The 121,896-nt window shown below is 37.8% G+C and overlaps 5 protein-coding genes and 1 long non-coding RNA gene across 13 annotated transcripts; 2 read left to right on the top strand and 4 right to left on the bottom strand.

Moving 5' to 3' along the window:
- Window positions 1-1,182: 1,182 nt before the first annotated feature.
- On the top strand, window positions 1,183-21,410 carry cdh17 (cadherin 17, LI cadherin (liver-intestine)). The gene is made up of 19 exons (XM_015357752.2): window positions 1,183-1,244; window positions 4,965-5,035; window positions 6,217-6,318; window positions 7,273-7,410; window positions 7,944-8,082; window positions 8,260-8,418; window positions 8,942-9,100; window positions 12,495-12,694; window positions 12,786-12,917; window positions 13,850-14,000; window positions 14,486-14,716; window positions 15,479-15,555; window positions 16,288-16,479; window positions 16,746-16,993; window positions 17,472-17,599; window positions 18,025-18,267; window positions 18,657-18,767; window positions 19,721-19,837; window positions 20,202-21,410. The coding sequence occupies exons 2-19, from the start codon at window positions 4,985-4,987 to the stop codon at window positions 20,312-20,314; spliced, it is 2,691 nt and encodes an 896-aa protein (XP_015213238.2). The 5' UTR covers window positions 1,183-1,244; window positions 4,965-4,984; the 3' UTR covers window positions 20,315-21,410.
- Window positions 21,411-39,559: 18,149 nt separating this feature from the next.
- Window positions 39,560-49,438, bottom strand: pdp1 (pyruvate dehydrogenase phosphatase catalytic subunit 1). 3 transcript variants are annotated; one of them, XM_015358176.2, is made up of 2 exons: window positions 49,325-49,438; window positions 39,560-46,759 (listed from the first exon to the last, which is right to left on the bottom strand). In XM_015358176.2, exon 2 carries the CDS (start codon window positions 46,706-46,708, stop codon window positions 45,086-45,088), a length of 1,623 nt encoding a protein of 540 aa, XP_015213662.1. In that variant the 5' UTR covers window positions 46,709-46,759; window positions 49,325-49,438; the 3' UTR covers window positions 39,560-45,085. The 3 variants fall into 3 exon arrangements, with proteins under 3 accessions (XP_015213662.1, XP_015213663.1, XP_015213664.1); XM_015358177.2 differs by lacking the exon at window positions 49,325-49,438 and adding an exon at window positions 48,943-49,184; XM_015358178.2 differs by lacking the exon at window positions 49,325-49,438 and adding an exon at window positions 47,072-47,411.
- A 6,588-nt stretch (window positions 49,439-56,026) lies between these two features.
- On the bottom strand, window positions 56,027-74,358 carry tmem67 (transmembrane protein 67). 2 transcript variants are annotated; one of them, XM_006636125.3, is made up of 28 exons: window positions 74,149-74,358; window positions 73,565-73,653; window positions 72,643-72,733; window positions 71,819-71,918; window positions 71,666-71,735; window positions 70,997-71,068; window positions 70,572-70,634; window positions 69,070-69,224; window positions 68,522-68,630; window positions 67,510-67,596; window positions 67,091-67,156; window positions 66,314-66,470; window positions 66,096-66,219; window positions 65,446-65,551; window positions 64,492-64,548; window positions 64,253-64,351; window positions 63,692-63,790; window positions 63,338-63,424; window positions 62,547-62,646; window positions 61,345-61,484; window positions 60,783-60,923; window positions 59,633-59,713; window positions 59,391-59,507; window positions 58,315-58,431; window positions 58,123-58,227; window positions 57,627-57,729; window positions 57,279-57,421; window positions 56,027-56,369 (listed from the first exon to the last, which is right to left on the bottom strand). In XM_006636125.3, the coding sequence occupies exons 1-28, from the start codon at window positions 74,339-74,341 to the stop codon at window positions 56,289-56,291; spliced, it is 2,952 nt and encodes a 983-aa protein (XP_006636188.1). In that variant the 5' UTR covers window positions 74,342-74,358; the 3' UTR covers window positions 56,027-56,288. The 2 variants fall into 2 exon arrangements, with proteins under 2 accessions (XP_006636188.1, XP_069050906.1); XM_069194805.1 differs by lacking the exon at window positions 56,027-56,369 and having other exon boundaries at window positions 57,282-57,444.
- Window positions 74,359-75,593: 1,235 nt separating this feature from the next.
- rbm12bb (RNA binding motif protein 12Bb) lies at window positions 75,594-82,961 on the top strand. Of its 4 annotated transcripts, XM_015358113.2 has the most exons (3): window positions 75,594-75,687; window positions 76,540-77,528; window positions 79,245-82,961. In XM_015358113.2, exons 2-3 carry the CDS (start codon window positions 77,508-77,510, stop codon window positions 81,252-81,254), a joined length of 2,031 nt encoding a protein of 676 aa, XP_015213599.2. In that variant the 5' UTR covers window positions 75,594-75,687; window positions 76,540-77,507; the 3' UTR covers window positions 81,255-82,961. The 4 variants fall into 4 exon arrangements, with proteins under 4 accessions (XP_015213599.2, XP_015213601.2, XP_015213602.2 ...); XM_015358115.2 differs by lacking the exon at window positions 76,540-77,528; XM_015358116.2 differs by having other exon boundaries at window positions 75,594-76,798.
- Window positions 82,962-83,745: 784 nt separating this feature from the next.
- On the bottom strand, window positions 83,746-94,591 carry cibar1 (CBY1 interacting BAR domain containing 1). 2 transcript variants are annotated; one of them, XM_069194803.1, is made up of 9 exons: window positions 94,430-94,587; window positions 91,996-92,230; window positions 91,495-91,563; window positions 91,109-91,210; window positions 90,953-90,997; window positions 90,036-90,140; window positions 88,885-88,998; window positions 86,619-86,738; window positions 83,746-84,783 (listed from the first exon to the last, which is right to left on the bottom strand). In XM_069194803.1, exons 1-9 carry the CDS (start codon window positions 94,456-94,458, stop codon window positions 84,688-84,690), a joined length of 915 nt encoding a protein of 304 aa, XP_069050904.1. In that variant the 5' UTR covers window positions 94,459-94,587; the 3' UTR covers window positions 83,746-84,687. The 2 variants fall into 2 exon arrangements, with proteins under 2 accessions (XP_069050904.1, XP_069050905.1); XM_069194804.1 differs by lacking the exon at window positions 86,619-86,738 and having other exon boundaries at window positions 94,430-94,591.
- Window positions 94,592-105,596: 11,005 nt separating this feature from the next.
- On the bottom strand, window positions 105,597-116,283 carry LOC107078681 (uncharacterized). Its single transcript, XR_001479624.2, has 3 exons — window positions 116,153-116,283; window positions 107,083-107,169; window positions 105,597-105,845 (listed from the first exon to the last, which is right to left on the bottom strand). It is a non-coding gene; the product is annotated as an uncharacterized lncRNA (long non-coding RNA).
- Window positions 116,284-121,896: the final 5,613 nt, after the last annotated feature.

Raw genomic sequence — 121,896 nt, 5'->3', positions numbered from 1 at the left:
ATTTTTGGATTTAAATATAATAAGAGCCGTTTTTTTTCCTTTCACCTTGTGTTATATGATTGTAAGTAAAACTCATATTCAGTTTTGGTGTACTTAAAACTATTTGTCCTGCAGTGTTCACGTGTTCGAGGTGATGCACAATAGTAGGTGTTCTGATAAAGACCGGTGCATACGTTGTTTATCTTTATCTTTGTTTCAAAAATGTTTGTCTTTGCTAATTTGTAGAGAAGTGGTAAGGACATCTGAGGACATTTAAAATAATCGTACAGTTTTTAACATAAAAATGTATTGTTTAAGGAATGGTAGAGAGATAAAAACTTTTGCAGTGGGCTCAGGACCTGGTTGATTTTACTCTTCTGCATAGTTTATGCACCCTGAGGTGCATTTTTTTTCCATTGAGTTCCCTGTACTGCTGGATAATGTCATCCCACGTTGTTGCTTTTAAATACAGAAGCAGTTTTCTGGCAGATCAGGTCAACTGGCTTTTTCCCCGGTAATCCCCTCAATTTGCGTCTCACAACATTCACAAATGTTTTTGTGTTTGTATTTCTTGGAATATAAAGAAAAAAAAACATTTCTAACGCGTATGTGAGTCAGATCAGGGGATCTGACTCAGATATTCAAAATCTTCAAAAGTACTGACAAAGTCAACCCTGTGGACTTCCTCAGGATCAACAGCCAGCACAATGACCCACAGGACAAAAGTGGAAACTATACTAAAGTGCGTTTAAATCTGACCGAGTATGGACCAAGCCCCGGGGCCATGATGTTGAAGATGATACCCTTGCTTCATTCAAGAAACATGTAAAACTTGTAACCTGTTACAGATTCTGCATCATTTTAAGTACATAATCTCTCATATAAGCGGTCTACGATAGCTATACAAAGACTACTTTACTGTATATATCAATGAGGATATTAATATAAAGAAGATAACTTTTCCTCTTTTGTGACTCTTTACGGAGAGAGGAAATTACTCTCACCTTTAAATGTAATTCTTTTGACCCCTACACTTGTACAATCACTACTCAACGGAATGAATGTGAAATTGTGAGCCTTACATTATAGAGACTGTTGCTCTTCATGGTGTCTATATTTGTTTCCTGGTATGGTTATGTGTGATAACTATTGGCAAATCATTAGGGTCTATAAAATCTTTTGCAGGTTAACAATTCACTAGGGAGAGTTTCAGCTGCCTTGTGCACACAGCAGTCCCGGGAGTGAAGACCCACGTCTCCCAGCCGGTATGTCCTCCACCTCAGTTCCTTTATATATATATATTTTAATTACCGTTTTTTGTTGTTGATAAATGTTGTTGTCGTCGAGGTAGGGGGTTTTAGCTGCAGCTTAATATTAAAAGGGTCTGATGTCTGGAGTGGGAAAAGGAAATGAATAACTGTGGAAACTCAAGCAGTGACTAGAAAGAAAGGGTGTTGTCTGTCAGTTTCTGTTCCAAGGTGTGTACGAACTTTCTGTTTAAAAATGTATATGCAACTTGTTTTTCATGGCGTTTCCATGTTGTACCCTGACAGCAGTAATACAGCTTAAATCAATCCAATGCTAAAGATGAGATTTAATTAAGCTCGTAAGATGCTATGAGACAAAGAAGCAGGCTCTGAACACTATAGACCGGATCCATCGAGGTTAAATTCCAACTGATTTCTTTTCACATGCACACACTGTACTTTCAATTACTATAACAATCAGGTCTCATGAAGAAGTTCATTGATAACATTATTTTGCAGTCCCTTTATTATTTAGAATTTCGGCAATGAATGGAAAGCTCAATGGACATTTTTCAATTGTTGTACATATCAAAATGCATAAACCAAATTAAAGCTACAACAAGGAGCATGGAATTTTAAATTTAATAAGGAAAGTGCCAGACCAAGTCACCTCATGTTAAAAAACAGCTAGTGAGCCCCGCTCCAGAATCCTGTAGACAGTAATAAGTATTCCTTTATCTGACCTGCTAAGACAAGGTCATGAAAGACTGTTCAAAGTCATCTTGCACTTTCTCACTTTGCAGTATTACCCTTTTTCCCACTACAAGACTATGCAATTAAAAAACACCCCTGGCACTTAAAAACAAGACGCGTCTCCATGTTCATTATGAGATTCATGATTAGAATCTGAAAAAGGCTAATATTAGGAGGAGACATACGCTACAACAAACAACACTTTTTGTCGAAGAAGTAGCTAATATTTTCCGTCCTAAATTCATTTGTCTTGGTTTTCTCTTGCTTCCCTAAACTGGTGTCTCTTTCTGGATCATGAGATAATCTACTATCTTTATCAAGACTTAGATATGTGTATTTGGCTCTCTGGTAATCCCCTGTATGAGACTAAACACGTTCAGTTCCTTTGAACTGGTAAACCATTCACTCCAGACTAGAATAATATCTGGTCCAGACTCTCATTTGAATTGTTTCCAGGAAAACAATGTCCTTCCTTTTACATAGTGACCAATATATTGACACTTTGGCACATGTAAATGTATTAATTCATTAACTATCCCTGGATTTTGTCATGGTAGCTTAAAAAAACAGAAAGAGAAAGTGATTTTCACATTAATTGCATACAGAGACATTTACTCCTTAACCAGTCCTTTTCTAACTTCAGCACATCTTACTAAGGCCTTCCTGTAATGTTGTTACCTGTAATATATTTCTAATAGCTTTCTTTCTCAGCACAAAATTATGCCACCATTATTAGTTCCCTTTTTATTTTTTTATCTAACTGCTATCTAAATACCGGTAATTTTAAATGACTTCAACTGAGGCTTGAAATGACAGTTCTGTGACTTTGGAGTTGTTACCTATTTGAAAACGTAATCCTCTCATAATTAAATGAGCTTTTTTCATAGAGAAAATACAAAGGGCTCATATGTCTGTACTGTGTAGTTTGGTCTTTGCATTAGGCAGACGTTCGTGCAAATTTGTATAGTTACATTAGTGCTGAAGCCCTTTTAGAACAAATGGACAACTCCACCATTTTGTGCTTCAGTTACTTTATAGAACAAAGATTTGAACTTGTGCTGAAAAATGTCTATAGTACCATGCCACAGTGATAAGAAACAGCATAAGAAGCCCACTGCCGAGTTTAGCAGGAAGTGGACAATGAGTCACATGACAGCGTGATAGATTAAACATCTGAGTAATCAGATGAGTAACTGTCCAAACAGTGTGTTTAAATGGTTACATCCTGGAACATATCACAGTCGTGCAAGGTGTGGAGTGGGGTTTTAATGAGTGTATGGCATAGCAATTATACTGAACAAATCCAGTGACATCAACAGCTACAGTATATCTGCAATTAAAGCCGGACTTCAACAGCAACAAGACTTAAAAAGAACTAAGTAGAGCAAATTCTGTATGTGACCATTTTCACAGAGTCACATGGCACCCATTGTATCGCTGTCCTCTAAGCTCAAGGTCATTGAGATGGAACCTTTAAGTTCGTGGAACCTTGCTTCAGAAAGAGATATTGATGCTGAGAGCAGTTATAGTACATTGTTATATTCTCCAGACAGGCTGTCTGAATGCAGCCCTAGCAAAGATTTAAGTCATAGTAAGATTTATCAAATGAATTTTAAAAATGTAAAAGGTGCACCACATCAAGAGAGGAAATAACCTGATAAGATAATGAAGATTGTGAAAGTGAGTTGTGAAACACGTGAGCTGGTGTTAAAGTCTGTGCTCTGAGTGCCCTTACTTACTATAAGGATTCTCGTGAGCAGTGAGGCTGCTTGAATCTCTTCTTGTACTTTATTGACTGTATTCTTTATTTTTTTGTGTTTGTTAGTACTGGAAAGCAAGGTGCAATCTAATATTGATGCAAAAAGTGTATTACAGTGTATTACAAATCACATCTGGAAAATGGATACTTCCAAAATATCTTGTGTGTGCCAAAAGCAAAAACCGTGGTAACAGTTTATTTTTAAGGATTATACAGTATATAAACTATGCATTGCTAGTATTTGTTTAATGAAATACAGCCTACTGAGTTATAGTGAAGGAGTTATTGATGTCTAATACATGCCTTATTATTGACATATGTAGGGATTGTACAAGTTATTTATTTGTGACAAAAAGTAATTGTTAACTAAGCAGCCTTTGTTAAACAAATCGTTATCTATCATTTGTTAAATGCTAGTGTGTCATCCATAAATAAAATAACACCTTACCTAACTTAGAGGTGTTTACTGAAAGTACTCCCCAAAAATTGCACAAATAAATCAGATTTCACCTCCTCTATTATTTTTTAACCAGCTTTGTTTTTTAGCATAGCTTTTCTTTTAAGCCCTAATAGTACCCTGTTAATGTTTATTAATTGTTATATATCCTGCCTGCATAGTAGAATAGTGATACTGGATTTTTTTTCTTTTGAAATAATAGAGCTTGTAAAGATCTAAACTTAGAAAGGGAATGAGATGGCGGCAGGCACAGTCTTCTCTTTGATAGTAGACTGATTGCTTGTACATATTGTAAAAGACTAGCTTGGAAGACCAGTTCTGCAATACAGCATGGAAAAACATGTCTTCTGAATTTTCCATCACTTAGTCTATCTTTGTTAAAAGGGTCAGTCCTATCAAATTGATTTTTAAAGAGTATTTTTCCACTTCTGCTCATTTGATATTAGTTTACTTAAATTTCAAATCTGTGTCAGCCTTTACAAATTTTTAATCACCACCTTTCATTTAATTCTTTTGAACACATTTCTTGTGTTTGCACAGTTTGTGCTTGAGTTCGAACTATTTAAGAACACAAATGGCATTTTATTTTTTATTAAGTTACCCAATATGATTATCTAAAAATCTTAACATTTGATTTTTTTCATCTTAACATATTATTGAAAATTGAAATTGATTGTAAATTTGTGCTGAAATAAGCCCTGAAATGAAATAAAGCTAAAGGGAGTTAAAACTGAGGCACAGAGTTATGAAGCCTTTTATTTCTCAACAGGTACTCTTCAATACTTCAGAATGATTCCCAATCACAATGCAGTATCATTAATCATTCTTTTGGGCACTGCGGTAAGTATTGTACTATATGTGTCTCATTACTATACACAAAGATTTCTTTCTTTAAAGTTTTTATCACAGAATAGAAACTGTATTTAAAGATGCTTTGTTGATTTTAAAGTAAAAAAAAAAACGTTTATTTGACTGCCTGTAGAGCTGCCAGAGTACAAAAGCATGAAATGAGTTTGTTGACTAAAAGGAGAGAGTGTAGCTGTGTATGAGATTATGAAGAGGTGTTTCTTGTACACTGGACACTGGCAACTCACAGCAAATCCCACTGGATGGTGGATACATTTTGAGTGTTTTCAATTGATGACTATATACTGTACAGGTAGATAATGAAAAACAGTAGAATCGTCCCTTTGCACTCTTTAAGTATGGTTGTGCTTCCAGATTAAAAAGACTCCTCATTCCCTCTCTTTAGTTTATATGTACTGTATATAACTAAGAGATTAAAAGATATTATGTTTTTGCTGCTATAATTCTAAACGAAGCCAATTAGGTTATAAGACTAAGACAAATCTAACAAAGGACTCTAAATATTTGATTTACACCAACAGTAATGTTGTAAAGTGGTAAAGTCCTTAGCAACCATAAACAGTCCATTTGTTAACATTTAACATATTCTGTGATAACCTGCTATAAAACTGCAGAGCGGCTGGAATGAAAGTTCTTAGGCAAAATTAAAAATAGCAGCTGACTGCACGGTTAAATGATATCGAACGAGAGCATAAGAACACGAGAAAGGTTACGAAGGAGATTAGGCTATTCGCGATCAGGCTATATGAGGCTAGTTCATTAGGTAATTAACAGTTAATTGATGCCAGTCCAGTCCGTTTTTTTTTAAATGAAGGCAGGGACTCTGCTTAATTAGTATACATAGGGTAACAATTTGCAATGAAAAGAGCATTCAATCAGGATACAGAAAAGGAAACACTTCATTACGGTTGTGAATGTCTAAAAGAGGTTTCCCAGCCAGGCTCTGAATTTGGGCTCTTTTAAGAAATGACTGGACAGAATCTTATATTCCCTTAGCTACTAAATTACTGAGTATGTATGATAGTATTATGTTCTTATCAGATTTACAGAAAAACTTTGAATACTTCAGGAACACTGTACTTTAGATGATCTGATGACTGAAGTCAAGTCGGGATACAGCCCTTACATTTTACTGCACTTTAAATGTTTCTCAGACCCTTTTGAAAGGTTTAACCTGGGAGAACAAAAACGGACGCCTGGAGGACAAGATGTTAGAAGTTCCAGAAGCGACCGTAGTGCCATTTGCAGTTTTCCAGGTAATCTTTGCTCTCTGATTATTTTGTCATTAGATCCCCACTGAGGCCATGGTAACCCTGCATTGACATGAATGCCACAGATCTCTTGCTTCCTCAGAAACACAAAACATTTCAAATGAGTTGAAGGGAGCATTTTAAAAAATTATAGTAGGTCAAAAATGTAAAGGAAAGATAGAGTTACAGTACTTATATAATTAACATTTAAAATGTGCGCTCATTCATATTTCCGTAATGACAAATCCACGAGTATCAGTTTCAGTGGGACTCTTTTATCGATTAATTTATAGTCCTTTTTAAACATTTCTAAATAGCTTTCTTAAGAATAGTTGGAAATAGGTAAATAATACAATACTAATATTGGTTCACATAAGCTATAAACACAACAGAACACGTTGTAGAACAGAGGAGCACAACACCAAATCCTTGAGGGTGAAAAGTTTTCTGGTTTTCCTCCCTGAGCCCTTAATACCTAACTGAACTTATTTGCTAAACTGGACAAGAAGAAGCCTTGAATGAGGTAGTGATTGAAAGTGGCCAATAAAATCTGCTGGACAGCAGAACAGATTTGTCTAAGGACCAGAGCTGGGCTGTCCAGCAGTATATTAAGTACTTTTTAAGTCAATCGGATATTGATATATTATTAAGTAATAAACAGAAACTGTACAGATCAGCAATAATAGTTTGAAAAGATGAACTATTGTATCTACTACTAGAAAACTCTTATAAAATACTGTTTGTTGAGTGAAGTTTCAGCTTCAGCATGTTGTTAGCTGTTCAGTGTTGTTGTTGTTGTTGTGGCTGTTGCAAAGAAAAGCTGGGCGAAAAACAGAGAGGAGCATGATTACACTTTTAACGGGGAATGTGAGATGGAAAACTTCTGTGCTCCATATCAACTTCTTGGTCTGAACTGTGTGTGAAGACACCATGGTGAAGCTACTGTGTCTTTGGTTAAAGTTTAAAGCGTCCCAGCCTGAGGTGACATCATTCAAAGTTACCGGCGAAACGGAGGATAAAATCAAGATCAGCAATGACGGCTGGCTGTACTTAGAAAAGGCCCTGGACAGAGAACTGAAGCAGAGCCATAGCATACAGGTACGGGAATTCAGCTGCATCTGTGCCTGCAACCACAAAATTAAAGGTTCTAATCTTTCACTGCACAGTTAATTGATTTCTAATTCAACCAATTAGGACATCACGGGAAGGCAGTGAACACTTTCAAAACGTATTGTATCTGCAGTATATTTTTAATATTATGTACTCACAAACATTATTATATAAATGTGTCCACGTATTTCTGCTTTTACTTCTGTGGTGTCTCTTTTCACTTTGTCTTCCGGACATTGTTAATTCCTCAGTACATACTGTATATCAAGCTAAGAGACATTTGTGATCATGAGAGACTATGTTAATACTTGACAAATAAGATCAATAATTCAAGATTTGTTTTTTGCTTTACATCAAAATGCGGTATTATTGCATTATTATCATCAAGATTCAATTCATTTCCTTCGATTCATACTTTACATTATTTTCAGGTCAGAAATATATTGTGACACAGAAAAGCATTTTATTTACACTATTATCCTGCTTTACTCAGGGTTTTTTCCTCTCATATTTGGTGGTAGATTGAAGCTCTCGATGAGTCTTCACAGACAGTGGAGGGACCCGTCACAGTGACAATAATCGTGAAAGACATCAACGACAATCGGCCCGTCTTCAGTCAGTCTGAATATGCTGGAGTTGTGAGGGAGCACTCAGTACCTGGTCTGTTCAAAGAAATTCCCTTTGCCAACTTTTTGTTGTTGTTGTTATCTTTTGCAAACAGGAATGAACATACTGCGCATGATATAATGGAAGTGGGAAAACCAGTTCATTGTTGAGAAGTGAATGTCCTCCAGTGGTACTGGCTCATTCTGTCGCATTTGTATGTTCTGGTTTCAGGTGACCCATTCTTGCAGGTTTTTGCCACAGATATGGACGATCCCAACACCCCCAATGCCAGGTTGAACTTCACTATTTCAAACCAAATCCCGGATCATCTCAAGACACCCATGTTTCAGATTAACGCCGCCACTGGGGAGATCTCCACCACTCCTGAAGGTACTGTATGTTGGGCTCATAATGTCTGCTCATCTCTATGACCGATCAGTGTTGCCTGCATACATATTGATAGAACAATATATACATCGTGTATTGTTATGTAAAACAAAGACAACACAATTTTGTACAGGAAAATCACTATTTTCAATAACGTTTTCCATGTCAAACCATATAACTAAGGTATTCTTGGAATATTTAAGAAAGAGGAAATTGCAAACATAGGTTGTGTGGTAAATTAAGCTTCCTAGAAATGACCAGCAATGCTTCCACTAAAGTAACAGTTCTGATATGTAAAAAAGTAAATATAATTTTTAATTCTACCATGTATGTGGTCTCTTCAACCCACGATCTGAGACTGGAGGAAAGCTCAGAATAATGGACAGTTTCTAGGCCTTATTCCTGGAAAAGCTTCCTAGTGGAAAACGTGAGGAAATCTGTGAAGTTGTATCAACAACCTAAATCTCCAAGGATTCCAAAAATAAACTAGAAAAGCTTAAGAAAAAGCTTCTTCTGCACATTGTAGGAGCAGCAGCTTTGAAGGCCAGCAAGGTATTCATGTTTGATAAAGAAGAAGATGTGGACAAGGTGGATCATTTGAGGAAAAAATTTGATGAATATTGCATTCCCAAAGAGAATATTCCCTATGAAAGGAATCCATTCTTCACTTGCGTTCAACAAAGAGGTGAGATCCCACAGAACTACTGTATGTTGGCAAAATTGTTTCAGTGTGAATGGAACTAGTGGTTATTGATTTCAACAAGGCCAGGGACAAAACAACAGGTCACAAAATTAAAAACCAAATGAGACTAAAGACGAACTAAACTAGACGTATTAAAGTACGAAAAGAGAGAGAACCCACAGTGAGAAAAAAGCTTCAAAGGAATTTCATAGTATAGGCAGCAATAGGTTTTCAAAAAGTATATGTGGCTGGTTATTTGTAGCCCAGTTTTACTTATACTTTTATCTTGTATGAAGAAGGCAAATTTTACCTATAAAAATGAATTTGGAAATTCTCTCTGTGTTCAGGAATGTCATGAATCAAATTACAATTCAACAAACAAGGTTCATTCAATTCACTTTCAGAGTTTTTTTGTATGTCTAGTACATGGTTTTGCTATTTATTTCAAAATGTTTTGTCACGAAGACACAGAAACAACAGATACAACTGTCATTAAAAAACTGTTCATCAAAAATTTTCTACATGAAATTTGAGTTGTATTTCATCGTAACCTTTAAAATGTCCATATAATTAACTTTGGTTTCTCATAATTTTCCTTTCTTTTATAACAGCTCTTATCTTTTCAATAATTTGTACATTTGTTATCGCAAGGATTGGTAAGATTTGAAAGATATCCGATTTATTATTGGATCTAATATTCATCTGCAGTAATAAAGATTTGGAAAGGAATTGGAAAGTACAAAGATGTATTGGAATCACGCCCAGTGTTCTAAAGACAAGCAGGATAGAATATGTAATAAACACACTTTGCAACTAGCAGATGAAGATGAATACCACACACTATAGTTTGACCACATAACCGGAGCTCTACTAGAAAGTAAACTGAGGATTTTCATGAAAAATTAGTTAAAACAAAAACCCCGCCCTTGATCTTCATTATTGTGAAGACCTGATAGTTGCTGAAAAGGAGCAAAAACACAAGGTGATGCTGTAGAGTTAGGCTGTAAATGTCTTCCTTAAGATGCACCTGCTTTAATTGTTACGAAGCGTCTTTCAGGACCCTGTGCAGATGACACAATCCGGAAGGGAGTGGACACACACAGGGGGGAGACGAGGAACTGGGCTGGTAGAGGAACTGGGTGGGGGGGCGTGACAAAGGTGCTCCAGGGGGACGTGGTCCAGGCGAACAGTCCAAAGGGAAGTCCAGAGCAGGCGAAGGTCCAGAGCCGGGTGATAAATCCAAGACGAACAAGACAAAGTTAAAAGCTGGAGCGGAATCCAGCGAGGGGTTGTAGACAGACACGACAAAGTTAAAAACCAGAGTGTGATCCGGCGAAGGGTCGCGGGGAAGAAAGGGAGAACGGGACCAGGCGCTCCAGGTCCCGGGTTCGGCTGGTTCAGGACACCTAGGAGGCGAATGCCACCCGAGCCGCGGACGTAGGGCGACTCGGTGATAGGCGAGCCTCGTGACGTCCGTGATCCACTGCAGAGCCGGGAACAGAGTGAGCGTCTGGCTTTTGTAGGGAGGCCGGAACAGGGAGCAGGTGCACAAAATCAACTAAAAGGTGTACGAGCTGGAGCGCCCTTAAGGGGGAGGGACTACAATCGTGACATAGATGTGCTGGAGAAGTGATGCACTTACTTCGGATTTCACTAATTTGCTGCTGAAAGAAGTGTTGGAAACCTTTTCAGAAAGCACACCGGGTTGTCGATATTAACAATTTAATCTTCAGCACTTACGGCTATACTGTAGCTAATGCTGAAACTGAGGGGCACTTAAAAAGAGAGTAGAAGCATAGGTGGATAATGTGATATTAAGTCATTTCCTGCAAAAAAAGAACTGCAGGTTGATTAGTAATTCTGAAAATAAACCCACAATGAGTAGATGTCATAATGGTGGGATGTCAGATATTGAAGGAAGAGGAACACAACTATCTGGAAATCTCTTTGTGGAAAAAGAGACATTTGCGGTAGAAAGGGTAAGGGAATTTTTCAGATTAAGGAAGGTTATGTACAGTAGGTCATAATGAAAAGCATCAGAAGAACTTTCCTGGCTCAGATTTAATGGAGAGATAGATGGTACAGCTCATTGAAAAGCTCTCAAACTGCCCTACAATGATGCACACAAACGTCACAAGATATTTTTAATACAATGCAGTGCCAGATACAATGTGCCTTCCAGGACAGAGCTCCTTGACTGGACTGAGGGGCAGGAGGGCAGGAGTGTTCTGGTGATCACAGTGGGGGGGGGGTGTGGAGCTAGACCCAACCAGGGGGGCTAATTAACAAACTGGCTATGCAGTTGACAAGCTGTAACAATGTGTGTCATCCCATCCTCCTTTGTTCCTTCTGTTTCTGTCCCGCAGGTCCTCAACATGACTGTGGGGTAATTAATGGCCGTCTAGGCAAACGGTGTGACGCTTAATCTTTGTTAGTTGCCACCTGTCCTTCTGTTTGCACCAGGATGGCTGGCAGACCTTGATTGTAAGAGAAGGGAAGCAGACAGGCAAAGAGAAAGGGGCACATCTGACGAAAACATTGGCTTTATATGCGTGTGCATGCTTAAAGTCAATATAGCTCCCTTGCCCCTGCCAACGACTATTTTTGGTCGCTCTGTGACAGTGTGCTCAGTTCAGAAACTTCTTTAACTAATTTAAAGGGACAATCTCAACTCTCAAGAGAACAAGCTCTACTCTCACAGAAGACATCAAACAACATTGCTCAGAAGTTTGATTTAAAACCAGGAAGAAAGGATAGGTCATTATCTTATCACAGCAATGACAATGTGGGAAGAACTATGCCCTATGAATTATTTTATGTGTTTATTATTTAATTGCCATAAAGGATAAAAAAGAACAGCATCCAAATTTAACTATGAAAATAGTTTTTAAAGATGCACTGTTTTAAAACACAACTTGCTTCAGAGTCAAACAACAAGCTATGAAGAACTTAACATATTGTATTCTGTATTATATGCTTTCTTCTATTTAATTGTGATGGTCATCTATTTGACATCCAGCTATAGGATTGAAAAGACAGTTGTAACTAAGTGATTAGTACTACTTCAAAACTGATGATCTACAGTTTTATTTGATCAGCCCTTGAAGCAATACAAATATTTGTAAGAATCTAGATGTATAAAACATCTGGAAATCATCCAGATCAAATTTGTGACTATTCTATTTGATTTAGATGATGGGGTGTTTGTGTTTGTAGCTTCTTACTGTGTGACTCTTAGGAGTGTTAAGATTGTAATAAATGATCAAAAGAATGCTTGTAAAAATGACTGTCAGAACATAAAATGACATTCTCTCACCTGTTGCAGAAAAATGTTCAAACTCTTTCCCAGCTCCGTTCTAACAAGATTTTCTCATGTTTTGCATTTGTTGGTTCTCAGGAGCCGCGAGACTGGATCCACAAATTGCAGCAGACTACACCCTCATAATTACCGTTAGAGATTTGGAAGGCTTGTCAGAAAGCGCTCTGAGTGGGAGCACAAGGGTGAACATTGTAGTGAAGGAAAACCTGTGGGTGGCTCCCAGTCCAATTACGATCAAAGAGAATTCCACCGAGCAGCACCCAGTCCAAATCACACAGGTATGCTGCTGCAAAAGGAAGCTCATCCTCTTATTTCAAGTTTTCAACCTGACTTCATTTACTAGGCCTTTCTGCTTCTTGTATTCCACAGGTGCAGTGGAACGAACCAGGAGCCATATATACACTTGCACAGAAGGAGAAGTTTCCACGGTTTCCATTCTCAATAGACCCAGCTGGCAGAATCTACGTTACCGAGCCCCTGGACTGGGAGGAAAAGAGCAGGGTAACATCTCCTCCACGTTTTAGGACAAAGAGTAAAAAAGTCAAGAAATAAGGACAAATGACCAAACTGAAGAGGCAATATGAAGACCAATCCATAGGATTTTTAAAGAGCTATTTCAACAGGTCATATTCTCATGAAGCTCTTATCATCAGACTCTGCAATTTCGGTGGTCCCGTAACTGCTGAAGTTTTGAGATTAGTGAAAAAAAAAATTAGTTGATACAGTAGGTGTTTGTAAACTGATGAATAGATGAATGTACATCTTCTTAATAGCAAATGCCTATGGATTAACATTATCACCCCCACTACATAGAGAACAGACAAGGAAAGACTTTGTTTTTGGATACAGAAGACCGAAGAACATAAATTATTAAACAAATAACCAGAAGCTAATGCTAGTGATTTTCTCCACTGTATTATGTTGCCAGATTAATTTATTAATGAGGGCCAAATAATTTGCTTTCTTTGGAAACTAACATTTTCAATTTGAAACAAGACAAATTCTCATTCATAACATCTGTTAACAGGTGGGTTTATTAACGTACATTGGTGTTAAATTCTGGCTAAAGCAGTTTTTACAGTGTAAGACTTGTTTTTTAATTGAAACTCAGTAGCATGTGTAAAATCCTATGAGTTCTGATTAGAAAAAAGCATGTAAGTCCTCACTGCTAAAGCTTTGGAATTTATACATCATGCTATAATGTACTGGGGAATAAAAGACTCGACTTGGAGGAAATAGGAAAAATATGTGAATACAACTTTCTAAAAACAATATCCAGTTCAAATTACATGTGGCAAGTCAGAAGATGGTAGTTTTCTGCTGTCTACAGTAATGGAGCTTAATAAGTGTGCTTATCCATGCATTTTCTTGAAAAAGATCAGGGCATAGTCTTGCTGTGCATCAGCCTGTGTTGAGTCTCTTTGTTGTTTCAGTATGGGCTGGTGGTGTTTGTGAGAGATGAAAACATGAAAGAACTGGACAGGCCGCTGGAGATCCATGTGATTGTAGAAGACATTAACGACAACCCTCCCGTGTGTGTGCACAGTGAGAGCCTGTTTGAAGTCCAGGAAAATGAGAATATAGGTAAAGACCTCTAATTACTTATGTGATTTTAAATTATTTTTTAAATTATTACAAGACAATTCAATTATTTTTTAGAAAACTACTCTCAGTTGTTAGTTTAAGCAATCATTGAAAATGCTGTTTGTTTACAGTTACACCATAAAATACAGAATATTGTCTTCATAATACGTTTAAGCTCACACCTATTTTCTCCTTACAACATGATAAAGTTTTAAAGTGATACATGAATATTTCAGGTCGCTCATTGAGAGTCAGTAAGGGATTCTCTTGCAATTTTAACAAAGGAGCAGACTTTTTCAGAAAAGCTTAGCAAATATCTCTAGTTGGAGACTGACATAATGTCCCTAGATGATCACCTGCCCTTGAAGGCAAGAATATTGTAAATATTTCTAAAAAAAACTGCTAATATTATTCATTATTAAAACACTTTGATTTTGCTCAAGGTGAGTGTATCCTTGTAACAGCCATGCATTGTATTTCTTAAGGAAATAAGATCGGAGTTCTGCAAGTCACAGACCTGGATGAAGAGGGCACAGAGAACTCTCTTCTGCACTATGAGATATTGAACCAGGAGCCAGAGCTTCCTTCCAGAACCATGTTCACCATCGATGAATACAGTGGAAACATTCAGATTGCACATGGGCAGTTTGAAAAGAATGAGGTCCCAGAGTACAGACTCAGAGTGAAGGTTTCAGACAATGGAGGACGTCCTGCAGGTATGTTCCTTTGGCTAAGTATGGCTGTATTTAGAAACAGCTCTTTTTCTACGGAATAAAGTTAAGACATAAGAACTACGTGGATGTGATATAGGACACTGGAAGCGAAACCCGAATCAGGAACTTGTTCCGAATGGAATGAGATACCCAGTCATGTTCTTGAAGCCTACAGTATACCAGGACTTCTTTTAAGAAGCGGCTGGATTAGACTCTTGGATCAATTAGCTACTGACTTCCAAATGGGCTGGATGGGACAAATAGCCCCCTCTCTTTTGTAACCTTTCTTATGGAAAACAGACGGGCACCTCATGTTAAGTAGTTCAGTACCTGTTTACCAAACCTCTTTCAGTCTGAGATAGAAATTTAGACAGTTTCCTTGGATTTTATCACACAGTACACTATCCAATGGTCAGGAGGAAAAGAATAATCACCCATCTTTCTTAGGTTAGTTTAGAAAATAATGCCGCAATGTAATACAAATAAAGAGCCCTTGGTGTCATTTTCAGAAGATCCTTATCGGAGTTACGGGTAACTAAATTTTGGGGGAAATTAAAGTTTAAAAGTTCAAAGTGAACTTTGTTTTAGAAGCAGCAGCAAACAAATTGCATTGTTAAATTATAATTTTATAGGCAGCAAAAGGGATTTTAAATTCAGTGGGCAATTCTGCAATCACATAATACATAGATTTCAACATCTATTTGAAATCTCCATTTCATTTTTTGAAAATGTTAATTCAGTCTGTTGCAAATTTTGTTTTTGCAGGATTTAGTACTGAGTGCAAGTTGGTTATCAAGGTCATTGATATAAACAACCAGATCCCCATATTTGAAAAAAGTCAGGTAACTACACAGTTTCATCCTGCTCGGCATGAACAACACTGATTTGGGGGTTAAAGAATATACTTTCATCATGGGATTTCCCTCAGCCATCTGAAAAGCATGGAAATTATTTTCATACAAATAACGAGCTATAGTCAGGTATCTGATTCGAAGATTGTCTCTTCCTGGGGTTTGCTGTTGTGATTCCACTCAGGAAATGGCTCTAGAGATGTAGGAAACAAATTTAATTGTCCCGCACAATTGTGGTCACTATCTGCATTCCAGAACACACTCTGCTTCTTGGTTTTATAAATTTAGATAAATCTGAGGATTGTCAGGGTGTCTCATTCTGCAAACAGCTTCTCTCATGAGCTGTTGTCAAGCAATGATTCAGGCAGCAATGATTCAATCTTGTTACTGTTGCCCCTCAAATGAGTCATTATGGCATCTTTCTTTCTACTTATTTTCATTATATTTATATGCATTATATTACAATGTCACTGGTAATGTATACTCAGCTCAAAGGAGACCATTGCTTATTACTTGACTGTCCATCCAGAAAATTAAACAGAGTGCTCATGATTCATCTTTTTTCTTCAGTAGAGTATGTGGGCTTCCTGAATTTATATATATAGACTTAACCATATCTATAGCTTGGATTTCCAGTCCTCTTTACATTGTAACATTACCAAAACATGGTTATTAATTGATTAATGGAAGAGTCTTATGGCTCGTATGGTCTTTTCTTTTCAGTATGAACCTGTGTCCACACCAGAGGACACACCTTCAGGAACCACACTGCTCTCTATCCTGGCCAATGATGCTGATGAACCAGGAACTGGCAGTTCGAAGGTTGAGTACAGTATTGCAAATGGAGACCCCGGTAAACACTTTGCCATCGAAACAAATGGGACAACAAATAGAGGATATCTATATATTATCAAGGTGAGAAGGAAAGAAATAGAATTAACTGGTTCCCGTGCCTTTCCACTAAATGTTTTCTCATTTCTTATCTGTCCAAATAAAAGAATTTGGACATTCATATGCTATTCATAATGAGTCAGTCAGTAAGCAATTTAAATCAAACATCTCTCACACTACCCGCATACATAAACACTTTGCTCCTTGAGTAAAAAATACCAAAATGAATCATGAATTTCTTTCTGTAATGATGAGACTCTTGATTAATGTCAGACGTTTTGTTTTTGCAGCCACTTGACTTTGAAAAGCAGTCTCAATACCATCTTCAAATTAATGCCCGGAATCCGGAGCCCCTGGTTTCTGGAATAGATTACAACTCCAGTTCTTCAGCTTTGGTCATTATTGAAGTTACTGACGTCAACGAAGCTCCAGAGTTTAACAAGACCGGTATCTACCAAACAATCATCTTAGAAGACATTGCCAATGGAACAACCATTCTGCAAGTACAGGCCAAAGACCCAGAGGATGATGCTATCACGTAAGTATTAGACATATATAAATACTAAGTAGCGCTCACATTTTTCGAAATGCTTGGAGAGTATCACTGACTTTTAATTCAGCTTTTGTGTGTAGTCAAATTAAGCAGCTGTGGACAGCTAATGAAATTAGAAGAGAGCTATTTCATGTTTATTTCCATGATTTCACATAATTCATAGTGATCCCTTGTTGCTTAGTATTGTTGCTTGGTACATATTAAACATTTTTTCCCCAAACGACATTGATTTCTAATTATTATAAAGGCTTTAAACGCTTAATCTATCCAAACTTTGAGCATGAGCTCAAATATGAACCCTGATATGATTGGTTAGGCCACACACCCATCCTTCCCAGTTTTAGAACCTTTCAAGAATAGTACCCCTTTGGTACAGCTTGCTCACTAAACAACTGAGCATAATCTGAAACACAATGCCTTTAAATTTATTGAGTTCTACTACATGTTTTTTTAAACAATTCAGATATACACTCTTAGATGACTCCCTGAAGTGGTTACGAATTAATGAGAAAACTGGAGATATTATTACAGCAGCAAGCCTGGACTTTGAGAAGATGCAGGAGTATGTAGTGCGCGTTAGAGCTGAGGCAGGTAAGGACACTGGTGTTGCCTCTTTGTATGGATTCTCATCAGAATGGAGGAACAAGTTATCTTTTTCAGCATTTAAAGGAATTTGAAATATTGTTTTAATAACTGGTATTTTCGAATCCATTAATATTTGTTAAGATGGGAATTGAAAGGTTTATCAATTCTGTACAGTTTTAGGCAAAGTAAGTGATGCCATCTGAGGTCTGCAGATACAGGTGAAAATGCAGAAAGAAAAACATGCCTTTGTGTCATATAGGCATAGAGTGTCCTCCATTTCTTTGTCCATAACAAAACACGACACAAATGTTCATTATCTTGTTTATCTCTTTATGCAGATATATTCCTTAATATATCATCAAAAACCACTCATGAGAAAATATTTTGTGTCAATGAATGTCCTGAGAATGCTTTTTTAAATTGCTTTGCAGGAGAACCTAAACAAATGTCAGAACAGCAGGTTTTCATTAAATTGAAAGATGTCAATGACAATGTCCCAACACTGTCGAAGGAGTCACTTTCAGCAATCATCTGCTATCCCGTGGAACAATCCCAGAAGCCTCTGATGCTGGTGGCAGAAGATCCCGATCTGCCTCCTTATGGATCACCCCTTACCTTCTCCCTTGGTGGGAACGCCACTGTATCCAATGACTGGAAAATCAAAGCCTTTAACGGTAAGCATGCGATGAAATTAAATTGAGAACAAAAAACTTTAAACAACATTTTCACGGCCTCAGCATGTTTTTTTTTTCCTCCCAACTTCTTTTAATTTCAAGTTATTGAGTTTTAAAATTCCCAACAGCAAATTTGCAAACAGGTGGACTTCAGGATTTTATCCATGAATGATACAGTAGGTCTGCATTCACATTTAAAACGCTGCACTGTTTTGGGTTTTGTGAGATTGCCAAGTGGAACAACGTGGAAATAAAATGACAAAGCACAAAAATACTCACACAAAACCTTACAGTTAATTGCAATATAACAATTATACAATTTCAGTAACTGTATATACAGTGCATAGGAGGAACAATTATAATGTGTTTTTCTTATGTTTTCATTTCAGAAACTTCTGCAGAGCTGATAATAAATCACAGAAATGTTCATCAACAAGACTATAAGGTTCCCATAAGAATCAAAGATGCGGGGGATAGGGAAAACACACAAACATTTACAGGTACGTTTTCGTAAATTTAAATATATGCTGGAATGAAAAGAAATGAAAGAGAATGTAAGCCGTCAAACCCACCAATGGTGGAGGGCATTATTCAGATAAGTGTGCACTATTACACAGTATTATCTGTGCCGAACCTTTAGAGAGAGAGAATGATCAAACACAGCTGTGGCCCATCTTACAGTTCTCTCTCCACGATGTGCGAATTCCTGCACATGTTCCCTCTCTGACTGGTCTCTAAGTTGCGCAACCATAGTGCACACCTACAGCAACAGCTGAGACACTGCAGCTCTGTTACACCGTCCAACCAGTTCTTAAATTTGCTTCAGTGTCCATTCACAACAGTTTGCCACAGAGAGCTGTACAGCAACAGTGAGCTATGTGGACAAAGAGGAAGGGGAAATACAACTTGCAGGTCAGAGAAAATATACCTCTAGATGTCCCAGGCCTAGTGGTTCCCCTCCTCCAGGCAATGACTCTGTGGTACATTAATCATAAGAGACTTTGAACAGTTTCTATAAATTCTAAAAGTAAACTGTCCCCTGTGGGTCTGCTGTCAAGGTTATCCGAGTCAAGCAGCTAAGGTTTCCTCGGTCTGCCATCCTGGATCTGTTTTATGGGATACTGTGCTCTAGAACAGGGTAAAAATATATTGGAGAATGAGAAAGGAGCAAAGGTTAATTCCATGCTGAAAAGAAAAAAGACAACGTTTTGTCTGCTGTGCCGTCTGCAGGTGTCTTGGCAAATGCCATCTGTGGTGCCTTTTTGTTCATCTTGTGTATGATGTGTAAGCTAAATACTGCCTTATTGATAAAACCTGGGGCTCCACTGGCAATGACTGCATACTCACTACTAATTTGCAGATGCATAATTTGTGTATGTCACTGAATTTACTGTGTACTTCACTGAATTCCATTCTCTCTAATGGAAATGTCTGTCATTTCTTTATGCGCCAGTGCACATTTGTAAATGCACAGACTTTGGAAATTGCTTCATTGAGCCAGGAGCGCACAAAGAAAAGGCATATGCAGGGACAGCAGTTGCTTTGTTGGTAGGAGTGCTCGGATTTATAGGTAAGTGTTTTTTAATCTCTGACATCTTCTGCTTGGTTTACTGTTAATGTGGCATGAAAAACTAAATCGTGCTGGAATTTGTTAATTGAGTAAATAGGATGATCAGTGCTGAGTGTCATGTTTCGTATTAAAGAAAATAAAGAAGAAAGGTCCGGATTTTAAACTCTCAATGTTTCAAACAGCTGTTTGAAAGTGCAAATAATTGCATTTTTTAAATATTTGCAACATTTGCAGAAAAGGTCTGGTGTTGCCCACCAGATTCTTGTAAAGAATGTGTTGGTTAAAAAATCTGGAGTGAAATATTTTCTATTTTCCTTCAACACAATGTTGTGCTTGACATACAATATCCTGTTTTTGCTCCCAGCTGTCATTCTGGCTGTTGTACTTTACCGGATAAAAAAGAAGAACCCCAAGAAGAAGTCACAAAATGCTAATGGGCCAGCAGAAACTGAGTTACTATCAAAAGCTAATGCGTGAATTTAAACTTTCAAAAACAGTTTAAAATGTAAGTTTGTACAAATATTTTTCTGTCTTAAATACCGATCTTAAACATGGCTTCAGAGCACATCCTGTATTTTCCTCCATTTCCCAACATTCCTATTCAATTCTAAAATGATTTTAAAATACGTACAGTAGGTCAAGATAAATACTGCCTTCCTTTGGTGTCAGTAATTAATGGTTGTTTTCATTATTGCGGGTGTTTTTGTGTGACTTGACCAAGGTTGTGAGAATCACTTATTTATGGCTGTGCTACACATTTGGCCCACCGGCTTGCTAAAGTCTTTCTACTGTAGGTCTCAAATGCTGTAAACGTTTAAAAAATAAAGGCACATGTGCTAAAAAACGAAAGGCCTATTTCGATTAATAAAACACATTTCAAATCAAATGAAATGGAGATTCATATCAAACTGAAGCTAGAAAAGCCTTTAGGATTACAGTCTATGCTAAATAAGCATGCATTACAACTCATTCTGAGGCCAAGGTGATCTCCATAAGTGGACTTTATTGACAGCTTTCTCAGCTATACTCAACAAAAAAACTTCTCCAAACGTTTAACAGAGGTTTTGCACAATGACCAGGAGGTAGTTGTCCAGTTTGTGATGTCCTGTGTTAACCAGACCATGGACAAATATTTTTCCATCCTGATGCAAGATAACATTTTCAGTCTCCCATTGTCAGAAAGCCAAGAGCCTATCCCAGAAAGCAAAGGGAGCAAGGAGGGCCATGATTCCACTGGGGACACAGCCACACCCACAAAGGGACAATTTAGAGACTAACCTAGCACCTTGTCTTCAGTAGGTGACAGGAAAATGGAGCACCTGGCAAAAACCCAAACTGACACAGGGAGAAAAGAAAGATCAGTTCTAATTTTCATGTGTAGTACTTTTCCAAATAAAATTCCAAATGAAACTCCTTCAAGCCAAGTTGGAAAAAATCCTGTGCTTATTAATTATGATCTCCTTGCAGTTGCTGTGCCGACAGTGTTAATCAGACAGGTTTTGTTGCAATCGTGTCATTATGATGGCTTTATATGAATCATATCCCTGTTCAATAAAGATACAATTTAGTGGGACACGATTGTGTCTTCTCTTTTGTTTTTCTTTATACAATGAAGTACATTTCTCTCAAACCAGAAAATACTTTAAATATAGATTCTGTGTGTATACATTTATCTCTGTTATAAGCTTTATGTTGTACTGCATAAAATGAGTTTGTAACAAATGTGCTGGTGGGGTGATAACAGTCAAATTCAATTGGACTCTGTCGTCAGTAATTCACACTCCTGACGTCATTTTCTCTCCTAAACACTATAAATACTGTAAGTGATGCCTTCTCTCCCTCACACACATCTTTTTGCATCACACCTCCACCCCATCTCCACTTCTACAGCCCTCTCGGCCTTTTGCCCAAGATCATGTGAGGAGTGTCATGTGTGTCTCCCCCTCTGCAGCTGCCCCCAGGTCACTCCTCACTCTGCAGGGGTCCCAGCCTCCTCCTCCTCCTCTCCTTAGCTTTCAGCCAAGCGGGTTAAGCCAAATTTGAGCGAAACACTCCATAATCCTGCGCTTAATTCTTGGGTGTTGTTATTCCTAGTTAAAGTGGAGTTATTACAGAAGTTATATCAGAAATTCGGGGGAAGGTTAGATCCTAATCTCATGCACTTCCTTATTGCCTACGGATATAAGTCTTGCACCCAAGATTCCCTTCCCAATCCCCCCGTCTCCCCATCTACACCCTTGCAGCAGCTCCCCAGTTCATTCCTCGCAATAGTGAGGAGGTGTTCGGGCAGCCGATCCTCTGGGATAAGTTGCCATTCCTTTAGCTAGGTGAGCCTTTCCAAAGTACTTCATACTGGAAATATTTGTTTCTCTCTCTCATTCAGTATGATCTAACCCGGGTACAGAACATTGAGAATGTAAAACTGGGGAGTTGTGAGATTATACACTCTGTTAATTAATCACAGCTAATCACAAAATCCAGAGAGTCGTGAAGTGATGAGAAAAGTTTAACATTTACAGATAGAAACAGAATGGTTATTAATTAACAGACTGCTATTGTTTGTATTTCGCTCAGGTAACAGTAAAGATATACTGTAAGAGCAACAGCTGGAACAATATTATGGTTTGCTGCTAAGCTAAGGGATAAGGGTTTGCTTTGCTGGTCCTCTGGCTGAACCCAATGTGATCTCATTATTTATACCTCTGAGGTCACCACAGCTGGATCATAAAACAAGTGTGATCCATTAATGATGGTTAAGCCCCCTCAAAATTAACTTCAGTCCTTCTCTGGCACTGCCACTGGTGAATTAAGCCAGCTTGTAAGTATAATGCTCATAAAATTAGATAGAAAGTTGTGGACTAGTTAAAAAGAGAGGATCCAAAATGCATTTTCTCTGGCAGATTATTATAAAAAGCAGAAAAAAGAAGCCTTTTTCATTGTCAGATACACAGATTGAGAAGCTGCAGTGACACTGTAAATTAAAATCTCAGTTTTATCTGTAGAGATTAACCTACAGCACTTGTACAGTATCATGTTTGTTTTTTGTGTTTGTTACACTTCCAAAAAAATACAAGGCAAAACTACAATAAACTACAATATTATAAAAATAATGTTAGAGCTATGTATAGCAGCCATATCACCCTGCATCTCACAACTGGCAGCCCACTGAAGCTCAGCAGGTGTGAGCCTGGTCAGTACCTGGATGGGAGACCTCCTGGGAAAAACTAAGGTTGCTGCTGTAAGAGGTGTTAGTGGGGCCAGCAGGGGGCGCTCACCCTGCAGTCCATGTGGGTCCTAATGCCCCAGAATAGTGACGGGGACACTAAACTGTAAACAGGCTCCGTCCTTCAGATGAGACGTAAAACCGAGGTCCTGACCCTATGTGGTCATTAAAAATCCCAGGGCGTTTCTTGAAAAGAGTAGGGGTGTACCCCGGCATCCTGGCCAAATTTCCCATTGGCCCTTACCAATCATGGCCTCCTAATAATCCCCCTCTATGAATTGTCTACATTACTCTGCTCTCCTCCCCACTGATATCTGATGTGTGGTGAACGTTCTGGCGCACTATGGCTGCCGTCGCATCATCCAGGTGGATGTTGCACATTGGTGGTGGAGGGGAGTCCCCATTACCTGTAAAGTGCTTTGGGTGGAGTGTCCAGAAAAGCGCTATATAAGTGTAAGCAATTATTATTATTAAATTATTATTTTTTCTGGAAGCTGAAGAATTGGATGTCCTCTCTGCTGGGTGAGACTTGAGAAAGCCCTTCATACCATGGTAGCAATTGCTATAACTTCATGTACTTCATGCACATGTTGTGTGCTGCTATCTACATGGGCATGATTATTACCCTTTGAGAAAAATGCAAAACGCTAAGATAATCGACTTTCAGTGCAGAACCAGCACCTTTGGGTGAAAGAAGAGGAATTAGAAAAGCTGATGAATCTTCTTTTCTAAAGGAGTGAACATACTTAACCAAGTGTCAGAAGAACAGGTTTCTGTTCATTCTATTAAGAGACAATGACAATACCCAAATACTGTCAAAGGAGTACCTTTCAGCAATGAACTACTTTTGCGTGGGAGAATCCCAGAAACCTTTGCTGATGGTAGCAAAAGTTCCAGATTCAACTTCATCCCTTACCATCTCCCGTTCTTTGGATACCTCCCAGTCTTTGGATATCTTAGAACTCCAAGGTATCCAAAGACTGGAAAATCAAAAATGTAGATGGTAAGCACACAGTTCAATCATTTTAACTGTCATGACGTTCAGAACAAAACTGTTAAAGGGCATTTTAACATTCTAGATCAACACAAATCTTGTCAACTGCGACTGAGCAAAAGGGCCTTCTCTGTTTCTTATATTCAAAGTCAGCGGTGAGCCATTCTGCCATTTCTCGAAGCACGTCAGACATGCACTGATCTTTTCCATTTGAAAAAAATAAAATATGAGCTGCACTGGGGACAAACACCATAAGGACTCTGACATGGGAGCAATTGCAGCATTAAAGATTATAATATTTTCCTCCTGAGAGATAATGTATGATACAGTATATTTCTATTTTCTAAAAATATGAGCAACAGATTGATGTTTTTTCTGCTCTTCAGCAACCACCCGTTTGCTCTACTTACCCCCAGGGCCAGCGCTAATTCTCTTCTACCATCTGTGTCGCTGTGAAAACAAAATCCATTGTTAATAAGAGACTTATCTTATGAAATGACTGGAAATAGAAACCAAATTGTTTCTATTGCAATCGACTAGTGGCGGATAAAAAGAAAGCAAAATAGTGTACAGCCAAAAATGGATCATCTGGGTACTTGGCACTGGTCTCTGGCAATTCATCCAATTTGAGTGAACACTGTGTTTTTCTGCTGTCTTGGGCTCTTTTCCTGGGTTTCAGTGCAGGAAAACATTGAAATGAGAACTTTTGCCTGGTCTCTTTTTTAGGTGCCCTTCCAAAATTGGGTAAAACTTACTAGCAAAAACGTCAGGCTGTGCAGTGCACTCTGTATACTGTTTTTCTAGCAGTTATCAGTCTTTCTTGATGTACAGTACATGCTGAGAGTTGTAAGGAGTATAAAGTGTTTTTTCTATCATTAAAACAGTGGACAGTAGCAACAGCAATCAGAAGTGGGGATTAGCACAAAAATGTAATTTCACCAAGTTCTGTTCTAGGCACTACTGTATTATGTTAATATCGTATATTGTATATTAACAATATTTTAAAAATTAATCAAATTTCCTTAGCAGTTGTTAACTCTCAAATCCAATTCTCTCTCTCCCATACTACTCCACAGGACACGGTACATAGGAATTTACTGGTTTTCATCTTAATTTTGAATAAAATTCAGCAAGCGCTCTGGAAAGTGCATCTTCTGCTACACCCTAATGAAACAAGATTCATGCCAGTCAATTAAAACAAGTCAAAGTGCTCCCTTGATAATGATCACACATTTTTTACCATGCTTTAAAGAACATAACATGCACCGCGGTATCTGCTATAATGGTATTGATCATTCTGTTGTTTCTAAACTTGGAACCTAGTGGAGGATATCTGGGCACAGATGTGTGCTTACATGGCTGAATTAATACAATTGGATAGTAAACTTAAATGAGTGGAGACAACATACATTGTATTTATTTTTTGAAAACAAGTGGATTCACAGTTGTTCACAGAAAATTAAAGAAGCCACATCACCTTGCTCAGTATGGACAGTATTGTGGATATATTAAATAGATTGTACCCCACCTGGTGCCAGGACCAACAATAACCGATAAAGCTACACCATGATTTCTAAATATTTAAGCAGAATTTTGTATTTCTTTAACATTTCAAACTTATATTAATAATTTACCTGACAATGGCCTGGTGTCCTCCTTGTGGGTGTTGCTTCCCAGGATAGACTCCAGCTCCCCCAGAATTTGAAGAAGAGATTAGAAAGTGGAAGGATGGATTTTTAACTTCCACCTAAAGTCAATTTAAGGCATGGTTTCCTTTATCTCAACAAGTGTCATTGCTTCTCTGGGTGTATACTAGTTCAAATATCTACCCATCCCAACTTTCTTTGCAACTGTTCTTTCTGCACAAAACTGGAATAAGCTTCTTGGCCGGGTCATCACTGCAAATGAGAGTATGTTCTCCGTACACCTATCTTGTTGAATAAAGATTTATACATAACTTACAAAAGGTGGTACCACTAAACTGCTAATATAAATCTATATGACATCACATTTGAAATGGAAATAAACTGAGATTTTATCTAAAAATGATGAAGCCTGTGATAAGTCAGGGAGCAATTTTCCATATGTACTACCCTGACTAAAAACTCATAAAGGACTAGAGTGTTTTGGTTACAATGACAGTTTGTTTTTTTGGGAGCTGCCAAAGAAAATAGCTTAAACCTGAGATAAAGGAAGTGGTTCGAAAATGACCAGAACTTGACCAGAGAACTGATAAGACAAGTTTGAACTTAGCATCCCCTAGCAGAAACCCAGGAGGCAGAGATTTGTTTTTAAACGAGAAAATGTCTCCATGATGAACACTGTCTCAGGCTTACAATGAGCAATTTCGTGACAAACCGGAGTTGCAGTGGAAGATTTAGAGATTAGATAGAAAGCTCAATTGCATAAATAAGATCCTAGTTAAATAGCACGATGCTATCGTAGCGCAGAAAGAACACTCAATGCAAAGTTTTTTTTAAATCTCAGGCTTTTACAGGAAGCCTTAAAATTTACAACAAAAAAACTTCTTATCTGAATTACAAGAGAAAAGCAGAGAACAGCAACATCAGAACAACTGCTTCCTAATGAGAACAAATAATAATGATTTGTCACGATAGGCTATAGAATACAGAAAGCCGTGGAAAACAAACTACAGCAGGGAGATTGCTCTGCAGGTGAAGCTCTAAGGTATAAAGACTACTAACAGGTATGGAACTGTGTATCAAAATTGTCACATAGGAAATGAAGGGCCCAGTGGACCAGAGAGGAAACTGTGAGTATTGTTTCAGATGGGAGGGGAGTCTCAAGTACACTTCACATCAAGCCTTCATGTGATCACGAAAACTGCTACCACCCACACATGTATATATGAAAGAGCTCCAGTAGACTGGCTTACTCAATGGTGTTGATTCCCGTCTACACCCAGTCAAGCCAATATTGACGCCATTCTGCGTTGAAGGTTGAAGAGCAGATCGCTGACAATGTTAATTACAGCTAATGAAAAACTAAAACACACACTAAGACAAAGTATACCTTTTCTAAGGCTGCTGCTGTCCTTCACAAAAAAAGGCCTGTGAGACGCGAGGAACAATCTCATCCGGCACAACATCAATTGGGGAGCGAGGGAGCTGGAGGAGAGGATCCTGGCGGCCCTCAGGAGGAGGATGGGAAGGACTTTGGGCCCTGTACAGGGATTAAAGGACAATAGCAAGTGGTAGGGTTTGGAGGGACTCTCATAATAGTGCAAATCCGCCCATACTTGCAAGGACTGAGAACGGACATTTGCCGCCGTTACGCCGTTGTTTTTATTACGTAGAGTGTTGATATGTGTGAGATGTTCCCTTTGAGATGTTTTTTTTTCGGAATAAAGTATATTTTATAAGAAAAAAAAATGCCTTTTCTAAGAAGCTACCATCGATACTAAAAGAATATAGGCATTCAAATGAGCTGTTTAACATGGAATTAAATTGAAATTGCTAACACACTTTCATTCTTGGGCAGCGCAAGGCTTTATTACTACTCAGTTTGCACAAAACACCTTGCTTTTGCTCAGCCTGACAAATGTTATCTTTTCCCACCTTGATGAACTACTACAAAAACAACTCATATTAGCCAGCCATTCAGGAAGATGCAAAAGCTGCTAACATATCTCAAATACTTCACTCTTTAATTAAAATACAGTTTCCCTTAACAGCATGTCTCAGAATCAAAAGGTAAGTAATCTGATGTACCAGAAAAAAAATTCAAAGGTTTATAATATACATACTGTAGTTAGATGCTCTTGTGAGTACAAGAAATAATTTTATTTAATTTTAATGTTTTATTATGGTCTTTAAAGGTCATACTAAAATGAGCATCTCAGTTTTCTGAGGTAAACTGAATCAGGGTTTAAAACTTTGTTTTTTTAGAATGTAACATGAAAAAAAACAAAACCTTGCTTTCTAATAACGGGAATGAATAAAACCCATACTCCCGTGGCCAGAATACCCAAAACTGAATCATAAAAATCCCCTGAGCCACACAATCCTGCCCATAAACCTCTTCAGGTTTTACACTGGGGGTCTGGCCTCTTCAGAAATAAAAGCCTGGTATTTTGTTTAAGACTCACTGCTCAGCTCATTGGTATCTAAGCAACAGATTCCAAAACAATGGGTCCACACAGCCATCCCAGACGTGTGAAAATGCAGAAGGATGGACAGCTTTGAAATATGTTTTCCTCCTCTGCTCTCCCTTGTTTATCAAGACCTCAGAGCTCAGACCAGTCGGTATGACCATGTTAGGCAGCTGAGAGTGCATACTACCACACTTAAAAGGAGAGAAGTTTACAGTATATTTCAATATTCATATGTGTTAATTGTAATAAACAGTTGGGAACAGCCTGCTAGAATTTGCAAAATGTTTCACTTGATTTATTGTTTTATTTAATACCTGGGTTGAATGTTTACCTTTTTGAGTCTGGTCATGTCCGAAGATGAAAAGCAGAATAATTGGAGATGCTTGCCAACTGCCCATTATATGAAGCCAGTGTGAAACACAAGAAAGAAATGCATCCACACAGGCTGATCCTGCAGTCAGCACACAACACAAATATCACTTCATGCTGTCAGCTGGCTGTGAGATTTACACTGTGAACACTGTTCAGTCACTTTTGAATGAACACTTTTGCTCCATCTCCTGAGCTAAATTGTTATGCCAAGATTACATTTTGTTGTACATTTGCTTATGTACCTATATACTATTAATATACTTACATGGTACTGTTATCAGTGATCTTTTTACTTCTGACAAATGGAAAACTAATATTTTCATTTTTTAATGCTCATAAATGATCCTGGACAGAGATAATTCTTAACACTTTAATCTGCTATAGTACAATGTGAAAGCTTAATTGCAACAACAAAAGCTTCATTCCATTGTGGGACATTATCAGACAATTTGTGGAACATTTGGATCTTATTTGATTTGGATTTGCAGTCAATTTGTTTACCATCCAAAAGACAATCATAAATTGCTTCTGTCTCCTTTCCATCTGATGTGCAGAAAGGGTTGTGTTAGAACGGTACTACTCTGACAAATCTCCTTTTTCTTCTAGGTGATGCATTAAGTCAATTCTATAACTCATTTTAATGTATTAAAAAAGGTTTCACCAGCACTGTGAAAACAAGCTCCAGTGTACCTTAAGGAACTGTCTGTCTTTGTACCTTGTGCTGCATTTCTATGGCTACAAAACCATGATCTTTCTGAACAAAATGTACAGTTATTTTTTCCTAACATGGGAAACACAGAATTCTTTAACTACTCTTGAAAATGTGTGATTTAAATGAGTATGGCTGAGAAACATTTGTTTGCGATTATGTGACATTCAGAGTCTGAGAGCATTACATACTGTATATCACAAGGTCTGTTTTGTCACAGCTCTGTTTGAGTTGGTATTTCAAGATGAGAATGTATGCATTTCTCATTTCAAGATGAGAATGTATGCATTTCTCATTATTACATACAGCATCCATTTATTATCCATTTTTTCTACTTCACAGGCAGCTAATGGAAATGTAACTATTTAGTGTGATTTGTCTTCTTTTATTTTCAGACATCTTTCCAGTTTACAGTAGAATATTTTGAGACAATATGATCACGGAAAATAAAATACAGATGACCATGTTAAAAACATCTGAACAATTAAAAGTATAATCACTCCTGAATGAAAGCTTGACTGATAGATGCCTTTAAATCTGTTTACTGTAATTCCTATAAAAAGCCCCTGTTGTCTGTTGAGGTCTCACAGTGGCCTGAGCAGCATCATGATTTCTGAGCGCCTCCAGAGAACTTACAGAATGCTCTTATTAATGAGTGCAACCACCTGTTTGACATGGAATTGTACATTTGTCTTCTGTGTGCTGCACCAGGGCTGTTAGATAAAGAGGTTTAGTCATTCCTCTCATAGGCAGTACTGTATGTCACAGCAGCAGCAATGTGCCAGGCTAAATGCTGGCTGTATTGATTCTCCCTTTTCCCTTTGAGACCGAATGAACAAAAAAACACCTTTGTAAATACCCAAGTGGAGACAGAAGACTGATAGTGTTTAATAATTTCAAGGCCTGATCACTCCATCTGGTGTTTTGATGGCCAAGCCACTTTAATTCACTGTGTTTACTATGATGGTCAATTTTAATTACATACAGATGGCAAATGTGATTTTTAAATGGATAAATAACAGCAGGAGGTTTAGTCAGAAATGTGGAGATTACAAAAATTGCCATATGCCCTAAATAACTCCTTACTCGTTGCCTTATTTTAACACTGCGACGTAGATATTCTAAAAACTTGTTCTTCCCTGCAGTTTTCTCAGGGGAGCTGCAGAGAAAGTAGGGTTGTTTTAGAGAGTGAAGTCTAAGACAGCCACGATAATGTTAGTAGTAAACACAGGCAATGATAGGCATAGGAACTGATAGTAGTTCTTCAAGAAACTGAAGAAAACCTTTGCACATCTGATCTCTTTTGAATAATGACCCACTTAAAAAAGTACAGGGGGCTTTGATAGCATTTTTCTCTTGCTTTATATTTGTACATTTGTTGACTAACTGCTGTTTAATAATCGTAGCAGCTAAATATTCTAGTCCGGGAATATCCTCATGTCTTCTGGTTAACATTTCAACTGAAACCTGATAGTCTGCATCTTCAAGCTCTTGAATTGAACTATTGTTTTGCAGATTTAAAACAGTTGCAGTTCTTAAACAGTAGAACAAATTTAGAAATTAGGAGGAGTCCTGTGATAGATGCTGAGTTTTACATGGATCCGCCTTCATACACAGCCCGTAACACTATCCTTCAGTATAAAACTCATTTAACCAATCAACCAACATGATGAGTAGAATGAATTCTAATAATCATCCAAATACCATGGCACAAATCTTCCTGTATACAATATATCAAGATGGCCGCATGACCGCCACTTTGTTCTCTGGCTGTCTTTGGATCCACTCCATTGATTGAATTGAAACTTAGAAGATCTAAACCTGCATCAGATGTGCATGTAACATGCTGCACTGACTATTTTTACACCCACAGCAGATCACTATGACCCATACCGCCAATGGCTCTCCTAAAAAGTTGGCCGGTGAACTCCATACTTGGTAGGCCTCATTCCTGTTTCCCCTTAGTTAACTCACAGCTTAAAAGCCTTCAAATCTGCCTTGAGATTTCTAGTCAAATAATTATAATTTTATGGTAAGGAATAGGTGTGTTTGGAAGTGTAACATTGAGCTTGAGGTGCTTGTTGAAAATATCTTTTGTTTACAGCAGTGTCTACTGGGTAGACAGTGCATCTGTCAGAGAGGTTAGGTACTTTGTATAAACAGGTAGAGCTCCTGCCTACAAGCTAAATCTCCTTTTGTGTCTTTCTGTTTCAAGTCATTCGTTTTGATTTTATTACCAGCCCAACATGTTTACATACGCCAGAGTTTTGCCTGGACCTTGAAGTTAGATCTGTGTATGCTGGCATTATGGGCGAAGACGTTCTTCAGCCATCCATTTTGTAAGATCAGGTAGGGAGCTGCGTCAGCGTGTGTAGGTGCAAAGGAACAGGTAAAGGTTTATGCCAGGCTGAAAGGAAGAAAAAAAAGAGAAGAAGGCTCCACAGCCTAATCGTCACGTCTTTTTCCTTTCCCTTTCATCTTGTAAGATGATTGGCCACATGGCACATGCAAGAAAGTTCCTCTTTCAGAAGAAGGGATCAGGAAACCTACGCAAATCGTTCATCCCTGTGCTTTTTTAAAAAGACGTAAATGTCTCCAAAACAAAGTATTTGGGAACTTAAATCAACACTCCGTAAGATCTGAGACTGCGTTGGCAATTAAATATAACTGTAGGACAGGCTATTTATTGCGAGTATCGTTCTTGATGGCAGGATTATTCCGGAGTCTGTAGGTGCAGTGTAAATTTATGCAATGATGAATGGTCGATTAATGCTTTTAGCAACAAGTACTTAAATCACAAAGAGGTTGTAAACTTCGGACATTCTGAGCTGCTACATTATTTGAATTCACAGAAACGTCCGATGTAACTGTTCAATACAAATATATACATATATTATTGCAGAAGATGGACTTGTACCATTTATAATAATATAATGTCATTACACTTGATGAAAACTAACATTTCTGAGCCTTTTTAGTATGGCCTCTCTTCTAAGTCATGGAGAAAACAGCTAAGATGAAGATGACCTAATTCTGGCACAAACATCACCAAAATGTTCCATGAGGTCACTGGAAAAGTGTAAACCAGCCATAGAAAAGATTGAGCACTTTGGAGACAGACCAAAGACCAATGAGGTTCTGTATACTCTACATTGTTATTGTACTGTGTGAAAGTACGATAGATTTTATTGTTCCATGGTTTACTGAACTTTATTTAAATTTATTGAAGAATAATTTCTGCATGTCTAACTGAAATTTAATTCACCAAAGTTTTCATTATGAAACAGGGCTTTAAATGTATTACAATGTACAGTAGACTCACTTTTCAAGGTTAACATTTACAAATAAATGCAGCAGAACATGGTAGTAGTAAATATATTCACAAAATATTCCAAGCCCAGTTAATGATTAGACTAAAAGATTTACCTTTAATGAAGCAGTTTAGAGCATCTTAATAATTCACACAGTGAAAGAATATCTTTAAGAAGACTACTGAAGGCCTTACCACTGAGGCGATCCTAATGAGGCTTGTTCAGGGAAAGTTAAATTACATTTATCTCAGCAGCATTTGGGCTCACTGACAAATCATATAGTTTGGGATGGAGCCAGAGATACCTGCTAGGAAATGCTACTGTAAGTCCCTGGTGCTTCCTCCAGAAAGAATCTCTGCCTGAAGCAGAGTAAAAGTATAATCTCTACAATCTGTAAAGGATTGTAATTACCCTCCCTATCCAGTGTAGCAAGATTGAATTATTTCCATATTTTCTGCGTCTGTTCCATCAGCGATATACTATATACTCAGGACAGGGATCTTCAAAAATTAAGCAGAACTGGATTCTAATTGATGGAGGAGTGTAAATGTTACAAAATGTATTTAATTTGCTATACTACAGCTTCCCTGTGTGGACTGGCACAGTAAGTGTACAGAATCAGCCCTGGAGAGCACCAGCTTTTGGGTTTAGCAGAATAGGCTCCTTCTGTGTTATGATGCTTTGCTCCCAAAGGCAGCTCTGTCTGGAAGCTCGAACCAGGGTGCCTTTTTTTTAGGGTGTCAGAAATGAAGACGAATCTGTAAACCTATCTGAAGTTTATTAATTAAGAGTTAATAAGACTAGTCCCCACTCGCGGGGTCTAGCTGACTTTGCACATGCAGTTGGTTCTCTATTGTTGGACTGTGCCCTCTCCAGGTCCTTGTGGAGTCCAAATTCTGTCAGCCCAGCTGGAGCAGGACAGAGTGGTTGATGGGTCCCAGCAGCAGGCCTGGGGAATTTCAGGCTCTGCAGTCTCCAACACGGGCTTCTTTAAGGCCGAACAACAAGGAAAAGAGCCAAAATACTTAGGTATGAAGAGTGATTGAGCTGATCTCTTTAATAATAAGACTTCCCCCTTGTTTACTGAAAGTATATTTGTTGTGTTGCTTCATCTAATTTGGTTTGTGAAAAAGTACAGAAACTTCTTGTCTTATTTGTGCTGTATGATGCTGATGCATGGATATTATTATGTTTACTTCTATAGATTATGTATAGATTAAAGGAGAAGTTGTTTGTCCACATTTAAAGAGGGTTCATTTTCTATAAATAATGTTTTTTTTTCTTGCTTGGAACTGGAGGGTTCCCAGGCCTTGGAGACAGATGGCAAATGGCAAATGTTTGTTAAAGATGAGAAAAGCATTTTTTTTTCGATATATCAAGTTGTAAAAGGGAGGAGGAGCATTAGTCACTATTTAGTCACCAGGACCGTTTTTTACTTTTGTGGGTATTCCACAGTGAATTTCATACAGGTTCCTCAAACTTGCCTATCAATCAATCATCTTTTAATACTCTACAAGACAGACAGTAGGCACTCTAAGTTGGTTTGGTTGGACATGGTTAAAGTCAATCCAGTGAGGAATCATAAGAACATAAGATAGATAGATACTTTATTGATCCCGTGAGGGAAATTGCAGTGCAACAGCAGCTTAACACACACAACACAGCCACAGTGTAACAAATTATACAATAATAATAATAATAGTACAATACATACAATACAATCAGTACAGTGAGGGGTGCACTAAAAGAGTTACTCACAGTCCGGACACACAAAGAACAAACTAGAACAGAGCAGTACACAGAAAAATCGTATCACACATACGAATATAAATATTGTAACGCTTACGGCCGACAAGCACTGTGTGTAAGAGCCGGCGTACCAGAGCGGGTGACGTCACCGCCCTTCCCTGTGATAGCAGGACCACAGCTACTGGGCTGTGGAGAGATCTCTCTTTGGCTCACGGGGCTAGGTCGCTGCAGAGAGACGCGGAAGTCCCGGTTCGAGCCTCCAGTCGGGATGGGGCCGACCAGATGCGGCAAGGGCGCCCGCCTGAGCCCCCGTTGCGTTACAATATAGATGTAAATATAGATATAGATATAAATGTATTGCACAGGTCCCTGGAATATATTGCACAAAAAACGGTTGTAAATGGGAAAAGAAAAGAAAGGTTTATAAAGAAGGTTTATAAAGGAGAGGAGGCTATTTGGCCCATCAAGCCTATTTGGTTGTTAGTAATCTATTGAGCCATGGATCTCATCCACATTGCTTCTACAACGTGGCTGGGCAGCTCATTCCACACTCCTACAACCCTTTGCACTGAGAAGTGCCTCCTGTTCTCAGGTTTGGTTTTAATGCAGTCCCATGGTTGACTTTCTGTCCTCATTACTGAACTGCGATTGATGAAGAGAAAGACTAGATCAAAGTATTTCTATACGTGCTGAGATGAGGGTTTTCTGGAAATAAAAACAATTACAGGCCGATAATCTTCACCTGATATTGGCATGCCAGTGGTTATGGCACGTTCCTGCTAAAACCAAGTTATATAGCCAGTTGTAGAAGCAGAGTTGAGGTTTCAAAGGAAGAGATCTGCTGTAGGACTCTTGATATTTTGCTGTGGCTGTCCTTATGCCTTCGAGACTCAGCTGAGACACAAAGTTTCAAAACCAGGCACTCTTTTTAATGAGCATAGAGAATCAAGACCTCAGTTTTACATTTCAACCTTAGGATGGCACCTTTTTTAAAGTATAGTGTCTCCCTACTGATCCTACTAACACCTTTTCCAGCAGCAAGCTTAGCTTTTCCTAACCGGCAACCCACTGAAGCTCAGCAGGTGTGAGCCTAGTCACAACCTGGGAAAACCTAAGGCTGCTGTTAGTGAGGCCAGCAGGGGGCACTCACCCTGTGGTCTATGTGGGTCCTAATAATAATAATAATAATAATAATAATAATAATAATAATTGCTTATATATATATTATATAGCGCTTTTCTGGACACTCCACTCAAAGCACTTTACAGGTAATGGGGACTCCCCTCCATCACCACCAGTGTGCAGCCTCACCTGGATGATGCGCCAGCAGCCATAGTGCGCCAGAACGCTCCCCACACATCAGCTCTCAGTGGGGGGGGACAACAGAGTGATGAAGCCCGTTCATAGATGGGGATTATTAGGAGGCCATGACTGGTTAGGGCCAATGGGAAATTTGGTTACACCCCTACTCTTTTCGAGAAACGCCCTGGGATTTTTAATGACCACAGAGAGTCAGGACCTCGGTTTTACGTCTCATCTGAAGGATGGTGCCTGTTTACAGTATAGTGTCCCCGTCACTATACTGGGGCATTAGGACCCACATGGACCGCAGGGTGAGCGCCCCCTGCTGGCTCCACTAACACCTCTTCCAGCAGCAACCTTAGTTTTTCCCAGGAGGTCTCCCATCCAGGTACTGACCAGGCTCACATCTGCTGAGCTTCAGTGTGTTGCCAGTTGTGAGTTGCAGAGTGATATGGCTGCTGGCTAATGCCCCCCATATAGTGATGGGGACACTATACTGTAAAAAGGCACTGTCCTTCGGATGAGACGTAAAACCGAGGTCCTGACTCTCTGTGCTAATTAAAAATCCCAGGGTGTTTCTTGAAAAGAGTAGGGGTATTATCCCAGCTTCCTGGACAAATTTCCCAGTGGCCTTTACCAATCATGGCCTCTTAATAATCCACATCTATGAATTGGCTCCATCACTCCTCCCCACTGATAGCTGAGGTGGTGCTGCACATTGGTGGTGGTGGAGGGGAGTCCCCATTATCTGTAAAGTGCTTTGAGTGGAGTGTCAAGAAAAGCACTATATAAGTGTAAGGAATTATTTTAGATTCTATCCATTATCATAAAGCTGTATATTCCATTTGAGATTTGAAGCCCAATTTGGCTGAATTTAAGCTTTTGGCTGCCACCTAGTGATTTTAGTTATTAATACAGTCAATTTAACAATTGTTGCAAGAGCTTAAGAGAAATAAACCTGGCTTTAAAATGTGCTGGTATTTGTAGCACTAAAGAATTAGTCACAAGAAGAACAGGAAACACATAAGTCCCCAGTTAGTGCATCAAAAATGATCAAATGAAGAACATTTTTTTCCCCAAGAAAAATGCTAAATTCTGTTTGCTTTCTTTATTTAAACTTCTATTGTTCAATTCAGAAAACTTGTTCACCACCTTTTTATCTAATCTTTAATCTATGAAATCTATGAAAAGGTTTCATAAGTAATTAAGAAATAATCATTGCCTTCTGTTATAATTATATTTTAATTTCAAAAGGACATACTCTTGTTACAGAATTCTATAACATCTTAGTGTTACAATACTAAAAATAACATGCTTGAGAACATAATTTATGTCTATGACATTCAATTTGTTTATCCATATAAAGATGAAAATGTATCCCTTTATCATCATTTAAAATCCCACAAATTAAACTTGGTTTAAAATTGCAAGTTTTTTAATTGCAAAGATTAGGCCCAATAGACAATTCTAACATTTATGACATTCCTTGGTGAAAAAGTACAGCCTCTTAGGATTTTATGGTATAACATATTTAGTTTTATCTGACCTTCACCTTGGTGAAGAAGGCCACTTTCACACCACCTGTATTCTCAGTTTTAAAAGCATTTCCGGATGACTTCTGCTTGTGTTAAAATCCTGATCTTTTAACAATAGATCACATTTGTTTGTGCTTTTTCTTGCCTCTCTCCATTTCTATATTATGTAAATGCCCACATACTGTAACATCTACTTACTGTAATTCGTCCTTATTTTCAGAGTGTTTGTATTAATAGTTTATTTTTGCTACTTACAATACATGCATTATTGCCAACATTAAATGTCAGGTGTTAGCCCAGTTTTGTGTTTGGCTCCAATGTTTTGAATTTCATTTGCCTGAATCTACACTATTTGCTTAATCCTCCTGTTTTGATGCAGCAGTTTCCACTTGTGTGCTCTGCTTTGTGTTTAAAAGTTTATTCTGAAGAAGTCCACTTAAACTGTAACCCAATCTCTAAATTTCGTCTCCTCCCCATCTTTAATCTTTTCCTAAAATAGTAATAATGGAATAGGATTTTCATCAATAATTACATTTTATTTCCAAAGACAAAATAATTGTCTTCAGTTATTTATTTTGTAACTATGCCAAGAACTGATGTATCTGAATATGTTTCATGTCTCCAGCCATACAAGATTTATTTGCACATGGAAAAGGCTTGCCTGGCTGAACCCTTACACCTCCTGGCAATGAGTTGCATACCGAAATCCAAGATGTGTAGAAGAAGTTAAATTAATCCTGCAATGCAAATCTTGCAGGATAATCTTTCTGTGAAACTGTATATGTAGTTTTGCTGACAGCAGCCTGCGTCTGACCTCTTCATGAATCTGGCAAGTAAAGCTGTCAAGAATCTCACGTGCAAGATCTTAAAGGCAAGCAATCCTTTCAGACAAAGTCTGACCTTTTCAAAATTGTCATTGGTCATGTTTTATAACTGTACAACAAGAACACTAATCAACAAGAACGCTAATATACTCATTTTGGGGGTACAGAACACAAAGTAATACAATTAAAAAATTGATACTGAAATACCAGATTAATTGCTTCTAGTAGGAAACTAGAATGAAACACTAATGAAATACAGTTTTGCTGCATATCCGCCTTACAATGGTTGTTTTCTATAAGGAATGGGCATCGATGTAATAAACAATAATTAAATATGCAAAAACTAAAAGCAACGATTGGAGAACTGACAATTCAGGTCACCCCAGATAAAAAACAATAATTTTCCTTCAGCATTTCCAATTTACATTGTCCTATTTACACTAAGGTGATGGAAGACAGGTGAAATTGCAAACAGGTAGGTGTGCATTTTTAAATAATTTTAGTAATATTTTAATTTGTAAGCAATTTCAAATAATATCCATTATATTTTGGTGCATCAGAGTGATAGCAAAACAGAGCAGATTTTAGAAATACTAGAAATACAGAACATCATCCGTATTCATTTCAGAGTCTATTGCTAAATACAAATCTGGAATCGGCGGCCCTCAAGATGCTATGTTTCTTGCAACCGGAAGGGGGCGCAAAGGAACCAAACTGTAATTCAGAACCGCCATCAGAAAGGGTTTACATCCGGGAACCCTTTCATCTCACTGCCGTGTAATATTCCACATTGTTTTCGGACTCGGAAAAAATAACAGATCAAGGCGGGGCAGTACATTCCCAATATAAAGGAAGTGTGTCATATTAACTTAATTTAACTATCCCAAGTATTTTTTGTATTCCTGCTATTACAAATATTACTATATCAAATACTCTAGTAATATCAAAGCAAATACCAGATCCTGGAATGCATTTCATACCAAACAATTAAAAACTAGATAGGAAAATTAAGGACATGATTTGATGTCACTGAACTACCACCTGGCTTTACATTTAATGCCGAAATGCTGTTAAAACAAAACTGACATCTGACTCGGCTGAACTAAACCATAAAGTCAATTGGTCACACTCAATAAAACCACATGGTATGCAATTAATCAAACACTGTGCCTAAAAAAAAAAAAAAAAAAGATACCAGGAGCAGATGTTTCTAATTTTCCCTTAACAATGCGGTACTTGGATTTTTCTTGTTTCTCCAACTCTTCAGGTATTACAGAAATAAAAAAGCATTTAATATCCAAAACACTTGCATTAGAACAGATAAGGTTTATGCCGTAACTTCTTGACAGTAACAACAAGCAGCTTCGGGATCTTTTCATGCCTTTGATTTGGAACGCTGAAGTGGATCAAGGAAGCAATATACCATTCCCCTTTCAGAGAGCCATTCCAGCTCGAGCTCATGTAGTGCCTCTTGTTTATGGGTTTAGAGAATCAAAGAAAAAAAAATCACAGCGAGGCTCTGAAGGACTGACCTTCAGTGACCAGAGGGTTTCACAGGCCCTGGAGAAATTCCACTACACGACACAAAGTCTTTGTTCTGTATTTTATTAAAACATATGAATACAAAATAATAACACGCAGTAAAAGCACACTTTTCGCTTACATACACAATTGTTACATAACTATTTTTTCCCCCATAAAACAAATGTAACAGCTCCATTTAAAAGAAGTGTAAATAACCTTAAAGAAGTAAGCATACATTTGTCCTAAGAAACCTTTACCAGAATAGACTGTTACTTTACTTTTCTGGTCATATTGCCTCACCCCTAGTTAAAAGTCCCACCTCAGCAGATAGATAGGTCAAACTTTCAGATCATCAGATCTTCTGCGATATTGGTTTCTCAAAATAACTCGTTAGTCAACATCTTGTCTCTCTTGTGGAACCGCAAGAACTTGCTAAGGCAGGTGATGACTGTTAAGCGCCTACGTCTAAAAAATGATCACCTCAATGTGTTCATTTGTACATTTAAAATAAAATCCAGCATGTTTAAATGAAACATTTCATTTAAAAGTTGTCCTCTTCCTATCCAGCTTTGTAAGCAAAGAAAATGAGTTTGAATATAAACTACTAATTCGAAGACGTCAGATTTTGTATGAGAAAAATCAATGATAATTGTTGTACAGTACAGTACCTTGCAAAAATATTCACCCCCTGTAATGGCTCCACACTTTTTTGACATCTAGAATTCCCACATTTTCATACAGGACTTTATATTTAGAAACTACAAAATCAGCACCCAAACTGATAATGATAAAAATGCCGATATGTCAATAATGTTTCTCAAGAGAATTAGAAGATTTTCAATGGTGTAAGTATTAAACTCATTTACTACAGCAATCATAAATCAGTTCAGCTAAAAAGGTTCATTCGAAAAGTCACAAAACGAATGGATTTGTCTGTACGCAATGTGGTTTAACTTTGCATTGGAGTAACTGGGTGTCTCTGTAAATTCCCTCAGATCATGGATTTCTAATCACAACTCGCAGTGACACAATACATCGATCCTGAAGACCAAGGAACGTTTGAAAAAAATATCAGTGAAAAAGTGGAAGAGAGTCACATCGCAGAAGAAGGTTACCTATCTGTGTAAGTACAGTGACGTCCAACATTAACGTCTGGATTGTGCATCATCCTACCCAGACTACTAGATACTGTGAGCCCACACTTTCAAACTAACTGGTTAGGAATGCAAATGTGAAGCCAAATGTGAAAGAGCTGCAAACGTCTGTCTTAAATGGGAGTCACTGCTCCTACAGTATATTGACAATATCGCAGTCCCAACACAAGACCGGTGTGAAAACCAGTCAGACTGAATCTCAAGTGAGGTCATCCTCAGACACGTGGCAGAAGGTTTTATGATCAATGTTTATTGTATGACCATCAGGCTGCCGAAATCAGCAGGAACTGGGGCAGCTTGTCAAAAAACGTGGGGGAAAACAGATGGTGCAAATCAGGGGCACATCACAGGGGTCACCCAAAATCTAAAACGGTGTAAAAAAAAACCTCACATTTCTGCAAGACAAATATCCAAAGGCCAACGCAAAAACCACATTGGAGTGGGCTGACAAAAACAGAGTGAATGTCCCCTCTCAGGGCTTTGACTTCAGTCCAATAGGAAATGTACTGCATGGTGAGGTTTACAATCCATCAACTACCCCCAGCAGACCTGTCTGAAGAGGGACAAAGGTGCCAGTAACAATAAACATTATCACACCACCTCACTGTGCAAAACTGGCATACAACTATACAAAAGTACTGGCACCAACTGCCATCAAAGGTGTTTGATTGATTTAGGGGCAGAACACTTCAGCAATTACCAAACTAAAAATATCAAACTCGAAAATATCATTTTGTACTTTCTGCAGACATTCAAACTCCTTCACATACTGTACAACACCGTTATAGTTTGGAATGAATTTCATGTGAAAAACGCCGTATTTTATTTTGAATTTAAAGTATGGGGTCAATAGTTTTGCGAGGCAAAATATGTACAATTTTAGTACAACCCTTTTTAAAAACTCTCCTCTCGATAAATTTCAAACACTGTATTTTGAAAATAAAAGGTAATTTGTTAGTTTTCTTACAGTTTATTGTAATATAAAATTTTACAGGTATAACTGACATTTGTCTTACGCTTCAAACAATGAGCAGTTGCAAGTTGTCACCTTTGTCAAACATTCTAGTTTCTGTCATATATTTTGATAATAATGTATGCTCGTGTGTAAACACTCCATAAACAACTTGCTGTAGGCTTGATAATTTACATTCATATTTCAGTAACTGCAAGAGTCCTGTTGACAAATATCCACATTTAAACTAGTTCTGCCAACCAGGTTAAAATATAACTTTGAGCAGACTGTCCAATCAAAAAATTGAAGTTACTGTACACATCCTTGAATGTCTTTACAGTCAATGTTTTATGTTTCTTTTCAAATCTCACCAAGTCAAACTAAGTAGCGGATTTTAAAATTCATCCTTTCCAACCCATGATCATAGATGAACAGTAAATACTGCAAGGTCACACCCTGATCAACATTCAGAAAAGTAACGAAACAGGGACTAAGGAATGTCACAATCAAATCTCCATGCATCTTTAAAAAAGGCTATTAAATTCTGTTAAAACCATCAAAATGACCAAACAATTAATTATCTTCATGTTTTCATCTTCATAATAGCAACAGAGAATATATTTACATTTTTTCCAGCAATATATTCAGGAAAAATATTTTTAAAAATATATGTTTTCTGAAACAATGAAAATAAAAACAAAATATATTTACCAAAATCATTAGCAAGTTGTGTTCAATTATTATTTGACAAAATAATTATGGGACATTAAAACATTACAGAAATGAACACTTAGGACAGAAAGACAAGGTCACCTCATTAAAGTCCCAGGTATGCGCAACAGACCTACAGCATTCAAGAAGGAGGAATAGATGAGCAATATTTTTGTACCAGAAGAACAATTCTAAAACAGTCTGTAACTGTCACCGTTAACATACATTAATATGTTAATAATACACTTGCCTCCATGCAACGCAGTTATCCTACTAGTCTCGGTACAACCATTTCTACAAGAACTTTGACCAATTTGAATACATATATCCTGAAGCTTTTTTAAAGGCTAACAAAAACTCTTACTTACAGTATATGAAAGCCATAGACAATTGCAATTGATAGTAAAATGCAATTGGACGTGTACTACAACATGTATCACACTCCATTGATTCACAATCTCGTCACTTGTTCTTGACAATCACAGAGTCCAACACAGACAACACATGGATTGTCCCCATCTCTGGGTTGGAGTGCTAAGTAAGGTTGCATCATATTTAGCTAATACAACCTAGGAGGTATAACAAGTTAAACAAAAATTTCATTTTTATTTACAAAACATACTTATTTTTATTATTTAAACCCCAAATCAAATGACTATCATTTTTACTACACTGACGATAAAGTGCTGGTTCTGCTCAAATCACTCAGTCAATCAGGAGTGTAGCCCTGAAGTGCTGAAAACATCATATGAAAAACGCAGCCTAATCCCAGCGAAACATTTCAACCTGACAGCACGCCAGCAAAATGTTCTAGATCTTCAGAGAGGTTACTCTTCGATCATGGTCTAAAAGAATTAAGACCATGCTAGAACAACATTCTGCTTGAATATAGGCATATGTATTTATGTTCAAAATATATACAGAATTCTGAATCTAAGTCTTGTGCGCAAAACATGCGAGGAGTTTAATATTTCTGACGCTGTCATTGTTGAAACAAATTTGCTCACTCTGAATTTCACCAACAGTCTGTTTTAGGCTCTGTAGTCTGTATGAGGAGACATACTGTAGCATAATGTACATTCAGCAGACAAATACAGCATATTACGATGTTGTGTAGCTGATGCTACCACCAGCAGGTGTGCAATGGATGCACCTGCCCGCACGCCAAGCTGTCGAGAAAAAGGACTCATCCCTACAGCCCCTCTAAATGATTTCCTCCATTCTCCAGAAAGCAATTTTGTACTCCCCACTGGATAGCAGATTGAGGAGACCAGGATAATACCGGGCACCAGGACTCCCAAAAAGGTGAAGATAGCATTGGCCTTGAAGTGGTGGGCACCTGCAAGCAACACGCACGGCCCAGACAGAATGTGGAGTGTTCACAGGTGTTAAATGGGGAGTGTATTCCACAAACCTTTGACTAGGGTACACTTGTGTGGGCTTGAGCTCCACCTTCTGACCGTTTTAAACAGGATTCGGATCTGGAGATCCGGGGATCGCTTTGTCCGGGGGAAGGGAACAGAAAACAGTCCTATACTCCTCAAACCAACAAAATACTGCCTGCTACCAAGGCCGTCTATTTAACAAACTGGAGAGTCCTGACCAATGAAAGAATTTGGATAAAGCACTGAAGAAATTTTAGGGCTCAACCGGACTCAACGACAACCCTCAAGGATAGTGCTATTTCAAATGCTCTTTAAGAACACTTCGATGCCCTGGTGTAACACCTGTCACTTCACCAAGCAAAGTATAGTCTTCACTCGGGGCCATCTTCCTTCTGCGCAAGTCCATTGTATTTTTTACTTAATTCATCCACCACAGAAATGCACCAACCATCTGGGTTGTTTAGTCTACTGCACAATGACAAGGAAAATGTATGCATTAAAAATGTCTCATTCATAATCAGAGGTATCGAACAAGGATAGGAATTTACGCTTTACACCTGCTAAGAATGTCTAATTGTCAGAAAGTTGCGACAGACTTGCTCCAGGTACAAAGGCACACCTTGCTTTCAATAAGGCTGCATCTGCTTTGGTGACAAATATGATTGATGTGTAAGTCAATTATTGCATAGACAAATTCACATAGCATTATTTTTTAGGGCATCCTTATTGTGCTGAACACCAGCAAAACAAACACCTTAAAATTCATCTTAAAAAGCAATGTGTTGATAAAATAAATGAACTTGTTTCATCCCTCTTTTACAGGAAAAAAAAAAGGCGGTCAATGACAGCTGAAATGAGAAGCGAAAGGGCATATTCTGGGAAAGAACTTTTGCAATTTTCACAGAAATGTCTTCAGAAGATATGAATAATGCACTCATTCGTACATATAATGATAATGGAAGACAGATAAAATATGAGCTGTGAAAAATAGCCTGCCCTTTTAGATGTAACATTTTTTGCATGATTATTCAGCGACAGGATTCTAGCAATAGCCACAAAGAAACCAAATAAATAACATAATAGGTTCAGAAGTGTTTCTCAATACATAACTACATTACTCTCAAATAACGTATGGCCAACGAGCAGCAGGTAACTGACATCTCCTTGTCTCTGCTGCTCTGAAGAAGGAGTGGCTACATTCCACACAATTTTCTAATTTGGGGAGTTCCTACAACATGATCTATAGCCACTCATTCTCTTCATCATGTTATTGCTGGGTAAATTGGGACTGAATGAGTAACATTACATAGAATATGACCTCCAAGCTAACTGTGCAAATAACGCACAAGATGTTTGAATTTCATCTCTGCCATTAGGAAAATTCAATCCTTAAGGCGAGTCTCCTCCACCGGGCTTATTATGCGCACTAATGACATGGGAGTTGAACTGGACAACGATAATGGTGATGTCATCCCTGTACATGCGGGCCAGCTCTTCTGGTAGGCTCAACATTTTTGAAAGACGCTCGTGGTCTACCGTTCCAAACTCATTGTTCCCCACCGCGTGCCTTATAAGATGAGTGGCTGCGTTCTGATCCTCGAAGACAGACGACACCAGCGCCCTTCGCTCCATCAGCAACCCCTGCATCTGCCCGAGGGTCACCTTGTAGCCTCCCACTGTGATTGGCTGCTGAAGGTGAACCCCCGTGAGGTATTCGCCCACAATTCTCACCACTTCCTGTCTGTGCATCGTCTCCCATAAGCCGTCAGTACCCAGGACCAGGAAACGGTCCTGGGGTCTTAATCTGTGGTGAATGACCTCAGGCTCGGCGGTGAGGTAGGGGGGAGTGTGATAGTTCGGTGGGATGAACTTTGTGTGCTCGTTTTCATTGAGCTGGTCAGGCCCAGACTCCAGGACCCGCTTCTGCAGCTCAATGCTCCACTTGAATTTCACGTCTCCGAAGGCCCTGAAGGGCATCAGCAGGCCGAGCAGCCGGTCCTGCTTGACGACCGTCTTTTCCTCGTTCTTGGGATGCTCCGACTGGACACGCCTGATCTCTTCCTCGTTCTGCGCGTTGTGGTCGTTCGACAAGGTCAGCGCGGACCATGACCCGTCCTCCTCCTGCACGCCGAGCACGGCCCGCCCGTCGCCGGTGTTGGCCACGTGCAGATCGACGCCGTCGATGTGCGCGACGCAGGCCGTGGCCCCGGAGAACGCCACGCGGAGCACCCAGTAGTTGAGGAAGGAGTTAGGATCGCCAACTTGAGCTTCTAGGGACAGATCATTATCCAGCCGCTTAAACGCGTTAATCAGAGCCTCTTTAATGTCCGGCGTCTCTCCGCTGTTGAGGTCAATGAGCTCCTGCCAATATGTTCTCAGGCTGTTGAAATACAACCGAGAAGCCTCCTTGCTAAAATAATCATTAGGGTGCTTATGCCACTGCAAAATGGGCAACACAGCCCTCCCGCTCTCCACAGCATTTTCTATTTCAAGTAACGTCTCCTGAGGCAGCAAGGAGACGGCAATGTAATAAAACAGCCTCTCACTCAGCGCCTGAGCACAGGCGCAGCCCGCATGGCCATCGAACACCCCCAAGAGCATCCCCCTGGTCTGCAGGCAGGTGGCAGCACTCCTCCTGTCCTCGATGGGGGCATTGGCCGGCAGCTGGTTGCTGTCAAAGCCGAGGACGGGGCTCACGTTCTTCCCATCGAACTCGGGGACTTTGAAGCTGTACTCGTTGGCCTTTAAAATGCTGTTGACCTGAGGCGGGGTCAGGTTATAGCGCAGCTCAGAAGACGTTCTGTAGGGGCGCGACTGGATTCTCCACTGGCAGCGCCCTGCAGGTGATCCATCTGCGCTGGAGTTTTTCTGCGGTGCGGGTTTCACGGCGTGGGGGGGGCGCTGAGGCGGCCGCAGGCATCGGTGTCGAGCACGGCACTGAAGGGCTGAGCTGCATATCCTCCTGATCTGTCCAGCGCGGGCGGCTGTGAGCAGCTGGGAGATCACAAGCATGGCAACAGGCCGCAAACCTTTCAAGGTTGTGAAAATACCTTTTCAGTTGACCTACGACAAAAATATACACAATCAGATACACGCCTGGCGAAGATGAGCTGAAACACATTTTTGAAATTCACATTTATTTGTAAGCAAAATAATCACAGCGAAATCATACAAAACAAACCAATTTATAACAACAAAGCGAGCAGAACAGCCCATATTAGGTTGTTGATACGTTGTTGTTTTTTTGCCAGTAGGAACGATGAGTTCAAGACGAAGGTTAACCGTGACTTCATTTTAACAATATTGATTTTCATTATTCAAATCAAGCTGCTTTAACACGTTTAACATCTAAATACTCCAAAGGAAAAACTGTACCTGTTCGGGAACTTTTTCCTCACAGGAATTCGAGAACCTGCGCTAAAAATATCAGCTCTCAACATGACAGCCTGTGGCAGCACTGTGAGAAACACATGTCTCTGTGTTTGCTTGTACACTTGGGGAACTGAAGTTAACTGTATACTGAGGCTGCTCACTTTAGCACTGTGCTCTGAATATAAGCATATAAATAGACACAGCACACACGACACACGGAGCACACTGAGTTTATAAAGGGCACTCGTTCTTTCAGAGTCCAGGGACTGCAGGAATCAAGCAGCTTTCATGCATGATGCAGCTACCCTCAGCCCTACGGCAGTCAGTGACACACATGACCACTCACTGAGGTTCTGCAGGAGAAATGGGCTGGATAAACACACTACCGATTAGCAGGAGGTAAAGGGCATTACTACGAAGATCTTGTTGCCCAAATCCATTAGAGACACGAAGACTCTCAACACTATTAAAACTCACTTAAACGCTGAAGTAACAGCAGAGGTCTTTAATGTATAATTTGGGTGCACTTAATCTATAATTTAGATGTATCACTCTTGGATTTTTGGGGGGGCATATCTATTTTTCTAGTTTTACTTCTATATTACTGGTAAATAATAATATATTTGAAAATTGTTCTACTGTACGGAACTGTTTTTTAAAGTGCTTATAAGCAAAACTACTAATTTCAGTCTTGAATATAGAAGACTGGCAGAGTCAAAGTCAAATACAGTACTGCAATTTCTCAAGGGCACGGACAGTCAGTCCAACAGCCTCCATAATCAACTGAGATATACCTATCGGAGGCTTTCATGTGCAATTTAACAGAAGTGCATTTAAAACTGAGAACAGGAGGCATTTTTAACAGAGGGGTCTGGAACAAGCTACCCAGAACAATGCTCCAGTTTCTTTGGACAGCCAGTTAGATGAGATCCTGTCTACCTGTAGACTTTCTTATGTTTTTGCCACTGTAGATACAGAATAAACACGCATATTTCATGCTCTGCCCATCCATATATTGATGTCCAGTTTCTGCGTATGGCCTGTGTAACCTTCAAGATAATCTTAGACAATGGTCAATGGTTTACAGAAGTCATCATTATATGAAGCAAAGCCAAGTTTTACTTGTAAATTCTCTACTTCTACCTGTACGTACTGTATCAACGTTTTAAGATTAAATCAGTGCTAAGTATTTCCCTGAGCAACCGATGGTGACATCAGCTCGAAAGGATATTTTTGTAAAAAAATAACCTGTGTTGAAGAGCGGTTTTTCTCTCCTGCAGACGCCTAGTGAGGATTTAAAAATAAATGCGCTTCGTCCAGAGCGCTGGGTAAATGCCTAGATATTTTGGCAACTCGCTGCTGCTCCTGACATTTGCTCTTGAAACGCATCTTTGAAAATCCTTCCGGCCCCATGCACTGTACTTCCAACCAGTTCCCTGGTTAGTAAAAAAAAACGCCGATTGCTTTACTACGAGACAGACGTAAATAAAATTGACTTTATCTATTTGTCATTATGGAAAAAAAAAATGTCGGTACTGGTTGGAAAAGTGCTTACAACTGACCCCTCGTAAAAACAAAATTAAAGAAACTCGTCAAACGGTGACTGATGAACAAAAAAATCATATTAAGGGTATAAAATCATACCTGAATATTCGAGAAGGCTGTTCTCTACACGTGATAACATGATAATACTGTAATAGCCATGTAGCAACTATAATTTTGGTTACACATGCTTTACTTTATTGCATTGTTATTAATATTAATACCTAAATGCACGCCACCAAAACCAGTTCAGTACGTGAAACAGGGCCGAAGAAAAAATAAAGGCACGAATATTTTTTATATTGACAGGTAAAAGAGAATCAAGATGTTACCTTTAAAATGCCCCTCTAAAACGCGAGAGCCGAACCGGTTTTGTCCAAGACACATCTAACGCAGATTAGCTCACGATGAGTGTAAACAAAAAATAAAAGTTGCCATATTGCTCGGCGCATTAAATACAACAAACGTGTCCATTCTGCAGAACCTTAGCGTATTTCCAACCAGACTGACTGGAGTAAGAGATCTGCAAAACGACGCGACAGGAGCTTGACGTACAGTCTGTAACCGCCCCAAGACCCCCACCATCTTTTTTTTTTCCTACCGAGAAAAAAAAAGAGACGAGAGGCACAACCCATGCAGAACAACCGAGTCTGAGGTTCAACATAACGTGCAAATCAAAGAACCATGCACATCACGAACTAACATCCTACCTACCTTCCCTGCTGTGCTTTTAAACTGTTGCATGGAGCTGATGATACAACTTGCCGCACAGCCCACAGAAGACAACGCAGCCGAGCAAGCATCTCGGGCGACAGGCCCTGCGTAGTAGGTCCCTGTCAAAGTCCTGATTGGTGTGTGCTGCTGGGGCTGGGAGGTGTGTATCGCACGCCTTAACCTCTTGCGTACCGGAGCAGCTATTGGCTGTAAACCCGACACGTGTGACGGATGGGTTCGGGAGTGTAGTGTGCGGTACGTCCGGTCTCTCAATTTTAAAGTCTTCAGCTTCTGAAATGCTGGTGTCCGGCTGTTTAACACGTAGAAATCCTTGTGCAATCACGCAATAAATGTTTGCAGTCGCCAGCACACAAACTGAAGGCTCCACGGCCGAAACGTTGTGTTTTCTTTCTTCTCTTTTCAGCATGGAAGAAAACCTATTACTTGTTCCTTTTTTTACCCACCGGGACGACACAAGCTGTAGTTGTGTGAAAACTATCCGAAAAGAGATCAGTGCTTACTTCAGAGAGATGACTTCCTCTTAAAACTACGTTTTTGCGAAGTGGCAACTTAACAAACTTGTGTTGAAGGTTTATCGTTTTTATTGTACATTTTAGTTTACAGTTACTACCATTAATTATAAGACAATGTACTTTGCCGAAACCATCTCAATTAACAGCAACTGATATGGGTATATTAATTTATAATCACTTATTGTGTACTTTTTGTATCATCTATCCTGGATTAGAGTGTATTTTCCTGTTTTGTATCTTATCTTTTTATAGTGCAATTAAGTAGTAAAATAAGTAAAAAGTAAATTATTTATTATATTTAAGATATGCTGCTGATAATGAGAAAAACAAAAAAATGATTGGGAAATGCAACTGAGTCATGGACTGGAAAAAATAAAAGCCATTAAACTGATTTTTCTTAATATTATGTTAAAATGAGGATTTAAAAATGGCAAAATAATTAGAGACACAGTCTTAATATACCTGTATTTGGCTTATTTGACCATTCAAAAAGTGATAAGGTGTGCAAATAAACTGCAGAAAGGAATGTTGCCCTCTTTGACCTCTTCATAGCTTGTTCATTGCTTTTGTTTCTAAGTCGCATGATGATTAGCAGACTCCTGACTCGTGCCTCTTGGGTTTGATTCTGGCCTAAGGAACATTTTGCACAGTTTGCATGCTCTTCCCCATGTGCCTGTGAATTTTCTGAGAGAATTTGATTTTTTCCCCACTTTCCAGTAGATCTGCCAGCTAGGTTAATTGGTGTCTATAAGTTGTCCTTGTGTTTCTGTTTGTCCTGCAAAGGACTGTTGTGTCTACAGAGTAGTCATGTTCTGCCATAAGCCATGATCAGCAAAAAAAACAGAACAAGCAAACATGTACGTATCAGACTTCTAGTGTGGAATGAAATGATTAATTCAAACTTTTTTAACTTCTGCTCACATCTTCGCCAGCTTTCCCTGTGTAAAATTCTTAAATAATCCAAAATCAAAACCCTAAGTAGCTTGTCTAATTGGTATTACTATACTTGAATGCTAATGACTTGTTGTGAAGCACAAGTCTTAATGCTGTATTGAAGAAGTAAAATGTTAAATTCAGTGCTTTCAGAAGGATTGTTGATTAGCTGTCACGTTTAATTCTAGCTTCAGAGATAGTGTCATGTGATGTACTGTATGTAACAGGGCTTTTCTTACATTTGTTAATAGTCTGAAGTACACTAAGGTGAAACTTGGTAAAGAGTTCAGTTTCCATTTTACCCTGCCTGCAGCACTGACCAAGACTAAGACCAAAATTAATTTAATGTAAACACTTATAAGTTAATAAAATGTGCTCATCTTATCAGCTTGTTACTGCTTGGAACCAAATGTTGACACTTAGACAACCTAGGGCTTTATTTCTGAAGGTTTTAGTAGTTAAGCTAAATAAGTCAGAAACCTAGTAACTAGGTGGGTCTGGATTGTGCTGAAGAATACATTCAGAGCCAGAAACATTGTGAATTAGGGTAAGAAAATATGTAAACACAAAAATCTTAGGACCCAAGGCAACATAATCCATCTCTATTATACTGAATAGGTTTGTAGGCTTGTTTATGCATGTGTATTTCTAAGCAGTACATACACTTACATTTCGAGGAACATCTGCTGTTCTGCAACTATACATTATACAGGCAAAGCTCAAATAGTTCAATAGGCTGGTGACACCCTTTCCTTACACGAGGGAGAAATGCATCTACATGTCATGTACAAGGTCCAAGACTGTGGGGTTGGCACCCATTCTTAACACTGTTAGACAGTACAAAAAGTCTAATGAAATGCTTTTTCAGGAGTCTACGGAAGACAACCTATACATTGTCAATGGGGATAATACTGCACAGTATATGGTGACTGATGACAGAAGACCAAGCAGCTGGTCTTCCTGAGGGATTTTGACAGACCGTCCAGTGGCACCTAATGCCAGAGATTCTGCAAAGCAGAATCCGAATTCTTCTGTGGGCTGGAAGTGTCGGAAAAACCAGGAAGCAGCTGTGGAATATCCTTGAATAACCCCCGCTTTCTAACAAACCTACTTTTCAGAATTCACTCATCCAGTTTCTGTCAGGAATAGACTGCATTCCCAGAGTTTAATGCTAATCCCATCCAAATATTATGCAGGAATGTTGTTGTGTACATGCATATTACAATATCAAATATTGAAGTTGTAATACAAACAATGCAGGGGAGGTTTGGTTACAGGATCCAGAATACCTGAAAGGCCTGCATAGTTTTTTAAAGATTCTTGTTGATCAATGTGTTTTATTTCTATTTTCACCACAAAGTACTTCTAAGAACCACGGCTTTATACCTAAACATTATGAAACCTTTTTTGGGATAGTAGATAATACAGTATGTTACCTAATGCAGAACAGAATCAAACATGAGAGCTTTCTGGCTCTTACTAGACTTGCCCTGTAGTTACCTTCCCAGCTCAGCTTACAGCTATCAAAGTACCGTAGCTCATGGTGACCTTTTCCTGTGAGGCTAAACTCACTTGCCCATTCTGAATGACAGTTTGAATTCAGTCTGTAGTGCTCTGCTCTGGTTATTCTCAGTTGCCTTCCTTGGTAAATAACGTAGCTCCCCAAGGACAGACTTTGAACACTTTCTATGGTAGGAGCATCCAATCTAGAGATTGTTTCTAGAGAGCCCCAATCCAGGTAGCCTTATAGATCACCCTGAAACACCTGATTCTTATTTACCTGATGATAATTAATTAATTGCCCCAGGTCTTTCAAAATCAATGATTTTATAGCCGCCTATAAAACCTACTCGAAAGGGCCTTTTCTCTTTTTTAAATCTCAAATTTGAAACATCACTTTTGTCTTTACAAACCTCTTCAGAAGAAAATACAAAGGAAACATAACATTCACAGGTACCAGATCCTGGTACAAGTGTGGAATGTGAAGCAGAGAGTTTTCTCGCAAATGTTAAGGTACCTGGCATCATATTAATATAGCCTCCCTCTTCATTTCCTCGTGGATATGACAAGTGTTTTTCTCCTGATTTGGCAAGAGTTGTGTAATGGTAATTCACTTCCCCTAAGGACTATATAGATCTCTCAAAGAAGGGTTGTGAGAACTTCGGTAAAGAGTTCATTTAAGTTTGAGTTCAAGTTTCAGTTAGCACCTCAATACAGAGCATCACAGAACATGTGTGCTTAGAGTAGTTTCCAGCCTTATGTTCACAGCTCATACACATACACTCTTTCCCCGGCTGTAATTATTGAACGCCTTTATATTTCTGTTTTGGGGGGCATGGTGGCACAGCGGTTAGCATTGGTGTCTTGCAGCACTGGGGCTCTGGGTTCAATGCTGGACATGGTTAGCTGTCTGTGTGGAGTTTGTATGTTCTCCCCATGTTTGCGTGGGCTTCCTTCCGCAGTTAAAAAAAAACATACTGGTGGGTTAACTTTCTTCTGGGAAAATTGGCCCTCGGTGTGTATTTCTCTGTGTCTGCCCAGTGATGGACTGCCATCTCGTCCAGTGGGTACTCTGCCTTGCGCCCGTTGCTTGCCAGGATAGGCTCTGGCTAACCCTAAACCCTGAATTGGAAGAAGTGGTAAGAAAACACATGGATATTTCAATTTTTTCCACCCAGCAGTCTCCTTGAAAATACCCTTACTCTAATCCCTTTTCCTTCGGTATTTTTCTGTTTTCTTGCTTGTTATCCATCCTCCATTCCATTTTCATTCCTCTTATTTTTACTTTCCTTGTTTCTGCTGGTCAAAAATGTGCTGCAATTCAGCCTCCCATGACTCATGTCTTTTGCCAGTGAGACCACTTTGTATATTTTTATTACACATATCAGTCAACACTGTAGACATGAACTCGGTGATTCTCTCTTCTGCACCCCTGCGTGATTCACAAGAAAATTGCAGCAGATTCACAATAAAAGGCAGCCTGAAGGTGGTTCCTTATTTTGCAAAGCAACAAGCCTATGTGGGTCACATAGTTTCAAAACACACCATGACATACTGTATCTCTTGTTGGTGTAAAGATTTTGTGAGCAGCTGACTTTTACCGGCCAAAGCTAGTTTATGGCCTGTCGAAACACACAGGGTCCGAATTGAAATCACCGTCTCTGCTGCAAATTGTACCATTTTAAAAGAAGACTGAAGAATCCTCGGTCTTGCTATGAAGGTGAATTAAGACCTTTTGAGAGCAGTCATGCTTCAAATGTTCTCTTTATTTACTGTGATTAAAATTATACTGTATTTATTACTGTATTGAACAGAATATAAATAAAAAAGATCACATTATTTAATCTTAAATTGATTGTGAAATCAGCCAAAATATTTATCTTAAATCATAACCACGTCCATGTATTTTAAGGGGGAAAATTGCAATTATGTGAAAATGCATCCTATCTCACTAGGAATATTTTAAGAAGGAAGAAGGTATTACAACGATTTGGTCAGACACTCCCCACCAGGATAGTTTGAGGCAGGTTGTTAAAGCTTTCAATGTTATCTCTCAATGTTATCTAGAAGCTATTCCGCTGTAGAAAACAATAGGTGAGCCTATGGGTAAAGTGTACTCCCGTTGAAACACATTCTTTAGTTATGGGCCCCCAGGTGTGCTGCAATGTGTGCTCTGGACCTTTTGAACTAAAGCAGTATACAGTCCCCTGTAAATTACTGGAAAAGACTGCACCTATCACCTTGTCAAAGCCTATTTCTTTGAAGGTTATGACCATTAAGCACAGACCAATACAAATGTAAAATATAATTATCTTCATGCAAAAAAAAAACTATCTTGAGGAATAATAATAAGCTTGATTTTATATTGCACTTTACAAATTGCTTTATAGGAAAAAAAAAACAATTAAAACAAATAAAAAGAGCAGCAATGATAAGAGATAACAAAATTAGTACACAGAATCAGTATAGTAGATATAGTAGTAGATGCGGGAGCAGAAACAGAAATAATTTACATAAAAGCCTTTCTGAAGGTGGTTTTGAGCCTGAATTAGAAAAAGATCTCAAGCTAGATAACCCTCCGATATCCTTGGGGACAGAATTCCAGAGCTCTGGGGCAGAACAAGAGAAGGCCCTGCTACCCATAAAGTATAATCCATTTTGGGGAACAAACAGCAGACCAAAATCAAACGAATGAAGGCCACAAGGTGGGGAACAGGAAGATAATAAGTCGGATAGGTACTGAGGTGCCAAGCCATGCAGAGCCTTAAAGGTGAGCATGAAGATATTGAAGTCGACACGAAACCTGAAACCAGGTGACATTTCAAACAAAAAAAACAATGGATGTAAATGCGTTCATTTTAGAAAAAAATGTCAACTATTTATAAGCAAATTCCAAAAATTTAACTTTGATCTTTGTTTAGCGAAAAACCCGTTCAGAGCTAGAGTTCTCACATGTTTGAACTCTGTCACTCCTGTTTCCGGGGTGTGTCAGGACAGGGGTGTCTTCCAGATGAAGAACAACAACATGTTTTCGACAGTGATGTATTTAACAACACCCACTGCTGGGACTGCATCTTCATTAGAGACACAAATAAAGTCACAAATACTTCTCATCGTTCCAAGGGGGAATTTCTACATGGTTATAAAATAAAACAATCATATTTAGAAGAAACTCAAAGCACAACAGCATGTGTAATACACAACACAAGCAAAAAGACATCAAAAGAACACTCTACAATTTACTTTGTGAAGCCAGGAGCTAGACCTTATATACACATGCAACCTACTCACATGCTGGTGAGCAGAGAACACTTTGAGTCTTTGATTAGTGACTAATTTTGGCCTATATATTAAATCATGTAGATGATAATTATGTCTTAATTAACATATTTGGTAACATAAAGAATTAAATAAAAAAATGACAGTGAAGGTTGTCAACACAGTGAAACCTATTGGTATTGCTCACTAAATGTGAATCTTAGAAAGAAGAATCATTCCATAGCCTTCATGATAATCACCCAACTTGCTATTAGTTTCAAGATATCTGACATTGTCAAAAAAAATCTTGCTAAGGGAGAACAATCTACTCCATTACGTGATGTATGAAAATGCAAATATTTTAAATTAAGATTATTTTTCCAAAATATATATTTTTGAGCAACAGTGCTGTTAAATATGTACATTCCTATAGTATAAAAATAAAATAAAAATCAGTCAACAAAATTATAAAAAAAACTTTAATATAAATAAAAAATCCTGTTAAACTAAAAATGTACATTTGAAATACACTGTGAGTCAAAAGCAAGTATTAGCAAGTCAATACTGCAAAAACAGCCTATTCACATTAATACAAAATTGAATTTGACATCCAAAAATAGTGTCATATTTTGTAATATCAAAAATAAAAAAGTAAACAATGATGACTTTCATCACACTACACTTTAAATTGTATTTCAGGATTCATCACTCCTGACTAGTTTAGATATCATGAAGCTTAGCTATATGAGGAACCTTTTGTCAATCAGAGTCTTAGCAGCCAGATTTTTTCGGCCAAATGCATTGCGAATCAGCTGAAACACCTGCAAAAAAAACAGGAAACATGTTAATCCCAATTTAGCTACCTTCCTTAGTGGTACGGTCCGTATTGCTATTTGAATATTGTACATGGAAATGCACGTTCAATCAACTTGAAAGTGGTCTCCTCTATACAGTACGCAACAAATAAACACTACACCCCAAAACCACAAAGTGCTGTTCTGAGTGTGAGAAACTTTTTTGATATACAAATATAAACGCAGATTGCAATAGATATATATCAAAACAATAAAAGTCACCTTATAACTGACGCCATACATGATTTATCTGGACTCTAGAGAATAATGTATGTATATATTTTAACTCTGATTATGAAAACCAAACTATAAAAGAAAACTAGAAAGAGTGTCAAAGAGTGCTGTTCCCCATCAACTCTCAATTGCCTCATTTGAATCACTTCACTCAATTTGTCTGAATTATTTATTGGCGTTCCAGGTCTTTATTCATTGAGGATTAGAATTCGCCTACGTAAGTGGGTGGATTGTGGCCCTCCGGGACCAGGTGTAAAGGGCATAGCTCTATGCTGCCACCTGCTGGTAGATATTCACACAGTCCTTCGAGACTAATTCTGCATTACATCCGTGAAAATGTGATTTTCCATGACAACAGATTCATCACATAGTTTGACATATTTGATACTTTCACATAACTATAATAATCTTCTGCTAACTGTGTTGGAACATTGGAAACACCAGTCTACTTATCATTATCCCGATAGTGCCTTTTTTACCTCTCTTTTCTAGGATCTTTCCCGGTCTGGGAATTAAATCTGAGGTTAGTAGAAAATGTGAGAACATCAATTTATTTTGCTGATGAAATGTGCTATTTGTCCCTTACTTTAGAAAGGGATCATTCAAAGCCTACAATGGCTCTTTTCAGCTGAAAACACTTACTAGCTGTTGTATGTAGGTTAAGACAGCTGCCAAGACGAAATCTTGCGTTCCCAGGTCAACAACACAGAAAAACAAGGTGTCGAAGATCAAAAGTGTTGCTTCATTGCCATAGTATAGGACACTGCTGAACGAATGGGCATCATCTGAGGGAAAAAACAAACAAACCCTGAAATATTAAAGAAATATTTTTACATTCAAAATCTTTTGATTTCCATTACACATTGAATAAAACATCATTAATAATAATAATAATAATAATAATAATAATAATAATAATAATAATAATAATAATAATAATAAACTTTATTTTATATAGCGCCTTTAAAGGTGGCTTCTCAAAGTGCTTACCATTGTAAAATATGTTTTTTTCTGCTGGCTCCACAAATTCCATTCCAATCATTCTTTCAAGCAGCAACTTGTCCTTCACAATGTAGTCCATTTCCCGATGAGCCTGTGGGCATTTGGATTGAAATACATTTTCAATTAATTTGAAAGAAATTAACAGGAGCTTTTTAGGAACCACGGAAGATTTAGATATATAGGGAAAATGTTCTTATGTCTTTTGTTTCATTGCCTGCAAATTTCATATTCTAAAAAAAAAAACATGGGAGGAGCCCATATTGCAAGCCTATATCATAAAAGGGACAGTATTCATATATCTTTTTCCTTAAAAGATATAAACAAAAATATAAAGGAACACACATTTAAATATACATTTTATAAATGTTTTACTTATAAATTGATTTTAAATCTTTTAAAGAAGATACCTTGCAAAGCACCTTACACTATGGGTATAAGTGAACTTCAGAGGTGAATATTAATAATAGTGTGAACTTGTACTTACATGATCAATGAAGGAGGCCAGAAACCGGTTCATGGTGTGGTAGGCCTTAGTACACTGCTCAAATGGATTGGCAGAGGCATCTAAAAGTCGAGAAGGTCCATTTCTCTGAAAGCAATCATAATGCAAACATTCAACCCTTCATAAAAGGCGTTACTGAATATGAAACTATTGAAAACAGTGAAGTGTACCAACCCTTTTCAGGGGTTCAAAAATCCGATCATACTGCTGCCTCAGCTTATGTGTTATGGCAATCTGAAAGGTCTGAACGTCGGTGTTTGGAAGCAGACCTCTTTGACCACAAAGATTTTCCTGTAGCAGAGGAAAGATATACACACACTTACTGCACTTCCATGTTCATACACACTCAAAAGCCAGAGCACTGCGGAAGTATAAAAACACATCCAAACACACACAAGCTTTACTGGCATGAAATGCTACATGGGTGTTATCAAAATATTTGTGTAAAATAGATCAGTATTATAAAATGTTAGGGTACAGTAGACTAACGCTTTATGCAAAATATTTTTAGATGAATTTGTGTATATGTGGTTTGCGACAAAAAATATTGAAAATCAAATAATGTGGGGCATTTCACAAATTCAAATCTGGTGCAGCACGCACCAGAGCTACGCTTTAGGAACTAGTTACAGAGCCCACAGCATGCCTGGGCTTTCTGTATCGTGCCACAACACCCTCAGTGTGGCTCATAAACCAAACACAAGCACAAAGAGGGAGGAAACAAGTATGAAGTAGAAAGGCAAGTCAAGAAAAGTGCCCTGATTCGGAGTTAAAAATCATGATTCTCCACAAGTTAAGGGGTGGGATGATGGTGACCTGTTTGCCGAGTATGAATGAATCTTTGATTTGTGTAGTTGGAGACAGCGAGAAGGCTATTTTTGAGAGATACGCATCTGCTGTGTTCCTCTCATTTTATTCTTATTAAATTGTATTTGATCTACTTTGTATACTGTACAGTACTGTATTTGCTGTATTACTGTTTTCATAATACTAATACAGTCAAAACTGATTTGACTTGTTTAAGCGAGGGGAATAGGAGGGACTAAGGGAGGTGTTCTGATTATATGAGATTGTGAGTATATGAGCTATGTCAGGAATCTAACTACTGTGAGTCTACGGTATTTTGTATTTTGTAACACATTGAACTGCAGTATAATATAGAGGCGTGCAATACTGTAATACAGCACAGTAGTAAAGATTAAAAAGGGGCAAGAACTGCCTATAAAAATGATTTAGGAAATTCCTCATACCGCTTCTCTTTTCAAATTGGCATTCATCTCCTCCATGTTGGTGTCCGCATGGCCATGAACTGAACGCCCATGGATATAGTAACCAAAACATCGGTCCGACAACAGCAGGACAGAGGTCTAAATTAAAAAGGAATAAGTACCCAAAAAAAAGACAGCTTAGACTTCACTATTTCTCCGATGGTAAGCTCTATTTTAGCCAATATGCTCTACAGTCCAGACATTAGTAAAATGGTCATACTCACGTTGCTAATAGAACATAGGTCTACAAATTGCCTTATTTTATCTTCTACAAATCGTTCATAAAAGACTGTGAAGAACACCATCTGAGAAATAAACAAAAAATATAAACATTAACATATACTTAGGTATTAATATTATATTTATGGTAAGGAAAATAACCCATAATGATTTTACATGATTTTGTTCACATTTACTAATACTAAAATCCTATCAGATCAATGTGAAACTATTCAATTAAAATTGACTGCGGCACTGTCAAAAATACACATTTATTACCGTGAATGACATGAGAAAAAAGTTACAGGATGTGAAACAAGAGGTTTCTTACTAAGTACTACAGCAAACACCTGGGACTGAGGAACTGACCCTCCCCAGATCTGCGCAGAGGGCCAGATTTTCTTCTGATCATTTCCTGATTTTACAGCTATACACAGAGTTGTGCCTATAGTACATACCTGCGTTTTTCACAGTTACGTGTTGCACTATGAATTATTGACATGACAGTTCAATTTATCTCTTTCCTGATGGCAAATACTGTACAATAACTTGCTTTGATTTGTTCTTCAGTTGAATACCTTATTATTGATGACATTCTTCAATATAGACTCATCTGATCAAAGGATTACCAGCCAGATATGTTCCTGTCTTATTCATGTAAAAATAATTATTCAGTTTAGTTTAGTCTTGGAACTGTTATTTAAGGCACTTTGACATTCAGCTAATATGAAACTGTAACAGTTGACACTGTGCAAGTCTATGCCAGGGGTTCCCAGTATCGGTCGGGGTCCTGGGAACCTGCACAAATGCTGGTTGGTTTTTATTGTAGCTGAGCTCTTTACTTCAAAAAATCCTTAGTTGAACAATCCAGTTGCATGGCTAGAGCCTTTTTTTAACTCAAAGGTTAGAAACTTCAAGTTAGTTTATTTATTTAGTTTGACATTATAGCCAGCAGCCATATCACCCTGCATCTCACAACTGGCAACCCACTGAAGCTAAGCAGGTGTGAGCCTGGCCAGTACCTGGATAGGAGACCTCCTGGTAAAACCTAAGGTTGCTGCTGGAAGAGGTATTAGTGGGGCCAGGAAGTAATTGGCTTTCAGATAACATCCTCAGAGCTACATGTTAGTAACACAAGGTCATCAGTGTTCCTACCTGTAAAAAGCCAATCACCAGCCACATGGCTGTAGCTACACCATATCTCAGGATGAGGCTCCAGGGGGGGCTGTAGTTTTGAGGATCTCTGCTGAAATTCGACGAAGGATCTCTTAAAGCCAGATTGGAGAAGCCAACAACCTGATGCAAATAATACGTGGAAATGTTTTATTATTACAATGCATTAGATTGAACATTACCTGAAAAATACTCTGAACACTAACTCTCCTTCCTATGTAAGAATGTGATTTATTTTATAAGCTGTAAGAGCACTTTTTATAAAGGCATTGCAACATTGCAAAACAAAAGAAGGCCATTCACACATCATAAACATGTATAAAAGCCAAATAATAATAAATTGTATAATTATTCATTGAATGAAACAGATGCAAGCTCAAAACAAAGCATAGATACTCCATTGTTTGTTCTAAAGTTTTTAAAACAGTGATAAGTAAAGTGTTGACAAAGAACTCTTATCAATGACTTTATTTAATTAGATGGTATTTAATGACATGGCTTTTCTTGACAGTACTGATAAAGGTCAGATCTGAACAAAGCTCACCTCAAGAAAGAAAAGCACAGCAGAAACCTGAAAAGCAGGATTGATTCTCCGTATGGTCTGAATTTCATTCCATTCATTAGCCACAAAATAGGTCCTCCAGATGCTCACAGGAGCAGATGTCGATTTAGCTTCGCCTTCACCTTAAACAGAATCATATGGTATGAATACATTATGAACATGTATTGCATCATAATGCATCTCAATAATTTTAAATCCAGTCTCCAATACCTCTGGGATAAACCACTATGCATTCATCACAAGTCCATTCATCAGCATTAGTTGTTCTGCTTATTCGTTGTCAAGTTGTTAAGGAATGGTTTTCTTGTCTGATTAACATGTTTTGCTTATTCATCGATGGGGACTGTGCCATTGTGTTCTGATGTGTGGGGAGCGTTCTGGTTCCTGTGAAAGTCCTGTGGACTTTCGTCTTGGTCTAACTTTTCATTGTTTTGCATATATGACTCTCCTTTATTGAAGAGCAGGTTTCAGTATTTGTTGATCTGGTTTTAACTTAGGTCTTTATTTCTATGAACAGTGCAGGGACTGACTACAACTGTTTGCAGCTGCTTGTGTTGTGTTGGTGCGGGTGATGTGACAAAGGTTTGGAGAAAGAACAGAAAATTGTCTATTAACTCTAAGTGTTTTATGTGTGTTACTGTACATATGAGTATTTTGGTTGTAAAGCAAGTCAAATGGTACTATGCATGTACTGTATGATGAAAACATGGATCCCAATACACCTTTATTCCATAACAGATAATTATGGAATTAACAGATAATCTTTGCAAAGATGACTTAAAAAACTTGTTGGAACAGGCCCCCTTAATTACATAATGCAAATGGAAAAATACCCCCTATTAAAAGTATTTTCACCTTTAGTCATCCTTTTCTGGAATACATGCTTGAGTTATGAATATCACAAGTGATGTATTTAAAATTAAGATTTTTTTCTAACAAAAATGCAAAGAAACCAAATTCTATGATATATATCCCCCCACATCTTAAAAAACAGTAATAATGAAAACCCAAAAAGATAATAAAATATTAGTAGTAATATCTCAACAATATAGTATTTCTAGTTTATTCACATTTTTATAACTTTAGATAATCTATACAATGTTCTACATATAATAAAGAAATTCAGAAATTATGTAGAAAATGATAAAGATAACTTGTTAATGAATATCAAGTCTAAAAGCTACCTTCTGCAGCCTTTAGGACTTTTCCTCTAGGTCTTTCCCAGTCAATGAAGAAGATATCTACATATATCTGGTTTATTAGTTTGTGCAGAAATTGGATTGCCTGAAAAAAATGAAACCAACAAAAAATCAATTTAAAGAAATGCATTTTTAAATAAGGTATAGCTGTTGATTATTCCCATCATGTGACATCATTTTGTATCTGTGGTAAAATAACCATCCCTTCCAAACGTACAAATTTCGTAAGTCTTGTAAGGGTACCATAACAGCCCATACTGAACAGTGCCAAAACAGGTTAGGAGGTTAGGAAGGTGAACTCCCTTTCCTGAGCTTAGTAGTTGGGCTCAATGTACTGACAAGGTCTTCTGGTTGTTAAGGTACTGTATGTTGTTAATGCTGGCTCACAGAATACTCGTTAATTAATCATAAGCACTCTTGGGCTGATGAAATTGTATTGGAACAGCTATTTAACAAATTCAAACTTTAAGCACAAAAACTGTGAGAGAGTGGTGCATCTCTTGGTTTTGCAAGACTTATGTTTATGTTCAGTGTGAACCTGTAGACATTAAACGTGATATAATATAAAGTTATAAACTTTGGTCTATCCAACTACAATGCTCATTATATTTAGCTGGGTACGCTTATCAGTGATCACAGAAGTGTTCGATAAAAATCATCATTTTTTCAACCTGCTCAAGGATTTTATACGATAAAGTCAATCAGACCGATGTCCTTGTTTTTGAAGTCAAGGTCTTCCCTGAAATCAAATACAAGTAATTGTTTTGTGACGTTACCTTCAGTGCGAATGCACAGCCGACATACGTAACAAAGCGCTCTTCCTCTTCTGGCAGAGGCAACACAACTGAAACAAACTGCTGAGCCTGAAAACACACAAAGGCATAGGAGGAACTTTCTTGAACGCCTGAATAACATTTTCACACCGTGAAGTAAGAGAAAAAACAAATAAATATGCATAAAACAGACGTTGAACGAAAGAGACTTGCCTCCACCGTCTGGACATGGACAGTAAAGACAAAGCAGAAAGAAAATAAGACGAAAGTAAGTGAAGTTAGAAAACTATACGCATTTAAATTAAAATTTAAATAAAACATACTAAGGTAATGACATTACTTCAAAAATGATCTTACCTTAAAGAAAATAAGCCAATACAGACCAGTGCCGACTGTGACAACAAAGAAAACATTTGACAGGTCTCCAGCATAAAAGAGAAGAAATTTTAGCAGAGTCTGTAAAAAATAGAAAGTAGTAATTCAATTTTCATGCAAAGACAGACATCCCAACTGCAAATCCCATCGTTCATTTTTCTCAACACAGCTCATAGATAATTAATTCTTAAAAGCTACAATTTCCTAGCATTAGTTTAACTGAATGGACTTTAATTGCTAAAACATAAAGATTATGCATAAACATAAAGGTAGCTAGTATGTGATAGTAAATTATGAATAATGTCATGCTAACAACAGCCATGAATGTGGTTTTAATAATTATATAATTTTTCCGTAATTATTTTATATTACTATACCTAGATTTACTGATCTTAGGTGTTAAACTAGCAGTAGATATCTTTTTACTTAGTTTAATACATACTTCATAGTCCTGCATAACAGTTTCCCCTGTGGTTTAAAAATAACACTATGTATACTACAGTTCACTGTAGTATAACAAACTTGTGAAAATATTGTACGCACAAGTAAGTCAATTAACGGTGATGCTATTCTCCTTTTCCAACTTGCTGTTTTCAAGAGGGAATACAAAACAGCCAGACCACCAAGAACTCCTAGAGCAATCTGAAAGACACATTGCAACTTTCTTACAAGGTTTGTCATGGAGAAGCAGACAGAACGTTACTTACATACAAGGTTATCCCTGGAAAGCATTTGAAAAGTTTTCTAAAACTACAGAGTGACCATTATATTTCAGTACTTACATTACTTTTGACTTGAGCTTCACTCTGATCCATTTTATATTCCAATTCAAAAGACAGCTGTTATAAAGATAAAAAGAAAAAAAGCATAATTATAATGAACAAGTAAAGGTTTATTCCATGCTGAAAAGAGAAGAAAAAAAACAAAACATTTCGGGTTCAGGTGTGGACACCTGAAGAAGGCTCCACAACTGAAACATTGTGTTTCTTTTCTTCTCTCCTCAGCATGGAAGAAACCTTTACTTGTTCCTTTGCAGCCTACGCATGCTGACGCAGCTCCCCACCTAAACTAACTATATTAATTCTCTGTATAAAATTTCTATAAATATATCCATCCATACTGTTTTGCTATCCTCTTTATTTTTAGAGAGTACTGGTGAGCTCGGGCCTAAGTGCAAGCAGCACTACGCTCTCGACAAAAACATATGCACACCATGGGCAAGATACCAATAACTTGGACACAATGTCTTTGGACTGTGGAAGAAAAAAAGAGACTACCTATAGGGACCTTGTGTGAACACAGGTGTCCCAACCTATGCAATTTATAATTATAGAAGTAATTACTATGCCTCAATGAAGCTCTTCTCCTAGATGAAATTCAAAACATATTTGAAAGGGATCAGACGACAGTTCTGGTTATATTATTCAACACACTGAAATGAATGCAAACTTCATTTGATTTTTTAGTTTCTTTTTCAAAACAAAAAAGTGTCAGGAATGATTAAGATCTGATGTCAGCTCAACTGCAGTCTCGATCTGGGAAAACTCAAATAATATTTTTCATATAACTCTGTGCCAGGTTATAAACATCTTGTAATTATGTGTAATTATGTGTAAACCTGTCTCACAAATTCTTAATGAAACCATTGTATTGTCTTGAATTTAATTTTAAATTGTACTTTTTTTAAACCATGCACAATTTTTTCTTTTCTCTTTCTGATGGTAATGCTAATTTACCGAAACAGTCTGTGTGGCAGGATCTGTAATAAGAACATCTGTGTAAGCGATGGTGATCAAGGGTGGATAGACCTCTCCCTTCTTAGTGCTGGATACCACCTGAAAACTGAAACAAGAGACCATATCTTCAACAAGGGATCATTTACTATCCATCATCCCTTTAACATAGATATTATGGTCAAGTTAAACAATGTTTTGAGAACATATTTAATTTTATTTTAAATAAAATGGTTTAATAATAACATGATGTAATGCATGCAGAAATCTTATAAAACTGTCTTCTGTTTTAGTTTCTGAAATTATATATATAGCGGTCGATAAAAAATTATTAAACACTGAGGATTTAGATTTTGAATGGTTTTAAATAAAAACTGTTATCAAACTACAGTTTTGACCTCACTGACCTTCAGCAAACTCTCTTTTTAAAATTGTCAGTGCACAACGGTGCTACAGTTTCATTGGATATGTTTGAAAAAAACAAGAGAGTTACTGTATGAAGAAATAGTGTCATTTGCTTTATGAGTACATTATAGTTTAATTTTTTAAAAATATTTTTTTAATAATAGTCAACTTTGTTATCCAATGTAAAGGTAACATCGCCAGAAAGGATAGAGGAGTTAATTTCCATCTACACAAAAAATGATTCCTACCTTATTTTTATTTTTGTTGCAACACGAATTACTTTTGGTTGATTTATCAAGGTGTTTTCACGTCCACTCAAGGTATCCACCAAGAAAATCCGACGTGTCAAATACCAGTTATTTCGATTGTCTCCTGTGTTCAGAGAAATAAAAGACATGGTGTCCAGTAATTCTCTCTCAGCATGAAGTGCATTAAATGAAATAGCAAACATTTAGCAGAAAATGACCTTGGTTTACGAATTGTCCGTTGAACTGTAGGTTTAGATTAAGAACAGGCACAGCCCAAAGCTTCTTCTTTTCAGTACCATCACTGAGATCCATGTATATGTCGTAAAACAGTGGCTCAGAAAAATCAGCCAAGATCTTTGAGACCGGTAGGATACACTGTTTGAAGGAGGAAAAAAGAAAAAAAGAAAACAGACAGGGGAAACCTTAATGTTTCATGATGGTTTATATTCACAAGTGTTTATCAATCAAAGTGTTTTGATCAACACCTTCACACCTGTGTTTTTGCACTACTCACTTATCATTTTTATTTACTGCTGTCTTCACTTATCTGGACACCTAGAGAAGGTGTCCAGATGAAGTAAATTACAATATACTTCACATAAATGGCAAACACCTGAACACAACATTCGATTTGCTCAGCAGTTTTGGGCAGAAACATTTCTGAGTTAATAAACTGTTTTCTGATGTCCAACAACACTGTATCATGGTAGTTTCACTGTGATTTTGTTATTACACGCACCACTGCAGGGCAGTATATTGTGATCCTGTGATAACAAAAGTCACAGAGCTACGGGAAATGCATAATCAAATACCTTTCTTAGCGACAGTGTTCTTTCTAAACCATACCCTTTCACTGAAATCACTGCTCAATGAAATGGAAAATGCTGGGGCTTTCAGACCCTAGTACGGAGTCAGCTTTTCAGCCAAGTGAGATAATCTGGGACTCACTGTAAAAATGACAGTAGCTTTTGGAAAAAAATAAATTGGACACTCACACTTTGTTTGTATGCTGTCCCAAAGGTAAATGCAGCATTCAGTCTGACAGCAGTGTCTGGACAGAGCTGCAAGAAGAGAAACTTCATATCATTAAGATGTGAGCAAATTTGATTTCCTCTTTGCCTTTCCTAGTTTAGTGTCAAACTAGAGTTCCTCATTTATTGCGTTCATAACAACATAATAGAACATTAAGAGAAAGGTAGATTATACTGCATTTCTTCGCAAGATGATGTTAAAGTGAGAAACAAGGAAGTTACTCAACCTGTTTAAGAGCTTTGAAACTAAATTGCGGTCTGTAATGACTGGCTGAAATCTAACATAACAGTGATGTCCTAGGTTTTTCAACATTCGCTACTCATTTTATATCATAAGTTGGTTAAAATAATACTCAGTTTTAATCCATATTCCTGTACTTCACCTGCAAACTGCCCTCTCCAATGTTCTCCCATTTAATGAAGTTTCCTTTTGCATTGTAGACAGCAGCAACAAATTTGATCTTTGTGTTCTAAAAGTGGTAACATAGAAACAAAATTCAATAAAACCAAAATCATTTTGCTCAATCAGATTTTTGGTTATAGATGTCAGAGATAATTCATTTTGAAGGTCATGTGGTGTTTTAACATAATTGAAAAGGTTAGTCCTAAAGGCATTCTTTATGCAAGGAAAAATCTGCTTTGGAAATGATGTCAGTAAAATATCATTTGATTTGTCAAATGATACAAAGCTATTCAAAGCTGTTGAAGCAACACTTTTAAGCAAGCATGGATACAGCACAAATAGCAGACTTGACTTTTATGTACCAATACTTTTAAAAGGTACAAACTGTACAATAATAAAGAATTTATCTGAAATGTTATCTGTTTCTTTAACTTGCAGCTTAAACCCCATGACCTTAGGAAATAAAGCATTTATTTATTTAAAAACAAAACAAAAACAAAAGGCAAATACATGCTGTTCTTTTGAGATCTGCAATGAAAACATATCCAGTACAGGCATTACATTTACAAAACATAACTATTACTACAGTCCTTTCCATCGATGTTAAGCATTTTGTTTATTAAGATGTGGTACTTGCACTCATGGTTAGAGACCAGTCTTCCCCCAGTTATTTCCCATGAAGAATCATCAACATACTTGGAGACTTTAAATAGCAATAGGATTTTCACCCGCTGAAATATAGGAATTCCAGTTAAATCCAGTTTTGTTTACCAACCCCTAAAACATCCTCATCATCTCTACACTTCCTTTGCCAGCACTTTGGCCTTTTCTGTTTTTATAGATGGCCAGTTTGGACCGGCCCAGCAGGAAGTGTGCGAAATGAGTAGCCTATTTTTCAATAAAATGGACACAGCACAAACTGGCATATATAGCCCTCATATCATACAGTTTATATGTGACTTACAGAGCAAAAAGGGATTCTATTGCTTTACCTGAGCCGCACCCTTAAAACTAAAGCTCGCTGGGAAAGACACAGAGAAAAGGACTCGAGAAGCCAAACCTGGCTGATCACCGTAGTAAAGCCAAGGGAGATTCGCCCTCCTGAAACAGAACAAAAACGTGGACGTGTTTGTGGTTGCATTCTTAGAGAAAAAGAAAAGTGCAAAACACACTTGTTTTCCCGACTTCAACAAATACTCTAATTTCATGACCAAAAATCTTCAACAAAGCTATTAAATGTTTCCTTTCTCATATTATATACCTAAATACTCTTCCACTGTCACATGGGACACAAATGGGTTGCTATAAAGTGAATGAATTTTAAAACAGCACTTAGAAACAGCTGTCTACACCTCTGGAATATAGACCTATCCTGTACAAAATTATAGTAACATTTCTATTCATCCAAAAAAATCCATCCGGTCATTCTTTGTATGATAGTCCTGCAACATACATTCAAGTTCTTCTATAAAAATGTTGGCATTCCTCTTGGTTAAAGAGCAAGTTATAAGACAATGCAATTATAAAAGATGTGACTCACCAGTAGGATATAACCTGTACAGATCCAAGAGCTGCAGTGCTTCTGAATATATTATTAAAGAGGCCACAGGCATCGTTACTGACACTGCTGATGGAATTCATGGTCATCACGCACATGTTTCCAAGGGCCTGACAGGAAGCTAAGTTGGAAAGAGTCTGCAAGATAATCATTACCAGAGGTGAATGTTTAAGAAATGACTAACACTGGAAAATCACTGCAATTCATGTAAACCACAAAATACTCATATTTTATAGAAATTCAATTTACTAAAATAAAACAATGCATGCACTGTAGGTTCCTTTTATTAAGCCTAAGCATATTTTTGCTGCTGACTACTAAATAACACCCTTTTGGTCTTAAAGCTTAAATAAGTATAAAAAGTACTCCAACACTGGGCTTTTTATGTGTTCAAAATTAAATCCAATTAAACAGTGGTAGTGTTAATAATATTAATGTTTCTTTATAAGCCCTATACAATTTCTTGCATTAGGAATTCGTCTTTTCGGTATATAATCATATGTTACTGAACTTAAACAAACTTCATCAGTCATTGGAAATACAGATTTGTTGTTAGCCAAAGGAATTAGACATATTAATGTATAAAATAAATAAGAATGAATAGGCTTCCAGAACAGAACATCAGGTCATAACCTGATGGGATGCAATTGAGATGTTTTTGAATTACACGGTATCCTGTCGCAGACCTGCCATGACAGTGCAAATGTTTTCATCAGGGAAAGGTCTGGGACCTTCTCATCATAACTGTAATTATGGGTATTCATGTCTAGGTTTCTAGACGGTGACAGATGAAGATGAATGTCCATTAGTCTCTGATAAGAATGTGCTTTTACACACAACGCAAACGCACATTCAGAATAGGAAGTCAAAGCACAGAAAGATTCTAAGTGTTTATTGTTGACTGTAGAATCATCATCTGCATCCACATTACATGGAGATGCAATCCAAAAAGGCAAAGGACACCTGAAAATATGCTGCAAAACATTTTCTTTTACACACCTTTTGTTTGAATTTGAAAATGTGTGTCAGAATAATCTCTTCTGGTTGGAACTAAACAGAATCTGGGTATTCCGAAGCAGACAAAAAGACCTTCCTTAACACAGGAGTAAATACAAAACAATGACTCAGAGCTGACAATTATGACATATTAGGATTATTGATATTTGAGATGAATTATCAAACTATATTTTGGGAGTAAGATCTCTAGCACCTCTCATTTCAAAAGCCTGGAAGAAGTCTTGGGTCAGTGACTTCCTTTACTTTTTGTACATTTTTGTATGTCCTCTGGGAACAGAAAAATGTTCCCAGAACATTTGGAAACAAATGTTCCCATGAATAGAAAACAGAAACAGAACAAAATGACACAGAAGTCTATGTATATCTTAATATAAAGTACACATACGTCGTACAACAATCTCAATATTGAAAAAAAAAGTTTTGCTTAAATACAAAAGAAGATAAACATTGCAGCTGTGTATCCTTACCAAACACGCAGTTGCTGAAGACAGAAGATTTTTAGCAAACCAAACTGACTGAACCGGAATGGCCTGAATGGGAAAATTAGGTTTTAAATTAGCAACTTTAATGAATCTACAGTAAATTATACAAAAAGAACTGTTGTGCTGCTACCACATTTCACATTTAATAAACTACTCGTCTCAATGTCACCCCTAACTTAGGTTGTATATGTAAACTACTTCAATTATTGATGTCACTGGAATGTGATTTAATGTACAATATGACTGCTTCAAGACGTTTGTCTGTTTCTGTTTCAGAAAGAGATCCCGGTATGACAAGAGGATCTGCTCTGACTAACAATTTGTACATTTTTCAGTGGCATGACCAAACAAAAGGTGAGAATTGATATGCATCATCTATTTCCAGAATAGGAAATTCACCATCTACTTACCAGCTGTGCAAAGTTAATGCTGGAAGTCACTGTTGTTGGCAGATTATTTGATGGGAAGCATGAACCTCCTGACTGAAAAAGTAAATAATTCATACCTAAATATCAAAAACCCTGATTTATGGTACAAATCCTAAAAATAACAGAAGAAATATATAACAAGGGAGAAATTCCTAAGTGAAACAGTAATAAAACATAGGTGAAATAAATACTTTAACATGTACAAATTGAAAACATCAAAATAAGTGTTATAAACAGTTATTTTACACAGTTCATCTATTAGGTTGGACAACCCATTCCATATATTTTTCCTACCCTGTGAGACCACACTATTATACAACTAAAAAAATACATCTCAAAAGGCATTTACCCACAAAGCAATTCAGCATCAGACAATAACTTAAGAATTGTAAATTGCATCCTGTGAAACAATGATAAACTTCTTCATATCACTTTCTCACATATGAAAGCTTTAAACCAACAGCTACAAAATAATCATAAAAAACATAAGATACACAACAATTCAACAACAAAACAGGAAAATATGTATACAATGTGATATGCTCCTCTGAGTCCTGTAAGAAAAGTATTACTTCAATAAGGCAAATCAGAGCTGAACAAAGTATACTTGTATACATAGGTATGTTTTTAAGAGGCATTAAAAATACGTACTGGTGTACCAGATGGACCACAAACACAGGAGAGGGATGTATTGACAAAGGATTCTTGACATCTGACACACCTGTGAGAAAACAGAACATACAGTAAACAATTTCTAGAAATACTTTATGTCTGAGGGAGATTTACTAAAAATGAGTCATTTACCTGTCTCCAGGAACATCTGGGACTGTAAAAACAGGTTTTTCAGCAATACAGGGCTCACACTTCCCTTCTTCCAGCTGCCTTCCGTTGACATCCCTTTCAACTGGTGGGGGAAATGTGAGGTCAGTAAGAAAAATAACATACACACAACATGGAGAAATGGTTAATATATGCGTTTATAATTAAGTCAATACAAGCATGCATTCCTTCAATTAAGCAGACATTAAGAACAATAGAGGAAGTATTTCCCACAGTAATATCTGTTTCCATGAAATGCAGCTCAAGGGCAAACTCCAGTCCCAATTTCTCACATATCAAATCTCGGTAGCAATATGACTCCATTGACAGTTTAGACAAATTTGACAAATTTTGAATTAAGCACAAACTCGTGAACTTTGGGAAAGTACCGTTAAGTTGCCATGTTGTCTCCAACTCACATTCAAGTTCCCCAGAAGTGTGATGTGATGCGGCCCTTCCTGCTCACTAGTCACTGTAATGACTGATGTAACGTGATGTTCAGAGTGAATAACAGATTGTGCAGCAGATATTGCACCACAGAAAGTTTCCAATGTGATATGCATGCAGAGTTAAACAAGCAAGAGTCACTTCACGTCACTGGAAATTTTGTTACCTCGTTCTGAATGGCAGAACATGGCGCTGCATGTGATGGAAACTGGAGGTTTTACAAGTTACTGTGTACATTTGACTGTTATTGTGGTTTGAAATGCACTCATCAATGCTGATGTTTTCTAAATCCGAAATTTAAAAACAGTGTTCCAGTTCTCCCTTAACTCGCTAGGGAGATTGTAGATTTAAAACAATCTTACCCAGTATACTTCCAGCTGAGCACTGGCATGTTCCATCGTCATTCAAACCTCCTGGGCATCTGATACATCCAAAGCCATCCCTGGTGACTCCCTGTTATGACAGACAGGAGATATACCCAGAAACATAAAAACAACAGAGATGTCATACCTGGGAAGGTGTGCTGTGAACAGTTGCTTTTTAAGCCTGACTTAAAAAGACCAATACCTGTCACGCTACCCCGCCACAACACAAAAGAATGTGGACATCGTTACACAAAGTGTTGTGGGAGCATGGAACAAGCCAGGACCTTAGTTTCTCGCAAGAAATGGCTGGCTGAGATCCTTGGATCACTTAGCTACTAGCAACCAAATGGGCTAGATGGGCTCTTAGCAACATCCCCTTATTCCCGAGGATGGTAAATTAGTAACAGAACAGAAAAGAAGGATGATACAAGGGCAATTTTCAGAGCACACATTGACTAAACCTCATATAGTATATGGAGGGATGTTTGCTTGTTACGCCTTCTGGCATTTAGGGGCAGAAACACCCTGTTTTTAGTATTTTACAGAACAGGGTTGTTAGCCTTGTGCCCGACCTCCAACATGGAGGACCTGGCGCCTGACTTGGGACATGAACCCACTACCCTGAGATTGTGAGTCTCATGCACTACCAATGGAGCTAGTCAGGGCCCCAAGGGTATATGGACGTGGTTTAAAAAGAAAGAGTGTAAAAAGATAAAGATGTTGGCTGTGTGATCTGTGAATGTGTGATTGTGTGTTGAAATCTTAAAAACATAAGCGATATCAAAATTAAAACCATAAGTCAGGAGTATCAGGGAGAAATAAAATAACTCCAACTTTTGTTTCCTATACAGCCTACATTTAAGTTATTTTTCAGCTTCTTAATGAAAGAAGAAACTGCACTGAAGTAGAAGAATCATACCTTTTTTGTATCAGGACATTTTTCGCAGGTTGCAGGTTCTCCGTTATTAGATACCAGTACGAATCCAGTCTCGCATATACACGAAGTCCCTGTAACACAAAGCACTAAACATATTGAGTTGTTCTCTTATCCTTAGGAACACAGAAGAATGACACAATTATTAGGAATGATGACGGAAGTATAAAGTTGACAGATACTTTGTTTTCACGATCTGCCTGCAACCACAATGTATCACCTAAAACCATATTTTTCAGATCCAGTTCAGCCCGTTGCTTAACATCGATTGAAGAAATATGCAGCAGCATTTAGGTAAACCAGAATTTTACGTCTCGTCTATTTTAATTGTATCTTACATTAATTAATGAGACTATGATAACTTCAGTTTGTTGTTTTTTTTTCATTTGCATTTTACAATAATGTGATTAACTAAATGACATACAAATTTACGACAAAATTGCTGTTTGGAAAGTCATTCTGGCGGAGACCTATTTTGACATCTTGTGTTGACTCCATTGATGAAGAAGATAAATCAGAAGGGCGCCGAGCCGATTTATATACTAGCATCAAATACTACTGATACTTACCATCTGCGTTTTTGATTTGGTTAGGTCCGCACTTCACGCAGGAGAGACTTGAAATGTCAAAATATTGTTCTCTGCTGCACCCTGAGGGTTGCTGAAAGGGAATGGAGAATTGCTGACAACTGTAAATACCTGATTTCAGCAACACAAATAAAATAGATCTGCACATAAAGACACATAGCGTCCCTGTCGCCATGGTAGACAGCCTTCCTGTTTCCCAGAATCCAACCGTCCAAAACCCGGAGCCTTGTGCTGTTGCTGTCAGGCTTGTGGGAATGTTTTCATGAGTCTGAGAGGAAAGGAGGTGTGTTTGCTGATCGATGTGGTTACCACCGAACACATTATATACACTGTACATAGCACAGTTAGATTTTTTGTCATAGCATTAAGCATGTTTGCTTATTTTTTTCGTAATGAAGATAGGAATTGTTTTTTGAACGAGATAATAAATCTTGATTAGAAAGGAATTTCGTTTTTTTTTGCCAGCTTTTAGCTTTTAAATTGATGCTTCTCGTAGATATACCTTGTGGAAGTGAAGTAATGTTTTACCAAAAGCACATGAACGATTTGTGTCAGGAATTACATATGAAAACCAATGTAAATAAGGAAGTGTGATTATACATCCTGTTTTTGAAAGGCTCTTATATGCTTTGAGTTTATGGAGCCTTCAGTGTTGAGAAGTAGTTAAAAAATCCTCTAGCTCAGTTTGCATTACATTTAGTAAATGGCTTCTTTATTATTCCAGGTATGATGCAAGCATTGACTTAAATAATTCAATCCTATAAATCTGGTCAAGCTGTAGTCTTTTGACAGTGGCATTTATATTTAACTACATGAAAAAATGATCAGTTTATAAACATACACTCAGAAGGATCTAAATCATTTAATTATTAAATTCAAAGCGGTTACAAATTATAAACTGCTAACTAGTCAGAAAGATTAGAAGATGTATGAACCTGAGCCTGTGACTGGCCTTAAATACAGCCTATATAGTGTCTGCACTTTACAGCATTAGTTCACACAAAGCCGTTTTTATGTTCCAGTGTACCATCAACATATCAAAAGACAAAGAGGCTATTTTAGAATGAAGCATTTCAATTTGGGATGGTTTAGAGTTTAGTCTAAAATATTCAAGTGAAGATTCTCAAAAATGCATAGATCTGAAACCTTTGAAGTGTCCAATATGTTTTGGATCAATGCATTACAGAGAAAGTAACCCGTTCATCCTTATCAATGGAAAAATGAAAGTGTCTAGTAGATATGCGCTTACATGCGAAAAAGCACAATAAGAGATACAGTACTAAGGCTACGGTACAGTATAAACTAAAGTATAGCTAACCCAAGTGTTATGATTATTTTTTTTCGAAAAGAAGAAACACGTTTTGGCTATTCTGAGTTTCCGTAGATGGTGACGTTCTTTGTAATTGACGTTTTCCTCGTTGTTTGGAGGGGGGACGCCATTTTCTTCTAATATCGAAATTTACCTGTATTGGGGAGTGATTCGGGACATCTGGAGATTATATTTTCTGTTGGCCTGGACAAGTAATCATTTTTATTCTATATTTGTTGTACGTAAGGCAATTGCGTGGGTTCTGGGTTTTTCCGTGTACTTCCATGAAACCGTCTAATTATTGTCTGAGTGCTCAGGACCTTTCGGTTTATGTTGTTAACCCGCAGTTTTGTTACGTGTCCATAGGCTATTTCAAATATAATGTGTTGTATTTTTTAATAGTTGCTTAATTTAACGAAACGGTTCTCAGATATTCGTTTCCTTCCCGTTATACTGTAGTTTTAAATTTCCTGGCACTTTGTCCAGTGTTGTTTTGTGTTTTTGTTGATACCGTTAGTGCATCTGTTTTCTTAAACGGGTGTTAAAATAATGTATTTGATTGATTAACCGCTGCTGGATTATGAAATAACGTGCAGCAGTTTTTTTTTCCCAATTGCTTTAGGTTCATCGATGAGATTAGATAACGTGATGAGAGGTACATAACAGAGTGAGGCAGCGTGTTTGCTTTTACCACAAAAGCGACCTGTTTTCAGTTATTTTGTTTGTTGCCTGTGTATGCCATTTACTGTTTTGTACTGTAATACAATTTGAACGATATCCGGTACATCTTAAATTAGGCTTTAACGACCGAGTCACTTTGGAAGACGGCAAATACAATAAGGGTTTCATGCAGAATTTAAAATACAGTATAGGGGTTAATTTAACGGATGCGTGAAGACATTTGTGAAACAATTACTCGTTTTGTGGGCCGCCAGGCGCGGTGTTCTGTTTGCAGAAATCACAGTCATTCATTAACTTGGTTTGGATTAACCTAGTTGCATTTTGACGTCCTCGCAGTGATTTAGGAGGTTGAAGGAGACGTGCCACTTTTTTTTTCATTGCAGAGACCGGAGGGGGGGTCGGTCGGTCTTGATGCTCCACTCAGTGGACACCCAGTCCAGTCGACTCCCACCACACGACCCCTGCTATTCGGTCCTTCCCTCAGTTACAGTCTCTGAACATGCGACAGACAACAGCAGCAACGCCTTAAAATGCCAATCAGGAGAGGTGCAAATCCAAAACACCGGCAGCAATTAAGCACAGTTTGAGAACCTCCCAACAGGTTTTTGTTGCCTATGTAGTCATTAAGTTTGCGGGAACCTGGTATGCTCTTCTTTCTTCTGATATTATGGTTGTCACAACAAAGCAGCACTTTTAACTTCTGTGGGTTCACTGGAAGAAAACCCGTCTGTTTTCCTCTGAATAATCTGTCAAATCAGTATAATTGCAAGGGATAGGGCTGCGTCATTTATTTGGAAACTTTCACTTAGCACCTGGTCTGGGGGGTCTGACTGCTCATAGGGGGGTTTAAAATGAAAAGTGCAATGTTGTATAAGAAAGTAAGGATTTATTCTATGCATGTTGTAGTCTGATTTTTGCTGTAATTTAGTGTGTGGATGGGATTTCCACTTGCTGTTTAGAAAGTACGTAATCTTTTCTGCCACACAATTTCCTTGTTTTTCCAGGCATGGGTTTTTTTTTAATTGGTAAAAGATGAAATGCATGTTTTAGAGTAAATTAAAATGAATCTTTATTCTAAAATAGAATTGCAGTTAAAAGCTTTTTAATTAAAAATTATATTTAAAAATAATATATTTTTTAACAGCTCACTTCTCTATCTAATGACTAGGGAAGATGTATACAGTATGGTAGAAACAGTTTCATTTTTTGTTCTGAAGTTTGCTGTTGCTGTTGCTTGGTTTTTATCTGGAAAGCAAATTGGTTAATTTCCTTGAGTCGATCCATCAGAGACTTTGATATTTCTTAGTTCACCTTGATGTGAACAACAACTGCACCTTGAATTCTGCAGGAAATGAATTCATCCTACCCACAGGTCTGTGGATGAGAGCTGTTTTTTTTAAAGCAGTGACGGGGTCACTTAACGTTGTGTGATTTTACTGCCTGGGAGATCTTCGGCTAAGTTTTCTTGATCTCAGTCATTGTTTGTGAAATTTATCTGTGATGTTTTTTTTTATCATCATCTTCGTTCTTTCTGTCCGTGATGGCTTTGGATAGTTTTGTTTTAGGGTTTGAATCTCTTCAATAGCTTGTTGTTTCGGTACTGAAGTAAATTGAGGTGGGCTTTTTTTTACGATACATTGAAATCTGTGTAGATGAATAAATGTCTGTTTAAATCAAGCTTGTCATCTGGATAATATAGATGATTTTTTTCAATATTATTGATTGATATCTGTTTGGCATAAAGAGAATGGAGTGGATACACGGAACATGGGAGCCCTCACTCTACTGAATTGCTTGGTCCCACTTTGTGCAATTTGCACTTAAGCAAGAGATCCGTCTTGGTACATTCCTCAAGCATTGCCACTGCATTGGATGTGACAGAAACATTCAAAAGCAAGAACACTTTCCAGTGGAAATTGGACATCGGGAGCTTTTGTATTTGGTGTGGATAATACTGATGTTTGTTCCAGAAAATGGAGTGAAGCAAGAAGACTGATCTGTGTTCTTTATGAACAGAGAAGATGGAGGATTTCTCTAGACTTTCATAAACGCTTGTTTCTTTCTTTCTTAGTGTCTAGTTATGATTTTTTCCTGTAGTTTTAATAGTTTATGAAGTGAGGATAAACAACTAAAAGAAGGATTGTTCATTGTATCAAAGCCTATTGTGGTATACAATATGGGCCACATTGTTGATGGACAGGAGCAGTATTGTGTGGATTTGTTCTAAACAGGATTTGGTATTCTGATTTAGTTTTAAGTATAACACAACATTATTTTATGGTTTTGTGTGTATGCACACAAACCTGCGGTATTATTGTGTTGTAATTATACATGTTGGAAACGCTGTGCTTCTGAGTATAGGCCAATGATGTTGCATCACTGGGTTACCTTAGCGATGATCATGTATTGTGTGCCAATGTGCATTGACTTCTGGTTAAAATAAAAAACATAATGCATACAAACCAGAGGTGAGCCCCAGATGTGGATTAACTCTTGTGTAGGACTGCCTGTAAAGATAGCACTGGATTGTGGGCCTTTCATTAATGGATATTTAGTCATAGAATGCAGAGTGAGATAAACCAAGCAAATTGAGTAGTGAATTTCTGAGTCCGTCTGATATTGCTAATAGCAGTTTTTGAGAAATAAGGATCCATTTATGTTCCATGATAACTCTGTTCCTAATTCAGTCAACAGTATAGGTTGACACAAACCGTGTCATTCTCTTAAAACACTATTCTGTTTTCATTCCAATATCTTAAATCTTCAAAGATTGTAACATACTGTATTAGACTAATTGCATGCTGCTGCTTTGGTCATCTTTCGAAATACTTGATACATTTGCCCAGATTGTATTTTGAGTCTGTAATGTTGGACATGTTAATGTCTTTATCATCATGGATGCAGAATATTAGGTTAAGTTTAATGGAGACCTGATCATTTCCTGACTTTAGACCGTTCTGGCACTGGACAACCAACGGAAGCTTCCTGTCTAGCTGCTGTGATAGTGTGCAGTGCAGTGCAGTGCACTCTGAGGTCGCTGACAGGGCTCTGGCTATAATAATGCTGTTGTGTGCCTTTTTGTCTACAGGTCCTGTTGTATGTGCTCAGCATGGCGGTGGTCATCCGCTTACAGGGGCTTAGAATCGATGCTGGTTCTGAGGATATACGCAGTTTCTTCACTGGACTGAAAATCCCTGATGGTGGGGTACACATTATTGGTGGAGAGCTCGAAGAGGCTTTCATTATATTTGTCTCAGATGAAGATGCAAGGCGTGCTATGATTCGCTCTGGAGGATGTATTAAAGGGTCTCCGGTACATCTACAGCTCAGCAGCAAGACGGAGATGCAAAATGTCCTTGAAGCCAGCACAAGAACGAAAGAAGCAAGTAAAAGTAGGATTTACAATGAGAGACTGGGATTGCGCAGGACCGACTCGAGGGCGGGCTCTTCAGCCTTTACAGAGAGTTTTTCAGAGGTCCAAAGTAAGGATCCTTTACATCTTGGTAGTCCTTCAGATCCAATTGTTTCTGTCAAGAGAAAAATCCGCTACCCAAGGAAGATTCTGCCATGCAATAGTGATGGCTACTATTTGCATTTGCATGGGATGCCATTTTCTGTCACGGAGAAGGACGTGCGAATGTTTTTTCAAGGGCTAGAAGTGGAGGGTATCCTTCTGTTCCAAAACAAACATGGGCAAAAAAATGGCCGAGGGATTGTGAAGTTCGCTACTTTGCGTGATGCAAGCGAGGGCCTTAAGCGGGACCGTGAGTACATTGGATCGAGATTTGTGGAAGTGAACTGCTGCACAGAGAAGGAGTGGATTAACGCAGGGGGTCGTGAAGGACCGAATGTTGGTGATGCTGTTGTGTATGATAGAGAGTCATCTCCAGCTTCTGTGGAAAGGTATTCTAGAGGTAGAACAAGGTCAAGGTCACCAGTAATGTACAGGTCTAGGTCATCTTCACCTTCTAATGAAGAGTATTGTGTTTTGGTGGAAAACCTGTCATACACTGTTGAAAAGAAGGATATACAGAGATTCTTTCACCCTGTGGTCTTGAGTGATGACCAGATTTTGCATTTGTATGACCGGAATGGGAAAAAAACAAGGGCAGCGTTTGTGTTGTTTAAGAGTCTGAAAGATTACTGTGCAGGTTTGGGACGCCACAAAGATGTCATGGTCCACCGTATGACGTATGTGTCCCCGATCTCCAAGGAGAAAATGGTAAAAATGTTGGAAACGTTAGAAGAGAAGCTTGAGGAACCCCGTGAAAGTTCCAGTCGATCACTTGAAAAACCTCAGTCTACTCAAAGAAGCAGGCATCCATCTGAAAGGACTTGTATTTATGTGCGAAACTTACCTTTTGATGTGCGTAAAGTGGAGGTCATGGATTTTTTCCAAGGATTTGCGATATCCGAGGATTGCATTCATTTGCTGCATGATGAGAAAGGCAATGGGCTTGGGGAGGCCTTGGTGAGGTTTCAGTCTGAGGAGGAGGCTTCAAAGGCGGAGTACTTGAACGGCCAAAGATTTCTGGGATGCAAGGTGATGCTCAAGTGCATATCAAGAGCACAGGTGCTGGAATTTGGTGTCTTTGATTTTGGAGGAACTCGGAGTGGACGAAGACAGAACAGTCCTCTGGGGTGCACGGGCCTTAATGAGAGGAGTCGCAAATCTAACTTGGACTTTTTGGATTTTAACGTTCGTGAAAATGATATGAAAGCACCTTTTGATGAAAAATTGAACATTTCTATGGGAAGCAACCGTGCTTTGGATCCAGCCGTGAACAACATAAATTCTGGTTTTGAGAGAGAAGATCGACCCAGACATGATGGATTTGGTAACCCTGGAACCTATGATGGCCCTACGTGTGTTAAACTGGTCAATTTACCGTTGAAAATAACCATCAATGAAATCTATGACTTCTGTTATGGGTACCAGGTGATTCCAGGTTCAGTGTCATTGCAGTACAACAGGAGAGGACTTCCCAAAGGCTCTGCGACTGTTGTTTTTGAATCTTGGCGAGAAGCACAAACTGCGGTTCAAGAATTAAATGGGAGACCAATTGGAACTCGGAAAATCCAGTTAACTTTTGTTTAAAGACGTTGGTATTTACAAACTATTTGGGGAGGTTTCAATACTTTGGTTGGACTATGGACAGATGGAAAAAAATATTCTCATTTCTTTGCATCTGAAATTGCCAACATTTTCGGCATAAATTGCTCTTAATAACTACTTCAGAAACCTCAAAACTATAAAATAATGAATGTAAGGGACATCTTTTAATGCTTGTTGCTAATTGCTCAAGCCAAGGATTTTAACATTTGCAAGTTAATTTACAGTTGTTTTTACCCTAATTGGTTATGGGCATTTGGTAGCTTCCAGTGCCAATTAATGTTTTTTTGCATTTCATTATTGAAAGTGAACATTTTAAAATTGCTTGTTGCCTGATACTTGTTTCTTTCCCTGGATCAAGAGAACTATTGTATTTTTCATGTTGCTGTGGCATTTCAGTAATTATACGGTTCTTTAATGCTGTACATAAGGATAATTTGAGTGTGATGGAAAAAAGTCTTTTGCTTCCAGTTCCAACATATTATCTAAATGGGTGCTTTAGGATTAATATTTTTTTTCCAATTGACATTGGAAAAGGTGACTTGCAATCTGATGTGGTTAAAAATCTAGCTCAAATTCACTATATCATTTCTTACTTTTTTTCTTGCTTGAGCTTTAAAATATTTTTTTAAAATGGTTTGTCTAATGCAAACCATAACGTTAATCCTGCCAAGCTTTGTTCCTTTGGAAAGATATAATAGACACTTAGTAGAAACATGGTAAAGTTTCAGAATCAATTCATGTCACACTTAACAAAATTGCAATGACCGTATTCAGAAATGAAATATTCAGGAGGATGTTCACTGGAAACAAATGACTGAAAAGCCAACATTTTATTATAGAAATATATTATAATGTAACTACAGGATACTCGCTGTAGCATTTAGAAATTATTCAAAGATAAAAATTGATTGTATCTGAGCCATTTTATACTGTCATCATAGTAAGATTGGTAAAGCAGAAAGTTTTGTTAATTGGGGTAGTGTTTGAACTTTTTAGAAACATGCTTCCGTGAAATGGGAAAAAAAAATCTCCGTTAATGTGTGTATTTTAATGAGAAAAAATAACATTTTTGTCTTTTACATTCTGCTTTCGAAGGTACTATTTAATGTAAAAAATTGTTTGGCAAGACATGAGCAGATTCACAGTGAGATCCACATGAACATGATGGGAATGTGCAGCTCCATGCAGGTTTTACCCCAGGAATTGAAGCTAGGGCCCCAAGCCCTGCAAGACAGCAGTACTAGCCACTGCGACACCATGCTGCTCTGTGAGAAGACAGCGTTAAGCTAGTTTTTATTTCTAATAAATTTTACTTGTAGATCTATGTACTGGAGCACCTAAAAATCAGGTGTCCCTGACAGTTCAGGCTACAGAATCTTACAGCCCTTTGTACAGCATTGGAAATCGGGGACCAGTTGGATAAATGGAACGAAAGTCCACATCCTAAAAATTGGGTTTGATCTTTAACTCAGACCTTACTACTTCTGATCTTCTTAAAAGAATTATACTGTTTGCACCAACCAGCAGTTTAGGCAGATTTAACTATAACTGATATTTATTCTACTTTTAAAACAGGCGTAAGTACCAAATTGACATGAACGGGATTTGTGTTTCAAATGTAAGATCCTTGTTTTGCAACAATTCTGTAACAAAAAATAAACATTTGTAGGATTATTGGAAAAGTTTTAACCTTGTTTTGTTTAATGTCATTTTTTTCTGTATGGAAGATTTATCTTGAGAATAAGAGTGTACACAGCTTCTGCTTTGTTGCTTCCATTTTCCAGATTCTCCATAACTTTAAATTGATGGATTAAGGTAAAATAATGAATGCACAGAATAAGGAAATAAGGAAACCTTTCAGAGTGACACTAAGATACAACACACCATAATGGTACCCAGAAAAATGTTGTAACTGACAAGACAAAGCAGATTACATGGAAGGACGTTTCTGTGTCAACATGAGATGAGATGCAGTGTGTACAGAAGTATTGATATTGGTCGCTAGTGGTAACTGTGCCTAATATTTTGTCAGAGTTGATTGTTTAAATTGTATATTTATATCTATATTATTTCAGTGTGCTTTTTAGGAATGTTAAATGACATACAACCTGTGTTTAACTTCTTTCATGAAATGATTATAGTTTACTGCTAGTTCATCTGATGGTAGCCGTCGTTGGAACACTAAGCATATCTTGATGTATTTATATTAGAGGTAAGATTGAGATACTGTCCGCTGTTCATCAACCCATTGTATCTCCTGTGAAGACACCCATGTCTGTGTGAATACAGGAACTATTCAAGTTGTGAAAAGGACATTCTAAAAAGGGGTTGATAGTATAGTTCCTCATCTGTTGGAAAAGTTCTTTAGGGTGGAGTGAGCAATCCTGTTATTGTAAATGTTACCATAGTAAATTGTTTTCTTCCTTACCCACTTAAATAATTTGTAATATTTCTTTGAATAAAAAAGAAAGCATATTTTTCAGGAGCTTAATTTATTAATGTAGTTTAAAGAATTTTGTCAGGGGTCATATTCTGCAAGGGTAGTAATGACAGTTACTTAATAATTCCATCATTGAAAACATGGAAAGAATCAGTCCTGTAATTCTGTCAATTGCCACTTCAGTATAATAATCAGAATTGTACCAGAGACTAATTCTTACACCAACCCTTCACAAAACTCAGTTGTAATTTGAGATGCACATACACCCAGGTTTAAGTTTTATAAATGGATTATTTGAATCCAGATGTAATGTGAGGCAAGGTCTATGTACGGTCGGTGTAACTCTTTTTCTTTCAACAAGTTTATTCATTTCAGTCATGTTCAATTCCATAATCTGGGATTACGAACCATGTGAAAAACAGAAATGCCAGTTCCATAAATGTAGTTAAAGTCTACGGCTAAACAATTCTGATGATGATTGCCATGATTCCACAATTCAAGTGTCTTTTTCACAATAACATTAAACAGAATTCCATTAATGTTAATAAATTCCTTTTCTATTTGAAGATAAAAGCTGATAAAAGAGGAAGTGCCTGAGGAACAAGCTCCCCTGCTGTGATGCTGAAGCTGATATTCTGAATTTTTTTCAGGAAAGTGCCTTATAAGATCCTTGAATAACTTAGCTACTGGCAACCAAACAAGCTAGATAGGTCCAAGGCTCTCACTCGTGCCCTTTCTTATGTTCTTAATGCAGCAAACTAAATTTGACTTTTAAACAGGTAAAAAATTACATTTACACAAGATAACGATTCTCATCACTCAAAAGTGTGACAGTGATTTGATGTTTTCATTTCACATTAAAGTGAAATAGAAGTGAAATAGTAGTATTTAATACTTAAAAAATACTGACAAAAATTACAGCGATACAAAATTTAAGGCTTCAAGACAGAGCTAGTTAGAGCTAGACAGAGCTAGTTAGTTTTCATCCTCGGTTACATCTTCAAGATCCTCGTCTTCTTCATCCTCCTCATCCTCTACTAGTCTTTTCCGCTGGCTAATTGGGGTCGGTGTCTGCAAATAAAACAGACAAGTGGTTAATGTTTATACAGAACCCAGATAATGGCAGTTACTGAAAGCAGTTAAAAGAGGTACAAGGCCAATGCTGATAAGGCACTGAAGAAACTTAACAGGTACAGTATTTTGATTTCCTTTGTATGAAAAAACTGGATAAACTGATATTGGTAGCAGGAGTGTAAAAATGCCACGTGAACCAACCAGAATTTGTAAGCTTTAGGACAGTAGGCACACCTTGAACTTCTACACCTCAAATCCCTAGTTTATAAATGACCTCTGATAAGATGGATCCCTTATTTGCAATAATCTCTAGCAAGAGTTATGTTTGGTTTTGTTTAAATTTAGATAATATTCATTTGCTATGAGCATTGCAAAACAATTCTGAGTAGATGCCTTAAACATCTTGGGCAAGAAATGCATCATAAGAAAACATGTCCAGGGGGGATTAGGAGGTGGGCTACTACAGCGCTTGTTTACAGTTCTGCTGTGTACTATACATCTTAAGGCCAGTCTAAATGTGACTGAGCATACAAGTTGGCATTGCAAACATTAAAGAAATGCAAGATGACGGAGAACTAACAAAGAATAGGTGGTAAGAAAGTTCACGTGATTAATTTGTATTGAAGCAAGGAGAACTGTTAAACTGTTTTGGTAATGTTACAAGAAAGTGTTGCACCAGTGAACAAAATGAGAGGTGAGAGCACAGACTTCTAAAGGCAAAACAACATTCTTCAGCTCATTAAACATTCAAAGAAAGAATGATTCTGTTTATCAGAGCATGTAACCTGCAATCAAAAGCCTGGCACAGTTGCAGAGAGACCTGGAAACGGATCTAATGATTTGGTTTAGAAAGAAAGAATAATAATTTAGCTAATGTGTCCAAGAAACACAAGCCAGTCAAGATGGCTTTTTACTAATTACAATTTTTTTTTACAAAAAAACTGCCTTAGTTTAAAAAAAAATTTTGTACATCGACATGTAGGATAATTCAAATTGCATGAGATCCCATGTTATCCCAACTTTCCAAACACAATTTGGGAAACCAATACCAATTGATCTTTTCCTAAAATATCTACAGATTAGTAGATGAACAAAATTAGTATTGAAAATATGAGTGAAAGGTGTTTTTAAATACCAGAATTACCATATATGTTAAAGTATATGTTAAATGTTAAAGTATAAACCACAAGTCACTCAAGCTGATTTAAGGCATATTTACAGTTACAAGAAAACATTTTATAAATATATGTTCCAAGGTTTTTTAAGGCAACTAGCAGGTCCTTTTAAGCAAAGACAAACTGGCAATAGATTATAATAATTCTGATGTCATGCAAAGCTCATTTACTAGGTTCTAGAATTTCCTGTTCACTTTATAGAGATTATACACTAAAGAAAGAACTTGGTTTACCTAAATCAATAACTACTAAATTTAACAAATGGATAAGTAATTGTACATTTTTTGTAAAGAGACCTGATTCCAACACTCAGTCAAATTAGATATTTAAATCTTAAGATACTGCGCTATGAATCTATATTAACATACTGTAGCTAGCAACTAACTTGATCAGCTTTTCCTTTTATTGAGTGTTTTCACATTTGCATAGCCCACTAAATAAGAAGCCTGTATTAACTAGCTAAAACTAAAACTGGACCAAGGCTTAAGCTGAATTGGTTTGAAGATTGTATATTGTTTCTGTTTTCACTACAGTTTGGCTATTACGATGATGTCCCCCCTTAGGGCATACTGGGACCATTTAAACCCAAATTAATTGGCCTACTTTAACAGCGTGATAAAAGCTTACTTAATGCTAAACATCTCTGCAAGCTCTTACCTGCAATGTCCCTGACTTAGTCTTTGTTGACCCAGTCCGGCTCAGTGATGTTTTGGAATTAGCACGGACTATTTCTAAGCGAGACTGGTAGTCTGGTGGGCGCAGAGAACTCCTGAAAACCTGACAAAAAAGTATGAGGTACTATACTCTTGCAAAATAACATGACTACATCTAAGCTGAAGAGAGGTGTAAGGTTTAGGCATATATGCTTTCTTTAGAAACATTTAACTAAAAAGGCTTTGGGGCAAATAAAGTTTACTTTGCATGGAGCAGGAAAGAGAGTAATGAAATAGCATACCAGTGCAAATAATGTGGACCTATTCTAGTCAAAAATAATCCACTGCATGAATGTCAAATAATCTTTCTGTAGAGACATTGCTATACTGATACCTTCCAAACCAAAGCAAACATTATTCCAAAGGAAGTCATTGTGGCTTCCCCTTTTTAGTACAATTAAATGTAAACCTACATCCTATTACTTCCAAGTATTCATTTCACTAACTCTCTATCTCAGTGAACTCTGGTAAACACCACCACCAATTTACAGCAAAGTATACATGCAGATTAGTTCATTACACACAAGTTCCAGTCACTGTCAAATTCTGTGCTTACTAATAAAACCACAGTGTTAGGAATTTAAGAATCATGTTTAATTAGAGAATTCTTCCAAATCAGTTGATTTAACTCATTTTAAGCTAAATAGATCTCTCTCCCTTCCTGTGACGCACAGCTGGCTCGGTCACACCAGGGCCAGAGAATTGCTAGCCTACAGTTCCTACAGTGTTGTGATGTCAGTGAGAGACATTGGCCCTAATCCTACTGTATGTCAAGAGAGCTTGCACCAGGTCAAATGATAAGCATCTCAGCTGAGATGTAAAGGGAAATTGTGTATCAAGGATAATTAGTAATCCTATTATTTTTTTAATTTAAAAAAGTCTCATCATTTATGGTTACCAATTAGGTAACTAAGAAGCAGGAAGAAATACAAATTTAACTTGAGTACATTTGTTCCTTGAACAACACTTGTCCTTTTTTATTCAATGACAGTGGTTTCAGATTGTATTGTACATGAAATAACGTTAAGTATATTTTGTGTCCACATTGTGTTACAATTTAAGAATCAATTAAAAGAAATATATGAACACATAACCCTTCTTTACCTAGAAGATTGTATGAAACAAACTACTTGGTCATGTTGTAGAGCCAAATACCTTGGGTTCTTCTTAAGAAATGACTGGATGAGAGACCCTTGGATTAATTACTACTGCTAACAAGCCAGACGGGCCAAATTGCATCCTCTAGTTTTTAACTGTTCTTATGTTTTCTGTTTATTGTAAAAAAGTCACAAGCTCTACTGATATAAATGGATTGACACTTCCCTTGCGTGCCCAACAGACCAGCTTCACACATTTGTGTACTGTAATAGATATTCTAAAGGAGTTCTTATGTGCTTATCTCTTCACATTATCTAACTACAATCAATTTTTGAAGACCTTCCATTCAAATGATACATCTTGACAGAAACTATGTCACAAAATGCAGCTGGAGCCATCAGCATTATTTAAGCTTGAGCTGGGAAATACTATATTTTATTTACAATTCCCCACCTTCATGTGGGAATAAAACTCATTAAAACTTAAAACATGCAAGCCATTCATGAATTATACTTTAATAAATAATAGTAAATTATTTAAAAACAATTATATGCACAAATGTTTCATCAGAAAAATCCTGTAACTGGAAAATGTGATGACATACTCAATCTTTTCTTAAAGAAACAAAACTGAAATGTCTGCTACTGTGAATAGTGACAAGTACATTGACATTAATATAAATTCACAAGGTAACTGAATTTTTAATCACAATAAACTACAATTTTTACATTGCCTTTACTTCAGAAAACTTCCTACCACAAATCATCGGAAAAACCACTATCTACAGAAAAATATTGCAATTATGAAAAATAATTATATTTATATAATTCAAATAATAAAAGTCTTTTTCAGCATCCTACAGATCAGTATTTAGAGTTGATAAATTATCTGTTGTGAGTTATATGAAAAAGATGCCAAACAAGAAGTAATATTTTAAATCTATTGTGTCAAAAGCAGAAATCACCCCCAAATCATGTAAGTGGTACCCTACACCTTCTCGTACCTGTAACTATGAAATTAAATGCACCAGGTTCTGTCACCCAGCTGTCCCAGAGCACCCAGTAGGTAGCATTGAGTGACACCAGATTTCTATCATATATGTCAGAACTCACCTCGAGATCTTCTTCCTCATCCACATTCTGTATGTGCTGGAAGGCAGTAGTGTAAACTTCCAAAGCCTTAGCATGGAATGTCATTTCAATAGTCACAAATTCACCAAATATTTTCTGCAAAAAAAGACATCACACATAACTTAAAAGAATGTTTCTGCTATGTTGATATATATATAGTGCGGTCACCCTGCTTTGTATGTGGTTTTATCATAACTGACTGAGGGACTTTAAGGACATGGGTGTATACAGCGTAAACCACTATTATAACACACAGTGGCCAGTCTCCAAATAGTTGAACAATTTTGTGTTCTCAAACTTATTTGGGTTTGCCATACTAAAGGGATACACGAGGAATACTCATGGAATCAACCATTTTTTAGTTTTTGAATTTCTGCTGACATTTAACTTATTTCACCCACAACAGGTGTTCACTTTGAGCATTCATGTTTTGATTTAAAATATTTACTTTAAAAAGCTGATTTCCTTTGTATTTTGACACTTCACTGAAAGGGGGTGAATTCTTTCACAAGGCAATGTACAAACCAAAACCTCACCAAATTAAAATGCATTAATTTACATTTAGAACTGACGAGAGGGTCTCTGTGCACTTTGTACACACCTTTTCTGCTGTAGCTGCAGTATTTTACAAGGAGCACATACAGAACTGGCTTGAACTGGAACTGGAACAGAAAAACGCTGGACACAAGGGCCACTATGTAATTCTATACTGTGTTCTATAGGAATGCTGTGCTACGAAACTAAGAACCAATTGTGTTAAAAGAAGTGATCTTTGGCAAACAGGGAAGAGGAAGATGTGTGTGATCCTGGAACACTCAATCTGATCAGCACAGGGAAGTGTGACAGATAACAGAGATTTATTTCTGGACTGTTCTAGTTTAATTATTTTGAGAAAAATACACTGAGCATCTCTGTGGGTTTTCATTCCCATGCGCATGAAATAAAAACGTATTTTAACTTCTGAGACGAACTCCTGACTTTCTTTTAATTGGAAGCAGGAAAAAATTATCTAACTGAAACTAAGCTATTTTGTCATATATTTTCTATTTTGCCCCATGTTAACATACAATCAGGCAAAGCGACCAACTACAGAAATCCAAAAGCAGCAGACACAAGATATGAGCCGTGCAGACCTTGATGTCCCTTATTTTTTGCTTTTCAAATTCATCGATGGTTTCCTCCAGCTGTCGTGTTGTGCGAGTAGCATCCATCGTTGCTCTCTGGAGTTCACTCTCAGCCTGTTTAACATTAAAAAATGAAGTAAATATTGTTTATATACAGTACGCTTGCTTTTTGGAGTAACCAAAGTGTTAGGTTGCATGTTTGGCATACACACGAGACCGGGGCCACAGTCTAAGACTACCTGTGGGAACTGCAGGGGGTGTGAATGATGGTTTCGAGTTCACTACACATACAGAAAAAATTATTCAGGCAGGTTGAACAATTAACCTGTCATCAGTTCCTGCCAGGACAAGACCTCTCTGAAGTAGGTTTTGTTTATAATATTAATAATAACGTGCCTGAACAGTATGGTGTAAAATTCTTCTACTTATGTAGGTGTGCCTTGGCATGGAAAAGGTTGAAAAACACTGCTCTAAAGACATCTCTCTTGATCAAATCTGTTTTACTCTGGGGTTACATTAAGAAATTTGCCTACACCAAGACACCATGCAAAGCGTTTTAGAGTACTCATACATTTCTAATTTTCACTTTCAGCTAAAAGTATTAAAAGACATAGAACTGCCACTATTAATTTCATTAGGTGTCCATTTATAACCTTCCAGGTTGTGGCCCACCTTGCTCCCCCACCCCAACCACTATCCCAGCTCCCCCCACGGACCTGTACTGGAAAAAACAATTTAGAAAATGGATTAATCTTATTCGATGTACAATGCAAATCAAGAAAAATAAGCACCACCTACTGAAACTGGACTAGTACTGAGGCTGGCATTTCACATGTCAAGTTTGTTTTTTTTTATATTTCCTTTAGCATTGTTTTATTGCCATTCTATTAAGATGAACACATATGATAGATATCACCACACATCACCATACAGACAACTGAAGACGTGATTCTTCCAACACCAACCTGAGACTGAGCTTTAGTTAAGGTAAAACAACTCAAATAATCAAATGTTTAGATATTCTGTATATTCAGTGTGCAGGAGATATAACTAGAAACTTTGATGAACAAAATGAAGGATACAATAATCTGTCGATCTGAGGGACTACGCTGTCTCATTCTTTCCAGCTGTTGCATTTGTTTGGCTTCTCGATTCCTGGCACTCTGAGTTGTTTTGAGATCGTCCTGTGAAACACAAGTGAGAAATACAGACAAGATACGATATAGGACATGCTGATATCCTGCTGTCCGTTAACCAGACTCTAGAAAAGAGCAAAGCCAGAGTGCAATGTGACATTTCCCTCATATGGGCTTTCAGTGTATTCTAAAACACTATTTTGCTGATGTTCACTATACAGTAAATACCTGCAAACTGTACTGAACACAACTTGGAACTGAAAGAGGTCATGCTGTATTTTTACTGGGATTTTTCCATTTCTGATGTATCTTTTTTGGACCTCTCTGCTTACCCTTTTGAGTTTTACAAGCGTTCCATAGCATTTCAAAGGCTCTATTACTTTAGCTTCGAGTCTTTCTACCTGCAAAAGAAAAATAATGAAACATTTGGACAAGGAGTCTGAGCAAAGTAAGTTGAATTTCTTAATAAATAAGAAGACTTAGCAATTTTATTTATTTTGTTTTAATAATACCTTTCAAAAAAAGACAAATTTCTTGTTTGTCTGCAGAAGGACACATAATGCATTACTTAAATGCATTTTATTCACTGCATGTTATACGAGTACAAACAAATGCAGGTGATATTTTTTTAGCACTTTTATTCCCTGGTTCAATTTTTCACATGTTATTTCCAAACGTTGCTATTACTTTCATCAGGAGAAGCAGCTAAATGTCTTTTCCATGCTACTTCATGATATTTCTGTATTATTTTTACAAGGTAAACTCACCTCACTTAAACAGTTTCAGTACATCACATTCATTACCACAATTTAAAAACACATTAAACTCCATACCTCTGCTTGACGATAATCCTGAATTTTGGCAAGCTGGTCAGCAAAATTTTTCAAACCATTCTTTAGGTTTGGAGTCTCAGTGTCAGCATAAAGGCTCACTTCTCTAACTAGGAGGTCTGCCTTGTCCCGCAATCGAGCAGTCTTGCGTACATAGGCAGCAAACAGCTGGCACAGCTCCCCAAAGTGCTTCTCAACATTTGTGATACTCTCCTGAATCTGCCTTGTCTGATTATCCCTGCAAAACAGAGGCACAGTGTCTCCCAGGGGTTTGGTGCAGTCTCTCTGCTACCCGTTATGCTTCCTAAATTCAAATGCTATCAGCACACCTGTCTACAGAAAATGCAAACACACAAAAAAATGCATCCTCACACATCTTCCTAAAACCATTGCAAAGCTGGTCCTTAAAAAATTATATAGTACTTCTGCTTTAGTTCTCACTGAACTAAATCCAATAACCACACTCTTTGGAGCAATATTCAGAAACATTCTAACCTCTGAAGTCTGCTATTGATTTCACAGTTTTGTGGACCAAGGATGCACATTATCCTTTCTATTTTGTCTTATTTTCACAATACTTTATACATACAAAGTAGGAATTGCTTGCATTTGTAGAACACTTTCTTTGCCAGCAGAATGAAGAAGGACCCCTAACAGGAAATCCACCACAGCAACACCCCACCCTTCTGGGTGACACAACCAAGTCTCACTACACAGCGCGTCAGGTGGAGACATGACCTTAGAATTTACTTAGGGCGTAAACGAAAGAGTGTTGACACCCCTTACTCTTTCAAACAGTCATGGTGGGATCATTAATCAGCAGATAGTCAGGATGTCCTGTAGCACAACGTCCCCTGCTACCACGCTGTGGCAATGGTTTGGAATTATGGTCCAGAGGCAGGAGAGCCTCCCACATGTTAACCAACACCTACATTTTTTCTCTTTTTTTGTGTATTCCTTACATATTACAGTTCCTTACACTTATATACTGTAGCACTTTTCTGGACTCTCCACTCAAAGCACTTTACAGGTAATGTACACTCCCCTCCACCACCAATGTGAAGACCCCACCTGGATGATGCGACAGCAGCCATAGTGCACCAGCTCACCACACACCAGTTATCAGTGGGGATGTGAACAGAGTGATGAAGCCTGTTCTTACGTGGGGGATTATTAGGAGGCCATGATTGGTATACCAATCATACAACAGGAAAAATTGGCTAGAAAAAAAAGTGAACATTGTTTTGCATGCCTGCAAAACTCTGTGTGATCTGCTGCATACTAGGAAAGTATTTTAGAAAGTAACACAAATGATTGCACTTCTTTTTACATGAGAAAGGTCTGCTTGCTGCTGTAGAAAAATACACTAAATAAAAAAAAACCTCCAAAAATTATTCTCTTTCTCCAGAAATCACTTCTTGAAACCTGCTTCCAGCCAACTTTATTGAAAATAAGTTAAATAATTTTGAAAACCTACCACAAACCTGTATTAGGTACAGTCCATTTCATTTGAGAGCTTTTCCTGTAATACGTAGGTTACATATCCAATCAATACCTTGGTCAAAACGTTTTATTAGACAATTGAGGCAGTTTAGGAAACCCAAATGACATGGGATTTTGGCATTAAGAGTAATGTTAGCAGTCTATAATAACAAACAGAGGCTTCCTCTGAGAGAACTGCGATGTTAAAAAATTCTCAACTCCAAACAGACACAGAATAAAAAACTTTATATCAGATTCTGCTTAAGCTAACTGAACAATTTTCCTGGGTAACAGTAATATGTGATCAGGACTGAAATGATTTTTTTCGTATAGTATCAGAAGCTTCCAGAGAGTAACACACAATCTGTTGTTTGACCATTAGCACTGATATCGAAAGGCGTCGTAACGCCAATCCTCAACTCCATTTTAAAATAGATTAGATTTTCTCCACCTTTTCCTCTATGCTGTACAGATTAAATTCTATACATAAACTGCGTAATTCAAAATAGCACCAGAATTTTTCAATTCTAAGTTTACACGGATTTTGAAATATATATCATGACTTTGATTTAAAAAGCACGCTCCGTACTGCTTAGATGTTTATCTTCAGAAGTCGTAGAACTTTATGCTGTAATAACATGTTAATCGAGGTCTGAAAACTGAAGTTTAAAACATAGATGCATATAGCTACTAAACTATCTGCTGTATCTGGTTTGATCGAAATTTCTTCGATTGCAGCAATATCTCGGCGTGTCAAGACCAAAACATCCCCCGTTACACAAAACTTCGTAATGTGACTCCACATCAACATCTGTTTTACAGGCATCCATGATAACTGCAGCAAAAAAGGCCTACTTCTGCATCCTCGACATTTCTTCAGCAACTAACTCCGGCTAGGAGCGGAAAAAAATCTTTCTCTGCACTCTTAAGAGACGGTTAAAGATCTCACGCTTACCTGGCCCTTGCATCAGGAGTGCGACTCATGATTCTTGCTGTTTTGACCAGAGCACCAATGCAAAAGCATCACAGAATAATGAAGACCTCTCTTACTCGCACACCGATATTGGTATATTATTTATCACCTTCCTCCCCAGAACATCATAGACCTGCACGCCGTTTCCATGGAGTTGAGTTGATGACGACTGTGACGTATCGGTCAATTACTTCCGGGACGCGGAGGGAAAAAAAGAGGGAAGAGGTATTACACGTTTATTTGTTAAACGCAGTAAATTTGTCTAAAATGCAAACACAGCAAAGTGGGATCCAAAACTACCAAAGATGGTTTAGGAAAGAAATGACAACACCTCAGTGAGAAAATGACGAATTAAAGAATCAGTACAGTATTAGTATAAAAAAGGCATAAATAAAATAGGTAACTGTATTTAAATCATAAGGTACTAAAGTATTACACCACATATTTTTTTTCTTAAAGCACGGGTTTTCTTATTTTCTAATGACCGAAGCGTCCCTCCGAGTAGTTACAGACACGTTAACCTAACAAACGTAATAAATTCAGTATTTCAACATAAAACATGATCAATTTTGGCAATCCAGAGCGGCATTTTTAAAGTCACTGAGCATAGGGAATTAGGATTTTACGTTTTGCGTGTAAAGTGCACCGAATTGTCCTTTTGTAGTACATCCGCGTTTTGTTAATGGCTAAAAATTTTGTTTACTGTAATTAATGGGAATCTACAGCCACTTTTTTTTTTAATTTCAAAGGCATGAATGTCACCAGCTGCCATATCTGCTTCTGTGCAACTTGATTTTATTCCAAAACCTTTAATTATCATGGGTAATCTTCCATTGAAAAAGGGTGGGGGGAATTTTCTACTGAAACAGATTGCCAGTGTAAACCAACGCAAATGTATTAAGCAGCATGGAATAGACTTGAGGTTTGGTTTTTATTTCCTCACGTACTTCACAAATAGCTACTGTTTTCCTAAGCAAGAATAATGTTCTTGCCTTCTCTCGCCTTTGGTGTTTGCCTTGCTTTCGTACTTTCTAGCTCAGACCATTCATCAACCTCCTACTTCTATCTCTATGCCCGTTAGTAATATTCAACATTGTGCATAGCTCTCTGCAGAAGATACAGTACTTGTTTATTTTTATTAGTAGAAAATGACTCCCAGTCCCTACCTCAACTGCCAAATGTTTTTTTTTCGATGAATTTGCATTGTCGCCACAAAGTTTTACACTTCAGATACCTTCGTATTGAGATTTACTATTCTTTACATGCCATTGTAGCAGACAGCTTTAATAACAATGAGATGCTGACTTGAACAGATGGACTCATTTTCCCAAGTCTCTTTAAGTTCATATCTCTATAATAAAAATGAATGTGTTTCCTGGCTTTATTTTTTTTTGTTGCTTGATTCCTCTCTCTCCTCATGGTCAACGGCTAGAGTAATGTAATTTCGAATTTCAACATTTATTTTGTAAGGGAATGGATCTATGTATTAAATTTTCTGCTGTGAGAAGTCATTAGGAAGCCGGTTGTTGCCAGATTTTCTATTTTGTTTCCACGTTTTGTCTTGTATTCATTGTCTCTTTGATTTAACCTTGACTTTCCTGTAACTTGGCATCCACTGGAAAAAAAGTTTGGTCTCAGCATATAGATTTAACACATCCACATATTTATGAAGTTAATTACGATATGGTGTTCAGTAGAGTATCACGAGCTAGAAAGCAATAGTCCAAATGGTTTAATAAATCAATAAATCAATAAAAGAAAATCTAAGGAGAAAGAGAGCACTTAATAAAATTAACAAAAACAATCCAATTAGAGATGAGTATCTTGGACTTGAAGCTAAGAAAATAATATTGCAGTGGATACTATAATAAATAATTAACGTTTCAGTACTACAACAACTATAACTAATATTTTTCAGTACTACAACAACAGTCCCCAGGATAATAGTGGGAAGCTATCAGACAATGAAAGTAAAATTGCTGAGGTACAAAAGAAGTATTTGATTCAGGTATTCAAAAGGAACAACATGCCTTAAACTGAGCAAGCACAAAGTGCTATAACATTAGGCATGGGTGTTACAGTTAACTACAGTGAATCTATAATACATACAGTATTCAGGGCTGGATGGTATTCTAACAGTTCTACTAATGGAAGAGAGATGTTATTCATAGGACTTTAAGTAAACTTTTGCAACAGTCACTCAAAGCAGGAGTAACTGGAAAATTGCTAATGCAGTGCCCATCAATAAAAAGGGTGAGAAAGCTGAGTCAGGTAATTACAGCCAAGTAACCTTAATTTTATTATATGTTAGGGTAAGTAAATGATAATTAAAAATAAATTAGAGAATTTTCTATATGGACATAGGATCCTAAGGAATAGTCAACATGGATTAATTTTTAACTATCTTGATTGAATTTAAAATAGGAAGGTCAATTAGGACGAAGCTATTAGCAGAGCACCATGTGGATCTGTATTACAATTACACCTATTCCTAATTTATATCAGGACTTTAGCAAAGTTTGCAGACAGTACTAAAATAGGAAGGTGAGCAAATACTATAGATGCTACAAAGAAAATGAGAAAACCTTTAGACCTCAAAACTGGGCAGACACCTGGCAGGTTATGTTTGACTGTAGACAAGGGCAGAATTTTTCATGCAGCTAACAAAAACATACATTCTAGACACAAAATAGAAAGCAGCGAGCTTCCTTATTTACCAATGCGCTACAAAGACTGAGCAAAACATCTCTTGATTTAAATTGAACACTCTGCACTTCAGTATGTCCTGCAGCATTCAGTTTGCATTTTTATTGTTTCCCTACATTTTGATGATGAAGAAATGGTACCTGTATAAATACCTTGGTTCCTTTCATGTGTAGCCTCATTTACAGTATTATGTACACTATATACTCTGTAGCCAATACTGAATTAAACCCAGGACTCCAACACTGCAATGCTAGCCACTGCATCACCATGCCGCTGACTGAAGTTCAGTATACAACTAAGCTAAATTGACTTAATTCAGAATTGAAATATGGATGTGTGGCTTATTTGATAATGTTTTTTTATCAGCCCTATACAACTTCTTGCATTAGGAATTTATCTTTTCACAGACCCCAGCTTTTTTTCTCCATGGAGACACAGACAGGGAGAGAAGCCTGGGGTCAGAGCACAGGGTCAGCCATTGTACAGCACCCCTGGAGCAGTTGGGGTGAAGGGCCTTGCTCAGGGGCCCAACAGAATAGGATTCCTCTGCCAGCCACTGGATTTGAACCGGCAACCTTCCAGTCACAGGCCCAGATCCACCGCTCCACTCTATTTCACCTTAGCAAAGCTTTGCTGCTATTTCTGCCATGCACTGGGGAGGTTAGAGTGAAAGGGGGTGATTAAGAAGGGTTATAATAAAGATTTGTTGCTGAAATCCATGAATGCCCAGCACATTCTAGTCACTAATCACGTTTTTCTTCTACAGTGGCTAAAATCCTTTTCTTGCACATTTACACCACAGTGAACAGTCTGCAGAAGAATAAAATACGAACATTTAAAATGTTCATTGCTTACTATATCTTTCATAAAGGAAAACCAAAGGAATCCATAGTTTTCTTCATTTTCCTGTACAGACTCTCCTGGTTTGGCAGCCAAAATTATGAAATACAAATGAGTTCTATTACAATTAGATTTTATAGAACTTATTTACATTCAGGTAGCTATATACAAATCGATGAGCAGTACAACCAAACCTCCAGCAATATAAAATATTCAGACATAATGTTACACTTGCCAGCTGTGATTAAGCAAATGATGTTTAAGTGTTTTTCAAATACATTAACACTGTACTTCAATTATTAAACTGTATTCAAATAAAGATAGAAGTAAACTATAAAATACAGATTGTGTTTTTAAAGTTGAAAATAACAGCTGTTACACATTGCAATCTTTATACTCAAAGCAAACCAAAGAATTACTGAGAAGCAAGAATACTGTAAATTGCCTGAACAAAAATAACTATGCTGAAAAATCTAAAACATGTACTTACACTTCTAATGCAGCTGGGGGCAGGTTTGTACTATTTTTGTAAAAATCAAACTTTTTCGTCAGGCTTGTTGTCTACGAGTATACTACTGTTTACTGTGGTATAACAAATGCCTCAATAACATCTTAACATATTGTCAGTTCCAAATACTGCAACACACATAGTGTTATAAATACTGCAAAGTTTGAAAAACGAATCTTTCGACTTAAAAAAGAAAGTAGGGGGTCTGTATATTTTCCTGCAAAATGAAGGTGTTTAGTTTTGAAGCACATCATTTGCAGTTATTTCTAGAATTTATATTCCTAGAAATTACATTTACAATATGCAAAGTGCCAAATCTTAAACATAGATTTACTGTTAAAAAGAGTTTATATAGACAATCTACTGTTTGTTCAATAAACAGAAAGGACGATATTAAAAAAAGCTAAAAAAGCTGTTCAAAATTAATATCTCAATACCTGAGAATGTTTTCACTATACAGTATTTAATGTACATTTAAATTCTCCAGTTTCACACAAGACTTTTTTTAAACCACAATAGCTGAAGTTCTGTAGAAGCTTATTAGTGCCACAAAGAAAGAATGTCTCATGCATTTAAACAAGAAACATTTTGTGTTTATATAAGGTAGTTTGGCTTTTCAATGAGAAATGTATTGCATCAAAATGAAACACATTTTGTAAAAAACATCTTGAAAACATTCTTACATTTAAACAATTTCTGTGGAAATCATATTGCTGTAATTGCTTTTATATACTTGCGCGCTGTAGTGTGTTCTCCTTATAAAGGTTTAAATAACTGGTCAGTTTCTTAAATGACTCTTTTAGCTTGTCTTTTAAGGACTGTTTTCTTTTCTGTTTGTTAGAAAAAAAGACATTACAAGTTTATACCTTCATGCAGGTAGCTTTTTCAGTGGATGATTATGATTTTTTTTATTAAATCTTTTAGTTAACCAGATGGGGCAATTGAGATAGAATTCCTGTTGATAGTGATAAGCTGGAGAGTATCCATTAATACAGAAGGCTGCTAGAGGATTTGGAAGCAGATCTTACTCAAGGCCCCAACAGCACTGTTCCACCTGGGATTTCAGCATCCAGACCCTCTGTCCAGAGTGCCAAGCCCTGCCTGCTACTCCACACTGCTGGATAGTTTTTCTCTTACTAATAACTGTCGAATGCAAATGACATAAGACATTCTAAGCCAAGCTGTTTCTCGAGATCTAAACGGAAACAAAGTCCAAATGGATTTCGATAGCATATTAAAATATTTAACATTGTTTTAAACTTATAAGATGATTAAACGAACCATAGAACTGTACTCAGTATAGTGGTGCATTATGGGATATATGCAAATAAAATTGCCACAACCCATTTCAACTACAGAAACAGAACGTCTAAAGTGACTTTTAATTCTGCCTTACAGTATTTTGTCAAGACAAGCAAAGATTTATATCTACTTTACCCTGAAGATATCATCAGCAATCTATTTTTGCTGCTGGGAGAGTTGCTTTGTTTCCTGGTTAATGTTCTTCAGAAGGTACAATGTCTTTCTGGAGAACTGCGGACTTCTTCGAGAACAGATGGTGTTATTGTAGAAACACCAATTAGCAGGGCATGGGTAGCACCCATGCAGATCTCTTTCTGTGTTCAGTAGCCTTCTATACAGCACTGACAGGTTATGTCAGAAAGAAGTGATTTCACTGAACAGATTGGTAGTGACATATGTCAGAAGTTGCGGATTTAGAAAAGCCCGATGAGAAGCTACTTTTGCCTGTGAAATTAGTCTTACTGTCCTCTAGGCAAAGCTTCTAATCAGCATGAGGACCGAATGCCTCCTGCCCACGCTTTAAAGGAAATAAAATCTGATCTCCTTATATAAATTCAGATTTTTGTAACTTTATAATCAGCAGCAGTCAATCATTCTGTTCCTTTAATTACGCTATTTTTTCCATATAGACTTCCTCATTTAATTCATCTCACACTTGCTTGTGAGGGTAGTGAGCAATTCAAGTAGTTTCCTTTGAATGTTCTTTTTGCCTGTGGTGCTCAGTGTTCCTACTGTATATTCCCAGGTTTCCAGGATGCATAATATTCACTAGACCTAGATTTATTTTTCCGCAGATTTCATCCTGGGCTCTGTTGCATAGTGACATTTGTGTCAAGTCATTTTTTAGGGTGATAATTTGTACAGCATTAAAGTGATTTTTCTTTCTGTGTTCTGTTTGAGAAAGTGTTTTACTTTTTATGTAAGAGACCTTCAGTTACTATTGTAAAATTACGAACCCATCATGCCACTTAAAAGCTTTTCAGTGAATTAAAACATCTAATAAATGAGAACTTATAATAGGTTCACAACACAGCCGCCAGAACATAGCACCTTTGTGTCATTAGCATTAGTGTCTTACCTAGCCACCTGGGTCTTCCTCCTCCGTCTGGTGCACTTGTCATTGTGCGCAGTCCCCCAGCCCCAACAGACATTTACCAGGGCTGAATATGTTTGAAATGCTAAAAGCTCATTCTCTCAGGACGTCCTCAGAGAAACAGTATGGTAATGAAAAAAATTAACCACTAGAGTGGGATGTAGATTCAGGTAGACCCTTTTGTCCTGGGAGAACACCTCAGGCAAAGCCATAAATATATTTAGAGCATAAATTAATGAGATGAGAATGCTGGGAGACTGTTGAGCTTTTCTGGCTAACTCTAACTCAGAAATAGAGCCTGGTACAGTGTGGGCCATATTCTGTATTCCGTTTTTGCCCATATAAAAAACATCTTAATCAATTACTTTGGGAGACTAGCACAGTGCTTTGAGGTAAACAATAAGACCTACAATACTTTTACAAACAATGTAATGCAATTTACTGATTTAAAATAGTCTATGTACTGTATCTTCATTTAATTTATGTTTTGAATATACATGCAATTAATTATTATTAGAGATTTATATTAAGTATCATTACATTTTCAGATTATTTAGGATTATTTATCTTGCATGATTATGTAGAATTAATTCTGAGATCTGACCAGATCAGACTACAAGATGGTAATTTCAGTGTTGCTCTCAATTTATGTGAATGTGGCCTGTACTGGTACTGGTAATAAACAAGTTACACATTTGGTAACATTTTAAATGCTTATGCACAGTAGGCTGACTGAAGAGAAGGACCCTGTGCAGTGCTGTCACTCCGTACGAGTTAGGCAGAAAGTCAGTGGGTGAGGCAAGGGAGAGATCCAGGTCAAAGTCCCTATCCAAAACTGAGAGATACAGTAGTTGGTTAGGCAGTTATCCAAAGGGCGAGACAAAGACGAGGTCAAAGTCCGTGATCCAGAACCGAGGGATCCGACAGGAAACGAACTGACGGCGAGGTAAGGAGCTCAGGAAGGAAGACGGGCCAGGAGAGATGAGAAGGGAGCGTTTAAGTCTTAGGTTAGGTGATAAGGGCAGTGTTGTATTTGGTTAATTAGTTGGAGTGACGGCGTTTTCTGGAATTACCTGGGACTGAAGTGGAATTAGGAGGAGGGCGTTTCCGATTAGTGGAGGGCGTGACACAATCCTAACACCAGCTTGAATATAAGGTTAAGAAACATACCATCCCCACTAGTCAGGGAAATAGTTAAAGAGACAAGTATCTCACAAAAAAAAAAGCGCACAAACTAATTCTGATAAGCTTATACTTAAAATCTGAGGGAGTTTCAGAATCTATCTCCTTATCTTCAAACTTTTCCACTAGTTCCCTACCTCTAACGACCTTAATGAAGTCAGAAGTGGTGGTATGTCTTTACAAAACCACGTCACACTGCTTTCATGAAAATAATCCAGGGTAGGGCCTGAAAAATAAAGCTGCTTTCCCCAATACCTGAGAGAGGTATACCTTAGGAGAAAACCAAGTGAACATGGATTGTAAAGCTGTATGTACTGTAGTTCACTCCTAATTTACAGTATCACTTTCTCCTTTCCTGCTGTATTTTTCTTTCTCCATTTCCTAGAGTCTGTTTTTTAAAGATGTCTTTGGTGACATGGACTGGCGAGGGAAAGTCCAGGCTCAAAATTGCCATCTGGTCTCCACTCAAGTGGGTGTGTTGAGCAGCAGTGTGGAGCAGTGGTTGGGTTTTCAGGACTTGTAATGTAAACATTGTGGGTTCAAATTTCTCTTATGACAGATATTATAAACTTGAGGGAGGCACTTCACTTTAATAACTCCAGTAAAATACTCAGCTTTGTAAATGGTTGCAACCTTTGGATAAATGTATCAGACAGTTAAATTAATAATAGTTATGCCAATAGAGAAGCCCTCAGCTGAGCAACCTTTATGCTTTCTTTAGCCATTTCAACCCAGGATGAGGGGTCCCATTAATAGGACAAAGCGTATCAATAAATATAGGTATTTCTAAGATTTCTCCACAGCTATCAGTAGCTTTAGTAATTCACAGCTAAATGTGGATGGCTTTGTTTACATTAACTATATGTACATAGCTCTGTTATCATTACTAGCCACCCACCAGCCCACCAACTTAAACTGCCAGCTTTTTATGACATTTTCACAATATCTGGAGGAAAAAACAGGTCGATAGAATTTAATGAAGAACTGACTGAGTCTTCCTTGACATCAATTGCTAGGATGTACCGAAAACTTTAGTGAGAAAACAAAATATGCTATCAGTCATGGAAAAACAAATAAAACAGTGAACAGGCAATACGTAGTGAGGTCAATAAGCCAGTCTCCATAGAAATGGACCAAAGCATAAACACCAGGTCAAAATGAAGACAAAAGGGCAAAGGTAGGAGAAGAAAAGAAAGTATGGAGAGCATCATGCATCATCATCCATCATCTCCAAAGCTGTGAGTGGGAGAGCTCCTTTTTCTGACCAGACTTTGTGATCAGGTAGTCTGAGCACGTTGAAGAGCACTGAGCTCCGAGAATTATGACAAGAGAACATGCTATCTTGTTTATTTTAGGGAATTCCGATTTCTTACGGTATATTGTGGAATCCTCAGACTAAAAACATATCTCTTATTTTAGTGACGTAGTGTTAAAATACTGGAATTGGTTCCCATTCTGTTGTGGGCATCTGTGATCCTGGGAGGAAAATTTAATTCCTGGATAGGATCAATTTTTTAGTATGTTTGCTTTCTTTGGCCTATTAGGATGCTCTGTGGTGCTTTTAGATTATAGGGACAGAATGCTGGAATTTTCTGAGTCTAAAGTAAATAGAACTCTGAAACGCATTGATTGTATACATCAATGTAAACCATGTTGTGTTGTTGTGTATATTAGTGTTAAAATATGTGTTTGTTTTGTCAAAGCTTGTGCCTGATTTTAACTCCTCTGTCAGAACTGTGCTGGAGAATAAAACGACATGTGCTGTATAAGACTAGGTAAATCCCTGATTTTAGAGGGGTGAAATTATTAACCTATATTATTTGCTTGCTTAGCAAGCTGATGTCAAAATCTTGACACCCACTCAGTTCATTACAGTATTATATTCAATATAATTAAGCAATGCAGTATCTGCGGCGAATCTGTAAATTATGGCTGTAATTATGTACCTGTCTTTTAGAAAATAAAAGCAAAATAGGTCCTATTATGCAGTCACAGGAGTAGATAATAAGCCATCAGGTTTTACAAAGCAGGTTCTGAGTTAAAGATTGAACAGACCCTTTTATGCAAATCCCAGGAAAATAATCCAGGAAATAAAGCTCTGGCTCACTAGCATGGACACAACCAACTTGAATTGTTTCACGAAGAAGTGGAAAAGACGGTTAATAAACCTCATGCAATTATTTTATTTTTATTGTATTTATGAACTGAAAATGAATCTAGATGTACAGTAGGGGGCACTTGGCAGTGTTTTGCTTTGCTCTCAGAACTGGGGCCCTCAATTCCAGACCTGGGGTGCTGTCTGTGTGGAGTCTGCATGTTTTCCTCATGTTCGCGTGGGCTTAGCCCAGGTGCTCCGGTTTCCTCCCACAGTCCAGAGACATGCTGGCAGGTTAATTGGCTTGTGAGAAAATCAACCCTGGTGAGAGTGAGTGTGTGTGCCCAGCGATAGACTGGCATCCTGTCCAGAGTGTACCCTGCTTTGAGCCTATTGCTTGCCGGGGCAGACTCCAGCAAACCCGCGACCTTGAATTGGATGGAGCAGTTAGATAGTTATTGTCTACAGAGACTTTAATTCTCTCTGTTTATTATTTATTATTAAATTATGTCTGTTTTAAATTTACTTTACAATATCACAAAATGACTGGGACAATACATTTCAATATATAATGAAAATCATTTAAAAAACCACATACTTAAATGTACTTCAGCCACAGACGGGCAAATATGTAGATGTGAAATACAGTATATATAAGTGTGAGCCTCCAAACGTTGTATAATGAGCTATACCCCGGGCAAACAAACCTTTAAAGGACATGCAGACAGTTGTATGATTTGAAAAGGATACTGTTTGTTGTGAAAGAGTGAGAGATCATTTATATGCTTTGGCAAGAGTGTACTTCACCAGTCATGCCAATTGAACCGAACTGATAAAATTGTTGCTTTTAGAGGAAATTCACTTTGCACATTGCCTAAACAATTTAAGGTAAATGTACATCCCTTGTTTAATTAATGAACATGCAAAAAAACAATTATAGTATTCAGTTTGACTTTTTCGTCTCTTGAGTGTATTTGATTAAAATCATAATTGATTTCCAGCAATAACTGGTCAGAATTACGTTTATTATTTCCAGCAGTAATAAAGGGTTTTGACCACTCCCAAAGGGTCAAGTCTTTAGTCTCAATTGGGACTTTGACAGAAGACCGAACTCATGAATCTATCAAAACGGCCAATAGTATGGATTGTCTCTCGTCCCCGGAGTCACGCAGTCCTGCCACTGAAGACGAAATCGTTTACCTGATAGGCAGGCTTGTGTGAGGTTTACTTTGGTCTGGTGCTGATTTCCTTGGCAATAATGAACTGCTGAGGGCTTTCAAAACAAAACATGTAGTCACGAAAAACTTTTCTTTTTATGTTATGGCCAACAGTAAACACAAATCCTATCTACAATTGGAAAAGGTCTATTTTTTATTCAACCCGACCTTTACAAAGCACACCAGAGTAAGGCGACTTTCCCACGTTTTTCATCGCCTTGTTTATTCACTGGGATTGAGGAACAAAACCTGCTGTGCCTCAGACGCAAGGTTGCTGCTGGAGAATCTGGGGACTCAGAACGCGCCTCAGCCTTTTTCTGCTAATAGGTAACTTGCACTGCTGATTCTTTTTCAAACAGAAAAACAAGATCTTTAACATCAATCTGCACTGCGATGGGCTGGAGTTTCTGTACCCTGCCGTCGTCTGCCGGGGCAGCTTCTGACTCCTCCACAACCTTGAATTGGAAGACACAGCAGAAGACACTGTTACAGACATACTGTGACGCAAAAAGTTGTGTTGGAGTTGAGGAATCTTATCTGAATTCCTATCTGATCAGCTGAGGAATTTCTATTTAAAATATTGAGTGTAACACTAGCATATTAACTATTGTGGGAATGGGAGAAAGAATGCTCCCATATAGATAGCAAAGCCTGACAAACCGAGGAAGGGCGAATCTCCCCATAAATATACAATGTATATGACTTTTTTAAAGAAACCAAAGGGCATCATCTTTCCACTCGAAAATTGTGGCATCTATTTGTTCTGGGTCTATTTTACAGCACTTGTAACGTTTCGTTTGAGTGAAAATGAAGATCTATGGAGGGAATCGTTTTAACCTTAAATATGTATTCCACTATTTGTTTTGAACTAAGGTTTGGGAGGGGTTTGAATTCCTTCACTTCATGAAACACTAGACATACTATCCCAGGCCCCTCTCAATTCCTCACGTTCATTTTTCTTCTTTTATGTCTCTTTCCCATCTCCCCTAAGCAGCTACCCCTGGGTTCATTTCTCTCTCTGTATGGGGTCCTTACTTCCTAATCCTACAGCCAGGTGGTTGGCCCTGAGTCACAAGAAGGTTAAGCCAAAAATCTCCTTGAGCCTAACTTTTCAGTAATCATCCCTGAACACATGTTTCTGACTGGGTGTTTTTTTCCCTCATTAAATGCTTTAAAGTTGACATACAGTGTGTTGTATTCAAGTGTGGAGATAATGAGGTGATGAATTAAAGAGGGAATGCTTGTCATATAGGGAACGGCCAATATGCAATATTAATGTATTTAGCATGTTTTGGGAAAAAAAAAAAAACTTTGCATGTAAATCAGACGAGTCTGTTTCATTAACGCTCTGTAAAAAATGTAATAGAAAAAAACAAAACAAAAGGTGAACAAACATCACAATCCCAGCTGACCTCAATTAATTCAATAAAAGACACTAGTCCTACTTATTAAGCTATCTATAAAGACAAAACCACAACTGTAGAGGCAATTAACTGTAGCATGTTGAATGGTTGATATATTTCTTTTTCTGGTTATTATATTTTAATGTACTTTTCATTAAAACCTATGGCAAAATAATATTCCAGGAATCCCACTTGGATCTTTATAAATTGTCTACCTGAGACGTCAGAAGAAAGGCTTTTATATTTTCACTCTACCTTTTACTTATTTGCTGTAAACAACAATGCTTACTCTCACTTGTATCTGAAGTGCCTTCTATCTGTTCAAGTATGGAGCTGGAGTTGTCCATATGGAGCTGCATGTCCGCTGAGGCTGGTGCTATTACAATAAGACAATTGCCAAATTGAGAAGCACAAGGATGTAACACAGCCACCTATAATCACATGAATTTGACCTTCCCAGGATGTCACTAGTACAGGGAGACTAGTCTGTTATATGAGAAAGTATTCAGTCTCAAAAACAACATACTTGTGAGCTTTTGGCACCTTGTATACATTGTACTACAATTTAGGGAACTACAAGACAACTGGACAAGCACAAGATATTTAGAGATGCATTTCAAATAATTTCTTTAAAGCATATAAAGTTGCATGTAAAAGGAATCTGTTGATAAGTTTTTCAGTTTTTAAATCTAATGTAATAAAGTGCAGATGAAATTAGTCTGTTCACTCATTCAACCCATACACAAACTACCTATTTCCCAAAATAAACAAATATATGAGTATAATATCATAACAGTTAATTGATTATTTAAATATGGAATAGTAACAACTAAAAACAAAACACCTCGTGAAAAGTTAAAGCAAACGTATCCCCTTTTTTGACTTACAGTAAATCTAGATTTAAGCTTACTCTTTCTCAACCTCAGAAAACTTTTGTTTTCCTCAAAATATCTCCAAATCGCAGTGAAAAACCTTGAATACCTTAGAGAAAGGGAAGTGAATTCATGATTTATCACTGCCTCACAAATAAAATGTATTCATCACTTCCACCAGCCATAACCCAGATGGCCAGAAAATTGGCTTTGTGTGGGGAAGTGGATTCAGGCATGAATATTAATATGAGACAGATGTAAACGCATATTAATGTCCTTTCACTTTTGTATGGCCTAAAATTACAATATATTCACTTAGGGAAGAGCAAGGGCTGTATCCTGATAGCAGTAAATTTACCTTTCAAATTGTGTAAAATAGGAACTGTTTTTGTCATTTTAATTCCTGAAGAAACTTATTTGTTAAATATCTTTGCAAATGTGTTAGACAATGTTGAAATAACATAGCAATACATTACTGAAAGGATATTTGCCAAAGCCAAAGCCATGTCATATAAAACTTTGTAAACATACTTATTATATTAGGTAATAAAACCCAAAATGGAAAACAGGAGGATGAGGTTGTATTGTTATTGTTTTTACAAAGTCTGTTTTTGTAAATGGTTTCTTGTTTATCTAAGCCCTGAATCAAATATTTTCATTTTAATGGATAGTTGAATATACCTGTCAGCATATTAAACCATTCAGGAGATAATGTAAGCTAGGCTTGGAAAAACATCAGCACCTTTACTTTTCTGATATTATTGTTCGTGCCTGGCAGGTTTTAAGTAGCAATATTTTTCCGATATTGTTACTGTATATGAAAGAGGTGACATGGCCACAGAGAGTTTCTACCTTTCAGCGCTGGGTTCCTGGGTTTGATTCTGTACCTTGGGTGCTGTCTGCGTGGAGTCTGTATGTTCTTCTAATGTTCACCTTGTTATCCTCCAGGTGTTTTGGGTTCTCCTCCCACAGTCCAAAAACATTCTGGTAGGTTAATAGGCTTCTGGCAAAATCGCCCCTGGTGTGAGTGTGTGTGCCTGTGTTTATCTGCCCTGCGATGGCCTGGTGTCCTGTCCAGGGTGTTACCTGCCTTGCGCTCGTTGCTTGCAGGGATAAACTCTGGCACCCACCCACAACACCGAATTGGAAGAAAATGGATGAACAAATGAATGGCATATAAATTGCTTCTAACACTGTTTTATACATACTGTAGTTACCAAAAACATAATCACAGATTTCGTAAAGGAAAAAAAAAAGGCAGTTATTTGTATGGGGATCTCAAGTATACGGCACACTTCAGGGACTGATACATGAATTCACATGAATTCAATCTTTGAAAAATCTTCTCACAAACAAGGATGTCATGTAAGAGTAGGCAGAATGTGTTCCTGAGGGCAATTTAACTCAGTGCAGTTGTCACCTGCGTTTAAACCTTAATTCCACACCCCGATGGAATTCAGGTAATCATGAAACCACTCCAGGGCCAAATAAAAATCATCCCAGAGTTTCCTACCACACTGCCAGAAATTGCTGAAGAAAAAAAAAAGTTACAGCACTGCCTTTGAAACTTGCAGCACTGAGAGGCGGAACAATATCAAGAAATATCAAGAAAATATGATGAGGCAGGATGCATAAATATTGTGAGTTAATTTCCTTCTGGTGGGTGAACATTGGTGATGACTTTGCTTCTTAGCTGGAAATTCACACAGGAAACAGAAAAGTTTTGCATCATGCAAAAGTCATGAAAACAAGAACACCATATGACATTTTGCATACTATGTGATATAGCACAAGCTTGTACAGCACGCATTCCCACCTTTAATTTCTTCGTAATTTTAAGGATATACTTTGTAAGTGTCTTTTGCATGTGCTTACAGTCTTAGACGGACTAGGTGTTAGAAGTAAGGTAATCTCAGAACTGAATATATTACTTTCACTCTGCTCAGCCAGGTCAGCTAATCTGTATGGCATGTGTGAGCAGAGAGGTTTCCCTGCTCAAACCCACACAGATAGGCACCAGCCGAAACACAGGAGCAGGTCAGATTGCATTCTTCTGACAGGATCTACAGTGTTCAGTGATCAATTGTGTTCATGCAGTGCAAGCTAATTTGTCATAATTGCCGCGCAACTATGGAGAACATTTTGAATGAGGTTGCAATCCAGTCCTCTCTAGAACATGCACCAGTGTATTTAGGGTAATAGCAGATTTTGCCACCTTACACAACTATTATTTTTAAATAAAACAAAACCATAAATATTCATCTGTAATTACTGTTTAGTAAACTATGGAGCATTGCAACCTTTAAATACTTTCAACTTTCCAGCTCATGTGCAGTGAAAATCACCCTGACAGTGCCCTTGCTGTTACATTGTTTGCCACTAGATGGCACTGGTGATCCCTCTAGTGCGCTGTGTGGTTCAACATGTACTGCTTGTATTCTCTCATGCACTAACATATAAAACATAAACCTTAATGGTTCTTTCTTAAATAAAAGTATATAGCAACGCTATCAGTACATTTGTCTATGTATGCTTAAGGAAGCAATGTTTATATATAATAAGATCAGAAACCAAACAGTACTAAAAGATAGAATTTACAGCTAACAAGAGGAAAGGTGTACTCTACGTAAATACCAGGTGAATGGTACTCATAGTCAGTTAAAAGGCAAGTACATGTCATACATACAGAGACAATGCCTGCGATGTTTTGACATTATGTACAGCAGTTCCACTTTGAGGTGCCTCAAGGTTTCTAGAAATAAGACATTAAGTTTGAAGTGACACGCACCAGTAAAGAACGTGTTGAAGTGTTTCCATTCAATGCGTCCACTACTGACTGATGCTGCTATGATTCTAAATACTGTTCCAATGGAAGAATCCTGCTTTGCATATTTGCCATTGGGAAAAGCTTTTTTGCTCTTTGTATGTAAACTTACATAGTTACTGTCATATGTGTATTCCTGCCTGCAGAAATGCTTGTCAACAGTCCTTCTCCGATGCTGTGTAGGAGATCACCGCAGAACAACTAAAAATACATACAACTGCATAAAGTCAAGATTATACAGTAGATGAAAAAAAATGCATTTTAGTTATAGTGCAAAAGCAAAAGCATTACAAGAGAGGGACAAATATGAACTGAGTTTTAGAAAGAAATGTTTTGCATGTGTTCCCATCACCTGGGAAATCTGCACAGGTTCCTGGTATTGTCCTTGACATGAAAGTTTATTTTTTTGTCACCATATGTTTATTTTTAGGTTGCTGTATATGTGTACGCAGTACTATGTGTAGAATAACATGCATACTGTGGTTCTAGTTTGCTTTTGTGAATCTGTGTCATGATGCGTAGTTCAGGACCCTGTGCAGACGGTATAATCTGGAAGTGACTGGAAAAGAGAAAACACGGTTAGGAGAGGAATGGAAGGGACGGCAAACAGGGGGAGTGTAACGAACAGTTCTTTCCGGACCCTATGCGGACGACACAATCCGACGAAGTGGGGGAACACTGGGCAAACGTCATGCAGGAAAACGGGGCTGAAGACAGGGGGGCGTGTCCAAGGTGCATGGTGCACGGGGGAGGCGTGGCCGAGGCGAACAATCCCAAAGAATAATCCATAGAGTATCCAAAAACACATGAGTAAGTCCAAAACCAGGAGATCCATCAGAACAAAGAATTAAAAACCACGAAGACCGGGTCGGAACCGGCGGACAGGGACAAGGAACAGGGGTTAAAACCTTAACGGGACCAGGCGCTTCCTGGTCCCGGACTCGCACGATATGGAAATCAGATGCAGAGCCCGGAAGAGCGTCAGCGCCTGGCTTTTAAGGTGGGCAGGGAATAGGGAGCAGGTGCGCAGAATAAAGTCTTGAGTGATAGGGCTGGAGCACCCTTAAGGAGGGGGAGCTAATATCGTGACAGGGAGATGCTGACGGGGAAACCAGGTGCAGGGGGGGAACGCTGGCAAACAAGTCCAAGGAAGTCCAAAAGGGAAAACGGGGCGCAGTCCATAATCCAAAACTGGGAGGTCCATCCAAGACGAAGACGATTAAAATCCCCGGGAAGGGGGAACTCGAATAGGAACACTGAGGTTAAAATGGAGCGACGAGGCCAGGCCGCCAGTCGGGAAGCCTATGTCCTCAAGCCACAGACATGGGGAGATTGGACGCTGGGCGGGCCTCTGGGCGTCCGTCTTCCAATGCTGAGCCCCGAGCTTCCGGAGCACCGGGTATAAATAATATGGTGAATCCAGAGCCAAGTGTACGTGATAATGAAAAGAAACACAAAAAGGGTCGGAGCTCCCTCTAGAGGAGGGATGGCAATCGCGACGTCTGAATGATTGTGATTTTTCTTTCTGCTTGATGTTGCCCCACTGCAGTAGTGCAGAATAATTGGCTTTGGCCTTCATTGTTTTTTCAAGGTTCCGAAGGGCTTCAGGTAATAGTTTCTTAAATCTGTACGATTCCTGTCTAATGTATTTACTTACGATTACCAAAGGATTAGGAAGAAGTCCAATTTTTTATTTTTACTGCAGAACAGCCAAAAGCTACAATTTAATTGATATAGTTAAGGTAGCTACCGTACTTTGTCATCCTATAGTAATAAAATACTCCTCACATTGGTGTTTTTTTCTTTCTGCAGTGATTTACTGACCTTTTAAAGCATATATGTTCATTTCTATTACTGACCTTTGGCAAAAATGTACAAAGAGCACTTACAAAATGGGCCTTAATAGCTATTATTATACGATCGCACCCTCAGGCAAACAGAATGTTAGGTTATATATATAAAAGTGTAGAATTTAAATCAAGGGATGTTATACAGTATTAACATTGTACAATAGACTACTGAGACCTAATTTAACATTCTGTGTACAATGTGTGTCATTAAATTACAAAAATAATTTTCAGTTCAGAGATGAGCACAAAGATGCATTTCAGTACTTAAGGGGATGCCCTAAAATGACAGACCGAAAGAGCTGAACTTCTTTGTCTGCAACAGAGAAAACTATGAGGGGACCTGATCCAAATAGTCAGATTCTCAGTCAACCCTGAGAGCGTCTTTCATAACCATTGTTAAATAAAACTAGACGACACAAGTCGAAAATATACGGAAGTGTGTTGAGAACGGGAGGTACAAAGGGTTGTGGGATTATTGCGCGGATCACTTTCTAGATACAGCTGGATGAGAACCTTGGATCTGTTAACAACTAACTGCCAAATGGGCTAGATGGGTAGTTTCTAACATTCCTTATGTTCATATCGTCCTAATTTTTTTTTTACTTTAGGTATGCTATACTGTATTTGCATGGGGCTGTGTTATAACACACACAAAAAAAAACACCCTATTGACTTTGTCCTCCAGCAGTCATTTTAAAAAGCAAAAAGGTAATTTCATTAGGAGTCTTTATTACACGTCTAAAACATTAATCACGGAAAGCATATTTCTAGTTCAGCTCTATAGCCATTGTGTGATACTTCATAAGTTGATCACTGATATTTAACCTCCAACCCCGGCCATTTAGAAAAACGCCCCTACTTAGTAGCACATTCCCTTTGCTTTTTTCCCAGCAACATTAACTGTTTCACAGTCATGAATTAAAGATTTAGTAATTGAAGCTCTACTAGTTTAAGGTTTAATGCAGCACATCAAATAGAAAAAGCTGACTGCTGAGTGTTGGTATAATTAAAGACCCAAGTGCCTGAATCTGCAGCTCAGTTTCTTCTGGCGGAGTCAATGGGATTGTCTCTGTCTTTAACAACTCAAGACAATATCAAACATGTTCTCTAAAGCTTTATTACAAGCTTAAATATTGTGGTTTTCCAACAAAATGAGATTTCATCATGAAAAAAAAAAATTCATTCTTTTAACTTCCTGTTATCATCTCTAAAATCCACTAATTGGGTAACGGTCTAATTTTCTAAAGAAGAGCACAAACTGACCATTTTATTGTGACCCCCAAGATATATGCCAGGGTCTACATTGCAGCAGCTCTGCAGACAGTGAAATGTTTAGGGATATCCAGTTCTCAGGAGAAAGGAATTGGAGGTAAGGAGTCACAGTGCTCTGTAATCAATATAGTTCCATCTCCAAATCACTAGAGACTCATCTGTGACCTAGTGTATCAATATTTAATTGATCCTGGACTATGGGTGTGAGTGTAGCTGAGCAATTAAGGAAGGAATCATGGTGCCAGAATAAAGATTTGGGTTGCAGTCTGCAGTCTCCACTATGGACAGCCTTGATCAATGTTACTGGCTTGAATCATGATATCAGCAGGTAAACATGAAATTAAACTTTGCTGTACAAGTGTAGGAAATTCATATTGGAATTTGTTTGCCTTTTATATGATACATTTACTTGCTTGCGTGATTAATGTATTGCAGTTAAGATATCTATTTTTTCCCCATTGAGTAAATGTGTCTATGCTAGATACTGTAATCATTTCAGAACAGACATACTGTAGCAGGTGAATGTACAGGTAAACACATTCACAAGCTAATTGTTAGCCTTTCTAGTGTCACCAAACTAAAATTATTTGTTAATCAGAATGTCTGCGTGGTGACAGTTTCACCCTGGAATGTAGTTATTTGCACATGCTCTCATTGCATTGATAGGTCCAATTCCTTCTGGTGTTTATATGCAACACCAGAAGGAGAAAAGAAAAAAAACAGTCTAAAACAATCCAAAAATGTTTGGAAATCTTGATATTCTCCAATACTGATGCACCATGTTAACTATGATTCTAATATAGGAGAAGGGGTTTATGGTATGTGAAGCCTAGCAGCATACTGCAATAATTCAACATAAAATATTGTGATTTGAAAGTGAAAACATTTCTGTGAGAATAGTTGCAGGCATCTGTTCTTCCGCAATGGAATCAAATTCATAAAAGAGCTTATATGTGGTTGAGCTGAGGGTTGCACCACTCTTTGGAGCTATGTGCCAGTATGGAAAATTAAAGGCAGTTAATAAAAAACAGTCCTAAATCAAGCACCATAAAATTTAATAGGGTTATAGCAGCCTTAACACAGTAGGACTGAATTATCATGTTAATTTAATTTCCATTCCCAAATGAACCAGAAGGCACAATAAAGGTCACTTAACCAACTACCTCCCCATCTTCATTTCATTTTTACTGCGTATTCTAAATCACAACTACGCAGGCAGGAGGACAAGCTTATTCATGGCAGAGTAAGGCCCACGGGAGTAGAGTCCAGGCACAGTGAGAGAGCGCAGCCTATCCATCCAGTCACTCATATCTGTCTATCAAGCCGTCCATCTATCAAGTCATCTGTTTGTTTTTTATTTTAAAGTTGCACTCAATCAATATCTTAATCAATCAATCACTTAATCAAGTAAATGCAGAGTTATGGAATGCTGGTGTTTATAAGAGCAATGACATAATTGATTTAAAAACAATTGATTGTTTGATTGTATTAAATTCTGTTAATTACACTTGAAAAAAAAACATGGCTTACAATTTTATCGTAGAGGATGTATCAATTATATACATATTTTATTAGGTAAAGCTTTTCCCAACAACAAAAATATGATTCTTTTCAGTTTCCTTTAGAGAAACTATTGTGCATCTTTAGTGACACAGTAAGCAGTATGATTTTAAATTTCGAAATCTGCTTTTCTCTAGGATTTCTACATGCTGAAGTACTGTACTTACTACTACACATTTAACAGGTAAGCAAGAAAGAACAAGAATAAAAACTTTCAAATTGATCACATTAAAAAAACACACATCATCTCATTGCCAATACTACAAGCTGTCTTTACTACATCCTTTTGAGGCCTGATGTAAAATATGGAGAAGATAAGTATTCACATTAATGTGAAGCAGATCCATATTTAATACCACACGTCAGATAAAGGGTAGCAGAGTGGTTAGTGCTGTAGCTCAAGGGCCTTGGGTTCAAGTCTGGCCTTCGATGTCTTGTGTCCTGTTACAGTCCACCATTAAAAAACAATACCTGAAGTTCTAGGAAGTGTCTGGTTTATTTTGTCTGAATTGCTTCCAACGCAGCAACATATATTTTTTATAATGTGATGACCAAACGTGTACACAATATTCTAGATGAGGTCTAACTAGAGCACTGTACAACTTTAATGTCAACCTCTCTTGACTTAAACTCTGCAGTTTTAATCTATATGTCCTAACATTGCTGTTTTTATAACTTCTCCATGTTGTTGAAAAGCTTGTCACGATTATAGTTCCCCCTCCTTAAGGGTGCTCCAGCCCTTTCACTTGAGACTTTATTCTGCGCACCTGATTCCTATTCCCAGCCCACCTTAAAAGCCAGGCGCTGACGCTCATCCGGGCTCTGTATTTGATTTCCGTATCGTGCGAGTCCGGGACCTGGAAGCGCCTGGTCCCGTTAAGGTTTTAATCTGTTCCCGTTCCCGTTCCCCTGTCCGCCGGTTCCGGCCCGGCCTCTGGTTTTAATTCCGTGTTTTGATGGATCTGCTGGTTTTGGACTTACCCTTGTGTTTTGGATACTCTCTAAGGACTACTCTTTTGGATTGTTCGCCTCGGCCACACCTCCCCCGTGCACCAGCGCACCTTGGACACGCCCCCCGTCTTCAGCCCCGTTTTCCTGCATGACGTTTCCCCAGTGTTTCCTCACTTCTTCGGATTGTGTCGTCCGCATAGGGTCCGGAAAGAACTGTTCGTTACAAAGCTGCAAACAAACTTCCACATAAACTCTTAAATCTGTTTCATGACGTAGTTCTTAAAAACTCAGTGGTTCCAATATTCATTCACTTTCTGTCTTTGTGTCCTATGTCTTCACTTGTCTTCTTTAAATATCATCTGCCAGGTTGCCAAGTTTTAAACTTTGTCTTTTTGGATTTCTTCTGCTGCTTTTACAGTACTTGCTTATCTTATCTAGATGACTTGAGTAATTCCTGCAAGAGAAATCTTTTAAGCAAGACACTCCAAATCTGAGCACATGAAGAATGATATTTAGAAAGGTTTTGTCACAATTCTGTGAATAACACAGGTATACTAATGAACACAACAAAGATGATGAGGAGCAGTAGGTTTTCCAAATAAGGTTGGTTGGAAATGAAAGGTAAACAATCTCTACTCTGTTAACGTACTGCACATTGGTCTCTTACATTTGTTTGTGTCATTTTGACAAATAGTAGCTGAGAATAAGGTGTTGTGAGAAGGGTAATGATAAAATGATCTCCCATGTGGTGTCCTATGAGTTTCAGGAATGCTACTATAGCCATGTGCCACAAAATAATTAAGTGCGCATACTGCATATACTGCTGTGGATATAAACCACAAAAAGCAATGTTTTTTTCTTAGGGTAAGAAGACAAATTGCTTTAGTAATAAACCAAGTTTTGATTTCCTATATCTAGGAACATAGTCACTTGTAAGAATGTCACTAATTAAAATCATTGCTCATTTGAACTTATTGATTTACCATAATCATGGTGCTACAGTATGTGGATCTGTGTTATTCCATTTGTGGAGAGGGGGTAAAATGGAGATTGGAGTTTTCTTAAGCGTTTAATAATAATAACAACATCAATTTATTAACCCTTTACAATTTCTCACATTAGGGATTATCTTTTCACATACCCCAGCTTGCTCTCCAGGAGACACACAGACAGGGAGAGAGCTTGGGGTCAGAGCGCAGGGTCTGCCATTGTACAGCGCCCCTGGAGCAGTTGGGGTTAATGGCCTTGCTCAGGGGCCAAATGGAGTAGGATTCCTCTGCCAGCTGCAGGATTTGAACCAGCAACCTTCCAGCCACAGACACAGAGCCACCACTCCACCGTTTATTTATATAATGAGTTATTTGATACTTCTCACAAAGCCTAAAACTCCTATCATTAAGACACTAAGCCACTGTGGGGCTGTAGTAATTGCATGTGTGCTTAAGTCTTGAATCATTCATTACTTTATTTGTGATTTTTGTTTTGCTATAGATGTTTCTTGTGGCTGTGATTAATTCACAATTTCCTATATATACTGTATGTACTTGAAACCATTACCACCCCCCTGGTATAGAGATATTTATGTATAAGTTGATATGATTTCTTTCTCCCTTTGGGGTAATGACAAGTAACATTATACACAGTCAACATCAAAAGTATTTTAAATTATAATTCATCTTTCCTCTGAAGCATTTTTGAAAAATGCATGTGATTCAATGATGTGCTTTCTCATGTGAAGTGCACATTCAATAAACATTACAGACAGTGCAAAACAACAAACGGTTCTTGTATTAGATTGGATCCTAGTTCAACAAATATACCATGCATCTGGACATTGTCTTGATAAATTACATGACTGAGTGGTTAGTGACCCACATTTTATAATGCAATTTTTATAAAACCCAAGTGCAAACATGTCAGCAGAAGCAGATGTTTTACTGCACTAATTATATAAGCTGAGAGGCTAGTGAATCATGAGATCTTTGAGACAACAATGCATTTAAATAATATTAATGTCAATTATAAATGCATTTTAAGAAACATACCTTTCCACTAGTTGTTAGAAGAAGAAAAAAATAGGGAAAAGGTGTGTTCTGGCACCGCTGCTGTTGTCAAGTGAAAATTAATTGTATGAGAACCTACAGTAATTCCCTTCAATAATCTTCAATAATTAAGTCTATCATCATATCATGCAATAGACTGTTGTAAAAAACGGACAAAAAATTGACATTAATTTACCGTCATCTTGAAGTGTATTAGTTTTATTATATCTTCCAGGAATTATTCATACATACCGGTTTTTATTAGCATCTCTGTCTACAAGAGTACCAGAAGCCCATTAGGCTTCGCCATGAAAGAGCGGATCTTCTTTATTTTTATTTCCATTTCAGTCTTTATTAACGTCAAAAAGATTTTCTCAGAAGGAATCAGTCACCTTTTCACATCGATTCATTAAATTCACAAAAATGTGGATACCCTTCCATGTGCATGCCACAGGCTCCAGAAGTTTTTTTTTCACTTTTCTCAATTGAAAGTGCATTAACGAACTGAGCTAAACTGAACTGGCGCTTTACAACCACAGAACCTTCAATGGTTCTTGGCCATATTGTAGGACAAGCATGCAGCATCTTTCTTTCTGCATATGCTTTTCAAAAGCGGCCTCAGGAGGCTCCGGTTGATGACAATGGCTTAAGTCAAAATCAAATGACAACATCGCTGTACAAGCTGAAATGCATTATACACATAAAAAAATTAGAAATACAGCTGGCTGCAGACTTGTTCCACGAAAGCCAGATGACTCTTTCAGTGACAAGACAGGGCTTAGCAGCTGCATGAAGCAAGAGCTCCCTGCTCTCTCGTCAGCAGTTAGTGTGCTGTGGGAGCCGTGTTGACAAGTAAGCAAAGGTCATTTTCACCAAAGAAACACGGGATTGTGGGATATTGAAGTGCCTCTACGATTTGCATTTCCCGGACTGCAGAATCAATAGCGATGACTAATACGGGGCTGTCATCTCTCTGAAAGGCTAGAAAAATCGTTGCTGGCCGTGTTTCTGTCTTTTGGGCAATGGAGGGCAATTCAATTATGGAGCCTGCTGTGGAATCACCATAGTTTCTAAGCAAGTGAGTGTGGTCTCAGGGTGTCACCCTGATGACTTTCAAATCTCAACACAAATGTCAAAGCTTTCAAATGTACTCCCACTGGTACTTTGCATTCCATGTCTGTAGTGCATTGACTTGTCCAAAATCCCCTAAAAACAAAACCCTTTACTGGAGAAGCTACTTCAATCCCATAAGTACGCTAAGCTATATTTGGTAAACTGGTAAACAACTCCAGTCTTTACAGCAGTAGGACATGCAGCTTTTAATCTCAGGGTTCATCTAATTGTTCATTAAAGCAAATAAAGTACCTAACTGAATCCCTCTATCATCGTTGAAGGCCATAACCAAGTTTCACAAAGAAGGCTGTGCTCTTTCACGGTTGTGAATCTTTACCAAGGATGACAATGTTCATGGATGTTTATAAAGGGATAATCTTATTTACAGCGTGAAGAATGTCTAATGAGGATGCAGTAAAAAAAGGTGAATTTCTTTCTGTTCATTCAGTAGCTCAGTAGAGTTTGCGTTATCTTCTGAGGCAAGCGGCCAACAAGACGATCACATTTCTTATAGTGTTAACATAAGTGTTAAGTTTCCTTTCTAATCATTGGCCTTAAGCATTGTGATACGTTGGTACCTCTCTTGGAAATGAATACCAGTTGATCTGAAGAATCCTGAAACCTTCAGAGCTTGAACAAATGGGTTAGGAGGACACTGTCCGTAAGCACAATAAAGCACAATAACAGAGTTTCAATTAATGGACACTTTAAGATGCTATTGGAGTAGACATCTTAATTGCTCTTGGAAGATGGTTTCTAGCCATCTGTAAATACCTCTCCCCCTTCCACCTGGGCTTTGTGTTAACCTCCCTTTTTTCAGGAGAATAATGAAATATATTGCCAGCCTTTTCTGTGGGGTCTTGAATGGGTCAGGTTTTTTTTGTTAACACTGAAGAACCCCTGTCTTATCTATATACCAAAAATGCATGATACAACAACATGAGTAATCCTTTCCAAACATTTGCGCAAATGACATTACAGGAACGACAATGTGCGTAATGATTCCTACAGAAACTACACATGCTTTCAGAGCAGGACTCTCCGGGTAGAGAGAAGTCAGGTGAAAACAATGGAAGGCACTATTAAGGACCTGAATGTTGACAAGGGCTTTCTGCACACGCAGTTCAGAAACAGTGGTCCTGGTACGTTCATGTGAAATTTGATTTTGCTATGTGATTTCTATGCATGTATGTTATCATGCATACAGTATATCCTGAGAATTGTGTGGTGTTTCTGAGGTCAAGACTATGTTTTCTTAGCCTAGTTCATGTAAAGCATTGCTGGTTTTGCCAACGCTATGACACTATCAAATATACAGCATTTTGAAACCATAGAGAATGAAAACTAGCGTAAGTAAATCACACTTAAGATCATAATTTATCTGATGTGATAAATTAACAAAAGAGGAGACTGTATTATCTAAAATAAATATATCTGCTAAAATAAATATAGGTATAGGGCATGACTTTTAAACCCTTGATTTCTTTAATTAAAGTAAAATGTGTTGACAACTCAGTCTTTCTTAGCATTCAAGGCAGTTTCAAATACATCTCATGCAATCATAATGGTGCTCTGTGTTCCTCTCTATAATGTTGATCAGTTGAAAATCTATGCCTTAGGCTCTCAGCCATGTCCTGTGAATAAGAGCACTGAAGCATGTCTAGATATAAAAAGAAATTCTAGTACCATTATAAATCAATAGGCTGTACTGAACTGGACTAATAGTTTCATTTTGAAACCCTCCTGCAGTTTTGCCTTAAGCCCTAACTGGGTTGCTTATCATTTTTATCCTATTTTAATATATGCCTTTAGAGTTTTATAAATATGGAAGTGTCCTGCCTTGCATCATGTGTCTTTCCAGGATAGACTCCTCTAGTTTCCTATTACTTTCCCAAAACATGAGAGGCTGCACCATGTTTGTGCCAGAGTGGTGGTGTTTTAAGGGGGTTTCATACCTGTGGGGTTTATATTGGCCCTGGTACTACAGAGAAATGAGAGGAGTTGGGCCTCCTCTCATTTGAGACCTTTCTGCTGTTTGGCTGTAGTTCGGAGATTCAACTCCTAATTACTCCTGACTTGAACTCAGTGATTTCTCGCTAAATGAGGCATGTAGGTTTCAAGTTAAAATGTACTTGTGTTTGTTTTTATTGTTTTTGTTCTCTCCAAAAAAAAAAATTCAGTAATAAATGACACAGCTTATTGCGTCTTGTAAATCGTTTCTGTCATCCCAGAAGTGATAAAGTCTGATACCCAGTAAGGGGAGAACGGGGAAGGGATTATAGTTCTGGGTGCATTGCTTCCTTGCTGTGCTGAGGCCTGGGGATTAATTCCTGGAGTGCCATCTGCATGGGGTTTGTATGCTCTCCCTGAGTTTGTGTGGGTTTCTTCTGGGTGCTCTGGTTTCCTCTTGTCCAAAGACATACTCTCCCTACTTCCCTCTGGTTAGGACTTATGGGAGCATAAAGGCACAAACCTCCAGATTCAGAGACAGCCTCTTCCCACAAGCTGTCAGGTGACTGAACTCTGCCCCTACCACTGACTAAACTCTACATTACTACATCTACATTGCCACTCACACTGAAGTGTTCTTTTGTGTTCTCACACTGCTTGTCTGACTTG

Source organism: Lepisosteus oculatus, chromosome 10, assembly GCF_040954835.1.
Source record: "Lepisosteus oculatus isolate fLepOcu1 chromosome 10, fLepOcu1.hap2, whole genome shotgun sequence".
In the NCBI taxonomy this organism is placed as follows: Eukaryota; Metazoa; Chordata; class Actinopteri; order Semionotiformes; family Lepisosteidae; genus Lepisosteus; species Lepisosteus oculatus.
The sequence above is the reverse complement of the archived record's forward strand: the minus strand, read 5'-3'. Positions and strand labels throughout refer to the sequence as shown.

Excerpts from the sequence above, each read along its gene's own strand:
- cdh17 (XM_015357752.2), top strand. The coding sequence starts at position 4,985 with ATGATTCCCAATCACAATGCAGTATCATTAATCATTCTTTTGGGCACT. Across the intron at positions 12,695-12,785 it reads ACCCAGTCCAAATCACACAG|GTGCAGTGGAACGAACCAGG; the intron begins GTATGCTGCTGC and ends TGTATTCCACAG. Across the intron at positions 14,717-15,478 it reads CAATGGAGGACGTCCTGCAG|GATTTAGTACTGAGTGCAAG; the intron begins GTATGTTCCTTT and ends TTGTTTTTGCAG.
- pdp1 (XM_015358176.2), bottom strand. The coding sequence starts at position 46,708 with ATGCTTGTGATCTCCCAGCTGCTCACAGCCGCCCGCGCTGGACAGATC.
- tmem67 (XM_006636125.3), bottom strand. The coding sequence starts at position 74,341 with ATGGCGACAGGGACGCTATGTGTCTTTATGTGCAGATCTATTTTATTT. Across the intron at positions 71,736-71,818 it reads CCAGATGTTCCTGGAGACAG|GTGTGTCAGATGTCAAGAAT; the intron begins GTAAATGACTCA and ends GTTTTCTCACAG. Across the intron at positions 63,425-63,691 it reads ATTGGCTTATTTTCTTTAAG|GCTCAGCAGTTTGTTTCAGT; the intron begins GTAAGATCATTT and ends GTGTGTTTTCAG.
- rbm12bb (XM_015358113.2), top strand. The coding sequence starts at position 77,508 with ATGAATTCATCCTACCCACAG. Across the intron at positions 77,529-79,244 it reads TGAATTCATCCTACCCACAG|GTCCTGTTGTATGTGCTCAG; the intron begins GTCTGTGGATGA and ends TTTTGTCTACAG.
- cibar1 (XM_069194803.1), bottom strand. The coding sequence starts at position 94,458 with ATGAGTCGCACTCCTGATGCAAGGGCCAG. Across the intron at positions 92,231-94,429 it reads ACTCCTGATGCAAGGGCCAG|GGATAATCAGACAAGGCAGA; the intron begins GTAAGCGTGAGA and ends TCTGTTTTGCAG. Across the intron at positions 91,211-91,494 it reads CGCTTGTAAAACTCAAAAGG|GACGATCTCAAAACAACTCA; the intron begins GTAAGCAGAGAG and ends TGTGTTTCACAG.